Source organism: Balaenoptera ricei, chromosome 2, assembly GCF_028023285.1.
Source record: "Balaenoptera ricei isolate mBalRic1 chromosome 2, mBalRic1.hap2, whole genome shotgun sequence".
NCBI classification, from domain to species: domain Eukaryota; kingdom Metazoa; phylum Chordata; class Mammalia; order Artiodactyla; family Balaenopteridae; genus Balaenoptera; species Balaenoptera ricei.
The window spans coordinates 99,741,481-99,885,659 of record NC_082640.1 but is presented as its reverse complement, the minus strand read 5'-3'; the positions used below and the strand labels follow the sequence as shown (position 1 = coordinate 99,885,659).

The following is a 144,179-nucleotide window of genomic DNA, read 5'->3' as shown; positions in this document are numbered from 1 at the left end:
AATTGGCATGATATTAAGCTTTGTCAGTAGGAGGTGCTGGAGAGACATTGCAGGAGGAGGGTTTTTTCCTCTCTCTCCTTGATTCCCATGTGCTTCTCTCACTGGTGCTCCTGAAGTGTATGCTGCTTCTACAGCTCCTGGCTCCTGCCGTGCACGCAATTTCTGCAGTATCTGCTACTGTGTGCCAATAGCACACAGTACCTCCCTGTGGGTAGTTTCTTCTAGCATCCCCTAGAGTGGCTTTGCAGTTACGAGGTGGGGCATCTCCCTGTAGCTGGCTTCCCTCAGTATCTCAGCAAGTTCTGCTGGTGTGGTACCATAGCAAACTTCTCCACCATCCAGTGAGCCATAGCTATTCTGTCTCCAGTAAGATCTGGATCTTAGTCTTGGTGAGCTGGGGGCGGATCATACTTGCTCTCTCTGAGCCCCAGAGTTGTAACTGCTCCTTATATTTGCTATTATTGTGTTCTTTAGATTTCTCTTCATTTCCTACTGGCCAGTCCTGCATTACTCCAGTGTCTATTATAGTGAATAATTCTTTTTTTTTTTTTCAAACTAAGCATTCAAAATCTGGTCGTATTTTAATGGTTATAGCACATCTTTTTTTTTAAAAAAAATATTTTAATTAATTAATTAATTAATTTTTGGCTGTGTTGGGTCTTCGTTTCTGCGCGAGGGCTTTCTCTAGTTGCGGCAAGCGGGGGCCACTCTTCCTCGCGGTGCGCGGGCCTCTCACTATCGCGGCCTCTCTTGTTGCGGAGCACAGGCTCCAGACGCGCAGGCTCAGTAGTTGTGGCTCACGGGCCTAGTTGCTCCGCGGCATGTGGGATCTTCCCAGACCAGGGCTTGAACCCGTGTCCCCTGCATTAGCAGGCAGATTCTCAACCACTGCGCCACCAGGGAAGCCCATGAATAATTCTTTATATTAAACCTTCTCCATTCACATTACTTGTGGGTTTTCTCTCCTGATTGGACCCTGACTGGCATACGCGACAAAGCTGGAATCCTGGTAGGACACTCCAGTGGGGAGCTAGGACCAGACAGGAGAGCTAGTTGCTGCTTCAGTTGCCTCCTGAGGCAGAGAGGAAGGAGGGACAAAGGCCCTGATTTCTTCTTTCCTCTCTCCTTCCAGTCTCTCAATATCGCAGCCTCCAGTCTCTATCAGTGCCCCGCACTGGCCAAACCTATCTGGAAGCCAGCTGACACAGGGGCCAGAGAACATGGGCGCCTGCAGTACAGAGCAGAACAGGGAAAGGTGAGGAGTGGGTCTGAGGGCCACCAGGGCTGGAAAAATCCTGCATAGTCGCTGACATTAAGGAATTAGTTGTGCTAGGTTAATGATGAAATATAGAGGGATTATATTTATCGCTAAGTAAATTAAATGAGTGTATTTTTCTCCTGGAAACACATAATAAAGACTTCTATGAAATCTTAAAAGGAAAAATGGCATTTTGAAATCTTTAGCTGTTAATAAAAATTAATGCTTTTAATGTGCTCTTTCATTAGTAAATTAAGTGAGCAGTTTAGAAAAGAATACTTTGGATGAAGATAAGTAAATAATTAATTTTAAAGACAGCACTTTCATAAAGTAATTGAAAAGATGTTGACAAGAAATGTACAGGAAGCCCGAAGACTAGAGCAATAATTTAAAAATAAGTTGATCCACTGGAATTTTTAAATTGAAAAAGGAATTGGAGACTCTGAACTTTCTGTATTATTGACCTCATATTACAAGAAATTGAATTTTTATATATCATTTCACCATCTGGTCTGAAGAATCTTTGGAAATTATTCTTGTTTAGCAACAGAAATACTTTGAAGATCTTGAACATTTATAGTAACAAATAAGGATTATTTTGGAAAGCTAATGTATGTACTACTTTTAGCAATTTTGAATTAAGCATGATTAATATATCCTAGCTAATTTAAATAAATCTATCCTAAAAAGAAAGCTGAGTACTGGAATAATTTATGCTGCCTATAGTCACTGATAATCCCACTTTCTGCATCACATAGGAAGAGAATAAAGCAGAAATGGTTGGTGGCCACTTTGATATCTACACACTAAGATAATAAATGAATTTTGTGAAAACCCCAAAGTGGAAGAATCATTGTCTTTTGAACCAATATAAGCATATTAAAAGAGAATTTAAAGATGTAAAGTTCTTCAATGAATAAAATTTTCACCACTAGTTTTACTAATAGTCCAGAAGCAATGATGATATTTAAAATGATTACCACTCAATATTATGAATATTCCTTTACTCATGAATAACATCATGAATCAGACATCATAATGCTAAAAAGAAGAAGAAAATAAGACACCTCGTCCCCCCCCCCCCCCCGCAGTAGAGGCAGAATATTGACAGTGGTATTGATGGTAAAGAAAGCCGTGGGTGTTGGTAGTGATCTCTATACTTCAAGACACAATCATCTCACTCTGCAAGTCTGCAACTTCAGTTGCCAGCTTAGCCAGTGGAGACTTATCCCTAAAAAGCTACCTTATTGTATGACATTGACTTGCACAAAAGAAGTGAGTTTGTAATAAAACGTAATTGCCAAACCCTCTGATATTCACTTAATTCATTTAGTCTCTCTTATCTCACCATGGAAGTCTACTTAAGAAGCCAAATAACAGTTGAAGGGTTACTTAAGAAACCTAAAACCTATTTAAGAAACCAAATTAAGGTTGGTGAATATATGTAACTGATAAAGTTAATTTGTATATGGGGACCCACAAAATGGAAGCCACCCCAGTGGCCTGGCCCATGTCACATAACAAAACCTAAGTCAGCCTACACTTACAGAAACACCTGTCAAGGAATCCTAACGTATACCACTCACGATCCTCCAACTCAGCTTTAGTTAGCTTACCTTACCCTAGAAAACAGGACCTGCTGGCCTTATAAGGAAGTCCCAACTTTCTAGCCAATCATGTCCTGTTTCCACATTGCCTCTTCTTTATTTTTTTTATTTGTAAATTTTTTTGTTTTGAAATATAGTTGATTTACAACATTGTATTAGTTTCAGGTGTACAGCAAAGTGATTTGGTTTTATATCTATATCTATATTCTTTTTTTGGATTCTTTCTATTATAGTTTATTACAAGATATTAAATATAGTTCCCTGTGCTATACAGTAAATCCTTGTTTATCTGTTTTATAGATGGTATTGTACATCTGTTAATCCCATACTCCCAGTTTATCCCTCCTCCCCCTTCCCCTTTGGTAACCATAAGTTTGTTTTCTATGTCTGTGAGTCTCTTTCTGTTTTGTAAATAATTTCATTTGTACTATTTTTTAGATTTCACATATAAGTGATATCGTATAATATTTGTCTTTCTCTGTCTGACTTACTTCACTCAGTATGACAGTCTCTAGGTCCATCCATGTTGCTGGAGATGGCATTATTTCATTCTCTTTTATGGTTGAGTAATATTCCATTGTATATATGTACCACATCTTCTTTATCCATTCCTCTGTAGATGGACACTTAGGTTGCCTCCATGTCTTGTCTAATGTAAGTAGTGCCACTATGAACATTGGGGTGCATGTATCTTTTTTTAAAAAATTTTATTGGAGTATAGTTGATTTACAATGTTGTATTAGTTTCAGGTGTGTGGCAAAGTGAATCAATTATACATATACATATATCCACTCTTTTTTAGATTCTTTTCCCATATAGGCTATTACAGAGTATTGAGTAGATTTCCCTGTGCTATACAGTATGTCCTTATTAGTTATCTATTTTATATATAGTAGTGTGTTTATGTCAATCGCAATCGCCCAATTTATCCCTCCCCCCAATCTGTGACTGTTTCTGTTCTGTAAATAAGTCCATTTGTGCCATTTTTTTAGATTCCACATATAAGCGATATCACATGATATTTGTCTTTCTCTGTCTGACTTACTTCACTCAGTATGGCAAACTCTAGGTCCATCCATGTTGCTGCAGATGGCATTATTTTGTTCTTTTTTATGGCTTAGTAATATTCCACTGTATATATGTACCACACCTTCTTTATCCGTTCCTCTGTCAATGGACATTTAGGTTGCTTCCATGTCCTGGCTCTTGTAAATAGTGCTGCAATGAACACTGGGGTGCATGTATCTTTTCGAATTATGGTTTTCTTCAGATACATGCCCAGGAGTGGGATTGCTGGATCATATGGTAGCTCTATTTTTAGTTTTTTAAGGAACCTCCTTACTGTTCTCCATAGTGGCTATACCAATTTACATTCCCACCAACAGTGTAGGAGGGTTCCCTTTTCTCCACACCCTCTCTAGCATTTATTATTTCTAGACTTTTTGTTGATGGCCATTCTGACTGGTGTGAGGTGATAGCTCATTGTAGTTTTGATTTGCATTTCTCTAATAATTAGTGATGTTGAGCAGCTTTTCACGTGCCTGTTGGCCATCTGTATATCCATCTGTCTATTTAGGTCTTCTGCCCATTTTTTTAAAATATCTTTTTAAAAAAAATATTGATTTATTTTTGGCTGCGTCAGGTCTTAGTTGCAGCATGCAGGATCTTTTGTTGTGGTGCATGGGCTCTTTGTTGCGGTGTACAGGCTCCTCTCTAGTTGTGGCATGTGGGCTTCTCTCTAGTTGTGGCATGCAGGCTCCAGAGCGCGTTGGCTCTGTAGTTGTGGCACACAGGTTCAGTAGTTGCAGTGCATAGTCTTTGTTGCCCCGCGGCACGTGGGATCTTAGTTCCCCGACCAGGGATCGAACCTGCATCCCTTGCATTGGAAGGTGAATTCTTAACCACTGGACCACCAGGGAAGTCCCTGCCCATTTTTTGATTGTCTTTTTTTTGTTATTGAGTTATATGAGCTATTTGTATATTTTGGAAATTAAGCCCTTGTTGGTCGCATCGTTTGCAAATATTTTCTCCCATTTTGTGGGTTGTCTTTTTGTTTTGTTTATGGTTTCCTTTGCTGTGCAACATTGCCTCTTCTAATGTCCTATAAAACTCACTCTTGCTCTAAATCCCTCTGTACAAAAGGCTCTGTACTCCCCCAATCCATGGATTGTTTTCCTTTAAATAAAGGACATCAAACTCGTTACTAAATTGTTCTAGTTTTGTCATTTGACATAAACGAGGCACTAATAACAGAAATAATACTGTTTCTTCTGGCACGTAATACGTACTTAGGGACTGCTATTATTTGCAATAGTGCTTCACAGCTTACGGATCCTTTTCATATGTCTTATTGAGTGTTTAATTCTCACAAGAAATATGTCATGTAATGGGTCTGGTATTATCATCTCCCTGTCTCTTTTACTTATGGGAAAGAATACAGAGAGATTAAGTGACTTGACTAAAATCTCATAACTGATATTGTTGATATCTATTGCTTTGGTTGGGCCAATTTCCTTTCTCATTTTGGTAACATGACTCTGATTTTCCTTTAAGGAACTACACCTGTGCCTTTCTGTAACTCCTAGCAGGACTGTCAATCAAGGGGCTTTGCCTCTTTCTGTTACATATGACCCACACTAGCCCATCAGATCTCTCTATATCCCCCTGGATGCAGAGGCTGCTCCTCGGTATTTCCCCGAAGGCGTTGAAAACTTATGTATGCACAAAAACCTGCACCTGGATGTGTACAGCAGCTTTATTCATAATTGCCAAAACTTGGAAGCAGCAATGATGTCCTTCAGTAGTGAAAGAATAAATAAACTGTGGTACATCCAGACAATGGATTATTACTCTATGCCAAAAACAAAATGAGCCGTCCATCCACGAAAAGACATGGAGGAACCTTAAATGCATATTGCTAAGTGAAAGCAGTCTGAAAAGGCTACATACTATATGATTCCAAATACATGACATTCTGGAAAAGGCAAAACTATAGAGTAAAAAGATCAGTGATTGCCAGGGATTAGAGCAGAGGGAGAGCTGAATGGGCAGTGCACAGAGGATTTTTAGGGCAGTGAATCTACTCTGCATGATACTATGGTGGTGGATACGTGTCATTATACGCGTCCAGTTTCATAGAATATACAACATGAAGAGTGAACCCTGATGTAAACTATCAATTTTGGGGGATAATGATGTGTTAATGTAGGTTCATCAATTGTAACAAGTGTAGCACTCTGGTGGGGGACGTGATAACGCATGACAGTACAAGGTGTCTTTGTACCTTCCTTTTAATTTTGCTGTGAACCTAAAACTGCTCTTAAAAAAGTCTCTCTCTCTATATATGTATATGTATAGCTGATTCACTTTGTTATAAATCAGAAACTAGTATATGTATAGCTGATTCACTTTGTTATAAATCAGAAACTAACACACCTAAAAAAGAAAAAAAAAAGTCTATTTTAAAATATCAAAAGCTATTGCTTTTGACCACTGCATATATTTTACAAACTTTTTGGTGGCAAGGTTAGGAGAATGTGTTGGTGAAATAATCCATGTAAGAATATGTTTTTTAGATAATGCAAGAAAGGAATGACGGAAATGTAGTAGAGTTGCATTGGGTGGAAGAATTTTAGTACTTTGCTAATGTGAAATAATATTTCTCATGTAAATGTAAGAAAAGTGGTTAAAACTGCTGAGACACCTTTTCGGGTTGGTTAACCACAGACAAATGGTAAACTGTTTTTTTTTAATACCCCCACTTCTCTGGTTTTCTACCTTCAGTTTCCTTCTTTCCTTTTTATTATTTTGCAAGCACATCACCCTGTATGAATGTTTTCAAATTTTCAACACTTTAATCCACTAGAAGGATAAGGTCATGGGCTGTAACATCTTTCTCCTGTGTATTTTCCCCTTTTCCATCCCTTTTCTCTGCAGCCCCTGGTCCCTGCATCTTTCTTGCTCAAATCTTTTTGTCTCCCTACCCCCATTCTTTCTTTTGTTTTTGGAAAAGGATGGAGAGAGATGAGGGGAAGGTACAAGCAAATCCTGTGAGAGAATTAGGTCAAACGGGGATAGATTTTTTATCAAATCTTAGCACATTCTAAATATAGGACATGCTGATCAACAAAAGGAATAGAAAATATTCATGTATTAACATGTTTATTTCTTTACTTGAATCTGCTACCTCCCTACTCCCTTTTTGTTAGCAAAAATAATGTAGGAAAATTTAAGGAAAACAGAAAAAACTGAAAAATGGATAAAAGGGTTTGTGTATTTATTGCATAAGATTTGCTCTCCCTCTTTTGGATTTTAAGTTTCTTGAAACCCAATGGACTTAGTTTCCTTTTGCTATGAATATATACAGCATTTAGCTCTTTCTGACTATCATTTCTTTGGACTAACTTCTCCAGAGCTATATGACTACATTTTGTGTTATCTTTTGTCATTGTAAGTTCTTTTGCTCTAAAAGATTATACAACACCTTTCTCCATTAGGTTCTTTTACTAACCATTTCATCTATGTTATTCTTGTCTTCCCCAAAAGACAGCACCTTGAGGTCCTTGAGTCTGAAGTATACTTTTGCTACTTATGGTGTCTTTGTTTTTCCTGTTGGAAGTCTTTACTAGTTTTTGTCTGCATATTACATTGACCTGTCCTTCAAGGTACAGCTTAATTTCCTCTATTAGGTTTTTAAAATTTCTCTAGTTACTTCCCAATCATGCACTACACAACTGCACATCTGTGGCTGGTTGAATAATGCCCCCTGCAAAGGTGTCCACTTTCAATTCCCCAGAATCTGTGAATGTTACCTTACATGGCAAAAGGAACTTTGCTGATGTGGTTAAATTAAGGACCATGAGATGGGGCGATTATCCTGGGTTATGCTGGTGAGCTCAGCGTAATCACAAGGGTCCTTACGAGAAAGAGGCCAGGATAGGAGAGGAGATGATGCAACAATGGTAGTAGAGGGAGAAAAGGCAATGTGATGTGAGGCCGTGAGCCAAGTAATGCGGCTGCCCTCTGGAAGCTAAAAAAGGCAAGGCAGAGGATTCTTTCTCAGAGCCTCCAGAAGTAACTAACCCTGCCAACACCTTGATTTTAGCCCACAGAGACTGATTTTGGACATTTGACCTCCAGAACTGTAAGGTAATACATTTGTGTAGTGTTACGCAAGTCTGCGGTCATTTGTTACAGCAGCAATAGGAAACCAGTATGACATCATTATGTATTTTATATTCTTCTAGGTCTGTTCCACATAATTTAGTACTTTACTGTCATCCTCTCTAATTCTACTATGTGTAATTGGTAGAATATAAATTCCTGGTGGGCAGGAACAAGCATTTTTACCTTTTTTTTTTTTTTTTAAACACCCTACAGTGTCTAGTCCCGTCTTAGGTACTCAGCTGTTTGAAGTGGGTTATAACTTTGGTGCATAAAAGAGAATGGCCACTACCAATGGGGAAATGAAAGGCATTTCAAAAGAAATATATAACTCAACAAACTGTGTTTACTTCCTTGGCATCAAATTCCAACCTTTTCATTTTGAGCTTTGTGTCACATGCAGTGCTAGGTGCACAGTATTTGATTAATGGAGGCTGGAACACAGAGTGCCCTCAACAAGCACTTGATGCACTGAGCTGAAATCTGTGGGGGTAAAGAAGGAAAAGGAGAAAGAGAAAAGCAACGTGGGTCTGGCAGAAAGTCCTCCTTGTCTATTTGGCCAATTCATTTTTGTTACATTAAGTAAAGTTAAAATGCTTTACAAGAACATTCACTCTTTTAAATGTTCTTTTTTGCTTAACATTTTAATGTTCAATTAATTTCATCCATTAAATTTAAATAACCAGTATTTAAAAATCCAAGTAATATGCTTAATACTGTGCTAAGAGATAAAGAGGTTACAGACCACCTGTAGAACAAGGGTCTATTCCAGAAGGTCTTAGTATCTAGTTAGGAGATAATACTAACAATCAGCTAAGGTTACCAGGCATTTATCAGGTGCCATCTTGTGTGATTCAGACTTTGGAGATTATAGATATTTGGAATTTGGGGCTCGAAAATCAATACCTCATTCAGCAAATACTCATTGAGAACCTATTATGGTTTTCTGTGAATAAGAATTTCTGTTTGGGATAGTTTATTTCCCTTATCAGTTATCTTCCCAGCTGATCCAGCTGATTTAAGGGAGGTCAACAAAATGCTGATCTCACAGGGTGGTTTTGAGGATGAGATGAGATGAGCCTTTGTGGACATCTGGTGGACTCTGAGGAGCCATTTGAACACGTGTATATATCTGTGCACACACACACGTGTTTTATGTGCAGTATTGTGACTCATAATAAGAAATATATATTTGGTCTTTATCCTCCACAGAGCTTTTAAAATCCTTGGAATTTTCTTTGATGAGAGCAGTAAACATGTCTTTTGTTTTGTTAAAAAAAAAAAAGAATTTCTGTTTGGAGTTTGCAATTTGATAGAGGAAGAGAAGTAACGAATACAAGAATGGATTAAGTGCTAAATAGCAGGAGGATGCTTTGTAGTTGGGAAAAGGTTATTACTTTCTGAGAGTTGAAAGGGGAGGCAGGATTGTGAATGATTTCAAAGTAAAGGTATTATTTAGGCCGAGCCTTGAAAGATGAGTAGGACTTTGAAAAGAATAAAATATTCCAGGCATGAAAGGGCATAGTTTTCAAAGGATGTTTGAAGGGTAGTACATTACTTTCCTATTGAAGTAGTAACAAATAACCACAAACTTAAAGCAATACAAATTTGTGTGTTATCTTAGAGTTCTGTAGGTCAGAAGTGCAATACAGCTCTCACTGGGATAAAATTGAGGTGTTGGCAGGGCTGAGTTCCATTCTAGAGGCTCTAGTGGTGAATCCATTTCCTTGTGTTTTCCAGCTTCTAGAGGTCACTGGTAACCCTCTTCCTCTATTTTCGAAGCCAGCAATGTTGCATTGCTCTAGTCATTCTTCAAAGTCACATCTCCCTCCTAACTCTCTTCTTGTGCCTCCCTTTTCCAGCTTGAAGGCCCTTGTGATTATGTTAGTCCCACTCAGTAACTCCGGGTAATCTATTTTACAGTCATGGGACTAGCAACCTTAATTACGCTTTTGCAGTGAAACAGCATATTCACAGGTTCTGGGGGTGAAGTCTGTGGACATCTTTGGTGGGGGCATTATTCTGCTTACCACAGGTAGTAAGGAGCAGCTAATCTTGAGAGGAAAGAAGGCCAAAAGAGGAAGGGGTACGAATGCACTGATAAGGGCAATGGGGAGCAGGTGCAAGTTTCTGAGGTTTGAGATAAATTCTCATTTGTTTTGAAAACAGCTTTGCCTGCAACATAGAAAAAATTGTTTGGACAGGCAATTTTGGGGTGCAACATTAAGAGGCCACTATTACAGTCTAAGAGGGTCTAAGGTAAGGAGGGCATAGCTGATCACTTTATTTGGTCTGAGGTTGCGTCTGCCCATTTCTAAGTGTTTTTCATCAAAATTCATGACATCATCCCACAGGATCTCAGCAAATGCAGTTTCCGGTTATTTGGCTGAATTTGTTCTGGTAGATTGATGCTACAACGCAGGCCTTAAATCGTTCACCTACAATCAACAAGAGGAGAGATGAATCCTGGCAAACCCCCAATTAGCAAGGCTAAAGAGAGCTAAACACTGAATTTTTTATGGGTCCAAATCTCAGGGAAAGCACGCAGTCCTTCTTCCTAAGGTGTTTCCTTAACAAGGACACAAAACTTAAAAGCTGCGCCTTCCCGTCACCGCCCCTTCCATCCCCCCACCACCATCGGAGGCAGGCACGTGAGCCCCGCCCAGCTGACTCTACTGACACCGACCGACCAGATTAGGACGTCCGCCCGGAACCCACGAAGCGCCGGGGTGGGTGGATGGAGGAGGCAAAAAGCGGGAGGGCGGGCCCGCGGTCACGTGCCCCGACCCGTCTTCCGCTTCCGTCACTTCCGGGTGCGACCGTCGCTTCTGACCCGGTGGGATCTGTACGCGTTCGGTGCTTCCTCACTGTACCTGACAGTCTGTACTACTGCCCCTTCCCTGTTCCCAGCGGGAGGGACATGAGTGTCCCTGGGCCGCCTTCCCTGGACGGGGTCCTGGCAGGGCCACCCGACGGCCTGGAGGCCGGGGGCCCGACGCCGGGTACGTGCTGTGGGGCGGGGCGGGCGGGCGGGACCCGAGTGGGTGGGTCTCCGGGCCGCCCCGCGGGAATAAGATGCTTTCGGCAGCTGCCGACCCGAGGCTCTGGCCCCAGCGCGGAGCTAGGGAACCTTGCCGACCCTCCTGGCCAGAGGAGGAGGCAGGAAACGAGATCTGGGGGGAAGCGGTGTTTGGGGTGCTGTTGGTGGGGGTTGATGGTGAAGCCATTCTGAGTTTGTGTATTGACTCCAGCACACTGTTGGCTATTTGTTACACGTTAGTGGTTGAGGATGAATTTACCAGAAGGATGATTGGTTTGTAATTCAGAGAATTGATGTATCCAGTATTATTGCACACTCACTCATGAAATGATTATCTTGCTTTTTGACCTTACTGCGTCCTTCTTCCAGCAGTCTTTCTCAACCCGAGTTCGAGGAGAGATTTAAACCCTAATGGCCTAGAGTATCTATTGAATGTAATGAATCGACTTGCTCTGCATCCATAATGATACTATGTTTGTACTATGCTAGGGAGAATTGAGAAGATAGTCACTCAAAGCAGTTTCTGTGTTCTGTGGTTCAGATGAGGAACCCTAGGTGAGAAAGGCTTCAGGACTTTGGATGTACCTTTACTTGTACTTCCTGTTCCAGAAATATAGGGGTTACCCCAAAATAGTGCTCTCAGCCCTTTCTTGGTGGTGCTTTTCCTCAGTGACCTCCCTCTCTTCACACCTTCCTAAGTTGCATCTATAAATATCACTTCCTTGTATATAAGTGCAGGTTGGGTCTCTCTCTGCTTGCTCCTCCATCTGCTTGCTGGGTACTCTGACATGGTTATTTTGCACTAATCTCACACACAGCATGTACATAAATAAAAGTAGATGTCTGATCCTATTAATGGTGCCAAGTCACTATCACTTGAAACTTTAACATTACTCTTTTTTTTTCAAGAATAAATTATTTTATTGAGGTATAATCTAGATTCACAAATCAAAGGGTATAACTTGATGAATATTATTATCCAGATCAAGAAACAAAACACCACAGCATCCTAAAGTTGTCCCAATTACTCTCTCAGTTTGATGAAATTATCGATCTTCTATTTTTTTTTTTTAATCAGTCATCAATTTTATACACATCAGTGTTTGACATTACTCTTGACTCTTTCCTCCCACTTGCCTCCTACCTCTGTTTAGCTCAGGGGATTCTACTGTACAATTTCCATCTCCTCTTTGTATTTTCACCTTTACAACAACAGTTGTAAGGCTAGTCCACCTCCAGTCTCTTATTCTTCATTCCATCTATCCCACTGTCACATCACTGCCCCAAGATAAAGCTCCCATCATGTCATTTCCTTGCTTGGAAACCTTAAACGGCTCCTTACTAAACTAAGGGCCAAACACATTATCTTCGCATTCAAGGGTCCTCATAGGCTGGCCACATGGCCTTAGAGCTCACTACTGCATATGTCTCATGCTCCAGACACCCCAAACTAACCTGTCTTTCCAGAGCCATCCTATATTCCCACCTTTCTTCATGCTGCTTCCTTTACCATATTGCATCTCTTCCTCTCCTGCCTTAGAATTCTTACCCGTTTGTAAATAGTAGCCCTCATAGGTTGCTGATGGAAGTGTAAATTGGTGACATCTCTTAGGAAAGCAGTTTTGCAATGTCTATTAAAAAATGCATAAACACCTTGTTCCATTAATCTATTTATAAGAATTTATTCTATAGAAACAGTGACATGAATATGCAAAGACAAGCAAGGAAGCTCACTGCAACATTGTTTGAAAAAGCAAAAAGCGGAATAGGTGTCTTATTTTCTTTGTCTTAGTCTACTCGGGCTGCTATAATAAAATAACATAGGCTGGTGGCTTAAACAACAGACATTTATTCCTTGAAGTTCTGGAGGCTGTGAAGCCCAAGGTCTAGGTGTGGGCAAACTATGTTCCTGGTGAGGACCCTCTTCTGATCTTGCAGATGGCTGCCTTCCACTGTGTCCTCACATGGTGGAAGGAGAGAGTTCTGGTCTCTCTTCCTCTTCTTTTAAGGTCAATAATCCCATCATGGGGACCCTACACTCAGACCTCATCTAAACTTAATTATTTCCCAAAGACCCCCACCTCCAGATACCATTACATTGGAGGTTAGGGCTTCAACATATGAATTTTGGGGGAAGGACACATTTAGTCCATAACAATAGGGAACTGGTTAAACAAAATGTGGTAGAATTCTGTTAAAAAGAATGGAGTAGATTCAAACATGTTGACCATATCTGAGATATATATTTATGAGAAAACTTGTAGAACAGTATAAGCAAGATTTCATTTGTGATAGAAACAGGGTTTAACCATGTGTATGCAAAGACAATTTCTTGAAGGCTATGTAAGAAACTCCAGAGTGACTCTCTGTGGAGTAAGGTAGTGAGGAGTATTTTTACTTTTCAGGTTATACCCTCTTCTTGTGTATTTTAAGTTTTTACAGTGAGTAACACTTAAAAAGAAAAAAGAAAGGAATGAAAATTCTATCCATTCTTCAAGCTTCACCTCAGATGCCCACACCTCCTTTAGGAATTATTCCCTGATATCCCTGGTGAAAGTGATCTTTCTCTAATCTATGGCACTTCTCACGTTCTCTGATTCCTCTGTATTGAGCTTTTTCAGGGAAGGGGACTTGCCTAATTTATTGTTGTAACCTCAAAAACTAGTACATAAAATGTATGTGCAGCAAATGTTTCTTGTCTCCCACAATAAAATACCTTGAACTTAGTGAATAAATGTGTGTAAAAACATGAGTAACTTCGACTCTTCCAATAATTTAACCAGAAAACTGGGGCAGGGTAAGGGGGTTGCTGTGTGTGTGAGTTAAAATGTATATATAGTTTAAGGAAGGTGTATTGGTTGTTATTCCTTAAAGTTGAAATATCGTTATTTGGTTGTTTCTGTTTATCTGTAATACTTATGTTTTCTATGTATATATATATATTTTTTTTTAAAAATTTATTTATTTTTTAAATTTATTTTTGGCTGTGTCAAGTCTTCGTTGCTGCGTGTGGGCTTTCTGTAGTTGCGGTGAGCGGGGGCTACTGTTTGTTGCGGTGCGTGGGCTTCTCATTGCGGTGGCTTTTCTTTGTTGTGGAGCATGGGCCCTAGGCGCGCGGGCTCAGTAGTTGTGGCTTGCGGGCTCCAGAGCGCAGGTTCAGTAGTTGTGGTGTCTGGGCTTAGTTGCTCCGCGGCGTGTGGTATCTTCTTGGACCAGGGCTCGAACCCGTGTCCCCTACATTGGTGGATTCTTAACCACTGCGCCACCAGGGAAGCCCTTCTATATTTTTTAAAGAGAGTTGCTGCTGTTTGCACTGTTATTGTAATCAAGCCTTTAGCAATGACATTAATCATAATAAAATATAATATATATAATATATAATATAACATTAATGATATATTTTATTCACTTCCCATCTGATGGAACATCAATGGCAATATCTGTAAATGCTTCACTTTTCCCGTTATATTTTTCTTTCACTTGTGGAGTGCTTCAGTTTCTAGTTAGCTCTTACTTGTTTGAATATTGCCTTGCAATCTAGAGAATTCCAAAGTTTGTTTATGTTTCTCAGGATCCAAATAAAAACCATACTAATTTATTTTGATCTCTAAAAGCTAATTTTGAATATGACAGCATGTTGTTTTCCTCAATCTTGCCAAAATTTAAATCTGTGGTAAAAACTATACTTGGAAATGAGCTATAAGCAATGTATTGTGATGAACGTATTCTGTATAATGATCTAATTTGATGTTATGGATTATTACCAGATTATGATTAAAGAGAGGTGTTTCAGAGTTTAATATTAGTTTAAAAATGCTTTTGGAGTACCATTTTAGTAATGTGGCCATTTCACTTTTTTTTTTTTTTTAATTCTAAACCAGTGATTCTAAAATCTTACAAACCATTCATTGAACCCTGTTTAGAAATTGTTTTGTACTTTTCTTGGTAGGAGTAGTGATTGATGGGTATTCATGTTAGACATTTTTGAAGGCCTGGCACAATGCTTACACTTATTATTCAAAGGAAAGGTAGGAATAAAATAGTTCCTGGCATCAAATCTAGATTTACACAGAAGACAATTATTATACACTATTTTCTATGGTAAATTAAGGTTCTGAATCTCAAGAGAGGAGAAATTCTTAGAAAATTTCTTTCCTGCTAACAAATGACCCTCCCTTTACCTGTAAATAATATATCAAGCTCTATGCAAAATAAATGTTGACCCATATTACTTCCATAGAATTGAAAAAAAAATATTTTTAGGTATTGTATTTATTAAAAAGAATTTTTTTTTAAGTTTTTTTTTTTTTAATGTGGACCATTTTTTAAAAGTCTGTATTGAATTTGTTACAATATTGTTTCTGTTTTACCTTTTGGTTTTTTGGCCGCGAGGCATGTGGGATCTTAGCTCCCTGACCAGGGATCAAACCTGCACCCCCTGCATTGGAAGGCGAAGTCTTAACCACTGGACTGCCAGGGAAGTCCCTGCATTTAAAAAATATATAATCCCTAGGGGCTTCCCTGGTGGCGCAGTAGTTACGAGTCTGCCTGCCAATGCAGGGGACACGGGTTTGAGCCCTGGTCCGGGAAGATACCACATGCTGCGGAGCAACTAGGCCCCTGCGCCACAGCTACTGAGGCTGCGCTCTGGAGCCTACGAGCCACAATGACTGAAGCCCGTGAGCCCGGAGCCCGTCCTCCGCAGCGGGAGAGGCCACCGCAGTGAGAGGCCTGTGCAACGCAACGAAGAGTAGCTCCCGCTTGCCGCAACTAAATAAAGCCCACGCACAGCAACAAAGACTTAACACACCCAAAAATAAATTAATTAATTAAAAAAAAATTCTGCAAGCTTTTGGAAAGAAGAATTTCTTGCTTCCATTCCGTAACTGTTCCTTCCTTTTAGGCCTCAGACTCCTTTAATAATTCATTGAAAACTAAATCCACTTCCCTGAAAAATACATACACATATGGAATTTTGCGTGTGTTAATGTTCTTTTCAGCTAGACTTTACGTTGTACTAGTAGCTTAAAAATATTTTTTGAGTGCTCATAACTCGATTTTTAGAGGATGCTCAGGAAGTAAAAGTTAAAAAAAAAAAAAAAGGATACCTATAGTATCCTGTGTGTGTGCTCTGAACTCCACTGCCAGCCTCCTTTCCTCCCTCCCTGCTACTTTCTTACCCCTGTGTCAATTTAAAAGCTTCCTAAGTTTGATTTTTTGCTTGGGGACAGGTTTAAGTGACACTTCTCCAGATGAAGGGTTAATAGAAGACTTGACCATAGAAGACAAAGCTGTGGAGCAACTGGCAGAAGGCTTGCTTTCTCACTACTTGCCAGATCTGCAGAGATCAAAACAAGCTCTCCAGGAACTCACGTGAGCTGAAAAAGACCATAGATGCACGCATTTCTTCTCTGGCATAGTCATAATTTACTGTATAAGTAAAGTATATACTGTATTAGGGATAATATTTTGTAACATTTAATACAATGGAGTATTTCTGTATCTTTTGTGTTAGCAAATGGGAGTGGAGTAATCTAAATTACATAGTATACGTGTAATTTAGATTACACAGTAATCTAAATGTAAAAAGTGAAATGAATGCTCCTAGAGTGTTTGGTCTCTTCTGAGAAGTACCCGTAAATCTTATCTAGACTCTTTGATTAGTTTTGGTGTCTCTCCACTATTTTAGGAAAGAATCGCCTCTTGGGGATGTTGCAAATGGGTATACACCTGTTTCTGAGTAGAGCTGCAAAATTGCCTCCATAGGAGTCACATTTGTTTTCAATTGCTGGTTCACATGAGTTGCCAGAAATCCCTAATTATCTTTTTTGGAGATGACCCATTTCATTCTTAGTTTATAACTCTACTAGCTAAATAAAGGATTGGAGAATAAGCTAAGAGAGGAACAGGATAAGGAAGAATGTAATCCATAAAGTGTAATCAATATGCAAAAATATACACTCTGATTTTATCAGCTGTCACCCAGAAACAGCAGTCTGAGCTTCTTCTTCCTTTTGGGTCAGGACCTCTCTGGATTGCCCAAGCTGGCCTATTATTTCTTTTTTGTGGTGGTCACCTTTAAACTGGCTATGAACCACTGCTGCTCTAAGACTTACTCTTTGAAAACTGATCTCAGAGGCCTTTATTAGGGCAAAAGGAGAGGAATAATCAACAACTATGTCCATTTTTAAAATATTAGTAACTAATGTTATAATCCTTGGGTTTGAAGATGATAAATGAATATAAAAGTGGTACTGTGTTCTACTACATGTGGTACCCTACTGTAGTTAAGGGAGCTGGTAACATTCTTAGTTTTCTGCTAGTTCCAAGTAAGATTTTTTTTATTCCCCGGTGTGTGGTATGTCTTGTATTTTAACACCAGCCAATCCTTGTGGCAGAAAAGTCAAAGATTTTGTGGGTGAGTTTGGATGATATATGATAGACTGAAGGAAGGTAAGAAACTCTGCAAACAAAACGTATCTGGTAACACTTTATTTATAGGAAGTTAGGAATCAAGGTTTAATTGGAAAGTTTAATTGATGAGGACATTGGCTAAAATTTAGTGTTTCAATAACCCCATTTATCTTCCTAGGCGTCTAGACAGTGATGATGATGATGATAGTAAAATCAACTACTGTTTATAACAGCTGAATATGATGAATAAGCAGTTATTAAACTTCTTGAGTGTTAAGGAAAGATAAGCAAACTTCAGAGAAAGAACAAAGAGAAATATATGGGTCTAGTTAAGAGCTTTCTACACTGTCTCATTGATCAATGTATCTGTTCTTTCACCAATATCCTGCTGTCTTGATTTCTGTAGTTTCTGTAAGTCTTGAAATTTGGTAATGTACGTCTTCCAACTTTGTTCTTCTTCAGTATGTCTTGGTTATTATAGGTCTTTGCCTTTCCATGTGAATTTTAGAATCAGTTTGTTGATATCTACAAAATAACTTTCTGGGATTTAAATTGAGATTGTATTGAACCTATAGATCAAGTTGGGAAGAATTGATATCTTAGCACTATTGAGTTTTTTATTCCATGTACTTGGAATATCTCTTCATTACTTAGATCTCTCTTATTTCTTTCATTTGAGTTTAATAGTTTTTGCATGTAGATCCTATACATATTTTGTTAGGTCTATACCAGATTATTTCATCTGACAGGGGTTATTGTAAATGGTATTTTTAAAAATTCTGATTGTTCATTGCTGGTATATAGGAAAGCAACTGACTTTTGTATATTAACCTTGTATCCTGAAACTTTGCTATATTCACATATTCGTTCCTGGGTTTTTGTTGTTGTTGATTCTTTGGGATTTTCCACATAGGCAATCATGTTATCTGTGAACAAAGACAGTTTTATTTCTTCCTTTCTAATCTGTATACCTTTTATTTCCTTTTCTTGTCTTGTTGCATTAGCTAGGACTTCCAGTAAAATGTTGAATAGGAGTAGTAAGAGCGGACATCCTTTCCTTGCTCCAGATCTTTAGGAGGAAAGCATCTAGTTTCTTACCACAAGTGCAGTATTAGCTGTACGATTTTTTAAAAGATATTCTTTATCAAGTTGGGGAAGTTCCTCTCTCCTCCTAGTTTGATGAGAGTGTTTTTAATCATGAATGGTGTTGGACTTCATCAAATGCTTTTTCTTCATCTGCTGATAAGACCATATACGATTTTTCTTCTTTAACCAGTTGATGTTGTGGGTTACATTGATTGATTTTCAAATGTTGAACCAGCTTTGCATACTTGGAATAAATCCCACTTGGTTGTGGTGTATAATTCTTTTTATACATTGTTGGATTTGATTTGTTGATATTTTGTGGAGGAGTTTTGCATCTATGTTCTTGAAAGATAATGATCTATAGTTTTCCTTTCTTGTAATGTCTTTTTTTAAAAAAATAAACTTATTTATTTATTTATTTTTGGCTGTGTTGGGTCTTCGTTGATGCTCACGGGCTTTCTCTCCTTGCAGTGAGCAGGGGCTGCTCTTTGTTGTGGTGTGTGGGCTTCTCCTTGCGGTGGCTTTTCTTTGTTGCGGAGCATGGGTTCTAGGCACACGGGCTTCAGTAGTTGTGGCTCATGGGCTCTAGAGCACAGGCTCAGTAGTTGTGGCGCACGGGCCCAGTTGCTCCGTGGTATGTGGGATCTTCCCGGACCAGGGCTCAAACCCGTGTCCCATGCATTGGCAGGTGGATTCTTAACCACTGTGCCACCAGGGAAGTCCCTCTTATAATGTCTTTATCTGGTTTTGATTTTAGGATAATGCTGGCCTCATAGAATGAGTTAGGAAGTGCTCCCTTTACTTCTGTTTTCTGAAAGAGATTGTGGAGAATTGGTATAATTTCTTCCTTAAATGTTTGGTAGAAATCGCCATGAAGCCATCTGTTCCTGGTACTTTGATTTCTGGAAGGTTACTACTTATAGATATAGGCTTACTTAGATTATGTTTCTCCTTGTGTGAGTTTTGGTAGTTTGTGTCTTTCAAGGAGTTAGTCATTTCCATCTAAGTTATCAAATTGGTGAGCATAGAGCTACCTGTAGTATTCCTTTATTATCCTTTTAATGTCCATGAGATAAGTAGTGATGACCCCTCTTCCATAAATTATGTTAGTAATTTGTATCTCCTCTTTTTCTTTGTTAGTCTAGCTAGAAGTTTATCAATTTTATCAATATTTTGGAAGAACCGACTTTTGGTTTTGTTTATTTTTTATTGTTTTCCAGTTGTAACAGCCTGTTTTTGCTGTCCTGCTTGTCTTGGATCATTGGCTTGCTGGGTTCTCCTCTCATCCATTCTGGTTTCACCTTCTGTGGTCTCCAGTCAGAGCTGAAGGGACACTTACGACCTGTAGGATATGCCATACTCAGTGCTGGGTGGTGGAGATGTTTTAACTGCCCTTCAGTCTCTTCATTGCTATTTCTTTTTTTCATTGTTGTTCTCTGTTTAGCATACTTCTGCAAGCACATCATATCATATTTTTCTTTGTCTATAGTATTCTTTAAAATATTTAATTAAGTGACCCCCCACAGTGTCACTTATTCCTGTGATCCTAGCATTGGTTGATCTGGAGAAGAATATCAGAGAAGTTGGCTTCTCTTCCTCAATAGAAAGTTTTGAATCAGATTTTATTGAGGAGTCTTAGAAATTACTTGGTCTGACCTTCTTACTTTGTAAATGAAGAAATTTAGGTCCAGAGAAACTAAATTTCCAAGATCACACCAACTGATTATTATCCCTTGATACTGCTTTTTTTCCAACTCTAATCTAAAAAGTCACTGCTCCTCTTCCTTTATGGTAATGTTACAATTTTAATATATATAAAACATCAAGTTTCTTGGGCAAGATAGTATAAAAAAAACTTTTTTGGGGCTAATACAGAGAGTTGTTAGAAATAAGTAATAAAATAATTTAAAATGGTTTGATGTTATTCAAATCTGAAATTGAGGCAAGAATAAAAGATGTATTTAATTATCAGAATATTGGAATATTATTTTGGCTTTGGAATATTATTTTGAAAAAGATTATGATAAACTAAATAAGCCTTGGAGAGTCAATAAATTTCCAACTTAATTTCTACTTTTAACATTAACCAAGATGAATGTGATTGCTTTTAATGAACCATCACTTAAAGTATGTAAAGTTTATTTTGGCTGTGTGCTTTTGTTTCAGACAGAACCAAGTTGTATTATTAGACACACTGGAACAAGAGATTTCAAAATTTAAAGAATGTCATTCTATGTTGGATATTAATGCTTTGGTAAGTATGATTTAGTTGACATAGCTTAATGACATCTTGTTTTAGAAATAACTAGGTTTATCCTCCCAACTTTGTACTTATGTATGTTTGAGATACCTACGTATGTTTTCCTCTAATTTTTAAAGTTTAGAATTTGTTGTTTAACAGGAAACCTTGATTTACTTTATTAGACCTTCTACTGTCTTGAATTGTTAGCTTTCAAATGTTGAACTTGTGATAGGAAATTGAGCTTATATATGAAAGTCTGGAATAGATCTGCTCATAATTAAAGACTAATAAAAGAGAAGTAAAAGTAAGGAACTTTGGAGGTACTATTTTTCCCCTTAAGGAAAGCACATCTCTCTTTATCAAGTACATGGTTTTTAAAATTAGCATTTATTTAATTGTATGGCATTTTCATAATGCCATAACAAATTAATGCTGAAACAGACTGTTTGAGGGTCCTTTACGTCCCCTTTATATCTTTCAATGTAAGTGACAGTAGTTGAATTTCATCAGAAACTTTATAGCTTTTTGATGAGAGGAACTAATACTCTTTATTTTAGGAAATGGAGAATTAACAGAAATAAGGAACTTGTGGTTACCTTTCTCTTTACCCGGAACATTAGAAATAGCTTCATTTGCATGATTTTGTGGACTTTCATATATACGTCAAAGAATGGACTTTTCATTGGAAAAATGTGGCTTATTAATGTTTTCCTTTTATAACAATCAAAAACCAAGTCCACCTTCTCTAGTATTAGGCAGAGGCCTGTGGTAGTAAATACAAAGTCTTCTACTCAGTAGTTCTTGATTTGTGAAGGAGGTGGTCTTTGTCTTCTCCATTGAGTTCATGTTGCAGCAGAACTACATATTTGTTGAATGAATGAACCAAGCATATGTAATACTGTCGCTTCCATCTGAAAGGGCAGAAACTAAGTCTTGCTCTTCTTCCTTCTCTCAGCCCATAAGTGGTGTTTTTTTGTTTGTTTGTTTGTTTTTTTAATTTTATTTTTTTATTTTTGTCTGTGTTAGGTCTTTGTTCCTGTGCGTGGGCTTTCTCTAGTTGCGGCAAGCTGGGGCTACTTTTCATTGCGGTGCGCAGGCTTCTCATTGTGGTGGCTCCTCTTGTTGCGGAGCACGGGCTCTAGGCACGCGGGCTTCACTAGTTGCAGCACTCAGGCTCAGTAGTTGTGGCTTGCGGGCTCTAGAGCACAAGCTCAGTAGTTGTGGCGCATGGGCTTAGTTGCTCCACGGCATGTGGGATCTTCCTGGACCAGGGCTCGAACTGGTGTCCCCTGCATTGGCAGGCGGATTCTTAACCACTGCGCCACCAGGGAAGCCCCCCAAGAGTGGTTTTGACTGTCATTCAGGAACTGAAAAATAGAAGCCCAGAGAGAGAGAAAGAGGGTCTGTAAGCTCTAGAGCTCATCAGACTCTGACTTTACTTGTAGCTACATTAAGGCTGCTAATCTCTGTACTGACACCTCTTTCCTTTTTTTTTTTTTTTTTTAAGGATATTCTTTTTTTTTTTTTTAATTTTTATTTATTTATTTACTTATTTATGGCTGTGTTGGGTCTTCGTTTCTGTGCGAGGGCTTTCTCTAATTGTGGCAAGTGGGGGCCACTCTTCATTGCGGTGCGCGGGCCTCTCACTATCGTGGCCTCTCGTTGCGGAGCACAGGCTCCAGACGCGCAGGCTCAGTAGTTGTGGCTCACGGGCCTAGTTGCTCCGCGGCATGTGGGATCTTCCCAGACCAGGGCTCGAACCCGTGTCCCCTGCGTTGGCAGGCAGATTCTCAACCACTGCGCCACCAGGGAAGCCCCTCTTTCCTTTTTTTTACCTGATCTTCTCTTTCTGTTACCTTCCTTCCTGAGAATGAGGTGTTTTTTTTTCCTTCTCGTCCATCTCTGGCTCAGATGGAAAGTCTATACTTATCACTCCTTGGGAAGAAAAGTGTCCTTACAGAGATTGTTCTCCTTGGTCTGACTTCAGAAGCCCAAAGAATATGATCCGACTTGTCCACAGCCTTCTCAGGGCTCTCTGGCCACAGCTTGGTTTTTCCTGATGGGCAGACACTTCACTTAAACTGTCCTGTGTACCCTGGCTCAGTCTCTCCCTTGTAAAGGCAGTAGAGAGTGTTTTACTTTTCTTAAATGAAACTGATAGCATTGTTGGATAGTCTTACTAAAATTTTAGAATTATATTGCATGGTTTTTATTTTTTTGAGTTTTTGAGTTTTATTTTATTTATTTTTTTTATACAGCAGGTTCTTATTAGTTATCTGTTTTATACGTATCAGTGTATATATGTCAATCCCAATCTCCCAATTATATTGCATGTTTTTAAGGCAAAATGTTATCTTACAGAATATAAATGTCTATTTTATGTTTAGTAACTTTTAATCAATCTGAACTGAATCAAGTATTCTCAAAAGCCTACTAGTGGTTTAAATTAAATTTGAATCTTGGAATTAAAATATGGAGATAATTAGATCTTAAAAAATTTTGACAAATTTAGGCAGAATGAACTGTAATTTAGGTATTGATTTATTTACCCATTTTGATATTTCAGTCTGTTTTAAATTGACTTTTAAATTTACTTTTCCATCTTAAGTTCACTGAAGCTAAACACTATCATGCCAAGTTGGTGAATATAAGAAAAGAGATGCTGATGCTTCATGAAAAGACATCAAAGTTAAAAGTGAGTCGAAAATTCTTTCACAGTCTTTATAGAAGTAGAGGTTTAATTGTCTGTTTTCCTTCAGTATTCATTTTCTGACTTCTTATATATTCATATACAATAGGATACTTAATTCATGGTACATTGTTTTCTTTTAAAACACATTCTTATTAACCCCACTCCGGGCTTTTCTACTAATAGCTGGGCTGGTGGGCTCACATTCTCTGAATATGTCACTGTATTTCTCATTTAATAAGAGTTTTGAGTAACAGAATTTTTTTATCAAGGAGACCTTAAATTACCCAGAACATTTAAAAATTGTGAATCACTATATTGTACACCTGTAACTTATACTATACAGCAACTATACTTCAATAAAAAAAAGTTACCCTGAAGAAATTTAAACATGAAATTTATTATTATGTATTGATTACCTTAAATCAAAGCACTATTACTTAAAATTGTTTAAAATTTTTTATTTTTAATTTAATATAAAGGTTACTTTCCAGTTACAGTTATTACAAAATATTGGCTATATTCCCCATGTTGTACAGTACATCCTTGAGCCTGTCTTACACCCAGTAGTTTGAACCTCCCACTCCCCCACCCCTATATTGCACTCCCCCACCCCTATATTGCACTCCCCCATAAACCACTAGTTTGTTCTCTAAAAACACTACTACTTTTAAATTAGGCCATAACCTATAAGCCTTTTGCTCTCTTGGTTTTTAAATTTTTTTGACTTAGAAAAGAGCACTTAAACTGCAGCAGAAGAGGCAAAAAGAAGAGCTGGAAAGGGAGCAGCAACGAGAGAAGGAATTTGAAAGAGAAAAGCAGTTAACTGCCAAACCAGCTAAAAGGACGTGAGAAGTTGGATGTTTGTGTCCTTCCTTCCCCTGTTCATGTTCTGGATTTGAGATGACCCAGTGTAGACTGAAGTTAAGGTAGTGCCTTATACCATTGTGTTATGTTTTGAAATCCTTTTCCCACGAGTGCTGTCTCTCTATTTTCATTTCAGCCATTCAAGAAGCTTTTTTTCCTAAGTAGAAGACATAATATCACGTGGTTTGGATATTTTATATGTAATTTTTCAACTTTGTTTTGCTTTTTAAAATTCATTATTTTGGCGTTAAGTCATTTATAAACTGGAAAATGGTTTGTTTTAATAGTCTAGACTGTAAGTGGTTAAAAATTAGTATGAATTGTTTAGCTTCTTAATAAGTGTGGATTTAAAAGTTTCAGTTTCTTATTTTATGAAATGAATTGCCTTTCTGGCAATACAGCGCTGGGTTTTGGCAGTTGCCTTTTCATTGTTTGGTTAAGAAGAATTGCCAGCTGTTTAATCACATATGCCACTGGAAAAGAGGTGGTATAAGCCTTTGTGAAGAACATGATAGAAAAGTGTGTACACAGGAAATAGTAGCATCTTAGACATAGCATAGGTGAGCAAGATGCCGTGTAGATTCCACTAACCATATACTATATCTGCTTCCTAGCTTTGTTGTTGCTGTTTTTTCCTTATTCTGCTTCTGGGTTCAAAGTAGATTATATCTATTCCTAAAGTTTGGCGGGGGTGGTGTAGCTTTCACACACTCAAATGTGTTTAAATATTTATAATTCTTAGTAACAGTCATCACACACTGTGAGGTACAGTTGTCAGGCTGATAAGATAATGGACCCAACTTTCCAAGTGGAAAGTCTCACTGCTAGTTCTAGCTATCCTCTGATTTGCTGTGTGGTCTTACATGTGGTTACTTTTTCTGTGCTTTTAAAAAAAATTCTTAAAGTAGAATGATACATACCAACTACCCATTATAGCTTCTTCACAAAAGAGGCAGCATGATACCTTTAGTGTTTTCTAGATCCCCCCTCCCCCAATATTACATGTAGAAATTTATTATGTGAGGGAAATATTATGAAGTTTCATTGTTTTAAATTGAGAGTGTATTATTCACTGTTTTAGTAGTATTTAATATCCATGATGTCCAATCTCTATTACATAAGAGACTGTACAGATTAGATTACAGATTATGATTAGAATGTGTATCTTTTATAATCTACGTTACATTTGGTAAGCTGGAATCACTCACTACCTCTGATCACATATCAGGCTAACCAATGATGGAGAAGGCATTAGATTTACGTCGAGTGCTAAGAACTGGTCTGTTTAAAGGTTTAAAAAATTTGTTTGAAAACCTTTCCCTTCTTTAGTGAATGAATTATGATCTCACAATTCACTTGGTTTTGACCTTATGTTTAAGAGTGTAAATATATTTTATTTTTAAAGGCTATGTGTTGCCCTCAAACACTGGCTAAAACTCCTAGGGCAGGATCGTTAGCACTGGCAGGACAGTGTCACCTAAACTGCTGAATGTGCTCGTTTATAACCTGACAGAGGCTGTGCATTGTTTCTTAGAGTGATTTGTGGTGGCCAGCCGCAATGATTGTTTAAAATGCTGGTTCCTGGACACCACTCTCAATCTACTGAAGCAAATCTGTTTGTTTTTCTCTTTTTTTCCTTTTCAAAAAGTTTCCTCAAGTGATTCTGATGTACCTTATAAGTTGAGAACCGCTGGTCTAGTGATCTAGGTCAGAGGTTTCCACACTGGGCTGCATATTAGCACCTGGAAACTTTAAAAAAATATACTCTTGAAGATTTTTACTCATTAGTTCTTAGGTAGGGCCCATGCACATTTTAAAGAGCCCCCCCAGATAAGTCCAATGCAAGGAACCACTGGTCTAGACTGTCTAGTGATTTATATTTATAAGGAGTGAAATAGTTTGAAAGCTACCCAGTAACTCTTGGGATTAATCTTATGAAATAAATTCTTAAACTGCTGCTTTTGATATAAAGTCAGATTTAAGACTGAAATAAATAGCAGGCCGGAAATAGGTATAGAATTCTGGTTAATTGAACTTTTGTGACCTGTACTTAAATAAATCATGTTTATTGAATGAATGGCAAGGCACATGTACTTTTAGAAATGTATTATTTACATTTTGAAGATTTTTTAAAATGTCAAGAATATATATTAGGATCCACTATTTTTAGGTCAACTGTAAATCAGAAGTACTGTTACTTTGGCAATTAAAATCTAAAACTTTAGCTGTATTTCAGTAGCGTACAAGCATATCTTACTGACTAAAACTGAACAGAACCCTTATAATTAGTCTTGCTGTATTTTTGCACAAAATTATGAATTGGTACTTGAGCTGAAAAAAATTACCTATGGTGTTTTGGTTGAAAAAAATTGCCTTTGTTTTGAAACTATATCATATATGGACTGAACTAAAGTGATGGGAGTTAATTTTCTATTTACTTTGTAGGAGGTATCATGTAAATATGCAGACGTTGAATATGGTATGGATTGTGTCCGCAGTGAATTTTTGGGTGGATACAGTTTATAAATATGCCAATTATATACCCTCATATACTTGTCTGATTTTGAGTTTGTAAAATGAGGACTCCTTTTTACACATTTAATAAAGAAAAGAAAGGTCTATGAATTACCCAGTATCATTTATCAAGCACTGGTGTGCACACAGCACGGTATACTTCCCTTTATGTACTTTACTTCAGACATTCCTTTCCTTTGCTTTCCTCTCCTGTCATCTTCCTCTTAATGTTCTCTGTAGGTTGTGTCACAAAATGACTGGTCGGCTCATGAAATCCTTTTCGGAAAGGTGATAGAAAGTGTTATGAGAAGATTCTGCCTGAAATAACCCAACTTCATAAAGTTCTTCACTATTTGAGAATAAGAATATAGCTACTACTTTTGTTTTTTTAATTTATTTATATTTTATTTATTTTATTTTTGGCTGTGTTAGGTCTTTGTTACTACGCACGGGCTTTTCTCTAGTTGTGGCGAGCAGGGGCTACTCTTTGTTGCGGTGTTTGGGCTTCTCATTGCGGTGGCTTCTCTTGTTGTGGAGCACGGGCTCTAGGCACGTGGGCTTCAGTAGTTGTGGCTCCCGGGCTCTAGAGCGCAGGCTCAGTAGCTGTGGTGCATGGGCCCAGATGCCCTGCAGCATGTGGGATCTTCCCGGACCAGGGCTTGAACCCGTGTCCCCTGCATTGGCAGGCGGATTCTTAACCACTGCGCCACCAGGGAAGTCCCTAAAGCAATGATTCTTAATCATTAAACCTTCAGACCTCACTGTGCACATATTTTTAAAAGTTACTTAGTTTCTAGGCTTTCCTTTTGGATCAAGATAGTTCCTATTTTACATATTTGTTCAGATATTATGCTTGTACAGATGAATCAGATATTTAAGATTTGTTCTATTGATAGCTTATTCACACTGTTTTAGCTCTGCTTGCATGTATGAGGCCAGGTGCCATCTAGTCTTCAGGTTAACATTTGGGTGAAACTAGGTTTATTTTCAAAGCCATTAAGAGAGTAAAGGGGAGTAGTCAAGGGTGATGGTTCTAATGACTAGTTTAAAAACCACTTAAAGCAGAAATTCCAAAGAAATACAGTGTGAAGGAAGGGCAGTCAAAGAGAAGATCGGTGAAATTTGGGGTGGATTGGGGATGGTAATAGAGAAAAAGAAAAGGAAAGGCCACGTCCGAGGTAGAAGGGAAAGGTGATGTGTCTTTTGTATACCTTGAATAAAGGAGGCTTATAGGCTTGTGAAGAATAATAAATTAATAATATCCGCCTGTTTTAAGATGAGGTCGCCCCCTACTGTCACTTCGTCGTAAACTGAAGAAAAGGTTGTAGCCTGCAGTTGGTTCTGGTTTAGATGATGTATATTCCTAAAGTGCTTCAGGAGGCCTGTCGTGCTCAAATTTGGATAAGCGCGTATGGGTGCTGCTCACTCCTATTCCAGGTTTGACGTTTATTAGGACTTTGGAAAAGAGAGTCAAAAAGTATATTGAACACTTAGTACAAGAGAATAAATACTAAGAAATAAACACATGTATATAGACCTGAAGTTTCCTGGCCTCTGCTTTGATCATAAACCTTTAAATTTTAAAGAATATAGAACCTTCATAATATAGTGGTTAGGATTGTGGACCTGAAGTCAGACTGCTGTGGTTTATATTCCTGCTTGATTTAGGGCCTTGGACTTGCTTAAACCCTGTGTACCTTTCAGTTTCCTAAACTGTAAAGTTGGGATAAGTGTTTCTGGCTTCATAAGGTTATGAGGTTGTGTGATATCCATATAAAGGCCCGTAAAAAAATAGGAAGAGCTCAAGAAATGTTGGGTGTTATATCATGGTATCTTGAAGTCACATATTCACATGGGGGATGGTGCTTATTTTGCCCCTTTGTGCATGCTTGTTTTTGTTCACAGGATTTCCACTAGGATCCTTGGTTCTTTAATATCTTCCTGTTAGACACCTATTCGTTCTTTGCAACTCAAATGTCTCTTTATGGTTTTTCAAACCACTTCCCAAAGAAATTTTTTTCTTGTGTTCTATAGTACTTAATATATTTGCCTTAGCATTTACAGTATTGTTACGTGTTCACATGTCTCTCAAGATCGAGGATATTTCGTAGTCATTTCTGTTCCATGGTGCAGTAGTGCCTGGCCTATAGTTATTCATCAGGGTTCTCTAGAGAAACAGAATGAATCTCTGTGTGTGTGTGTGTCTGTGTGTGTAGAGAGAGAGAGAGAGAGAGAGAGAGAGGTAGAGGTAGAGATCGAGATATTTATTTTAAGGAAATGGCTTATATGATCGTGGGAGCTGGCAATTGCAAAATCTGCAGGGCAGGCGAGCAGGCTGGGGACGCAGGGAAGAGTTGATGTTGCAGCTTGAGTTCAAAGGCAGTATGGAGGCAGAATTCACTCTTTCTCAGGGGGAATTTTCTTAGTCTTTTTCTCTTAAGACTTTCAACTCATTGGTTGAGGTCCACTCACATTATGGAGGGTAATCTTAAAGTCTGCTGATTTAAATGTTAGTCTCATCCAAAAAATGCCTTCACAGCAACATCTAGACTGATATTTGCCTGATATTTGTCCAAATATCTAGGTACCATGGTCTAGCCAAGTTGTCACATAAAATTAGCCATCATGATTGAGACTGAATTGAATCTAGTAAGAGAAATAAACAGATATTAAAAATAGCTATAATAAAAACCTGGATTACATAAATGCCAAATAGGGACTATTACAATAAAAAGATTAAGTTCCTGAAATTGAAACATGTCTTGGGAGTCTGTAATCCTTGGATAATCTGAGCCACTGCTTCCATCCCTGATTACATACTCAATTAGACTAAAAAGAAAAAAAAAATGATAGCAAGTCCCAAGATCTTGGGAATAAAACGAGCTCAGAGATAATATGTATACGGGACTGTAGAAAAATAGATGCTACATCAGTTGTAGCTTTATACCTTCTCTATTAACTAGGGGCTGTTCAGTTTTCTTAAAAATGGCTTCTAGGAAGAGGTGGGCAGTTTTAGATCAGGCTCAACAGATGAGCACATCTTAAAATTAAAACCTGATGAAGCACAGAGGGACAATGCTGCCATCTTGTGGTACTCTGCTCCCCTAGTCTACAAATTCTGTATTGTCTCAACTAGTTTGATGAAGTTTGGCCTAAGCGTTTTCAACTATAGTGTTTTTGGTAAGTCAGGGTTTTCTGTATGGTCTGAACTTTTGTTTAAACAGTGAGATGTTTGAAAGTGATCTGTGAAACATCAGGTTTAAAACTACATTTTTCTAACTTTTTGAATCTTTTAGTTTGATGTTAGGCTTGAGGGTCCCCCCCCTCCCCCCGCCCTTCTCCAATCATCTATCATCATCCACCATGCTCAGAATACTGTTCTAAGAAAAGCATTCCAGGCCAAAGATCTTGCTGTGGGCAAAGGTCTCAGGAGTTCTGTGCTTTTATTCGCCTGACTGTCCCCATTGGGCCTTTGCTGATAGGATCTGGGGTGAACACCTGGCCCAAGGGCAGCCAACCCATGGGCTCAGTGGTGGAAAAATTAGCCTAGCAGGAAAAACTCTGCCTAGATGGGGACATAGAGTATCTCATTGGCCTAGTCGGTTACTGTCTTGGGAATATGTATTAGAATACTCGGAGAGAATCAGCCCTTTAGTAATTGAAGGAGAAATGAGAAGACACACAGAAGCAGACAGAACAGCTGAGTGTTATGTGGGGAGGAGTAGGGAATCCATGAATTTCTACTTCTGAAAGGGGACAAGGTCATAGACCCCTCAAAATATCTGGGATCCCGAGCTATTTTCCTGTATAAGGCTCTGTGTGACCTGGGTGCTGGGCTTTTCTTAGGTCCCTATGGGATTTAATTACTGGGCTAAGATTCCTGTTTTCCACAGTACCACCCTCCCGTCCCCTACTCCCCTTATTTATGAGATAACCTTAACAATTCTTTATTTATTGCAACGTTAGGCATCTAGCATTGTCATTGTCTTTTAGTTTCCCTAGCATGTTATATCTTTCAAAGTGTTTTAGTGTGCACTATCTAATTTAATAATAAGGATGCTATTTAGGAGATTATGTGTTTCCACGCCTGCTAATCCAGGAGTTCAAGGAAGAAGATAACACTGACCAGCGCACTGACCAGCACCCCGGTAGGAGCAGTGCTGCAGCCAGCCAAACACTTACTCTCATTGCTTGCTGCGGTTTTTCTCCTGTTTTATCCAGTTTCTTAGAGTGTTCTCATCTCTGGCTGGATTTCTTATCCCACATCTACTTCCAGCTCATTCCCAAGCCTAAAGTTCAGAGCCCTATAGCTCTGTTGAGCACCTGTTATATGCCAGGTGCTTTATACACATCACCTCATAACAGCAACTTTAGGAGTTACCACCCTAACACCATATCCTTATCAGCATTTTATAGATGAGGACATTTTACAGATGAGGACAGCTGAGACACATTGAGTCTGAGTAACTGCCCAGATCACACAGCTGCAAGTGGTGGAGCTGAATTTGATTCTGGGAGAAACCCAAAACTACCACGTTGCTGGGGAATTTTCTTGGGCTAGAGACCCTAGGACCAGAGATAGAAATAGGTTTGGGAGTTTTACTTTAAATCTTTCTCTAAAGCTATACCAATGATAGGGAATTATGTGGACGAACCATCTGCTAATTCGTTTAATCCAGTCTGATAATATTGGAAGAAGTGGAGGAAGCATGTGTTTCCCTGTTAGGAGAGAGCCTAGTAGGAAGAATGCACAGAACTCTTCTTTGATTTTCCTGCAAGGCTGTTTTAATTTTAGATTGACTCTGAAGCTCCACATTTCTGCAATAGAAACAAGCAACAGTGAGACTGCACCTGGGTGAGATGCGGCTCAGGAGCCTTCCCTTGAGATGCTACCTACTGCTGGAGTAGACGGAAGAAGGGCAAAGCTGCCGGGAGAAGTGAGCGACTCCAGAAGGGCCAGGACATTCCCATTACAGCTGTTTTGAGACCTTCACCACCACCACCGCCTCGAGAAAGCTATCATGGATGTTGCCTTGCTCGGCCTGCATTTCTGGGTTTTCAGCTGACCACTCAGCTCCATCTCTTTCTGCACTTGTATGGCTTTGGGGGAAGAACACAGGAGGAGAAGCCAGATTTCCTCACTGGAGGCCCCTGAGCAGTTCAGTTTCCCTCAGGGGTAAACATGCAGACAGGAGGTGATCCCTAAGACTCTTCCGGCATTAACAATATGAGACACCTTGTGTCCCATGGCTCTCAAGGAGTGTTGGCTTATGGGCTGTTGCTTCACCAGTCCATCTGCTTGGTGCAGTGGCAGCATCCAGACAAAAGCCCTCATCTCAGATGAGATTTTTGTAGCCTTTAACTACCTCACAGCCTGGGCCTCAGAAGAATCCTAAGGTCCGTGAATTTATCCTTGCACAATGAGGGAGCTGGGAAGAGATGGCTTCTGAATGAGGGCAGATGTACCTTTCCTGTCTGGATTGAAAGAATAATGGCGAGGAGAGAGGAGGAGAGGCACACATGAGACACCTTGCCTCTCTGCAGTCCATCCTGGAGCCTCTTATTCTACTGATTCACCCTCCTTTCCCAAGAGAGGTGTCGTTCTGAGCAGCAGCTTGTGCCCTCTTAGAAGTTAGACCTGTTATTAAGGATGCAGACTGGCATGTAAATCAGGCTTTGACACACCCACCCTAATCTTCATCCTGTGCTCCTGTCGTCACCGTGAGACTATGTCTCACACACCTCTAACTAGAGGGACCATAGCTGACCAAGGGCTCTGGCCACAGTGCTCTGAGACCCCCCTGCATTTGTACTGAGGCACGCTTTCTCCAGGCTGCCTCCAGCCAATGGTCTGCTCCCCGGGAGACATGGGTCTTCTATGATGTCAGCTTTGGCTCAGGGACTCCCCATTGGCTTTGATGAAATTCTGCTTAGCAGTTTAGGATGCTTCTCCCCAACCTCTCCTTCTCTCCTTCAGACAGTCCAGGAAGGAATAAAGAGGCTGAGGAAAGTGGACATGCTGGAAGGGCTCTATTATGTAAGCCAAAAGACCCACCAGAGGATGCATCCCATGAGAGGAAACACCAGTCACCAAGCCATCAAAATGTACTGATGAGAGGGGCACCCACATCACTTAAGAAGTTCTGGAGGCTAGGGATGATGGAAGGACAGACGGTTACAAATTGAGCTTGTTAGCATCTACGGGGTTCATAGAGGCCAAGAGGTGGCACTTAACCTGCCAGAAGTCAGGAGGCCATAATTACCTAACTCAGCAAAAGGCAAGTTTGGAGGGCAGTCAGTGGGCTTTGCCAGCAGGGGGTTGTGGAGATGGCTAATGGGACTCGGTGTCGATTTTGCACCTAGGGGCAAAATAGGCAGACAGTTGACAAGGCTGCTGCTTAGCATCTATAACAGGGTCAGCAAACTTTTTAGGTAAAGGGCCAGAGAGTAAATATTTTAGGCTTTGAAGGTCACATGGTCTGTGTCACAGCTGCTCCACTCAGCTGTTATAGCACACAAGCAGCCATAAATAATATGTAAACAAATGTATGTAGCTGTCCTTCAATAAAACTTTGTTTACAAGTACAGGTGGTTCTCTGGATTTGGCCCTTGGGGCCATGTTTGCTGATCTTTTATCTATTAAAAAAAAGCCCCAAAACACGGGAGTTCCCTGGTGGTCTACTGGTTAGGATTTGGTGCTTTCACTGCTGTGGCCTAGGTTCAATCCCTGGTTGGGGAACTGAGATTCCACAAGCCATGTGGTGCGCCCCCCCCCCCAAAAAAAACCCAAAACCAAAAACAAAAAAAACAAAAACAAAATTGGAGCGAGAGGCTGAGAGCAGTCACTTTAAGGAAAAGTCATGATCTCTTGCTCAGTTCTCAGACTTGAGTCAGTTTTCAGATCTGGAACCCAATGACTGAAGAAGTGGCTGGAGAAGGGACCCTGCAACACTGTGGCAAGTATATACTGTGGCGATTCCTCCAGTCTTTCCTCAAAAGAATCTACCTATGGCCATTTATTTGGGTGACTGTACACTAGGACTATTGGACAAAGGTTCTGAGCTGACACTGATACCTAGAGACCCAAAGGAGCATCCTGGCCCTCCTGTTGGATTGGGGGCCTAGGAGGACCAGGTGAAAAGTGAGGTCCTGGATAAAGTCCAGCTTACAGTGGGCCCACTGGATCCACAGATCCATGTAGTGGCCACACTGTATCTTTTCCCACCACTGACCCCTCCAACACCGTGGGGGTCAGCTGGCAGGGCTACCTGCACTGGGCTTGTACCTGTTGCAACACCCTTTCCTGCTCCAGCCCCGCTCAACGCTGTGTCACTCAGTATGTGGGCCAGAGAAATATCCCTGGGGAACACAAAGAGGTCTGTAAGACAATGTGCTTCCTTCTTTGTGACATGGTTGTAAGATGTAGCAATTTGTCTTCTGCTTTAGAAAGGGCTATCCCAGAATACCCTTGACCAGTAGACTTCTAAAAACGTCATTGAAATGGCCTGTTTCTGACTCTCCATAGGGTTTATTTCCCATCCTCTGAAGCATAAGCATCTTACTGACTGTAGCATTCTAGCCTCTTCTTGCATGTCCTGTCCAATCAAGGAAGTCATCAGTGTAATGGATCAGTGTGATGTTCTCTTGGATATTTAAGAGGTCCAGTGTTCTCAGACTATAATATGATAGGAGGTGGGAGAGTTAACGTAACCCCGAGGCAAACTGTTAATGAATATTGTCTGTTTTTCCTGCCTACAGAGCCTCAACCAGCATTTCTGTCTGGAGGCTTAAGGAATGCCTGATCCACAGGTATGGAATCTCCTATAGCAGAGCATCCAACCAGGGGATATACTTTCAAATGGAGGGGGTGTGGGAGAGGGTCATGACCAGGGGTCCTCTGATTGTGTTGTGTATTGCACCACTCAGAGGTAACCGGCCCAATGGATTGGGAGGGCCTTCTCGACTCACAACTGAAGCGCCAGCTCTGAGAAAGCACTCTGAAAGGATGGAGTGCCGTCATTCAGAACAAGTTGTCTTTATTAGATTGGAGACCTCTATATGGTGCTGTGTCCTCAGTAGGAAGGCTATAAGGGTCTGGAAACCAAGCGGTGGAAGCAGGGATGGCCTTGTTTACTGTCATTCCTAATGACCCACTGCGGGATTTTGTGCTTCCTTTCCCTGCAACTTTGGGCTCTGCATGGTTGGAGTTTCTGGCCCCCAAAGAGAACACACTCTTGACAGGGGCACGATAAAGGGCACATTGAACTATATGGTAAAGCTGCTGCTATGGGGTAAAAAGTTCAAAGGGCACTTTGAACTTTCTGTGTCCAGGGACCAGCAGGCAAGAGAGGAGTTGCTATGGTAGCAGGCGTAACTGACCCTGGTCATCGGGAGGAGGAAGGCTGCTTTTACACAAGGGGAGCGAAGAGGAATATGTGTGAGACTCAGGTGGTTCAGGTGGGCATCTCCTGGACTCCTTTGCTCCGTTATAACTGTGAATAGACACATGCAGCAACCCAGCCTGAGGAGGGTTTGATTATCAAGTGTTCAGACCCCTCAGGAATAAAGGTTTGGGTCACACCACCAGGTAAGCCACCAGGACCTGCCTACATCAGAGCTGAGGGTAAAGGGGATGTAGAATGGATAGGGGAGGGGGGGAAAGGGGAGACGATGAGTAAAAATGTGGCCTTGGGATCAACTCTAGTGATCTCAGGGGACAGTAATTTACCCAGTTTCTCCCTCTTCTGAGTTGCCCCTCAGGAGGGAAGCCCCACAGGCCCACGAGGAGCCGCTCCCTGCACCTGCGTGGAGAAGCAGATCTATAGGACACAAGGGCTGATGGCGGGGACAGGAGACATGGTTCCCAGCCCCTCCAGGGAAATGCTTGCTGCCCAGAACCTCAGCTGCGCAACTTGAGAGCCTCCCGCTGCTCCCTTACAGATGGACTTTTCCTGTGGTGTTCAAACGTGCATAGAAAAGAGATAGATGAACTAGTAGAAGATTTGCTACCTGCTCCAGTGGTCAGGAAGGCCTTAGATCCTAATACTCTCCGCAACTCCTGAGTTGTTCGTTGACTACTATTCTCCAGGTACTTATCAAATGCGAGTCACAAGTTTACTGGGCCTTTAACAGCCCTTTGAGGCAGGCTGTTTTAGCTTCTTTTGACACTTATACTCCTACCTGGGAACCATTCCGTGGAACCCAACACACTGTTATTGGGAAAAAGACACTGCTAAGTCCTGGGGACAAGAAGATGTAGAAGACACAGTTCCTGCCCTCAGTGGCTTTATGTTTATCATGGAGAGACGCAGTTTGTCGCATTATGCATAACTTTATTAAAGGGAGTAATAAGTAACCATGACACAAAGTACCAAAGGAACAGAAACTGGTAATGATGGGACTCACTGCTGGCACGAAGGCAGGTTTGGGAAGAAGCATCTTGAAGGAACCGATGCTGACAGGGCGCCAGCCCTCAGCTGACAGGGAGCCCCTCCTACACACCAGCTCTTGATCTTGAGGCAAAAGGAACACCCACAAGCATTTATTTGCCCTGGAGGATACATTGAGACCTCCCCCACTTCTTGCTTCATCTCTTGGGAATATGAGTTCCACTCTCAGGTTCAATTTTATGTCTAAGGGGCACTTTGCAGTGCAGTATATCTGTCTGTACTGTAAATAGTTAGCTTTGTACATTTCCGATTACTCCCATCTTTGAGAAATGAGGTCTAATATTCTTATATTAGACTCAATACTATACTGTTTCATTTGCCTCAGGGCAGACCTGTAGAACTTTTTTCTCTTCAGTACTTCGTATAACGCCTGCCTGAACACTGGATAACAGTAATTCCTGTAATACTACAGTTACTTTAGTAACTACAATTTACTGAATACTTATTCTATGCCAGGTATGGTACCAATCACTTTATATATATTAACTCATTTAATTTTCATAAGGATACTATGAGGTAGGTACTCATAAAAATACCCATTTTACCGATACAGTTAACCGAGGCACGTCAGTTCATTCTTTCTGAGAGTGGTGGTGTATGAACACAAAGGTAACCTTTGGTCTTCATAGTCCCACATACTCTGAGGTATTTGTGGCCCAAAAGTCATAGTGTTTATTCCTCCACATATCCTTGAGGTAGGAGGACATATTTATTCCTATCATATAGATGAGGAAATTCAGGCAAAAGGAATTTCCCAAAACTGAGTTTATGAAGCTAAATTTCTGAGAAAGACTTGATTCCAGTCTTATGTCCTCAGAGACCCCTTTGGATGGAGAGTCTGAGTCTGCCTGAGCCACACCGTCATTCTCCAGCACTGTAATGTACGTGTTTTTTTTTTTTTTTTTTCTTAAATTTTTGGCTGCATCGGGTCTTGGTTGCAGCATGCAGGCTCTTCCTTTAGGCGCACGGGCTTCTCTCTAGTTGTGGTGCATGGGCTCTAGAGCGTGTGGGCTCTGTAGTTGTGGCACACGGGCTCTCTAGTTGTGGCTCGAGTGCTCAGGAGTTGCAGTGCAAGGGCTTAGTTGCCCTGCAGCATGTGTGATCTTAGCTCCCTGACCAGGGATCGAACCTGCATCCCCTGCATTGGAAGGCGGATTCTTAACCACTGGACCACAAGGGAAGTCCCTCTACTGCACGTGTATTTAGCAGAAGTCTTTGTTCTAGGGCTGAGGGTTTTCACTATCATACTACCTTGCTTATATAAGTAGAAAACAATATAAATAAGATCTAATGTTTACGGAGCCTGTAGTTGACGTCTTCCTTTTTTCTTTTTTCTTTTTTTCTCTTGGCCGCCTAGTATTCAGTCCCTTTCCCAATTTGGGGGAAATACTCATCATAAGAATCCTGGTGGAAGTCAGAGGGGCCATGTACACTCTCTCCTTCCTCTGACAGCTGTGGTGCTGGCCTTTGACATCAATTTGGTCAGTGGACACTTCCATGAGGACTTGAATTCTCGTTCCCTTTATATTTGTGTCACTTACTCTGGAGTCATTTGCCAAGGCTGGGGGAGTATTCTGAGGGCTGCCAGGCTGTACTGCTGAAAGATGGTGTCGCGTTTTCTGCTTTTTGATTTTGCAGAGCTGCTGATTCCTGTGCACTTTTCCTGCCATCATTACTTTGTCATTTTGATGGTACTGTGAACCCCTGAAAGCCTTAATACATTCCTTTTCTGTATGTTATCCAGAGCTGCTTTCTTGCCTTCAACCAAGAGTGCTGACTGAGTTAGAGCTCTTTGTAGTTTGTGAAGCACCTGCATATGCATTAGTGCCTCTGGTCTGAAAAACAGCTTCATCTTCTATGTAACAGATGAGAAAACTCCAGCCACCCTGTAGCCTGATAGCGATTCTAGTTTTTATTTGACATGCAGAATGACTGTGATGAAAACAGTACATTCAGGAGGTGCTGGGGCTGCCTTTAAAAAACACCTGGCATAATACACACCATCATTCTGCTCTGTCTGCGCACCCACTTCTGCTTCTGAGGGTGCCTGGTGGTCTGGCAGGATGAACACTGTGTGCTGGCGGGTCCCTGCACTAGGAACTCACCCCAGCTCACACACATCTCGCTGCAGCTCCTCAGAAGCTTCTTGTCAGCTGCGCTGCTCTCTCAGCTAGGGAGGGTTTGCTGGGGCCAGGGGCTGAGGCTGCTTCTCTAGCTGCTCAGGGAGGGGACAGTTGGCTACGGGGAAGGGACGAGGGTGGGGCGGGCTGATCCGGCTAAAGCAGGGGGTACTATTTAAAGCTGCATGCCTGCAGGAGCAGCCTCGTCACAATGCTTCCTCCTGCGCCTTCCTTTTCCTGTTCTCCAGAGAGCACTTTCCTCTGTTCTGTTCCCCACGCCCACCCATTCCTGTTGCCAGCCCTTCCTGCTCCCTAGCCTGCGTGTCTTCCCAGAGCCCTGTCAGTTTACTACTCTGTCTCTTGGATGTTCTTGAATTGGGGTGTGTTCCTCTTCGTGTCCGCCCCGCCTATCACTTCCTCTTCCCACTCCTTAACAGTGCGTCTCCTAGTTTCCCATCTCCCCAGCTGCACTTGCACTACTTGGCAGGCCCCACATGGGTAGGAACCGAGTCTTGAGTTTTTCAACAGTGTATGGCCAGGCAGTGGGCACAGGGCTTGCTTGATGCGTAGCAGGCAGGGACCCAGGGATCATCCATCATATGGAAGAATGACTGTGTGAGTGAGCGAGCGAGTGAATGAACTCTCAGCCCCCCTTCCTGGCTGTCTCATGTTACAGTCCCAGCTCTTCTTCAAAGGCTAAAGAGAGGGCTTCGGTGAGATAATAGGATGAATACAAGTAGAAGCCCCCAGCATGTGGGATCTGCTCAGGACACCTTTCTTAACTCTGAATCTGATTCCACACCACCAACCTCAAACCACCCAGCAAGCAGCACATCTCTTGTGATTCTTTCCTGCCTGCACCCTTCCCATCTAAACCAGGGCTGCTGCTGCTGCTTTTTTTGTTGTTGTTGTTAAAACCAGGACTGCTGATGCTTTTTCTTTTTTTTTAATTTTTATTTTTATATTGGAGTACAGTTGATTTACAATGTTGTGTTAGTTTCAGGTATACAGCTAAGTGATTCAGTCTTACATATACATATATCCATTTTTTTTTCAGATTCCCTTCCCATATAGCTCATTACAGAATATTGAGTAGAGTTCCCTGTGCTATACAGTAGGTCCTTGTTGACTATCTTATATATAGTAGTGTGTATATACCAATCCCAAACTCCTAATTTATCCCTCCCCCCCTTTGGTAACCATAAGTTTGTTTTCAAAGTCTGTGAGTCTGTTTCTGTTTTATAAATAATTTCATCTGTATGATTTTTTTTAGATTTTACATATAAGTGATATCATATGATATTTGTCTTTCTCTGTCTGACTTACTTCACTTAGTATAATAATCTCTAGGTCCATCCACGTTGCTGCAAACAACATAAGCCATTCTTTCTTATGGCTGAGTAATATTCCATTGTATGTATGTACCACATCTTCTTTATCCATCCCTCTGTCAGTGGACATTTAGGTTACTTCCATGCCTTGGCTATTGTAAATAGTGCTGCAATGAACATTGGGGTGCACGTATCTTTTTGAATTAGGATTTTCTCTGGATATATGTCCAGGAATGGGATTGCTGGATCATTTGGTAGTTCTATTTTTAGTTTTTTAAGGAACCTCCATACTCTTATGCATAGTGGTTGTACCAATTTACATTCCCACCAACAGTGTAGGAGGGTTCTGTTTTTTCCACACCCTCTCCAGCATTTATTGTTTATAGAATTTTTTGATGATGGCCATTCTGACCAGTGTGAGGTGATACCTCATTGTAGTTTTGATTTGCATTTCTCTAATAATTAGTGATGTTGAACATCTTTTCATGTGCTTTTTGGCCATCTGTATGTCTTCTTTGGAGAAATGTCTATTTAGCTCTTCTGCCCAGTTTTTTATTGGGTTGTTTGTTTTTTTGATATCGAGCTTCATGAGCTGTTTGTATATTTTGGAGATTAATCCCTTGGTCACTTCATTTGCAAATATTTTCTCCCATTTTATGGGTTGTCTTTTTGTTTTGTTTATGGTTTCCTTTGCTGTGCAAAAGCTTTTAAGTTTCATTAGGTCCCATTTGTTTGTTTTTATTTTCATTACTCTAGGAGGTGGATACAAAAAGATATTGCTGCGATTTATGTCAGAGAGCGTTCTGCCTATGTTTTCCTCTAAGAGTTTTATAGTGTCCGGCCTTACATTTAGGTCTTTAATACATTTTATTTTTGTGTATGGTGTTAGAAAATGTTGTAATTTCATTCAGGTGGTGGAACTGGGAGGTGAGGTGGGGCATTTTGGAAATACACAGGGGCATTTTTATTTGTCAAGGTGATTAGGACACGATCTATTGGCACTTAGAGGGTGGGAGCCGGGAATACCAACATCCTGTACTCTGTGGATAGTGCCATACACAATTAATTGTCCTGAGTCCTGCATGATTTCTGGTGCCCCCTCTTGCCCCAACATTTAAGTATGAAAAAAAAAAAAAAAGAAAAACAGGTGGGTTGATTGGAACACAGAGAAGAGGCAGAACCAAGGGAACGGTGGAGGTGGTGCCTGTAATCCCGGCCTTCCCCACCATGGCAGCTGAGCCTGCAGCCCCAGAGAACCCAGGAGTAGCAGGGGAGGCAGTACACATGACTCTGGCTTCCTGGCCACGGCAGTGCCTGCAGCCACAAGTAGCTGGGCAGCAGTGGCAGTGGTACCTAGGATACCGGCCCACCAGCTGCTGAGGTGCCTGTGACTCTAGCCCCGTGGTCTACCACCTGCAGTGGTGGACCCTGCGAACCTGACAACACTGGACATGGCAGAGGCACCTGCATGACCCCAGCCGGCTTCCACCCTCCCTCCCAGTGGTAATGGAGCCTGTGACTCAGGGGATCTTGGACGCAACAGAAGAGCCCACCATCCTGGTGCACAAAGTAGCCACATCAGCAACACTGACCCCAGAGGAACAGAAATGATAAGGAGGGCATGGGGCCACACCTGTGACAGAGGTGGTAGAGGGTGGAGAGTACTGATTCTCAAACATAATTTATCAGAGGCAGTGCAGGTAAGAGAAACTCAAAACTTGTGCTATAGTGCCACCTACTGGAAAAACAAAAGAAAAGCCTCTAATTTCTAAACTGTCGAATTGTTAGAATCATGCAGAAAGTTGTTGGCTACTTCAAATGCACCGGCAGAGGAACAATTCATCAAACACTATGAAGAACCACAGTAACACCATACCACAAAAAGAAAATGACAATTCTCCAGGAACCAAACTTAAAGTCACAGAATATTGCGATCTCACTGGTAGAGAATTCAAAATAGCTCTCATGAAGAAACTCAATGAGCTACAAGAAAACTCAGAAAGGCAGTTCAGTGAGCTCAGGAATAAAATTAGTGAACAGAAGGAATACTTTACCAAAGATGTTGAAACTCTAAAAAAGAACCAAACAAATTCTGGAGCTGAATAACTCAATAAATGAGATGAAGAATGCATTAGAAAGCATTGAAAATAGAGCAGACCGTATGGAAGACAGAATTAGCTTGAAGATAGAAATCTAGAAATGATACAACTAGAAGAGGAAAGAGAAATGAGATATTTTAAAAAGTGAGGAAATTCTATGAGAGTTATCTCTTTTAGGAAGGGTGACATTAGGGTAATGGGTATCCCAGAAGGAAGAGAGTGAGAAGGGAGCAGAGAATTTATTTAAATAATATCTGAGAATTTCCCATACCTGGGGAAGGAACTGGTTATAGAAGTCCATGACGCTAAGAGAACATCTAATTACCTAAATGCAAAAAGACCTTCTTCAAGACACATTATATTAAGATTGTCAGAAGTCAGTGACAAAAAAATGAATTTTAAAGGCAACTGGGGAAAAAAGGATGGTAACCTACAAAGGAACCCCCATTAGGCTTTCAGCAGATTTCTTAGCAGAAACCCTACAGGTCAGGAGGAAGTGGAATGACATTCTTAAAATATTGAGAGATAAAAACTGTTGTCCAAGAATACTCTATCCAGCAAAATTATAGTTCGTATATAAAGGAGAAATAAACACTTTCCCAGACAAACAAAAGCTGAGAGAGTTCATCATCACTAGACCTTCCTTATAAGAAGTGTTGAAAAGAGCTCTTTACCAGAAACAAAAAGGCAAAAGTACATAAAACTTTAAGCAAGGTGATAAATAGAACCAGAAAATTGCAACTCCCAGTCAGAATAGGTTTTAAACACTTTATTATAGCATAAAGGTTAAAGGGGGGAGCAGAAAAAAATAACTATAGCTACTTCAACTTTGTAACAAGCTCACAACATAAAGAGATAATTTGAGACAACAAAAACAAAAAGGGGGGAAAGGAAGAAACCCATATAGGTCAATGAAGATAAGATGCTATCAGCAGAAAAAGGATTATTTTACCTACAAGACATTCTATACAAATCTCATGGGGACCACAAAACAAAAATCTAGAGCAGAGACATGAAACATGAAAAAAGAGTAAACAGAAAAATATCATCGAAAACCCCCAAACTAAAATAGCAGACAGGAACACAAGGACAAAGAAACAATGGAGATATAGAGCAACCAGAAAACAAAAGGTAAAATGGCAGTACTAAGTCCTCATCTATTAATAATCACCCTAAATGTAAATGGATTGAATTCACAAATCAAAAGACACAGAGTGCCTGGATGGATTAAAAAACAAGACCCAACTATATGCTGCCTCTAGGAGACACACCTCAGCTCCAAGGACAAGCATAAGCTAAAAATGAAGGGGTGGTAGATGATACTCCAAGCAAATGGCAGACAAAAGTGGATGTAGCCATACTCATATCAGACAAAATAGACTTCAAGCCAAAAAAGATAACAAGTGACAAAAACAGACAGTACATGGGGACTTCCCTGGCAGTCCAGTGGTTAAGACTCTGTGCGCCCAAAGCAGGGGGACAACTTTATTAGGTTGCTTTTCCGAGCTCTTACCTCTGTGATTGCCTCAACTTTAAGTTTGCTAGGGTTCCTCTTTAAAAAGTAAAAAAAAAGAAAAAAAAAAAGTTGACTGAAACAAAAAATTCAAAAAGAATTATTCAAAATTCACAGAACGAAATAAATGTAAAAGAAAAGTAAATAATTATACTTTCAAGGGACTTTAAAGGAAAGTTTGTAACTCACATCTGAAGTTATAAAAGCTTAAAATTGCAGTAAGACTCTGGACACCCTATATATGTTATAAAAAGGTGCTCTAGATCTGATGTGGTCGACGACCACTCACCTACACTTCGCACCTACTTAGAGCAGCCAGCTGAAAACGTCCAGTCATGAAAGTAGGACGCAACGTGGTGTGGAGACCAGTGTCTGAAAGCCAGCTGACCCTGACCTCCACCCTGAGGGAAGAGCGCTGCTCCGGCGCTTACCAAGGCAAGTTTTGGGGCGTCTCTGAGCCTCCGTTACCTTATCTGTGAAATGAACGCGGGAACAGTTGTCTCTCTGGACAGTCTTGGGAACCAGATGAGAAGCCCAGTAGGGCTCACTGGACGACCCGAAGCAAACCGCCAGGGCCTCTATCCACAGCCCCGCCTTCACCTTTGTTCCTCCCAGTTACGCAACAGTGCAGGCACCCGGGAATGGGGGGAGCGACAGGTGGCCTCCGTGCCCTCCTATGTCGCGCCAAGGGCACCCGGCCGCGCTCCAGGGTGCGCTGCGGGTAGGGGCGTCTGCCCTGCCGGCAGCGCCCCGGGCCCTCTGGACTCGCGTCCCTGGCTGTACCCTGTGCGCGCTCGAAGCCCGGGTGCCGCTTGCACTTGGCCTTGGTTCCCCGGCCTGTGGCGCCGGGCGGGGCAGCGGCGGGACCTTTCCGGAACTTTCCTGGGGTGGGGGTGGGCTCGCTCTCCCCGCCTCCAGCTTCCGCCCAGGGCCGGGCGGGTCCCAGCAGAGGCGAGAGCCCTCGCAGGGAGCGGCTGCTTTTGCTGCGCCAACGCTGTGGCCGGAGGCTCTGCGCACCCCTGGGTAAGAGGCATCCCGCGGCCTATATCGGGCACTTGACCAGGGGAGGGGGACCGGGCGGGGACAGAGATCACCCCTAAGGCCGATTGTTAACCCAGCTCTGTCCCAGCAGCTGAGACTGCGCGGCCCCTGTGTGTCGGGTTACATCCCTCTTCACACTTTTCTTCCCCACCCCCGGCATCTACAGCTAGTGCTGCCCTTCCTGGAACCCGGGTCTTGGGACTCCTTCCGGCAGTGTCGGGCCTCGGGGTCGCGGAGAGGCTGACCTGCGAGGGGCGGTTAAAAACCCGAAGTATCCGTTGTCTTGTGTATGGGAATTTCTTGGTATCTTAGTGTGTGGGAATTTCTGGCACCTTCCGCTTGTTGACACTCAGCATGGTTCCCAGGGCGCGAGGGGTGCTCAGCCCCCCGGGGGTAGGAAGTGACGTCTGCTTGCCCACAGTGGGGCACATTTATCCACACAGCTCGTGGCACGGAGTGGGGCTCAAGGAGTCAGCTTCAGCTGCGGCTGGAACCAGCAGAGGGGAGCATTTAGGGCACGTGCTGAGCAGGAACTGGTGGAAAGGGTAGAAAGGGTCCTCTCGTGGAATTGGGGTCCTTTCCTTTCCTCTTCGCTTCTCTCTTTTAGTTATAAAAGAATCCCAACCTAGCTTCTTACTCAAAGACACAGTGAGCAGAGCCTCTGGATTTGCCTGGGCTGCCCATTGCTGTAATGTAGGGTTCTGACCCATTTTTCTCCCAAGTACCACTTTGGCATTTCTGGGAAGACTAAGGACCACTTCTTGGTGCAGTGCTTTTGAAGGTGTAAAATAAAAGGCATAGTATTATAAAGGAAACCTATTCCAAAACACTTGTCAACATATGAAAAGAATTTATGTAGTGGTATATGTGCCTTTAGAAAAACAAATGCATTAAGTAACATGATCTAGCAGTGGATCTAATAGCTATCATAATTTTGAAATAGTAATGAACATAAATAATATTTCAAGATTTGGGCAATGTTTGTGATATAAGAAAATATCTGTGATTTCTATTGGTGACAAAGTCATAGGTACTGTTAGTACTGCTGGGGTTTCTCGCATAAATATATGAAGAAAGTGCTAAAGTTCAGTTAGAGATTAGTGAAAATAAAGATATAAATTTTTATCTTCCACCCAAGTTCAGGAAGTCAGGACACATGGCTTCTGGTCTTGACACTTCCACTGACTAGCGGCACGAGCTTGTCTTTTGGACTTCTTTTCACCTTGGCTTCTTCATTGTACGGTGGAGATAATCGTACCTTCCCAAGTATTTAAGGTGTCCAGTATTGCACCTGGCACAGAGGGGTGAAATAAGTACCATTTATTAGAACTTGTCTCCCTCACTAGACCCCAAGCTTGTGGCCATCACCATTATGTCCCCAATCCTGGTACATGGAATGTAGTCAATAAACATTTTTTGAATGAATAAGTGCATTGGAGAGGGTTGCTTGTAACTACATCTAAAAAACCCAGAATTTATCCAGGAGACAGCTGGTGGTTTGGTGGTTTGAGAAATGACTCTGCTTAAAATTCGAGCTGCTTTTTCCTACTGGCTGAACAATGTAGAAACACATCTGGAGCTGGAGGGCTTGAAATGTCAATCAGGGCCTATGGGTCTGTGCGTGTGGGGCTGTGTGGCTGGTGTTTTGCCAGAGAAAATGAAATTGAGTGTTGATAGGAAACTAGAACTCCTTTGCAGAACAGTTTCTCCTCCATCTTGCCCATGTCTAGGCCTGTTAATCTGATGTGATGTAACGCAGGAAATTGTCTTATAGTGCATGGAGACAGACCCATGATGAGGCATTTCTGGGCACAGATGCACATTTCTCTTTCCTCTTTTCTTTTCATGTTTCCCTGCTCCGTCACCCATTACATAACTCCTCTATGACCCTTGAAGATTTGGTAAATAGGAGCAGAAGGTGAAAGTTGCTACAAGCTGCCTAGACTAGACCTAAAGCCAACTAGTTGCTTCTTAATTCCCAGCCTTAAAAGTCTATGTAATCCAATAAATGTGGATGGTAATATGAAGAAGAAAAGTAGATCCAGCCAGTGAACCCTGTGGTTTACTTTGTAAAATTGCTAAGTTGGGGCAGAGAGATGGGGAGAGAACTTTGTAAAGAACAGTAAATTTAGACCACGCTGGGCCTGTCTATGCCTGTAACTTTGAAGAGGGCAAATGCTGGTGTTATGGACTGAATTGTGTCCCCTCAAAAAGTCATATGTTGAAGCCCTAATCCTCGTACCTTAGGATCTTACTATTTGGAGAGAGGGCCTTTAAAAAGGTAATTAACGTTAATGAGATCATAAGCATGGGGCCCTAATCCGTTATGACTAGTGTCCTTATAAGAAGAGGAAAAGACACCAGGGGTGTGCAGAGACGGGACCATTTGAGGGCATAAGAAGGTCCAAGCCTAGGAGAGAGGCCTCATGAGAAACCAAACATGCTGACACCTTGATTTTGGACTTCTAGCCTCTAGAACTGTGAGCAATCAATTTCTGTTGTTTGAGCCACGCAGTCTGTGGTATTTTGTTATGGCGGCCTGAGCAGAATAATATACAGGCTGAGGAATTTTACACTGAATGTGAGCTCTTTATTCTCTTTCTTCCTTTGTTGCACCGACCTTCAAGGCCATGTGTTCCAAATGATGTTGCTAAAAGGTGGAGGAGGAAGGCTCAACCCAGATAAGTTTTCTTGTGTCAAGCCGCTGATATTTCTGGTTCAATTTTTGCTGTAGGATAGCCTGATGTTAATCAGGCAGACTAATTCAACCTGGACCTTGCCTTTTGAAAACAAAAGCTAAGCATCTGACCTTTTGGTTCTGCAGTTCCGTGGGATGAACCCTCCTGGAGGCAGTGGGTGCCACATGTCTGGTTGCATGAGTGGGGTTGACTCCCAGGGTAACTGGGAATCTCAAGGTGAAAAGAGTTGGTTAATATATCAAAATATTATACCGCTGCAATTACATAGGGCCCCAAGAGACCTTGCTCTTGAACTTCCAGCCTCTAGAACTGTGAGAAAATAAATTTCTGTTGTTTAGCTGTGGGTTCTCTCTTTTTTCTTTTTTAATGGCAGCTCTAACAAGTTAATATAACTTGGCACTCTATTCTAAGTCGTGATCCCAGCAGGTCCATCACTTTCTTTTAGGACCCCTCTCCTTTACCTACCCAAGAATATCTTATGCTCTCTTTCTACAGACACTCTGTATTGTCCCTTGGATCCTGTCTGAGGTCGTTAAGGCCTTCTTCACCTTCATGGTCCTGACTGTTAGGAAAAACAGTCTTAAGCAAATGACCAGCCTAGCTGCTGAGCCGTGTACAGAGCAGATGCTTTTATAAATGCATGGTGGGTGATGGGATGATGGTGTTGGTGATCACCCTTAAGTACCATGGGGTAATTCCTTTCCAGTCATACTGAATTTACAAATTTGACCCTAGCCCAGCCCTCAGGGAGCTTTCATTCTGTGTAGCTGGGAACCAGCAGCTCTAGCCCAATCTACAGTAATGGAGAGGAAATATCTGTGTCTTTGTCCTGGGACCAATCCCTGACTTCTGGAAGGGGGAGACCTCAATAGTGGGGCCTATGGTGATTTCAATCTATGATACTTTCTTTTTCCCTTGGCAGTTTGCTGTAAGGCAGCCCATGGTGTCTTGATGTGTTTTAACAATCACCTTGTTTACAGTATAGATTGTGAGAACATCCCAAGGAGGTGCTGCGTTTAGTAAATGTGGTTTTGTGTTTCTGTGAGCATGTGCATGGTGCTTTAAGTGGGTGACGGGCCATCCTATTTTCTGGCCAACTGGGTTTGCACGATAATCGTGAGCCTTTCAAGGTCTAGGTAATCAAATCCAAGCTTGTTTTGAGTCATAGAGTAGGCGAGGTCTTTAAAGTCAACTGGACACATCCACTTATTTTACGCTTGTGGAACAGGACTCAAAGCGGTTGCGACTTGCCCATGGCTCCACAATGTCTGTTTCCTCACTTATAAACAGGGATAATAATACCAAGCTCTCGGGTTGTTGTGAGAAATTATGTGAAGTTCACAGTGTAATGCCTGTCACATAGAAAACCTTCAATAATTTTTTCTGATGTTTTTGTTGTGTCTGGGATAGTGCACAGCAACTGCCCAGTGAATCATGGTCAGTAGTGGTCCTGGTGTCAGACTTGGGGGAAGAGAAAGGGAGATATGTTTTCCATTCTGATTATGTTCAAGGCTTGGTTACAAACCATTGTCATTCTTTGCTGCAGTAGTTCAGAGCTCCAGTCAATTTATGGAGTTAGTAGGACAAGTATTCCCATTTGAGTATCTGCTTGTGAACCTCTGTTTCCCTTTTCCCCTCGTTTAGAGGATCACAGAGTTTGGAAAAGGAAGGGACCTTTGAAACTACCCAGTCCAATCCTTTATTCCACTGATGAAGAAAACATGACCCAGAATAGTTCAGGACAAGCCCTACCTGGCACTACCTGGAATGTGGACTTGGGTCTCCTAACTCCTGACATGTCCTCAGACAAGGCTTTTGCAGGAATGGGGAACTGTGTCATTTATTTAGACATAGGAAAGACACTAGCTTAGGGAACCTGGCACACCTGTTACTGTGTCTACCCCCTCATTCTATCCTAACCATTAAAGTATTGAACTTGGCATCTCTTCAATCACGTTCAAACAACACATGTGTAACTTGTAATTAAAGAGTCTCTTCTCATTGTGTTAAGACCTCACACGCTGGATCCCATGGAACAATATGCCTGACAAATTGGCCAGTCCCTGTTTATAATGAAACTCCACTCCTCAGAGTCTTCTTGTATGTGATACTCTGAGTGGGAATTCCAGCACTCCAGAGGCTGATGAGTAATTTTATTGTGATCGTTGAATGGGTTCAGGAGATCAAGGCAAAGCTGGATCCCTGCTGTGTGACTGGAAGCAAATTAATTCCACATTAGGCCTCCCTCTCCTGTGTGTCTTGTTGTACAGCCTCGGGATGGACACACACAGGCATATGCAAACATTGAAACCTTCAGTATACTTGACTAGAGACCAACTGTGAATGGTGGGGTTGAAGGGGAGCTAAATTGTGATGATTTATACACTAGAACATGAGTGGTCAAGCTCCCACTGGCTAAAACAACAGAGAAACAAGGCACTTCCCCCACCCCCCCCCATATAATTCAGACAAAACCTTTAACTTTCAGTTGAAATAATCCAATTGACTGTCTTATTTTTTCTTTTTCTGGAGCTGTAATGTGAGAGAATTCTCTTTCTGTAAGTAGGATTTTTATTTTCTGCTTAGCAAATGTATGGTTTGGTGAAATTGTCAGTCCCTCCCTATTGCAAAGCTCCCTGATTGTAAAATGAATATAGGCTGGGGAAACTTGTAGGAAATTTCTCAGTAGCAAAGGGAGCCACTGTTTCATTGCCACGTCCTCATTCGTAACTCTTAATCAGTAATTCTTTAAAGAAAATTCCTACAGTTTCCCCCTAAAGAGTTAGGGAACTAAAAAACCCAATGTGACTAAACCCTGAATCATCAGGGAGCTGTACGGGATTGTTTCTGTTGCCTGGACGATTTGCTCTTGGTCCACTACTAGAGCACTACCTTCACAGCTTCATGTTTAAACAAATATTTGGCATTGTAGCAGCTCTAGAGGTAGAGTTCCAACATGGCCCTGCAGGCCTAAATGAAGATTGCCCCATTTTCTTTATTTGTTAACAAAATAGTAATCCAGTTGCTGAATTCAAGGGGAGGTGTGAGCTGAGAGGAAGGGCGCCACCTGCCTAATCCCTTCTCGGGCTCAGCTCCTTCGGCTCCTTCGTTCTCAGGGTCCTCAAGGGGCGTGGTTTCCTTCTCTCTCACCCTGCTTTGGATCTTCACTGCACTCGGAGTAATCCAATACTGTTACTTACACCGTCTCTTCAGTATAGCCACCTGAACAAGGTCCCAGTTCACATCCTTCCTTCTTTATCCCCTGTGGCAAATTTGTCACAAAAATTCCTTCAACATCTGTTTTGCATTCACACCTTCATCTCTGTTCTCATGTCTATTCTAAGCCCTTGCTGGTGCCTGAATTTCTGAATCAGCCACTTAATGGACCTTCATATTCCTGGTCTTCCCTGTGACGATAGACTCTTCTTATTCATCCCAGGTTCCGCAGTGCTTAGCACAGTGCCTGGGACATAGTGAACACTCAAAAATGCTGAACTCAACTGAATTGCTCTAAGTCATCCTCTCGACTCCCCCCAGGGGGTCTTCTTCAGTTTCCTTAAGAACTTCCAAGGACGCTCACTGCCTTTAGCAGGGACCACAGCTCATGTGCAGCTAGGGCTGAGCAGTAACAAAGGAGTATTGTAGGCCACGTGGGGCTGGGTGAGAGGGAACCTTGTGCAGGGTCTACATGGGCAGTGACGGCTCAGCTCCAGCCGAGAGTTGACATGTGAGAATGTGGGTTCAGTGTTGTCAGAGGGGCCAATGACCTGGAATCTCAAGGGTAAGATATCCAAAATTTTTAACGTTGGCACTAATTCAAAATTTAAGCAGAATTTGTGAGTCAAACAAAACACAGCTCTGGTCTGCATTGGGCCTGCATGTTGCTACTTTGTGACCCCTAGATGAGATTACGATTGTCTAGGATTAAGCTTCCAACCTCAAATTTTACTTAATATGCCTATACAGTCTTATTTCTCTGTTTTCCCAGTTGGCACCAGCTTAGGCTCCCTTCTCCTTGTCCACAGTTATGCCATGCTCATTCTAGCATTTGGAATTCTATTTCCCAAATCCCTAACTTGTCCCAAACTAGCTCAGACAGGCCCTTGCCTAGACATCCCTGTTTCTGCCCACACAATTCCTCTCTCTTTAGCTGCCTAGATTCAACTTTGGCTCCGTCCCCGCAGGGGCCCTTCTTACCTCTCATCCAGTCATTCTCTTTCCCTTACCTCTGTCTTATCTGGATCTTTATTTGTATTTCTAATGCTAGCACTGAATCAGGCCCTTATCATTATACCTGGACCTCTATACTAGTCTCCTAACTGATGTCCAGAACTCGTTTTGTCTCTCTTTTGATTTAATTTTCTCCCGGACACTAGATTGATTTTCTCAAAGCTTCCCCCTCTGTTCTGAAAACTTTGATATAAAGCCTCAGTTCCCTAGCATGGCCCTTTATAATCGGGCTCTGATGTTTCTTTATTATCTACTCCTCTCAATAGCAGTCATATCTGGTTGGCCTTCCCAGCTTACTAGTCAGGGTCTTGTGAAACACTTGGCACACTCAAACAGTGCTGTTAAGAAGGGTTTAATGAAACAACTATTTACGAAGATGTGGGCAGGGTTAGAGGGAACCAACAAGAGTGGTGAAGCAATGGTATTGATTTGGAGCCTGAAGAAGCAAGTAGAGGGAGTGATTACTAGAACTCTGAGTAAGGGCAGTAGCTGAGGAGAAGGCCACCCCACAGGAGCCAAGGCCTTCAGCTGGAGGAATCCAGCATTGCTCAGCTGAGGCTTGGCTGGGAGGGGTCTGGGGAATAAATATCCTAATTTCATTCTTTTCCCATCCTCTGATCTACTGGTGCCTCCCACTGGCTGAATCCAACTGGAAGCCAGAGGACCAGGGAGGCCAGCTGATGCCCACCTCACAGGTCAGCTCTCAGGTTTGGAGAGGGCAGAGAAGGCTGGAGAGAGGTCTGGAGGGCAGTAGCTTACTCTTTGATTCAGTTACCTATGCTGTTCCCTCCCATAGCATCTCCACTTGTCCAAATGCTGCCAATCTTTTACCTGCTGCTCACATTCTGTTTCACCAAGTTGTCATTGATTATTTCTTCTCTCCTCAAAACACCTAAGGTGTTTAGCTCATACTGATTACATTGTACTTTGCTTCTGGTAGTTAAATCTAAGATATGGGATATAAACCCAGATTTTTGGAAGCCAACGCCAACTTTCCTTCCCCTAATCCAGAGATGATGTAGGTGGTAGAAAATACAGGTGCCTCATTTTTTGGCAACTGTCCCTGAGGAGGTGGCTAGAGAGTGCTACACTCCTGGTAGGCTGCAGAGGTTTTCTGCCTGTTGCCACCAACTGTTTGGACCCCAGGGTTGACAAGAAGGGCCCAGATACTCGATAAGTGTTGTGGGGATAGATGGGACCAGAGTTAGAACCAGGGTCTCCAACCATCAAGAGGTTTCAATCTCTCTGAGAAAACAGATGCATCAAAATGCCAACAAATAACAGTGACCACAAGAAGATTCCAAGAAGGGCAAGACAGGTACCACGACTTGTAGAAGCAACCTGGGCTGGAGGGACTAGAGAAGCTGCGACTTGGACTGCACTTTGGGCCACGGCTAAGATGAGGAAACAGGAAGGGGCACTTCAGAAGGGAATAATAGTCGGCGGTGAGGGGCTAACGTGTACTGCATTCCACTAGAATGTAAGTTCCGTCAGCACAAGGACCTGATGTGACACGTTCACTGGTTTTTTTCCCAGCACCCAGCACATCTCCTGGCGTAATGAAGGATAGGATCTCAGTAATTGTCTTAGTCTGTTTGGGCCACTATAACAAACACAGTAGCCCCCTGTTATCAGTGGGGGAATACGTCCCAAGACCCACCCCCTTGCCCCCGCCCCAGTGGATGCCTGAAACCATGCATAGTACCGAATCCTGTATATACTATGTTTTTTCCTCTATGTGCATACCTGTGATAATGTTTAATTTATAAATTAGGTACAGTAAGAGACTAACAACAACAATAATAAAATAGGACAATTATAACAATGTACTATAATGACAGTTATGTGAATGTGGTCTTCAAAATATCTTGCTGTATGAATTTAATGCCTTTTCCATCCTAACTAAGCACTTATCACACCGGGGCTGTAACTTGGGCGGTATGAGGTGCAACATCAATACTAACACGAATTTCTTTTTCCTTCTTCATTATTTCGTGGACAGAAGATTCATTCCTACTGTAGATCTTAGCAACCTCAGTGTATGATTTCTTTTATTTTCTTAAGTCAAGAACTTTCACCTTTTCAATTAAAGGAAGCATTTTACAGCTTCTCTTTGGCAAATCCAAATTGCCAGCATCGCTACTCTTGTGCTTTGGGGCCTTCATTAAGTGAAACAAGGGTGACTTGAACACAAGCACTGAAATACAGTTGATCTGATAACCGAGGTGGCCACTAAGTGACTAAGGGGCAGCATACGCTGGACAAAGTGATGATTGATGTCCCAGGTGGGGCAGAGTGGGATGGCGTGAGATTTCATCACACCACTCAGAATGGCATGCAGTTTAGAACTTATGAATTTTTTATTTCTGAAATTAAAAATTTAATTTCATTTAGTATTTTTGGACTGCAGTTCACTGTGGATAATTGAAACCACAGAAAGCAAAACTGTGAGTAAGGAGGGACTACTGTACCACAGACTGAGTGGCTTATAAACAACAGAAATTTATTTCTCACAGTTCTAGAGTCTGGAAAGTCCAAGATCAAGGTGCCAGCATAGTTGAGTCAGGGCCAATGTCTTTTCCCTGTGTCCTCACATAGTAGAAGGGGTGAGGGATCTCCCTGGACCTTCTTTTATAAGGCACTAATCCCATTCATGAGGGTTCCACCCTCATAACCTCATCACCCCCAAAGGCCCCACCTACTAATACCATAACCTTTGGGAGTTAGGATTTCAACGTATGAATTTTGGGAGGGCACAAACATTTAGAGCATAGAATGAATTAGCAGATGGATGGATTTATTCAATACCTTTATATGTCAGATGTGTACACAGTGAATTAAGGTAGAACTTAATTCATTCAGAAAAACTCTGTTGAATATACAGGAAAACACAAAGCACTAGGACACATCCCTACTCAAGCTAGAAAGGGAAAGATGTACACACATCTCACTACCTTTAACCTTCCATTATTTAAATTAGACCTTCTAACATTAAAAAAAACTTTCCCCTGGGGAATCCCGTGGTGGTCCAATGGTTAGGACTCCACGCTTCCACTACAGGGGGCCTGGGTTTGATCCCTGGTTGGGGAACTAAGATCCTGCAGGCCACACAGTGCGGCCAAAACCAAACAAACAAACACCTTTCCCCTGAAATTTGGCTCACCTTATTATTGGCCTACATTATCAGTAACTGGCAATCTCTGCTGTTCGTCCATTAGCATCTAAAGCTAATAGACTGGGAATGGGACCAGGACTGGGTGGGGAAATTTCTGTCCATCTGCACAGGTCCTCCTTGTATGTAGTAGGTACTTAACGAATACTTGTAGAAACATTCTTAGATACAGCAGAATTGTGACCATGCAGATTTCATGTAACTCTTTCTTTCCATAAAGATAACGATTGCACATTTAGCATAGCTAAATGTAATTTAATCTGCATGCCTTTTGTGTAGGAAATAAATCTGTAAATAAAAATAGGTGATGTTTTTTGAGCACTTCTGGCTGGTGACACCTCTCTTTTATCAACGTTAAATGGCTAAAATATATGTGAAAACTTTCCTTGTTGGAGAAGATATCTCGTTTCAATACATTGATAGAGTGGGACAAAAGAGAGGACGGCCCAGTGCTGTATTCTTCAGGAGTAATTATTGCATTAAAAAATCATACCGTAGCTATGTTATTTAGTTGCAAAATTTGGCTCACTCACTCACATAATTATAGCATTCGACAGTAATATGTAATTAAATTGCATTTTAAATGCCACCTGACAGTTCAGCGAGTTTGTAAGGAGAAGGAGTAGAGCAAAATTTGTTAAACATGTAAAATCTTCCATCTGACTGGACAGTAGTGAATGCACTTTAATGTAGTGTATTAAAATGTACCTGGGATTTGTTTTCAATCAGGCATGGTGAAACCAGCACATCAGGAGATGACTGCCATGAAGGACAAAGATTTGACTCCTAGTTCCCTAGGAATGGGAGGCCTGGTACACCATGTACCAGGGCCACATGGGGAAGCATGCAGGTTGGTCAGGAGGCAGAAAAATTAAGGAAAACCTGTAATGTGGTTTTCATGAGGCAGGGGGAACAGACAGACCAGGTTTGGGATTGGCTAATTTGAATAATTTTAGTGGGCTCTGGCCTATAGGGGCTGCCCTAGTTGTCTGATGTCTGGTCCTGGGATGATTAGGGCAAAAGAATGTTGCCTTCTCGAATGTAAAAGCCAGACAGAGGAAGTGGTTCAGGTATGGACTCTGGGTTTGTTGGCTTACTTATCAAAAGTGTGCTCCTAGACTGAGTTGTTTACTGTCTTTAGGAGCTGGTTAGCCCTGAGAGGGGCAGTCTCTTTAGGATTAACAAAGCCCCCAAATGTCAAACAATCATAAAATACAGAAATTAAAAACATGATTAACACAGTAGGATTCAAAATATCTCCAGGAAGGTTTCATGAAGTGTCTTATTCAGTGCCATTGATAAGTGCCACAAATATGCCTACATACTTGCATGTACTTCAGATTGAGATGAGATCACATTAAGGAACCATAGCATTTGGGGGGCAATGTTTGGTATTTTCCTGGCAATCCAGTCACAGTGACAATTTCCTTCCTGAGATTTTTCCATATTTGGACCTGCCCTTTTATAGTTTAAGTCAGAGGGTGTGATGGCTAATATCATGTGTCAACTTGACTGGGCCACAGGGTGCCCAGATACTTGGTTAAACATTATTCTGGGTGTGTCTATAAGGGTGTTTCCGGAGGAATCAGTAGACTGGGTAAAGAAGATTGTCCTCCTCAGTGTGGGTAGTGCCATCCAATCAGTTGAAGGTCTGAATAGAACAAAAAGGTTGACTCTCCCACGAAGAAGAGAGAACCCTTCGTGTCTGCCTGCCTTGACCTGGGACATTGGTTTCCTCCTGCCTTGGTACTTGAACTGAAACATCAGCTTTTCCTGGGTCTTGAGCCTGCTGTTCCTTTGGACTGAAACGACACCATTGGCTCTCCTGGATCTCCAGCTTGCTGACTGCAGATCTTGGGCCTTAGCCTCCATAATGGTGTGAGCCAATTTCCAGGAGTGCCCTTTGTATAATAGGGAAAGGGATGATGTTTGCTTTGGTTCTCTCCCTCTCTCCTTTCCATCCACTCCGGTTTAATCCTGGTTTTGTCCTTTTTTGGCTGTGTGGCCTTGATGTAACCAGTCTCCTGGAGCCTCACTTTTTTCAGCTGGTGAAATGGGGATATGTCTACCTCTAGTGCCTAGCACAGTGCCTGGCACATAGGAGTCTGAGATGGTACAGTGATGAGCCAGTTTTCCAATAGGGATCAGGATCCAGCTTCAGATTGTCCAAAGGAGGCATGGTATGCTGGCAAGGGGTGGGAGGGGCTTTGGCAGAGCTCAGAACTGGTAGAGGGAGGGCCCAGGCCAGTTCAGTGAGTCCCAGAGGGGTGGGCGGGCAGAGTGCCCTAGAGGAGTGCAGTAGGCACTAGAGGTGGATTTACCCAGAAGCAAATGAAGTTTAAGCTTCAGGGCCTCTCTCTTGCACGGGTCTCTGTGGGTGCTGGGAGTGCCAGGAGCGGAGGGGTAGCCAGGTTATAACCAGAAAGCATTATGCTTATGTTTCTGATAAACTGCCTAAAAGAGATCTCAGAAGGGTCTTGACTCACCAAGGATCCGGACATTTATTTGGACTTGTTTTCTCATTCAAAATTAATATTAACTATCTAATTTTGTATTTGTAATTTTGGGTCCCCAACTTGTATAGGCTTCACTGCCCATAACACCTGGATCTGCCCCTGCCTGGGGGGCTGCCCTTCTGGGAGATGGCATGTGGGGCCCCAGCAAAGAGGTCATCCTGAGATCCGGAGCTGGGAGAAGGTCCAGACTGGGAGCTCTCCACCTCTGAATTGCAGGCTCCCGCTAATGCCTGCATTGCTGCTCCAAAGGGCATTCAGAAAAAGTTGCTGTTCACGGAAAGGACTCACTGTAGCTCTGACCCTGCTGCAGATTCAAGTGACCTTTGGAAGATCACCTTGGCCCTCTGAGCCTCAGTTTTCCCATTTGTAAAGTGGTATCAATACCTCCAGTGTAGACTCAGGTATGGGTCCTGTGAATTGTAAAGCTCTAGGCACATGGGAGGGAAGTATTATAATTGTGTTGCTACTACTTGTATTTCTGTTATCTTGCTATTACTTGAAATATGCTTAGACCTTAACATTTCAGTGACTAAAGAGCAAAGGTAATGTCCACCCTGACACACTGTTTTTTGCTGTTTCATTCATTCGTTCATTTTAATTTTTTATTGAGGAAACTTTCCGGCATATACAAAAATTCACAGATTATCACAAGGAATGCCCGTATATATATCCATAAATTGGCTTCAGATTATTATCAACTCTGAAATAATGCCATTTGCAGCAATGTTGATGGACCTAGAGATTATCATACTAAGTGAAGTAAGTCAGACAGAGAAAGACAAATAACATATGATATCACTTATATGTGGAATCTAAAAAAATGATACAAATGAACTTACTTACAATTACAAAACAGAAGTAGACTCACAGACATAGAAAACAAACTTATGGTTACCAAAGGGGAAAGGGGGGGCAGGGATAAATTTGGAATTTGGGATTAACAGATACAGACTACTATATATAAAATAGATAAACAACCAGGACCTACTGTATAGCACAGGGAACTATATTCAATATCTTGTAATAACCTATAATGGAAAAAAATCTGAAAAAGAATATATATATATAATGGAATCACTTTGCTGTACACTTGAAACATTGTAAATCAACTATACTTCAATTAAAAAAAATTATTATCAACTCATGGCCAATCTGATGTCATCTACACTCCCACCTACTCACCTCCTGTAATATTTTTGAGCAAATTCCAAATCATTTAAACTGCAAGAATCCCAGTATTTTAAAAATTTAAGGGCCCATAAAAACTTACATCAATACTATTATTCTACCTCACTCATCCCCCAAAAAACTTAAATTTTCTTCTTCCAATTTCTTTAATAAGCTAAAATTTAATATCATATATTCCCTCCCAACTCACTCCCTGGGGCATAAGCTACTTTACATTTGAATTAAATAAAATTCAGCTGGTAGGCATTTTCCCTGAATTATCTCTTAGGTCTAACACTGTGAGAACTCAATTGAGGAGTAAGTTTGAATTAAAGTGTGCTCTTCAATCAGTGAGGTGACCTTAGGCAGGTGCTCTAACTTTACACTAAACCTCAATTTTCTCGTCTGTAAAATGGGGATACTAACACCCTCTTTACGAAGTTATTGTCTCTGAGACAGCATAAGTACAACTAGTAAACACTCAGTAAATGTTAGTTATTATTATTATGATAGTTTCTCCCTACTTTTTCTTATTGTACCCTGTCTTCTGGAAGTAATTTTGTTGAGAGATGTAAATAACTGATGATAGCCTTGGCTGATTTAAGTTAAAAGGCCCAGCAAGCCCAAGGGGGAGGAGCTAATGGAGGAGGAAGAGCCTTCCAGGAGTCTTACCACCTGGGCACTAGGTGTAAGCCCAACCCATGCTGTGTAGACAAGGTTCACTTGTGTCTCAGAGACTAGGACCCACAGGGATCCAGACAGCTCAGCATAAGCTTGGCTGGGAAGCTGGAGGCCCAGAGGTCAGGTAGGAACGGGGTGGGTGGTGAGAGGTGGAGGCTGTTCATTGTCTGTTTTCCTCTTTGAGTTTTGAAGTTTTCTACAAAGACGATATAATAAAGGTTGGCCTTGTAGTTATTGAAACCGAAAGCAATGAGGGCCCAGCCTGGCATGGGCTTGAGATAAGACAATTGTGACCCATACAAAGACCCCCTGTTTCCTCAAGAGCAAAAATAGCTGAAAGGTGGACTAAGTCTTGCTGGCCTGATGGGTCTTTCATTAAGATGCTCTGAATAATCCTTGTTTAGAGGCCAGCTCTGTTTGAACTGAGCCAAGTGTCCTAGCTGACACCCAGTGAGTGGCATGCACGTGGCATAGGATTAGGGAGCTCTCGACACTGGCAGTCTGCGGCTTGTCCCAGAAAGGCTGGCTGTGAGAGGTGTGGAGTCCCAAAGACTTGTCTAGACCAGGGGGTCTGGAGTCAGCAGCCAGCAATGTAAGTAGGAGATGCCTAGCAGGCTGTCTTATCTTTCAATCAGCAGGGATTTTACTACAGCTATAACAAAGCATTTATTTTGATTCTTTGAAGGAAGCACTCAATTGATGTAGCATTAATTGAATTTTTATCTAACTTAAAAGCATAACGTTATTTAACTAGGACATGTATTTGTTATATGAAATACATTTATTTCAATTAAATAAATGTGCCACTTGTTAAATGAAAGTTAACTTTGCCCTATTTATTGATTCTTTTAAAAAGTGTGTGTTTCACCTCGTAAGAGGGTAGAGAGAAAGCAGCTGCATTTTTCTGCATCCTTAGTGGGTAATTCTTATTTCTTAACCTAACAGGTAGATGTGTTTCAGGCTACCTTCTAGGGAGACTCAGAGACTTACATTTATGCTCCTTAGTTATTTTGTTGACAGAGGTTTTTTATTTCTTTTCTGTTGACTTCAGGGTCAAGTTTGGCCTTTTCTTTTTTTTTTTTTTTTTTTTTTCATTCTGGTTAAGATTGTGTGACCTGCTTTCTTCAATTGTCTGGTTTTTCGATTGTTGCTCTAGACTTGGTTTAGGTCAATGTCAGAAATTTCTCTTGGTTCCTGTTGATATTTTCTGACACTACTTCTAACACCAGGTGTATGTCTTTTCCAACACCAACCAGTTCTCTGACGCCAACTGGGTGTTCAACAATTCAGTTCTGATGTTAGATCCCAGAGCTGCAAATGGCATCCCAGGCGACCCACACTTCTGCCTGCCTGACTACAAATTTTGGGGCTCCCAGGATGCCCTCTTAGGTTTGATAATTTGCTAGAATGACACACAGAACTCAGGAAAACACTTCACTTATGCTTACCAGTTTCTTTCTTTTTTTTTTTTTTTTATAAGAATCCATAGCTTTTTTTTTTTTTAATTAATTAATTAATTTATTTATTTTTGGCTGTGTTGGGTCTTCGTTTCTGTGTGAGGGCTTTCTCTAGTTGCGGCAAGCGGGAGCCACTCTTCATTGCGGTGCGCGGGCCTCTTGCTGTCGTGGCCTCTCCTGTTGCAGAGCACAGGCTCCAGACACGCAGGCTCAGTAGTTGTGGCTCACGGGCCTAGTTGCTCCACGGCATGTGGGATCTTCCCAGACCAGAGCTCGAACCCGTGTCCCCTGCATTAGGCAGGCAGATTCTTAACCACTGTGCCACCAGGGAAGCCCTGCTTACCAGTTTCTTATAAAGCTTATTTCAACTCAGGAATGGCCAAATGGAAGAGATGTGTAGGGCAAGGTATGGGGTGGGGTCGGGGGAGAGGGTGGGAGGTGCCACAGAGCTTCCATGACCTCTCTGGGTGTGTCACCACCCTCCCAGCACTTCAGCACGTTCGCCAACCTGGAAGGTCTCAGAATCTCATTGTTCAAGAGGTTTTTTTTGTTGTTTTAAATTTTACTTATTTATTTATTTATGGCTGCGTTGGGTCTTCGTTGCTGCGCGTGGGCTTTCTCTAGTTGCGGAGAGCGGGGGCTACTCTTCGTTGCGGTGCGCGGGCTTCTCATTGCGGTGGCTTCTCTTGTTGCGGAGCACGGGCTCTAGGCGCGCGGGCTCAGTAGTTGTGGCTCGCGGGCTCTAGAGCGCAGGCTCAGTGGTTGTAGCCACAGGCTTAGTTGCTCCACGGCATGTGGGATCTTCCTGGACCAGGGCTTGAACCCGTGTCCCCTGCACTGACAGGCGGATTCTTAACCACTGCGCCACCAGGGAAGCCCCTGTGCAAGAGTTTTTATAGAATTCAATCTCCAGCCCCATTTCCTCATAGAAACTGGGGGCGGGGCTGAAAATTCCAACCCTCTAATGACATGTTTGGTCTTTCTGGTGAACGGCCTCCATCGTGAAGCTATCTAGGGGTCCCATCCTGAGTCTCTTCATTAACATAAACAGTTATGGTTGAAAGGGGCTCCTTATTATTATTTGCTATTGAATAACAACTCCTATCACCCAGGAAATTCCAAGGGTTTTAGGAGCTTTGTACCATGAACGGGGAATAAAGTCCAAATATATATATTTTATTATACCACAGTTCCAAAGTGGGATACTAAAAAATTATGATTATGCATTATTGTCCTGGGTTTTTTCTGGTCTTTGACTTTGTATCATGCCCTACCTTCTCCACAAATAGCATTAGATTGTGGTTCTGGTTTTTCTGATCCGAAAGTGAGGACGACATTACATTGTTAGAATGAGAGTGTTCCTGAGATTTTCAAGTGTTTTCAAACTTGGAACATTTCCTCTAACACGTTCTTTTATGTTTGTGAAATTTTTGTTTATGGTTCACAAGTGAAATTTGACTGCAAAGGCCAGGATATTCTGCTTGATGACTGTTATTAATGAAGTTGATAGAACTGGTTCAGAGGACTTTGTGTTTATTTACACTGAATCCAGAAATAGGCTACGGGTAACTGCTGAAATAAAACAGAACTAGCCTTCTTGGCCGAATGAAGGAAATATTTGCATAACCTCTTCCTCTTTCAAGAGGAGAACCATGGGGTATTAGGCTGGAAGGGAATTAGGAGGTTGAAGAGCCTCAGATGGCGTGGCTGGAAATCAGAAACTTAGCCAGGCCTCCTTTTAGATCATTATTTTGTAACTCTTTCCATGGAGTTAAGATGTTGTGTCAGGACCATGAAAAAGTGGTTTCCCTAAAAGGCAAGCGAGGAGTTTTGCTGTGATTCCGTTGCTCTGTGGACATATACAAAGGCAGGATGTGACGACTGTCTATTCACCATAAAATATCTTCTTCCCTAGCAAACAGCAATATCCTACTTGGTGATTTCCTCCACTCCTCAATGATTAAGAAACAAAGAACGAACAAACAAAATACCCAACCAAACAAATAAAACCAAATTGAGTGATTTTTAAAATTTAAAGCTCATTAAAGAAAACGTGAGAAAAGCACATGTAAAGAAGAGGCAAAAAAATCAATTATAGTGTTATCAAAACATTGCTAATATTTAGGTGTCAGTACCGTGCAAAAAATGGTTTCCCTTTTGTGGGAAGTGTGGAAAAGATATCTGGATTTTTTTCATTTAAGATTATCATGTAAGCACTGTTTTGTTGTTGTTGATAGAGATAATAGATATAGTGGTTTAAAGCAGAGGCTCTGGCACTAAAGTGCCCAGGTTCAAATCACAGTCCACCATTTGTGAGCTCCCTGCCTCAGTTTTATCATCTGTAAAATGGGGATGATAATGACAGCCATCTCACAAGTTAAATGTTTATGTAAAGGACTTAGTACATGTTTGTTATTGTCATCAAAATAGATTTCATTATTATAACATTAATATATGTGTACAGTAGATATTTTATAAGATACAGAAAAGCAGAAGTCAAAATCACCCATTATTCTAAAACCCAGAGAAAAACCACTTACCCAGTGTTAACATTTTGCTGTTTTTTATTGCTCATATTGTAATTCCAATTTATATCCTGATCATAACATAATTATTCTGGAAAACTAATTATGTAAACAAAATTTGAAAAGACTACATAGGTCATCTTTTGTAACCATATTTTACTTACCCCTTCCCCAAAGTTTTAACATGCAGATGGCTATTCCTGCCCATCTCCCCGCACACCCCCCCCATATTTAAAAGAGAAGTAATCATAAATTAGCCTTGGTTAGAATAGTCTGGAGCCTGAGCCTTCCTTGGCCAGTGTGGAACCTGCAGTTGTTTTTTTCTGTAACCAGGACATAATCAGATCCAATCCACAAACCAGTTAACTCAGGGTTGAACGTATTATGAATGAATATGTGAGATATATCTTTGTAAAGGTTTGTCTTCTTAAGTATTAGAGGTTACTTCCTTAGAACAGAGTCCCAGAAATGAAAATGCAGGGTCAAAGGATGGAAATGTTTTCTATAAGGGTCATACTGATTTAAACTTGTGGCAACAGTGTATGAGCCTGCCCCACTTTCTGTGGCCCCCATGTCCCTCCCCCCAGCTCTGGGTTGCTTTTCAGATCTGAAATATTGAGGAAGTTGTCAGGGGTTCCAAAACACTGGAGTAGAGTTAATCTTAATTAAAATCATCACTCCAGCCCCTCCTTCTCACTCCTCCAGGGCCCTTCTTTCTTCCTTTCATAGGGTTTTTCCCTCCCAGCTCTCTCTAATTCCCTCGTGTAGCCTTCCTCTTCTCCACTGGCGGGGGAAGTCATATAATTAAGTTGTTCCCACTAAGAAGTTAGTGAACTTAGCAGCTAGAAGTGTTATCCCCCAGCTGGGTACTTGCATTTTAATAAACGGTTCCTGGAGCATTGTTGAACCCACAGGGATGAGCTTGATGGTGGAATTTGGGGTGCTGTAATACGCAGGGAGGGAGATAGTTTGGTCTGGACCCCTCAAGTTATAAAATAGACTGTATCCAAGATGTAAGGCCGGATCTATGGATGGGATGACGCCAAGGCCAGTTTCTGAGACGCCTTCATTTCCTCACTGCCAAAGCACCAGCTGCTCAGAGCAGAAACACCTTTTCCTAAAGGTAAAGTGTGTCTCTTGGAAAAACTATAAAGGGGAGATTATTTACCGAATTGGTTATAATAAAAGACTGGTCAGCAGCATATGCAGATTCTTTTCATAAAATATAACTTTATGATACCAGGCAGGGCTCCTTTTATGGCTTTTGCATCATCTGGTTGAAACTGCCAAAGATATGGAGGGCCTTTGCTTATGTGTCTGTAGCCAGTGATTTAAATCGTGTGTCGCTGGGCAGGCAGATCCGGGTACTTCTTAGTGGGGCTGAGGCTCTGATTACCTTGGCCTGAACTCTGAGCTACAGAGAAGGTGAGATTCTTGCTGGACTATTTCTGTTTCAGCAAGGTCTCAGGTGCCCTTTGTGGCAAGGGATTGTTCAGATGTCTATCTGTAGACTCATACATATTTGGTGGACTGAAAAGCCAAAGAAAGAATTGAGGAATGTGCCTGAGAGGAGAAGGATGACAGCGGGATACCGTAGATGATGCCCTAGCTTTAGGGAGGGACAAGGAGAGGTACAGGCACATTATGAGGAGAACTTAAAAGATGAGAGTTACTTGGTTCAAAGTCTGAGATGTCCCGAAAGGAGGAGGAAAGGGAGAAGAGGAAAGCTTAGCCAATTGTTAGCCATCTGTGGAGCATTCCCAAGAAGCTCTTGACCACAGCCAGGTGGGAAGGTGGTGTTGAAACGGCGGCAACCAGCTAGAGCCGGCCAGATGCCAGCCTCCCCTCCCTCCGTGAATGAAAATGCTTTGGTCCCATAGTGGCTCCTTCCTTACACAGAGCCTTATCTGTTCCTTTCTAGCCTGATCCAGCCTGAAGATGACCCCGCTGGCCGCTGTGGTGTCTGGCCCCCGTGTCCGACTCTTTGCCTGCTTCCTCAGGCTGGGCTGTCAGCAGGCCAAACCACTTCAGCTTCACACAGGGGCCAGCCTCGCAGCCAAGAACCACTATGAGGTGCTGGTGCTGGGTGGGGGCAGTGGTGGGATCACCATGGCTGCCCGCATGAAGAGGAAAGTGGGCGCAGAGAATGTGGCCATCATTGAGCCCAGCGAGGTAAGTCTCCCCCTTTTGAGTGCATGTGTGTGTGTGTGTGTGTGTGTGTGTGTCGTGCACATGCATGCGTAGGTTAGGGGCTGGGTTGGGGATGACTGTCATGCCTAGGCCACCATGTTCCCAGGTTAGTGCTTCTCTTTCTGGGCATAAAAAGCAGGTTGTCCCAAAGAATTGGGAGAAGGTGGGGGGAGGGGGAGAGCGAGGACAGATCTCTTGGCTTATGTTCTTCTCTCTGTTAGTTTCTTAGGGCTGCCATAACAAATTGCCATAAAGGGGGTGGCTTAAAACAACAGATAATTTACTCTTTCGCAGTTCTGGAGGCTAGAAGTCCAAAACCAAGGTGTTAGCAAGGCCATGCTCCCCTTGAAGGCTGAGGGGGAAGGGGAAGCTGTCTCATGCCTCTCTCCTAGTTTAGGTGGTTGTGGACAGTCCTTGGTGTTCCTTGGCTTGTTGTAGATCGCTCCGATCTCTGCCTCTGTTTTCACATGGCCTTCTCTCTGTGTGGCTCTTGTGTCTTCACATGACCTACTTATAAGGACACCAGTCATTGGATTAGACGTTAGACAGTCTGATGGATAGACATTAGAGGTCAAGGACATTCTAGTCTAGCATGACCCCATCTTAACTTGATTACATCTGCAAAGACCCTATTTCCAAATAAGGTCACGATCGCAGGTCCTGGGGTTAGGACGTCAGCATATTTTTTGGAGAGAAACAATTCAACTCGTGTCATCCTCCACCTTCAGTCTCATGTCCAGAGGAAAATCAGTGGCCGTTGCACCTTCCTTTCCCTGTTCCAGTCTGGAGAAAGGGTGATGAGTTGAGGGGCGGGGGGGGGGGGGGGAAGGTAAAAACCCACTGAAAAGGTGTCAGTGGGTTTGAGAAATATAAGTGTAAGAGATTATAAACAGATTATAAAGCAGAAAAAGCTAGCAGACACGAGGAGGGAAGTTGGGAAGTGTTTGTAAAGCACTATTTCATGAAAAATATTTTAAGATTGTCCAAAGCTTCAAAAAATAGTCAAGCATTTTGGCGGTTGGCTTAACGTTTCCTAAGGAACTGGGTGTGCACCAGTGGGAAGCTGTATCTTTGGGAGGAAAAAGCAAAATGGATCTGGTGCCGGTTTGGTGGAGGAGGGTAGGGCAAGAAAGGCACGGTCCTTTTCAGGAAGTCTTCTCAGTACCAAACGAGGCTGCCCAGGGCTTTTCTGCAATCTCCAACTGGTAGGTTGTGACTTGTGGGGAGACTGGAGGACCCTCTCCGTCTATTTCCTCTTAAAAGTGACTTTAATTCAGGGACAACATTTGAAATGACAGTGGTCTGAGAGCTGTATCAGGTGGCCTGTGGTGGATTGTAGCTAACGCATGGAAGGCCTCCCGGTGGGGCTACTCTTTGTGATGAGACAGGCCCCTCCAAGGCACTGGACACAATTCAGGAGGCCAGAATGGGGTCTGTCCCGCTCTGTGAGGAAGTGCGTGACAGGGGCTGTCGCAGGAGCTGCCAGCGGCTCAGGCCTTTGGCACTTTCCCTCCTGTGTCTGGTTTAGTGACTGCTAGAGCTTGTGCTTGTTTGCAGTCTAAAAAATAATCCGAGTTTGTATTTTCATTCCCTTTTCTGTTTAAGATGGACTTGAAATCGTTGAGCTCTCACAACTGGAGACCTCTGCCCCCCTTATCTTTGATCCCATGCATTATGGCTGTAGGGAGATTGCAGAGCTGTTCCTTATGTTCTCTTCACTCTCTGGGGGTGTGGGCAATTCTTTCTGGCCAGTATGAGGCATTTTGACAATGTTGAGATCTCTTGGTCCCCTGGTCTACTCCATGGTTGCATTGGAATTCTCAGAGACCATTAAGCCAATATGCCCTTTGGCCCCGAGCCTAGAACTTTCACAACTAACTGAGATCAAGAGTGGACCATCTGAAGCAGAAGAACTCCAGAAAATACTGGAAGTTTGGGTATCATGGTAGGATCTGATGCCTCTGAGAAAGGAGAAGAGGGATCCTAGTGCTGATGGGGGATGTCTGTAGTCCTCCCCATGGGCTTGGGAAACACAGTGGGAAGTTAATGAAGTTTTGAGCATCCCCAAAGCGGCAGTAAACTTTTCAGACTTACCTCACAAATTTCTGAGGAACCATATTTAGGTTTTGGGGCTCACTTTTTCTTTATATCCGTGCACATAAATGGATTAATAATGTGTGTGTGCTTATATGCATGTATATGTAACATGTACATGTTAAACACCAAATCTTAAATCTGTATTATTTAAGCAATAAATAATACAGTGCTCACTAAAGATAGTTTATGGCTTTTTTTGCTGATCTTGGCAGAATTCTTTCGTAGGTGACTGCCCTTCAGAGCTTAACACAGTAGGAGACATCAGTGGAGTCGGTGGCGGGAAGACTAACCTTCTGGAGACTTTTCTCTGTGATGCTCCAAGGGTCTGGAGGGAGGAATTGAGAGAGTCTAGCTCATGTACTTTCAGCTATGACCCTTTGGATCGGCCTCACATTGAAATGAATCTCCAAATACTTTGTTCCTTAGAGACATTTCTACCAGCCAATCTGGACCCTGGTGGGAGCTGGTGCCAAACCATTAGCCTCATCTGGCCGTCCCACAGCGAGTGTGATTCCATCTGGTGTAGAGTGGATCAAAGCTAGAGTGGTTGATCTGAACCCAGACAAGAACTGCATCCACACAGACAACGACAAGGAGGTAACCGTCCTTTGGCTTTTGTTAACCTGAGGGCTTGTATTGAACGCACAGCCGTTATCAAACTGGACAGCTTCATGGTAAGAGGGCGGTATACATGTGCGTGTGTGCGTGTGTGTGTGTGCTGAATACTGCGTGAGATGGGAAGGCGTGTGGGGAACAGAGGATGGGATAGATGGAAGGACGGAGTGATGCTGAATTAATAAATGAACAACGAAGACAAGTATTTATTGAACACCACTGTTTGTCCTATTGCTTGGTACAGTATCATATGCCTGAATTTTTATTGAACAAATACTACTGCTCTGTGTGAAAATACCAGGTACCTCCCTCCTTTTTCCTTTGAAGCAGCCAGCCTCTCTATCTGACCCCTGGTCCTGCAGAGGAAGGGGGTGTTGGGAAGTGTCCATCCCAGTCACACTCGGGGGAGCTCGGCCAGAGCTGTTAGGGAACTGTGTGACTGCGGTGGTGCCAGGGCTGAGAATTGCTGCTGCTGCAGCTTGAGGCTCATGGTTGCTTGGCACCATTTAGAAGTCTCCTCCCCCCCCCCCCCCACCCCCAGCCACACAGGGATCACAGCTTTTCAGCAACTGCAGCCCCTGTGTCTGACTGAGGGGATGAGGGCAGGACAGTGAGAAGACAGGCTTAGGAGCCATCGGGGGATCGTGTCCCCTCATCTGCTGCTGAGCCCAAGACAGCCATCGTGCCGCACAGGCCTGTTCCGGGCTCCCATGGTTCTTGGGCCCCCAGGGTGTTATTGGCCTTAATATCCTGACCCGGCTCCCTCCAGACTGGGCACTCCAGCATTTTCACAGAACTGTAGAATCTGAGAGTTGGTGGGAATCTTTCAGATCCAACCCCTTGCTCTAAGCAGGGACCATTGGCTCCAGGCATTCTCAACCTTTCCTTAGGTCATGGATCTTTCTGAGTGTGGATCTTAATTAGCCCAGTCTAGAAAATGCATATATGTACCTAATTTTGCATTTAATTTCAAGGAGTTCAGAGATTGTTTGCAGCCTTTCCCTGAACCCTGATCAACCCTGAACCAACCCTCCTTCCCCCCTTCCTTCCTCCCTCCCTCCCCTCCCTCTCTCCCTCCCTTCCTTCCTTCCTTCCTCAATATTTATTAAGCATTATTATAACCTAGGTACAGTTTTAGGGATATATAAGTGAATGAAAACAGACAAAAATCCTTATTGTCCTGGATTTTATATTTCTAGTGGAGGAAGACATACAATAAACAGTAGACATAATAAGTTATATAATGTGTTAGAAGGTGATGAATATTCATTTAAAAAAACAGAGCCTAATTACTGGGATTGAGGCACGTGGGGTAGGGGGTTGAATTTAAAATGGGTTAGTATTTACACTTTCCAGGGCCAGGGACTTCTCTGACAAGTTATCCCTCTTCATTTTTTATAGACAGACAGGTTATATGCAAGTTCTGCCTTTAATGAGTCAGAATCTACCCTCCTGTAACCTCTTTTTTTGTTCTTTCTTGGGCCTCCAGGGTGATAGTAGCCATAATACTGTTCTTGCCCCTTATTCTTCCTGTAGTGTGGGAGAGAAAGCCTTCTCTCTTTTCTGTGGAGAAACCCTCCAACTATTTGAAGGTGGCTCTTAGAGTCTGTGTCAGTCTTCTCCTCAGGTAGACTTGTCCTCCTGTCTCCACTTTCCTCAGATTTCATGAGCTCCAGCCCTCTCACTACCCTCTTTACCCTGCTTGAGACATCATCTGGCTTGTTTTGTCCCCATGATCCGTGGCCCCTAGAGGTGCCTAGAAGAGTAGCCAACACTACAGAACAGCCCAGAATAGAGTGGGACATTCTCTCCCGCAACTAGATAGAATCCAAGCTAGCGTTTGCCAAGTTATCACAGTGCTGATTCATGCTGGGCTAGAGGTCATTTCAAACCACTGGGTCTCTTTTTCACATGATCTACTGTCAAGTCAAGCATCCCGCATCCTAAAATATATACAGACATATTTATTTATTTACATTAAATTAAAAATTTTATATATTATTTTCTCCCTGTTGAAACGCTTCCATATTTTCCCCAGCATGTCCAGGAGAGCAGACTGGATTAAACACAAGATTGTTCTCAATTCACAAGATTGAGTTTTGGGGCTCGTTTCCCTTGCCAGTCTGCTGCCAGATCACGGGACCAGCGGACTTGTATCTTCTAATACACATCCCCCTTTGGTACAGCAGTGCCTGCCTCCTAGTCAGACCCCTTTGCATTATAGGAATAGCTCAGAGTCCTCTGTGATTGGGTTTGTGTGTATCTTAAGGAACATAAACTTGTCTTATCTCTTGAGAATGAGAGGCACTGGGAGGTGCTTTCACTTCTGAGTCCTGCTTAGACGTCTAAGGCCTAGACCCTTGGGAGAGTTGTAGAGTCTTGTTTTAGGGCTGCGAAAGAAGTTGGTATTAGTTGGTGAGACTCTTCTCCGAGATTTTTTAAGCAAAAGTATTGCATAGCCAGATATCAGAAATCTACATACAATGTCTCTTCTTCTTGGTTTTGGTTCACCCTCCCAGCCTGCCTGGATCTTTTAGATTTTTGATTCAGACATCCAGTTAGCAATTTTTCCTTGCCATTATCCATGATGGTTTCATTTAAGTTCAAGGTTTTAATTCTTTAACATGCCCCTAGAGAACTTTTTTCTAGCTTACATAAATCAGTCAATATTCTTTTGAAAATATTAAAAAATTTACCAAATCATTTCCATTCTTTGTTTACACTTTCCTATCCTATTTACAATGTGAGGGTACTGCTGAAATCCAGCCTCAGTGTGTCTGTGTCTCTGACTTTTCCCTGATTCAGAGTTCTGTGTGTTTGGAATGTGTCCCCCAGGCCCCGTGTAGACTGGTCCTTGCTCCTTCTCCAGATTTAACCTGGTTCTGTTCTCTTCCTTGTTCCTACTCCAGCACACTGGCCTCTCAAATACCTTGGCCTCCTTCTTCCCCAGGACATTTGCACATGCTGCTTCCACCTCTTCCCCTAGCTAACTCCTGCTTATCGTTAGCTTAGAGATGACATCTTCAGGCAAGCCTTCCCTGATCTACCAGACTAGTCAGGTTCCCCCTTGACATGCCATCACAGCATTCTGTGGTTTAGTAATTATTTGTGTGATTATCTGGTAATGTCTGTCTTGCCCACTAGACTGAGTTCCTGGAGGGGTAGGAACTGGGTCTTTCTTGTTCAGCGTTGTATGTCCAGGACTTAGCACAATATCTGTCACATAGAAGGTGTTCAGTAAATCTTTGTGATCAAGTAGTGCCTCAGTTTCTTCATCTGTAAAATGGTACTACTAACAATACCTACTTCATTGGGTTGCTGTGAGGATTAAATGAATTAAAGCATGTAAAACATTCAGAACAGTGCCTTGTACAGAGTGAATGCTCAAGAAATGTTGCTGTTATTATTTTTTAAAGAATACTTGAAATAAACAAATGGGACTTAATTAAACTTAAAAGCTTTTGCACAGCAAAGGAAACCATAAACAAGACAAAAAGACAACCCTCAGGATGGGAGAAAATATTTGCAAATGAAACAACAGACAAATGATTAATCTCCAAAATATACAAACAGCTCATGGAGCTCAATATCAAAAAAACAAACAATCCAGTTAAAAAATGGGCAGAAGACCTAAATAGACATTTCACCAAGGAAGACATACAGATGGCCAGGAGACACCTGAAAAGATGCTCAACATCACTAATTATTAGAGAAATGCAAATCAAAACTACAATGAGGTATCACCTCACACCGGTCAGAATGGCTATTATCAAAAAATCTAGAAACAATAAATGCTGGAAAGGGTATGGTGAAAAGGAAACCCTCCTGCACTGTTGGTGGGAATGTAAATTGATACAACCACTTTGGAAAACAGTATGGAGGTTCCTTAAAAAACTAAAAATATAACTATCATATGACCCAGCAATCCCACCAGTGGGCATATACCCTGAGACAACCATAATTCAAAAAGAGTCATGTACCCCAGTGTTCATTGCAGCACTATTTACAATAGCCAGGACATGGAACCAACCTAAATATCCATCAACAGATGAATGGATAAAGAAGATGTGGCACATATATACAATGGAATATTACTTAGCCATAAAAAGAAACGAAACTGAGTTATTTATAGTGAGATGGATGGACCTAGAGTCTGTCATACAGAGTGAAGTAAGTCAGAAAGAGAAAAACAAATACCATATGCTAACACATATATGTGGACTCTAAAAAAAAAAAAATGGTACTGATGAACCTAGTTGCAGGGCAGGAATAAACATGTAGACATAGAGAATGGACTTGAGGACATGGGGTGGGAGGGGAAAGCTGGGGTGAAGTGAGAGTAGCATCGACATATATACACTACCGAATGTAAAATAGCTAGTGGGAAGCAGCAGCATAGCACAGGGAGATCAGCTCGGTGTTTTGCGATGACCTAGAGGGGTGGGATAGGGAGGGTGGGAGGGAGGCTCAAGAGGGAGGGGATATGGGGACATATGTATGCATATGGCTGATTCACTTTGGTGTACAACAGAAACTAACACAGTATTGTGAAGCAATTATACTCCAATAAAGATCTATTAAAAACAAAAGAATACATGGAAAAAAGGAAAAGGAAATATTTATTGAGTATCCACCCTGTGCCCGCAGAGTATTTGACTGCTGACTGATGGAAAGCAGGTTTACAGTCTGTGAACACATGCTGATGCTTTTCTTTTTCTAAATTATTACGAGACATCTATTTAGTAGATGAGCCTGGAATTTTGAAATGTTTAAACATCCTATTTACTAAATTGTTAGTGTCAGAATTTACCTCCCCCATCCCCTGTATAAAATTAGAACACTTGCCCATATTTAGCCTTCCAGCGGGGTCTGCACTGTTCTCTGAAATTGCTCAAAAGTTTTGTCTACAAGTTTTTGCAGTTCCTTAGAGTTAGGTCTTCTGGCCTGGAAGCTTGAACTCATTCAAAAGACTTGAGGATTTCTTGTGTTGTTTGCTACTTTAGGGTTTATTCTCCCTTATTTATTTATTTTTTTTCATAATCTTAAGCATGTCTGTTACTAGTCCTTAAAATAATCAATATTATGCTCTAATAGAACCATCAAGGCAGGCACAAACCAATGGCTTTTCTTGCTGACAGTATGCATATGTCTTACCTGTAGGGCACCACCCCCAGACCCCATGCCATCTCTGACCTCACACCCTGAAGACTCAACACAGTTCACTCAGCCATTTAATGGGCCTGGTACACCTTCCTACAGACCAAGGAATTTAAGGGCACCCGGTCTCTATATGGGTAGGCAAATCATACAGGTGAAGATGTATATATTATCTGTCCACTTTGATAAACTGTATTTTTCACAAGCAACTGAAATCAATCATCCACCTATCCTTTCATCCAACAAGCATTACCAACTTCCTCACTTTAATTTAGTGACTGTGCTAGATTCTAGGACTATAGGGAACAAGACATAACCTTCATCCTCTAGGAGCGTTCAATGTAGTGAGGAGAACATTGCTGCTGTATAACACAAGTGCTTCTCTGTTTGGTACAAGAATGTGGCAGTGACCACCTGTGGCTCCATTCTGGGCTCCTGTCATGGCAGTCATTCTCCAGTTTTCTAGGCAAGTCCTTTCACTTTACATCCTTCTTGCTTACACTCTTGTGCTTCAACTTGTCTTCCTTCTGATCCTAAACCCCCATTTCCATCGCAATAAATATGGATACTTTTGCCCTCAGCATGGGTAAGCACAATGCCCATATTTAAAGAGAGGAGTTTTAAATTCCAAACAGATCATTAAACAAGATCAGGTAGGTTATATCACACACATCCTTTTCAGTGACCCTCAAAAGAGCAGTTTCTCAGTTACGATATTGATCCAATTCATAGGACAGGTCAGATTTGCTTGGGATTCACAAGTTGCCTGATAGCTTTTAAAGAAAGCTGATTGTTTTTGGAATATCACTCAGCCATAAAAAGAAACGAAATTGAGTTATTTGTAGTGAGGTGGATGGACCTAGAGTCTGTCATACAGAGTGAAGTCAGAAAGAGAAAAACAAGTACCGTATGCTAACAAATATACATGGAATCTAAAAAAAAAAAAAAGGTTCTGAAGAACCTAGGGACAGGACAGGAATAAAGACGCAGACGTAGTAGAGAATGGACTTGAGGACACGGGGAGGGGGAAGGGTAAATTGGGACGAAGTGAGAGAGTGGCATGGACATATATACACTACCAAATGTAAAATAGAAAGCTAGTGGGAAGCAGCCGCATAGCACAGGGAGATTAGCTCGGTGCTTTGTGACCACCTAGAGGGGTGGGATAGGGAGGGTGGGAGGGAGACGCAAGAGGGAGGAGATATGGAGATGTGTGTATACATATAGCTGATTCACTTTGTTATACAGCAGAACTAACACACCATTGTAAAGCAATTATACTCCAATAAAGATGTTAAAAAAAAAAAGAGAGCTGATTGTTTTAAGACTTGAAAGTCATCCTCCCACTCTTCAACATGAAAAATGTTGTGTTAACACAAGCACTAGGGAAGCACTGTGGCCTCTTTGCTGTTGTTCTCCACTGTGTAAAAATACAGGCGTCTCGAGCTCCCAGAGGCCAGGCAGGTTATACAATATTTGTGAAGCCGTGAGGTGTGAGGCAGCAGAGAACGGTGGGCATGATGGCAAACTGGAACGTGCATCCCTGCCTGCTTTCCTGCCCACTACCCACAGCCCCAAGTCAGTCACGGTAAAAAAATGGAAACGCAGTGTTGGCCACGCACATTTGGGGCCTGAGTCAGCCCTTGGGCTGCCACTTTTTGGGTCCTGGTCTAAAATGTCATTTTTTTGTGTTGCAGATTTCCTACAAATATCTTATCATTGCTCTCGGAATTCAGCTGGACTACGAGAAGGTACTGTTTTAAGCTACTTTTATGTTACACTGGCGTACTTATGCTACGATCAAAACCGCATTTAGTTGCTTTACATTCGTTTTGACAAGAAAGAGTATTAAGAAATCCCCTTCTAGTTTTATTTCTCAGCAGTCTTTTTATGGTTTTAAAAAAGTCTTCTCTAAGATTCTGTCAATGATCATGATATGTTCTAGCTTTAAACTTTAATCAGAGTTCAGCGTGTCCATGGCCTGATGGTAATGCTTGCAAAATAGCAGCCTTTTCCACACTTACAAGAAAACTACCTTTCTCTGTAGAACTTAGTTGGTTATATTACAGATAAAATTTTCCTTTGAAAGTAAGATTTAGATTGTGAATTCTTAAGCAGACTTTAAAGGTAGAATACCAGCAGTTAGCTTACCAGGAGCTGGAAGGGTGTCTGAGTTTTGTTGCATAGAGCTGGGTTTTTTAGAATGAAGTGACCGACACAATATAAATGCTGCCCTAGAAGTTCCTTAGACCTCCCTTTTCAGGGAGCTAGAGAACCAGATGCCTTCTGACAATTGTGAGATTCAAATTTATTTTCCTAAGACATAATGGGGTGAGTTAGTAATTATGATTTCCAGAAGCTTACTGGGGACTGTGGATAAGTAGCTGAAGCACATAAAGCATTGTGATGACCAGGTCACAGGTTTCAGGAATGCGGTCCAGGTGAGGGCCACATCTGAGTTGGATCAGCAGGGTCTTTGAAGTGTGTTTCTGTGTAAAAAACCAGAATCATGACATGTCCAGGGTAGGGTGTAGTGAAAATGACCTGGGACGTGTTCTGTGAAGGTTTACACAAGCCATGAGTTGCTGTGAAGGTGTGATGAGTTTGGTGCCATGGGTCATGAGCCTCATATAACGACAAACTGTGGAGGAGACTCTATGGAGAAAGGTGCCAGTTACAATTTCTGGGACGTCCGTGCCTCCTAAAAAGCCCACCAGAGTTGACTTAGCAAAGACAGCCCATCTCCACCATCCTGTCACCCCGACAGCCTGGTGCTGTGAGAGGAGGACTGTTTGAAGAGACCAGCGCTGAGAGTTCTTAGCACCCGCTTGCAGTAAACCAAGAAACAATAATATTTAAAAGTGGGCTTCCCTGGTGGCGCAGTGGTTAAGAATCCACCTGCCAATGCAGGGGACACAGGTTCGATCCCTGGCCTGGGAAGATCCCATACGCCACGGAGCAACTAAGTCCGTGAGCCACAACGACTGAGCCTGCGCTCTAGAACTCAAGAGCCACAACTACTGAGCCCATCTGCCACAACTACTGAAGCCCGTGCACCTAGAGCCCATGCTCCACAACAAGAGAAGCCACCGCAATGAGAAGCCCGTGCACTGAAACGAAGAGTAGCCCCTGCTCGCCACCAACTAGAGAAAGCCCGCGCGGCAGCAACTAAGACCCAACACAGCCAAAAGATAAAATAAATAAATTTATAAAAATAATAAAAATAATAATAATAATATTTAAAAGTAACTGTTACTATGGAGTCTCTACTATGTACAGGGACCATGCTAGGAATCTAATACTGATTCCTCACAACTGCTTGTGAGGTAGATATTTTTATCTCCTCTTGATAGATGAGGAAACTGAGGCTAAGAGAACATGAATAACGTTACCAGGGCTACTGTGTTACTTAGCACTCTTTGCAGATACTAGAAAACTACCCAGGTTAGTGTAAACAAAAAGGGATTTCTTTGATGAGGATACCAAGGTGTTTGGATCTCGGGGGCAGGAATGTAGTTGGGCCTCCAGAAGGGCTGGATCTCTGATCTGGGCTCTGTTGAACCGCAGCAGCTTCTCTCTGCCCAGCTGCCTCCGCCTCTTTCCCCCACCAGCTCCCGAGGGGGTCTCTGCAGCGCCGTGTCCTGCTTGCTGGTCTGCTCAGTGCAGTAGGACGGTCCACAGCTCCCAGCACACAGCCTGTTATCTCATCTCTTTCTCAGACTTTCCTGGCTCCTGCTTCAAGGTTCCCAGAAGCAACTTGGATTCAGTGGCGTCATAAACTGCCCTTTATGACCAAGTCTCCTTAAAAGGAACTTGGTTATCACTTTATGGCACCCTTTTCCTTAACAACAACTTCTTCAGACTAGAGAAAAACGAGGAAGGCAGATTTGCTGTTTGTTTGTCTCTTGGATACTGAGTTTTTCTTTGGGAGCCAGGAAGTGTGGAGGTCCTGTGGGAAGAGCCACAGGCAGTGGTCAGGGGCCTCGGTATCTAGTTCTGTAAGAGTCTAGGTGGGTGTCTCAACCTTGGTCTTCAGTTTCCTCGTCTGTGTCTGTGGGTCAATAATATTCCACCCCCTCCCTCAGAGGAGTATAGTGAATGGAGTGAATATTAACATAGATGTGAAACTGCAGAAACATTAAAATGCAAGGTGATTTTATGGTAATAAATGGTTACTGTTGTTGAGACTGAGAATATTACAACTACTTAAACTGCAGCAGAAGATATGGTCAGTAATCAGAGGAATAGTTGCTCTTAATGTTGGATGCAATGGAGGAGACCATAGGACTCTGTTTCCTTGAGACCTGAGGAATAGATGTTGGGTGACTCTGCAGGTGGGTGCCCTACAGCCTGGAGAACAGGCTGAAGAACAGCCTGGGGAGGTTCTGAAGGACCAGGCCATCTTGATGACTGTTTTTGATGGTTCCCTGCTTGTGCTTGAGTCTCTTAACTCACTCCTTTCCATCTTCATTGCATTGTATGAACCTTCTAACATTTAAGACAGGGACCCAGTTAATCTTCCTGGCAGGAATACACTAATACTTACAAAGCACTACCACGTAAGTGTCATTTTTCTAATCACCTTACACGCTTGGTCTCCTTTATTCCTGCCAACAACCCCACGAAGCAGTTACTTTTATCCCCATTTCACAGATGCTGAACATGAGCTTCTCAGTGTGCATCAGAATCACCTGCAGGGCCTGTTAAAACAGATTTCTGGGCTTGCCTCTGAGTTTCTGATCCAGTAGGTTTGGGGTGGGGCCTGATAATTTGCATTTCTAACAAGTTCCCAGGTGGTCCTGTTCTGGGGGCCACACGTGAGACCCACCAGCTGATTTATTGGGTAATTTACACAGGATCACAATGCTTGTAAGTGGAAATCTAGGACTCAGGCTGGGTCTGTAGGGTTCCCAAGTCCATGCTTTTAATTTCCTGCCTTTGCGGCCTTTACCAAGAGCTGGGCCTGGTCCAACCTGATACAGAGTAATTTAATTTTGTTAATCACTGACAGTATGGCTCTTGGTTCTGCCTGTTGTTCTTTTTCTTCCCAGTAAGGCAACTGGTTCTCCGAAGAGGAAGTAAGCCTGGCTTCTTGTCCTCACTCTGATGGTGGGAAGAGATAGGTTCAAATCCTGGTCTCCAGGCCAGGGAGGCCGAGGGTTTCCGCCGGGCCAAGCCTGTTCTGTGCTTTGACAGGTGACTGCGGGCACCACAGCTCTGGGCTTAGCAGATCCCTCAGCCACCTGCCTGCTCCACTGTGTTTGAGTCCTGGGGCTAATGATTGTGCTGAAATACTTGAGAGGTTGTAGAAATGGCAGAGAACAAGGACTCTAAACACAGACTCCATTTGCACTTCTGTTAAATAATAATTTCTTTGTGTGCTTTGTTGCAGATCAAAGGCCTCCCTGAAGGTTTTGCCCATCCCAAAATAGGGTCCAATTATTCAGTTAAGACGGTAGAGAAGACATGGAAAGCTCTGCAGGACTTTAAGGAGGGCAATGCCATCTTTACCTTCCCTAATACTCCAGTGAAGTGCGCTGGAGCCCCGCAGAAGATCATGTATTTATCAGAGGCCTATTTCAGGAAGGTATGCTTCTTTTCCAGGGATGGAGACAAGGAGGGCAGAAGGAATTTCATTTTTATCCATGTCAAAATACCTTTTTTGTTTTTAAATTTTTGTTACATATGTACAAAATTATGTAATTGGAAGTTTACAAAATAGAAAAAAAGGAAGAAGTCACTCATAGTCCAATTGCTTTGGTATAACTGCTGTCATCAATTTGACATGTACTTCCATTTTTTTCCCTATACATGTTTTTTTTTTAACATGGTTATAATCATACTGTACAGACAAATTTATATGTATTATATGTTATTAAATAGTCTTTGTAATATGCTTTTAAATGTGTGTATAAAAGTCTACTGGTAAGATATGTTAGAGATTGTTTAAATATATCCGTGCATTTGCACAATTAGTTGCACATTGTTCATGTTTGTACATAATATCCTCAGCTGCTCCCGCTCAACTTCAGTGTTATGAATATTTTTTGGCTCTTTTTGTATATTCTTGGGTGTATAATAGGCAAACTGCCAACTCTAAAGACAAAAAATTGTTCACTTAGAACTTTGGACCTTAGTGGAAAGAGATGTTTGGGTGGGGATGCTTTCTCAGCGTTCCTCAAACACCTTCAGGTGTCCACAGCTCAGGTACACCTGGTGAGAAGCTGTGGAGAAGCTGCTGTCGCCCTCCTGCCCATGTGTGGGATGTCACAGTTGGTTTACCAAAGCACGGTTTGACTTGAGACAGTGACAGGATTCAAAGCAGCCTCTGGTTCTGTAAAGGGACAGGTGGGCAGAAGGGGAGGGGAAGGTGGGACTGAAGAGGTGTTGAAAGTGTGCTTGGAGCCCAGCACTGGGAAGGCCTTCCCCTGGGTTATGTAAACCTGCCCCAACCCTGTGGGGTGGGCAGTTAAGGAACAGGTCCACCATCGCTGCTGTTTCTAAGAAAAGGTCACTCCTGGGTCATGAGAATTTCGGGTTGGCACAGCCTTTTGAGGTTCTTACCCACCCATCTTCTTTCAAATAGTGTGATCCAGGTGAGCAAATCCTAAAAGGAGCTGAACAAAAGAAAAGAGTCAGAGGTTAGCTTTCTTCCCTCCTGGAATTCTCTTTGCATAACATCTCCCAAGTCTTAGATGGCCTGAGAGGAAGGTTCTCTTTCAGGTGACTTAAGATCTTAGGCACTTGGGAGGATACCAGCCTCTCTGAAACATATGAACAATACTAGAGTGTATGAGCCAAGGGGACGGGAACTTTGTTTTGTTCACTTCTGTCCTCTCAGCACCTAGAATAGTACCGGGCCAACTCTAGGACCTCATTAAATGTTTACTGAGTGAATCAACAAATGAATATATGAATGAACAATTCAGCTCTCTCTTCCCTTGGACTTGACTTTCATCTCTGGCCCTCTTTGAACAGGATCCACCTCAACACCTGAATCAAGTTGCTCTTAGTTGCTGTGTCACTGACAGAAAATGAGGAGGCAGTGGATTGGTCCACAGCTCACCCACCAGCGCATAGTGATGGAGAAAGCTGGCGAGGTCTCTTCTGAGGGTTTTAAGTCTTGTCTAGGTTAAAAAAAAAAAAGGGTGGCTGGAGTAATACTTTGATGTTGGTTGTTTCTATTCTTTTCTTTTTCTCAGACGGGGAAGCGATCCAAGGCCAATATCATTTTCAACACTTCTCTTGGAGCAATTTTTGGGGTCAAGAAGTATGCAGAAGCCCTGCAGGAGATTATCCGGGAGAGGAACCTCACTGTTAACTACAAGCAAAACCTCATTGAAGTCCGAGCTGATAAACAAGAGGCTGTTTTTGAAAATCTGGACAAACCTGGAGAGACCCAAGTGATTTCAGTGAGTGTGGAGGTGAAGGTGTCAGCTGAGCAGTGCCATAGATGCAGGCGACGCTGAGGCCCCCACTTCCTTGTCCATCAGCATCATGTGCTTGGGAGGCTGGTTACAGTGAGCATCTAAGGGTTGCAACAGGGGAGACGGTGGACCAAAATGGGTGGGGAAGAGAAAGAGATAAGAGGCTGTGTCTATGGGAGGTGAGCAGGGTTCATCTACCGGTACCAAGTGAATTTTTATGCTATTTTGTGTGTACTTCCTTGGCATTGAGTCACTTGAAGCTGCCAAAAATATTTTACAACTTCAGTTATTGCCTAGAGTTTAAGAAAGGCTCCTTAAATGCAGGATTTGGTGATTGTCTCAATTTATGGTTTGTGAGAGTCAGCCCTGCTTGTGGGTAGTTCAAGAATGATGGGTATCTTTCATCTGTGGAAGGGGCTGTCTTTAAACATCTTTCGCCTGTGCCTGAAAGGAAATGCTTAAAAATCCTTGAAAGATCTGGTGGAGCCCCATCCTGCTTGGAAAGATCTAGCCTTTGTATATGGGCTTGGCTTCTATGTGTCTGTTTCTTCTTCTGTGAAGTGTGGGACTAGTACATTAAGAACAAGATGTAAAGGCATCTGGAGAAGATGCATGGAAGCATCATTTGTTTATGTCATTCTGGCAAGAGCTGTTACCAATGAGGAAACAGTACATAGAGTCACAGTTTATTCATTCAGCATTTTTAGAGGAATGAAGGAGTCCATAAAAGGAAATTTTGAAGTGAACCAAAGATTAATTTTGTAAACATCAAAACTTCACATTTTAAGCTTCCTAGTACAAGCTCTTTTTAAAATGTATTTCACACATCTTTCCTTTCTTGAATGGCATGTAATGACTATCATTTAAAATGTTGCTAATGACTCAAGGTCATATTTTAAAAAACTTTGAGTTAGAAATAATCTCAAACTTAGAGAAGTTGCAAAAATAAAAATTGTGCAAAGAAGACTGTATATAGACTTTACCTAGATTCACTTATTATAAAGTTTTACTCGTTGATTTCACTTTCTGTTTCCCTCTCTTTCTCTCTATGTGTAAGTATCATGTAATGTAATGTAATATAATGTATTTTCCCAAAGCATTTAAAGGTGAGTTATGTACATCGTACAACATGGTCCTTTACCCCTAAATATTTCACTGTGAATTTCCTAAGAGATAGGAGTATTCTCTGACATAACCACAGTACAGTTATCAATTCAGTAAATTTAGCATGGATACAATATTTTAATCTATGAGTTACAGTCTGGTTTTGTTGATTGACAAGTAGCATTTGTAGTGCCATCCCCTCCAGGACAGAAGCCGGTATAATTGTCATGTCTCTTTAGCCTCCTTTAATCTGGAATGTTTCCACAGCCTTTCTTTGTCTTCCATGACACTGACATTTTGGAATAATACAGCTCCCTCCCACCCCACTTTTATTTTTTAATAGAATGTTCCTCATTTTGGGTTTGTTTATGTTTTCTTCTGATGAGTTTCAGGCTCTGCTTTTTGGACTGAAATACGGCATAAGTGGTGTGTCTTTCTAGGGCATCACATTGGAAAGCACACAGTACTCATCTGCCCCTCGCTGAAGATGTTCATTTTGATCGCCAGTCAAGATATGGTCCAATTCCTCCACTGTATAATTATTATTCTTTTTCTTCCTTGCTAATAATAAGGAGTTTGGCGGGGGTGGGGGGGGGTACAATTTCAGACCATGCAAACACCCTACTCAGTAAAGTGTCCCACTAGATTTAACATCCATTGATGATTTTTGCCTAATCCAGGCTTTACTACGGTGGTTGCAAAATGATGTTCCAGTCCAGCATTCCCTCCACCTTTACTGGTAGACTCTTGGCATCCTGTCAGCAAAAGCCCTTTCTTCTCATTTAATTAATTAATTATTAGTATGAACTCATGAATTTCTGTTTTTTCCCCCAGTGGTTTATAATTCATCCCTGTCCTTAATTATTTTGGTGCTCAAGTTGTCCCAGATTTGGTCAGTAGGAGCCCTTTCAGGATGGCTCCTATGTCCCTGTGACATGTCCCCATCATATTTTTGAGCAGTTCCTCGCTTTCTGGTGTCACAGCATGTCTCAGGCTCATCTGCTTGCCCCAGCTCAGGGTCATAATTTTTTTTTTTTAAATAAATTTATTTACTTATTTATTTATTTATTTTTGGCTGTGTTGGGTCTTCGTTTCTGTGCGAGGGCTTTCTCTAGTTGTGGCAAGCGGGGGCCACTCCTCATCGCGGTGCGCGGGCCTCTCACTATCGCGGCCTCTCTTGTTGCGGAGCACAGGCTCCAGACGTGCAGGCTCAGTAGTTGTGGCACACGGGCCTAGTTGCTCCGCGGCATGTGGGATCTTCCCAGACCAGGGCTTGAACCCGTGTCCCCTGCATTGGCAGGCAGACTCTCAACCACTGCGCCACCAGGGAAGCCCTCAGGGTCATAATTTTGCATAGCTCTTGCATAGTTATGCTCTTAGGGCCTACTGGGTTGTTTAGGGCTAGGTATCACCTTACAAAAGAGTCTCAGACTACTCTTTATTTGATTTTGTGTGTGTCCCCTTTGTGGTTTTCCAGTTTTCTTTTTTCCTGGCTGTCAGGCAGTTGTGACTTTGGAAGGTCCCTCCAGCTTCAGCTCTTTTAAGTCACTATTTCTAATTTTTTATTGGCTGGAAAATGAGATAGCCAAACTCATTACATTTCATGTAAAGTAAAAGCAAATGGGCTATGTGTGAGGGCCCACAGCATACTTTTATGAGCAAAGTGTATGAGCTTGAGTGCATGGACTTAATTTTGTTATTTGGTCCTTTTTACTTTGGTTCTCAACTGTGCTGTGGATAGTTGAGGCTACAGATAGGGACTTGCATAAATAAATGGTTATTGTTCTACTAAAGGGTTTATAAGGAAAGAAGATTATTTGTGCCCTTTTGAAGTATAGGATTTTAGGTAAGATTTTCCCTCCAGACCCAATTCCACTGTTTAAAATATGAATTTAAAAAAATCAACCAAAAGGCTTTAGAGCAGTGGTTCTCAGCCCTGGCTGCACATTGCAATAACCTGGAGAGCTTTTAAAATGTGCTGATGCCTGGGTCTAACACCCAGGGATTCTGGTTAATTGGTCTAGGGTGTGGACTGAGGATTGGGAATTTCAAAAGTTCCCCTAATGATTCTCTTGTGTCACCAGGATTGGACACCACTGCTGTAAAGAATTAAATGTACCCAAAAGCCTGTAGTCTCTGATCCTTCATAGAGAGCTTGTGAACTGGTCCAAGTCTCCTATGTTTTTAAAAATCTAAACTTTTTTTATATCATGGAGTCCTAGAACTAGATGAGATTTTGGAGACTGTCTAATGTAGTGCATTTCCTTATAGATGAGGAAGGGAAAGGTGAAATCACTTGTCTAAGTAATAGCATTTCGTTTTTCATTGTAAATGAACCTGTTCCTTCAAGCCAGAGCTTCTAAGACTATCATCTACAGGTTTCATATGTCAGAATCACTAGGGGATTTTGTTAAAGTGCAGATTCCTGTTCTTCTCCCACACCTACTGGATTGGGATCTGGGGGTGGTGGGATCCAGGAACCTGCATTTTCCACAAGTCTCCCAAATGCTGCTTATAAACATTAAAGTTTATATTCTGAATAGATGATTTATGTTAATGAAGGAGAACCAAGTTATTTATCAGATTCAATTTATGGAAATAATGGATAAAGAACAAGCTACAACTGAATGCTAATGTTAATTTTCAGCAAATCTATAAAGCAGACCCCAGTAGTTCTTTTCTCAAATAAAACTTTCATACCTTTATGATGATTATGTGGAAATATTTAACCTTCCTTCTAGAAAAGATATATGAAATTCACGTGTATTTGTGAAATTCAAGCACATTAACTTTAGTAAGGTTTAGTCCTCAGCTAAAAAAAGTGGTCTGGTTAACTGCAGAAGTATAGACATGGCCTTAATAATTTGGTGGATGACCGTTCTTGACCGTTCTTGACCGTTCTATCTGCTGTCCTGCAGACATGTGCTCAGTCTCCATGTAAATGAACAGACCCAGCCTCAGGGACCCAGGCCCCTAAAGAGCCACCCAGAGTACTTTGCAGAACACTGCCCATTTGCCCCACTCCTTCTACCTTAAGGTTGATTAAGCTTATAATTGTCTGAGAGTGGGAATAAATACAAGTCACCTTCCTAACTCCCTCTGCCACCAATGACTGCCAGGCCCTGGTGAGGGGACAGAGCTCCTTATAGAAACCAGGGGTTGTTGACTATCACAAGGTTAGGATTGTCCTAAGATGCTAAAGTTTTCACCATAATGAAATGTTTTGTGTACATTTAAATCAATTTGATATTGCTAGATGGAGTTTATTAAATAAAAGGAATAAAAAGGATAAACTGCAAAATATCATGTAAACAAAAAAGAACATTACATAAACAAAAGAGTTAAATGAGCCATCAGAATTGACCAGGTTTGGTTAGTGCCCTATTGCCAAGGGTAACCCTGATATAGGTTTTTGGAAAAAAAATCCACCCTGCCTCCCACATGGTTCAGTAAACCCAACACTGAATCAGACCCCTCCTTCTTCAAAGTGCTAGCCAATATTCTTGCCACCTTTATTTCACCTTAAATTGGTGTTTTGATGGTCTCCTTTATGTATTTTGAGTGTTGACCCACATTTGGGAATGGTGCCCACTTATGAGCTCCTAACATGGCCTTTACAAGTTTCAGGTGCTCTGAGAACCTCTTTGCAGAATAAAACTGAAGTACCAGACTTTACAAGTCGACAGCTGAGGGTCAGGGAGAGAGCAAATGAGATACACCCCCCGCTTTGTTTTAGTAATAAATAGAAACATCAATGAGTTCTTTCAAAATGTTAGTGAGGTTCACTCCAGTATTTCGGATTCCCCCGTGCCTACTGCCCAAGGGATCACGTGCCCTCTGTATAGGGAGACCATGCCAGTTATTATTTTTAAAAAAAAAATTTTTTTTTATTTATATTTATTTTTGGCTGTGTTGGGTCTTCATTTCTGTGCGAGGGCTTTCTCTGGTTGTGGCAAGCGGGGGCCACTGTTCATCGCGGTGCACGGGCCACTCACTATCGCGGCCTCTCTTGTTGCGGAGCACAGGCTCCAGATGCGCAGGCTCAGCCGTTGTGGCCCACGGGCCCAGTCGCTCCACGGCATGTGAGATCCTCCCAGACCAGGGCTCGAACCTGTGTCCCCTGCATTGGCAGGCAGACCCTCAACCGCTGCGCCACCAGGGAAGCCCCATGCCAGTTATTTTATCACGACATTGCACAGGAGCATGGAAAATCTTGGAGTGGGTGTGGATCAGTTTGAGCACTAACTTATACTGCTCCGTGCAGCCATAGTACAGTGTGTGGGTTAGGGAGTTAGGACGGGAGCTTGTGGGGCTATAGAAATAACAGAAGAAACACACATTTGGATGCTCTCCTTTTTGGCAGTATGAAATGCTTCACGTTACACCACCAATGAGCCCACCAGATGTCCTCAAGACAAGTCCTGTGGCTGATGCTGCCGGCTGGGTGGACGTGGATAAAGACACTCTGCAGCACAAGCGCTACCCAAACGTGTTTGGGATTGGGGACTGCACCAACCTGCCAACGTCAAAGACCGCTGCTGCCGTAGGTAAGACCACGAGCTGTGTTTCTTCCCCACCCAACATGATGTCATCCTCAGGCACCGTCATAACAGAAACAAAAGTTGGGCACAAGTGGCATTTCATTATGTGCTAATTATATTAATGAAGATATATTTCATTATCTTCATTAATAATGAAGAAACTTTTGTGGCCTAAAAATGACTTTGGCCTCCCCAACACAGAAGCAAGTTGTCAAGTGAACCTAGTGTTGTGTAAAGAAGAAAGTATCTGTTGAGTGCTTTGCACCAGAGTAGCACGACCTCATCTGCCTTTTCTCTGTCAGAGGGGTGGTTTTCAGGGGAGGGGGCATTAGAGAGAGAGAGGTACCGCTTTTCCAGTTCTCTAGAATTCTGTTACTTCTCATACTGCCGTGCTCGCATCCCTGGCCTTCTTTGCCCCCGATGCCAGGCAGGTTGGCTATTTTTCTTCTGCCCGAAACACCGTAAAACTAGGGAAGCATTTGTTTCCCCAGAAAACACATGCAAGTCAATGAAAGCTTGCAGAGCAGAAAATTGCACTGTTAAGACAGATACAGTGGAGAGTGCCCTGATTGGTACATGATTAAGGCCTCAGCCTGGGAAACTAAATTCTTCACGTCGATGTTCTGCTCTAGCAGTGATGGAGGGAATTGCCTTTTAGATTCTGTATTCTGTAGACAGGAACTGTCTTCTTTAGATGCTATGAAACACGGACCTCCCTGCTGACGGGTATGGGAGCGTTTTGTGTGAATTACACACCTGCCAAACATGTGTTACTTTTGCTTGACTATGTCAACCTAAGAAAGACTTTCTAGGAAATCCATTGAATGTCTTTTTCATTATTATTATTACTATTTTAAAATTTATTTTTGGCTGCATTGGGTCTTCGTTGCTGCGCGTCGGCTTTCTCTAGTTGCGGTAAGCAGTGGCTACTCTTTGTTGTGGTGCGTTGTGGTGTGCGGGCTTCTCATTGTGGTGGCTTCTCTTGTTGCATAGCATGGGCTCGAGGTGCGCGGGCTTCAGTAGTTGTGGCACGTGGGCTCAGTAGTTGTGGCTCGCGGGCTCTAGAGTGCAGGCTCAGTAGTTGTGGCGCACGGGCTTAGTTGCTCCTCGGCATGTGGGGTTTTCCCTGATCAGGGCTTGAACCCGTGTCCCCTGCATTGGCAGGCGGATTCTTAACCACTTCGCCACCAGGGAAACCTGTCTTTTTCATTATTAACAGTAATTTTCCCCCAACTTTTCATTTCAAAAATCTCAAATCTATTAAAAATTTGAAAGTACAATGAATACCCATATACCCTTCAGGTATTAACCAGTTATTAATATTTTGTGACTAACATAATAATTAGCCAATAAATTAATATTTTGCTTGATCACTATGTACATTTTTTGGTTGAGTCATTAGAAAGTAAGTTTTGACATCATGATACTTCACCCTCAAACACTTCTACCTCTATCTCCTAAGAAAAAGCACTTTCTCCTCTATACCCACAAGACCATTATCATGTCCAAGAAATTAAGCATTGTATTATAAAATCATCAATACAATCCAGTTTTTATTTCTCCATTTTCCCTAAAAATGTCCTTTATAGCTTTCTCTGCCCCCCGGCCCCAATTCCCCTTAAATTCATGAGCCGGTCAAGGGCCACACTCTGTATTCGTTGTCATGTCTCTTCGGTTTTCTTTAATCTAGAAGCCTCTGACATTTTTTTGTTTTGTTTTACTTTCATGACATTGGCATTTTTGAAGAGTCCAGGCCGGTTATCTTGTAGAATATCCCACGATTTAGAACCGTCTAGTAGTTTTTGATGATCAGATTCAGATCATACGTTTCGGCAAGACCTCCACAGTGAGGCTGTGTTACCTGCCACTGTGTCACCTCAGGAGCCCCTCATGTTAGTTTTTCTTGTCCCTGGTGAAGCTAGATTTCATCACTGGGTTAAGAGTTATGCTCTAGTTACAATCTAGAGGGATGGGGTCTTCTTAACCTGTTCACATTAAAGTTATTTGCAAATTGGTTTTCATGGAAAATCTAGATGCTTATGTTTTTCTGACTTCTCCATTTCTCATGTAGCTGCCCAGTCAGGAATACTTGACAGAACAATTTCTCTGATTATGAAGAATCAAACACCAGTGAAGAAGGTTTGTATGCCTTGTAAGAATCACTGTCTCAATTGACCATCTTCCATTCTGCATGAAAACAGTGTTTTCCCACAATTTTGCCACTTTCTTAATTAGTTTGTCTAATATGGGCACTTCAGTTTCTGCCTTGGGTATATTCGTGTTATATAATTTCTGTTTTTTCACTGTACAAAAAATTAGAATATACAAAAAAAAGAAAAAATTACAACTGTTCAGAGTAAATAATAAATTCTAAAGTATCTAGATAGCATCATGAAAGAAGCCACTTTCCAACTCTGTCTCATGGCCAATTTTAGTATGATGGCTACACGTCGTGTCCGCTGGTGACTGGCTACAACCGTGTTATTCTTGCGGAATTTGACTACAACGCTCAGCCCCTGGAAACCTTCCCCTTTGACCAGAGCAAAGAGAGGCTTTCCATGTACCTCATGAAGGCTGACATGATGCCGTTCCTGTATTGGAATGTGATGCTAAGGTCAGTGCATTGCCTGGGGGAGAGGCACAGCTGTCAGCAGATCGCACCGACTTGTGCAGGGCGGTTGTTTCCAAAAGGCCTTCCAGCTTCAGGAGATATGACCCCGAGCAGGACTGGCGAAAGGGAACCACCTTGCTGTGCCATGTCTCATAGATTAGTGATGGCAGCCTGAGAAGGGTTCTGAAGCCTCAGCCAGATGTGGTGGGAAAGAGGCTGCCCTGGGTGAGGGAAGGGAGCCCTAGCACAGCTACCACCCACAGGGGATGCAGCCTCTTGTTTTCATTATTGGCAGTGACCGAGTCTTCTGTCTTCCAGGTTCTGGTTCTCTCTTGCTGCTGGATAAATAATAGTAATCACCATAGTAAATCACTTTTGACATGTCAAGTACTTTATCATCTGCTACCTTGCTTTTGTTTTTATTATGTTATAGGACAAAGAAAACATAGCGATTAAGAGCATAAGCTTTGGAGTCTGACCTTTGTTTGAATCACGTGTCTGCCATTTACTAGCTGTGTGTCCTAGGGCCAGTTGCTTAAACTCTCTGTGTTTAAGTTTCTTTTCTGCAAAATGAAAGTAACATTGTCTTCCTCACAGGATGGGGAAGAATGAGACAATACATAAAAGAGACAGCTACATAGTAGGCATTCAAGTAGTAAACAGAGTACCAAACTTAATAACTCCTCCTTTTTTGTTGCAAAAAAAAAATGATCTCATTTGACTTTCCTAAACCCTTTAAGAAAAGTAAGTCAGAATATCGATACCAGTGTTTTTCAGCTAGGGGTGGTTTTGCTCCCCAGGGGACGTTTGACAACATCTGGTGATATGTTCTGTTGTCACAACTGGAGGGGACGCTCCTGGCATCTAGTGAGCAGAGGCCAAGGATGCTGCTAAACCGGACAGCCTCCACCACAAAGAAGTACCTGGTCCAAAATGTCAAGAGGGCCGAGGTTGAGAAACCCTGACCTATACTTAATTCATGAGCAAGTGAAAGTAGAAAGGATTGCAGTCTGCATGTAGTAGGGGCTTTGTTTGGCTGAACTGAGTCAGCATGTTCAGGCTCACGTAGCACGTCAGTGTCAAAGCCAGGACTTGTCCCCTCCTAGTCCTGGGATCTTCCTGCTTCGCTGTCAGCCTTGCTGTATGGCCTGGTAAGTATTTTGTGTGAGGAGCCGCCAGGCTGGCCGAAGTCACCCCCATCTTTTCCGACGCAAAGAACTTCTCCGTGTCATTTCTTACAGGGGTTACTGGGGAGGACCAGCCTTTCTGCGGAAGTTGTTCCATCTGGGTAGGAGCTAAGGATGGCTCAGCTTCTGGATGGCTTGGAGGGATGGCCATCCATCCGTGGATGGCTCCTGGACCAAAATCACAGCCACTGATTGACCGCGAGCAGCATGAAGAACTCAAAATCTAACCCCGTAAAGAATTTACTGCTGGATGATGGTGACCAGATGCCTCCCTTTTCAGTCCCTCTGGACAGCCACCGTGCAGGCTGTCCGGGATGAGCTTGATTCTTTGGAAATACGCCAATGAAAGAACAGACTTCTATTTTTTAAATAAAAGCTTGCCATTGATTGACATTCTGTGAGAAAATTCTATCTTGACTAGTGGAATGAAAAGTTACAGCCCTGGGGAGGAAAAGATGGTGGTGGTGGGATAGCTTACCTGTTATCTACTTCGAGTAGTCAACTGATAGCGGGCGTAATTTCACCAGAACCTGTTTGGATTTACAGGAAACAAGAGTCATTCCAGGGAGAATAGTATTTCAAACAGTGTCTGTGAAAGCCCCGAAGACGTGCGGCCTAGAACTGGTGCTGCGGGGGCAGTGGACCGAGAGCCAGCTGCTGCCCCTCTGCTCTGCCACCACGTTCATGCTGAGACCACGTTCTTCTAGCCGGTGACTGATGCGGGGCTGGGGGTGGGTACTCATGCTGGCCTGTTCCTACAGGATGTGGAACTCTTCTTCCTGGCAACTTTGGCTCCAGGATTTCCCATTAGCCTGGCTGAAACTTTCTCAGGACTGCATCAAGCCTGAGAAATGGTTCTTTCCCATCCCTCCTTCCTTCCCCTCCTCCTTTCCCAGGTGTCCCTGCCGAATCATGGTCTGAAAGCCCTCCCTTGCCTTCCCCTGTTCCTCCTTCTTTAGCCTTGACAGACATTTCCCCCAATAAATCTCTTGCAAATCTAATTCACTCATCATGGTCCCTGCTTTGCAGAGAACATACACACAGCGAGGATGGCGTTGATTCAGTCCCAATTTTGGCCAATAAAATTTTGAATGAGATCACATTGGAAATATTGCAGGAAGTAGATCCAGTTTATTTGAAGTTCAGCAGCAAAATCATTTGTTCCCAACCAGTTTATTTGGAAGCTTGCAGTTTCAGTTCAGTCTGGTATTTGAAAGCTTTGCATGTTTCATATTTATTTATACACTCCGCCAAAGGGCATTGTTTAGCAGTCTATGCAATGCCCTAGATTTTTATAACAGTTTAGAGTTCAAAGCTAAACTGTTACCTAGTTTAGGTAACAGTGTTACCTAGGGTTGCTAAGTCTCTCTGGTTTCCTGAAGTTCCCTGACGACTTTAGAAACTCTGCTTAGGCATTCATTCATTAATTCAGCAAGGATTTACTGAGCTCCTACAAGCTGCCAAGCACTGTCTTGGCCCCGGAGATGCAGTGGCGAACCGACAGATAAGGGCCCTGCCACAGTTTTGTGGTTCCTGAAGGACAGTTTCCTCTCCTTTCCCTGGGATGCTGGGGTGCTTGCCGAAGGAGGCCTTGCTCTGATTTGGAAAGTAGACTTTCCTCAGTGGCACATGTTCTGAGGACGAACGGGGTACCATCCTAGCAGCAGACCCCTAATCTGGCAATAGAAGTGGGAAGTGTTTTCTGCATGACCACACATATTCCTGTTTAACATCTGTTATTCTGGCAGAGCTATCAATGGCGCCCCCTTTCACTCTCTGAAATGTCCTATTTGGACCATAGATTATATTGACCACTGTAGTGATCACACTCAGCCCTCCCACTCCCACCTCAGTTCTAGAATGGGAGAGCAGTGCTATAATAGGTGGCACTGTTTTTCCCTCCGTGCTGCTCTGAAACAGGCGGAGGTGGGGTGTTTCTACCCTGTTCTCCGAGTCCCTGGGCCTCTACAGAGTTCCTGCCCGAGATGGCTGCAGCCTGCCTCCTGGTGGGCTGCTGAGTCAGGGAGAGCTGGGGGCCGTTCACCCCCAAATGATCTTTCTCTGCGAGGTCCAAGAAGTCCTGGGAATAACCAGCCATGACTCTCTCCCTAAACGTGGGCAAAATGTATTTTCAGAGAGTGAGGCTGTGTCTCTGGGAATGGCTGAGGCTCCGGGGTGAGTCACTTTGAAATCCCTCCCGGGGTGAGCTGGAGCTTCTTGGGTCTGTTCATGATCATGCATTCGAATAAACCCCCAAGCGTCAGGAAATTGCCTCAGTTCACATTATGCCGGGCAGAGTTTACTGCCGGGGCTGGAGGTAGCAGTAACCATTATTGGTCAGTACATTGGTCTCCAATGAAACCATATCTCCTTAACCACGAATGTGGGATCGGCCGAGGCGAGGCCTTTCTCTGGGACCGCCTCCAGTTAGCCGGGTCAGCAGCAGTAAGGGGGGGAGGGGTAAGACCAGGATAGGTGGTGGTTTCTCCAAAGATGGTGCCTGGGGCGGGGTGAGGTTGCTGGTCTCACCCTGTGGAGGGCTCCAGCTCAGAGGCTGATGCCTCCAGAGTCCAGAAGTGACACAGGGCTAGGACTGCTGACTTGGGAAATCCCTCCTTGTCCCCCCCCCCCCCCCACCACGCTTGGTGTCAGCCCAGCGTGAGCTGTGGATATAGTGAAAACAGAGCTGGGTGGCAGCTTAGGGACCACTGAGATACAGGGAGGGAAGTGAGACAAGTCAGCAGGGGGGGCACAGGGTTTCAGATTTAGTTGGTTCTTATTTATTTCTTTTGTATTAAAAACATTTTTGGTGGGTTTTTTTCCCCCTTATTTCTAAATTTTGTAGAAATTTTAGAGAACAGAGATCAACAAAAGGAATAGAAATCACGCCAAATCCATCACCCAGCTGTAACAGCTAATAGCATCTTGGTGTCTTTTTCTCTAGTGTCCTAATATTGCTGTTACATATAAAGTTCCTGAAAACAAACAGGATCGTACTGTAAGTACTGTTTTGTGACCTGTATTTTACACTTAATATGCGTTGAAGACCCAGGGGTTGGTTGTAGAGAGGAGAAGGAGATCGGTGAGTAATTACTCAAGGTGCACGGATCATTTGTCCTGACTGAGAAAACTGCTAATTAATTAAGGTAACAAATACATGTCATGTGCCTTGGAGAGTATTGGTATATAGTCAGCACTAGATACTTTTCTCACATAATCCTCCAATAACAGATAATTATCAAAGACATGGAAGGTCTTTTTCTGGAAGGTGGCTTTGTAATGCAACAGTTAAGAGTAGCTCCTCTGATTGTTTGTATGCACTGGATAAGTCCAGTCTGATTTTAAAGCAAAGTCCCTGCTTTATGCCCTAAGACCACAGACGAAACTTTCGTTTGGGATAGGCTCATTGTGATCATTTCAGGGAGGGAAGGAACAAGAGCGATGCTTTGGATAAGATGAGGCTTTCTGAAAGGATGAATGAAAACCAGGTCTCTCTGCGTAGGTTAACTGCCAAGTAGCTAAGGAGATTGCTTGTCTAATGCTAGAGAAAGTCAAGGCTAATACTTTGCAACAGATAGGTAGAAAGGTCACAAGACACAGCTGAGAAAGATGGATGGTGAAATATGGAACAGTTTTCTCCCCCAGTATTGATTTTTAAAAAGTAACTTCCCGGGAGGAGTGCACGCTGTGAACAACCCTAAATGAAGTTATAACTTTCCATGTTTGCATTGCAGTAAAACTCCTGTAATTGCATCCCTCAGCTGCAATTTGGGGCCACACCCAGGCCCGCAGTGGTGCCAAAAGGCAGGAACTCTGGTGCTGTACTGGCACAAGCTGGGTTCAGATTTCTCGAGGGACAGCTGGATAGAACTCAGGATTTGGAGCCACAGACGGGGGTTCAGGTGCTGGCTCTCCCACTGACTCGTGCCTCATAGCGTCCCACTAGTGCGTTTTAATCACCACTTTACAACCTGTAGCGTGGGTAACAATACCTACTTCACAGGGTTAACACAAGCGTTAAATGAATTGAGGTATAGCTTTTAGCAGTTTGGCGCATAGACTGTAGCTGTGATTGTTGTTGTTAACTCCAGTAGTTGAATGAAGTGCTCAGAAATACAGCTTCCCCTTAGACTAGAAATTCCTGCCTGTCTGTGAGAAATGGGGTCATGACGGCTCTCCAACATCCTTGTTCTAGCAAGACGGTTTCTGTCACTTGATACCACCACAGCTCCCTGCCTCATTTCCACAGACTTTCAGAGTTGGGAAGTTGCCGGCCTTATAGATTAGCCCATGTGGGGTAGTGGCTAAGAGTACATGTCTGGATCCAGCTTGCCTGGTTTGAATCCCAGATCTGCCTCTCACTGGCTGTGTCACCTAGAGGAAGTCCCTGAAACTCTCTGGGCCACTGGTTAATTTAGATCACAGAAGGCCCTTTGTATTCAATCTGTCTTGATCTCAATCAGTCCTTCTCTCCAGGCTATATAAATACATGTGATAGATATATACTATTGGTTATAGGGGTTCACTGACTGCAAGAATTACTATCAGCTACTCCCACAAATATTTTTTGGCCATCTAATAAACACAAGGCCCTGGGGATTCAGAGATGAAAGCCCTTGTCCTCAGTGAGCTCTGCTGGATTCTTTCCATAAAGCGCCAAGATAGATGTCCCATCTGTGTGTGGTCATAGAATTCAGAATATGCCACTGTCTTACACCAGACATTCAGGGAGAATATCCAGAAGAAGGTAAAGTTTGAGATGAATCCGTGTATTAGCCAGGTCTCATTTGGTTCGGACAGAAATCCAACCCAAATAAGCCTAAGAGAAAAAGGAGAACTTATTGACTCATGTAACTGGGAAATTCAGGTGTTCACTTCAGATTTGGCTAGATCTACGAGTCATAATATAATCAAGGTGCTCTCTTTTCCTTTCAGTTCTCTCAATTCTTTTTCCCTCTCACTCACTCTCTGTGGCAGACAGGCTTCCTCACCTTGCCCAGGGAAGAGGGCTACATGCATGTCCTGGTTTGGCCTCCTTAGTGGAAAAAAGAACTTGGCTTTCTAAATGTCCACAGGCCAGTTCTGGGGGACGATTCTGATTATCAGCAGATAAACAAATAAATGTGTTTCCCCTATCCGAAAGAGTGCTCTTTTTGTTGAGTGCTGTATTAGCAATGCCTAGAACAGTATGACCTAGAACAGCACACAATAAGTTCTCAGTAAATATTTATTAGCTGAACGAACCAGCTACATTTTGGCCATGTGCCCACTTCATAGCTAGGGGAGTGGGGTTTGCTACCTAAAGAAGTAGATTGATGGATAAATGTTCTCAGCACCCCAAACCATCATTACCGCTGCAGTCCTGAACCACGAGGAAGACTTGGCCGGGAGCAGAGGAGCGGAAACTTCCCGGGCATGGGGAACAGTATGTGTAAAGGGCTGCAAGTGGGAGGCGGTGGGAACTGTGGGTAACTTGGTACATGTGCGAGGGATACTGAATGACAGGAAGACAGGGTGGAAAATGGGCTTCTGGAGGATCTTGGGTTGGGATCTCTGATGTTGCCTTTTGCTCCTCCAGCCCCACCCTGGACCTTCTGCATCCTGCTGTCTGCCCTGGGAGGCGGCCCAGAACAGGCCGTGTGAATGGTCTCCCCTGCTGTCTAGTTTCTGGTTGGGTTTGGCCAGTGTGGGTTGGTAAGAGGTGGGAGGGAGGGAGGAGAGTAAGGTTGGGGCGTTTATTTTTCTGGCTCCCTCCTGGCGGGGCTATCCTGGCCCTATGATGAGGTAAGAACAGAAATTGAGGGTAGGAGTTAATTTGACAGATATTTTATATCTGTTACCTGTTGAATCTAATAATAAAAAAATTGGGGCTTGTGTTTTATGTGTTTTCAAATTTCATTTTCTCCCAATAATTTTTAATTGTATTTTACAGAAGTACTAGTCTGAGAAGAATTAGATTTAAAAAAAATCAAACAAAATGAAAACAAAACCCACAAATCTGGTCCTTCAGCAGAGATGGCTGGAGAAGCCCCACTCTCTTTTTTTGGGTTCTGATGCCCTCTCCCTGCACCCATCCTGACGGCCACAAGGGTGGAAACAGCTCCCTGGCTACAAATCCCGAGGGACCTCACTGTGCCTGTGGTTCCCCCAACCTGGCCCACCTTTGTACATAAGCCCTTCGTGAATTATCCTCACTTGACCATGTCATCTGCTTTCCCTTGGGCCGCTGACTGACACAACGTAAACTCAAAGGGATGCAGAGCCACTGAAGGAATTTACGCGTGAATGAGAGGAGACTGTAGCAGCTTGGGTGAGCTATGGATTGGAGAGAAGACTCCAGACAGGCTGACCAAGGCCAGGGCCAACTAACTTCAGCAAGGGAGGGTGAGGGCTTGAATTAAGGCACTAAGGAAGGAGAGGAGGGGAAAAATTCATGAATATTTAGGATACTGTATGTCAGGCAAACAGAAACCACTATATAAATAGTGCAGGCAGAAAGGAATTGAAAATTGCAGAGGTTGGCAAACTGTGACCTGTGAGCCAAATTCAGCCCACTGCCTGTTCTTTTTTTTTTTTTTTAAATTAACTTATTTATTTATTTTTGGCTGTGTTGGGTCCTCGTTTCTGTGCGTGGGCTTTCTCTAGTTGTGGCCAGCGGGGGCCACTCTTCATCGCGGTGCGCGGGCCTCTCACTGTCGCGGCCTCTCTTGTTGCGGAGCACAGGCTCCAGACGCGCAGGCTCAGTAATTGTGGCTCACGGGCCCATTTACTCCGCGGCATGTGGGATCTTCCCAAACCAGGGCTCGAACCCGTGTCCCCTGCATTAGCAGGCAGATTGTCAACCACTGCGCCACCAGGGAAGCCCCCACTGCCTGTTTTTATAAATAAAGTTTTATTGGAACACAGCCATCCTCCTCCATTTCTGTATTGTCTAGGGCTGCTTTTGCTCTACAACGGCAGAGCTGAGTAGTTGTGACAGAGACCGAACGTGGCCCTCAAAGGCTAAAATATTGACTAGCTGGCCCTTTACAGAAAAAACTTTACCAACTCCTGGAACATTGGGAAGTTGGTACGTACAGAACTCTAGGAATGGCTGGGGAAACAAACATCATGGACAAGTACTGCTGGTTTTCAGGGGGTCAAGAGGCTACAGAAATTGCAGGAATACTGGCCCCATTGATCTCAGCATTTGCCCCATCAAATCAGGTGATTGCCTGCAAGCCTATGCAAGCCTCATGTCCACAGACTGATATGCCAGCCATTGCCAAAGGGAAAGGGCTTCTTTTCCATCTTCAATCTGGTGCAAATGCCCCTCCCTCACTGGAAGACCTCGGATGAAACCAGCTGTCTTTTCCCAGCTTTCTTCCTTGATACAGAGGTGAGTATAGGAGGGACAGGGATACAGAAGCCCAGGGCTTTGGGGTGACTACAGTGGGTGGGGGATAGGGAGGCTGGGATGACTGCCAGGCTTGGGTGACTGTGACGGATGACAGTGCCGCCACGGAGAGGGAGGGGGGTGGAGGAGAAGATTCCGGACAGGGAGAGAGGCACTGCCCGCAGGTTAGTTTCCCAAATCCCTGCCAGCTGTGGGGTCTCAGCCAAGTTCTGCGGTGGGGTTTTACCCAGACTCCTTCACTCAGTGATATTCATGGAGTGAAACCATAAAGTAGTTTTGACATAAGAAAATTGGATTTACAAGCCTGGGATTAACATATCTTTCCAAGTTTATAGGCTAAAGCAAGTTATAAGTATTCCTTTTAAAGAAGACCTTCCAGGAAATGGAAAACATTGGCAATCTCTTTGGCCCAAGGGCCCTGTTGGCATGTGCAGTCCTGTGAATGGCAGAGAGAGGCCTGAAGCAAAGCAATGAGGTGAAAAGAGCAGAGTGGAGGGAGAGGTGGTGAGAGGCAGAGGGTGGAGAGGAGAGAAAGCGTTGCACCTGGGAGGACCTCATTAAAAAGGGCAGTGGTCACTTAATCCCTGTATGGGGGCAATGGGAGGACGTGGGGAAAGGGACAAGTACTGACCAGCCCTTGGCCTCTGCCCACCCCTGTTTACTAGCTCCGTGGTCAGTCAGGGCCCTTCCTCCCAGAGTAGATGCCCTAGGTTGACTGGGGACCATCCACTGAAGTTTAACAAGATTGTGGCAGAAAACTCTCCCCACTCTATTTCTTCCTTATCTCAGCAAATGGAGGCCTTTTCACTCCAGCAAAGCTGATTTTATTGCTTACTTCCTCCAAATTGGTAATAGTGCAGCTTGTAAATCCATCCATACATCCTGCGAACCCACTGTATATCTGACTAATTAGTGGTTGTCTTCTAAATGAGGAATGCCTTCTTATGGATTTTCTGTGCAAATACAATACTGTAGGTGCTTCAACATCAATAACTGTATAAACAATATAGTAATTTGAATGGTTGTGGTTAAAATGAAACTTTTCTAGAATCCAATTTATAAATCTAGGAAAAGTCTGTTATTTGTGACTAGGAACTATGTGTTCATTGTCAAAAGTTCCAAAAGATTTTCAAGATCGCATAGCAAATGAGACACGGAACTGGGATTTGAATTGCAGTCTGTTCTCACTGTGTCTTAGAAAAATTGTTGATATCAGGATTACTTTGGAAGGCTTCTCTTACTTGAGTGCTGTCATATTTCTTCTCAGGAGTAAAAGAAAAAGGAGCCATGCATTAGTCCAAGTTCTCTCATTTTCCAAGTAGCAAAAAAGCAATTTATTGGCTTATGTACTTAGAAGTTTGGGAAGGAGATCAGGCATGGCTGGATACAGAGGCTCACTTTCTTCCTCTCTTGTTCTTTTTTTTTTTTTTTTTTTTTTTTTTTAATTCAGACAGAAAGTCACAAAAATTATACTCATCCTCATCAGTTCACTCAGTCCCATGTAATTAATTTTTTTTTTCGTCTTGATCTTTTGTTAGCACTTTTATGAGTTCATCAGTTTTTCATTAGAGTTCTGAAAATGCTTATTCATTCAGTTCAGCAGTACAGTCCGTTACCAGAAACCTGTACTTGTCAGAGTCTTTTCCATGTATTTCTTGAAGATGAAAGCCTTTTATAGGAACATATTTGCAAAATCATCAGAGTACACCCAGAACTGTCTGTAAATGACAAAAGACTTAAAAATGACCACGGTTAAAGATTTGATGACAGTTCATAATAATGCAGTTGACAAGAAAATTAGTTATTTCTGAGATATACATTTTAAAGTAATAACTAGGATTATTACTTATAACATTATACCAGAACATATAAGATTTTTAGAAATTTCATGTAATGTCTGAAACATTTATATTAACATATTTCCATACATATTTCCATACAAGTACAAATATAAGATTTTTAGTAATTTCATGTAATGTCTGAAACATTTATATTAACATATTTCCATACATATTTCCATACAAATACAAATATGATTTTTACAAATTTCATGTAATGTCTGAAACATTTATATTAACATATTTCCATACATATTTCCATACAAATACAAATATAAGATTTTTAGAAATTTCATGTAATGTCTGAAACATTTATATTAACATATTTCCATACAAATAACCCAATGAAAGTTTAGTATTAGTTGTTTTGTTTGTTTTTTTATACTGCAGGTTCTTATTAGGCATCAGTTTTATACACATCAGTGTATACATGTCAATCCCAATCGCCCAATTCAGCACACCACCATCCCCACCCCACCGCAGTTTTCCCCCCTTGGTGTCCATATGTCCATTCTCTACATCTGTGTCTCAACTTCTGCCCTGCAAACTGGCTCATCTGTACCATTTTTCTAGGTTCCGCATACATGCATTAATATACGATATTTGTTTTTCTCTTTCTGACTTACTTCACTCTGTATGACAGTCTCTAGATCCATCCACGTCTCAACAAATGACTCAATTTCGTTCCTTTTTATGGCTGAGTAATATTCCATTGTATATATGTACCACATCTTCTTTATCCATTCGTCTGTCGATGGGCATTTAGGTTGCTTCCATGACCTGGCTATTGTAAATAGTGCTGCAATGAACATTCGGGTGCATGTGTCTTTTTGAATTACGGTTTTCTCTGGGTATATGCCCAGTAGTGGGATTGCTGGGTCATATGGTAATTCTATTTTTAGTTTTTTAAGGAACCTCCATATTGTTCTCCATAGTGGCTGTATCAATTTACATTCCCACCAACAGTGCAAGAGGGTTCCCTTTTCACCACACCCTCTCCAGCATTTGTTGTTTGTAGATTTTCTGATGATGCCCATTCTAACAGGAGTGAGGTGATACCTCATTGTAGTTTTGATTTGCATTTCTCTAATAATTAGTGATGTTGAGCATCTTTTCATGTGCTTCGTGGCCATCTGTATGTCTTCTTTGGAGAAATGTCTATTTAGGTCTTCTGCCCATTTTTGGATTGGGGTGTTTGTTTCTTTGATATTGAGCTGAATGAGCTGTTTATATATTTTGGAGATTAATCCTTTGTCCGTTGATTCGTTTGCAAATATTTTCTCCCATTCTGAGCGTTGTCTTTTCGTCTTGTTTATGGTTTCCTTTGCTGTGCAAAAGCTTTGAAGTTTCATTAGGTCCCACTTGTTTATTTTTGTTTTTATTTCCATTACTCTAGGAGGTGGATCAAAAAAGATCTTGCTGTGATTTATGTCAAAGAGTGTTCTTCCTATGTTTTCCTCTAAGAGTTTTATAGTGTCCAGTCTTATATTTAGGTCTCTAATCCATTTTGAGTTTATTTTTGTGTATGGTGTTAGGGAGTATTCTAATTTCATTCTTTTACATGTAGCTGTCCAGTTTTCCCAGCACCACTTATTGAAGAGACTGTCTTTTCTCCATTGTATATCTTTGCCTCCTTTGTCATAGATTAGTTGACCATAGGTGCGTGGGTTAATGTCTGGGCTTTCTATCTTGTTCCACTGATCTATGTTTCTGTTTTTGTGCCAGTACCATATTGTCTTGATTACTGTAGCTTTGTAGTATAGTCTGAAGTCAGGGAGTCTGATCCCTCCAGCTCCATTTTTTTGCCTCAAGACTGCTTTGCCTATTCGGGGTCTTTTGTGTCTCCATACAAATTTTAAGATGATTTGTTCTAGCTCAGTAAAAAATGCCATTGGTAATTTGATAGGGATTGCATTGAATCTGTAGATTGCTTTGGGTAGTATACTCATTTTCACAATGTTGATTCTTCCAATCCAAGAACATGGTATATCTCTCCATCTGTTGGTATCATCTTTAATTTCTTTCATCAGTGTCTTATAGTTTTCTGCATACAGGTCTTTTGTCTCCCTAGGTAGGTTTATTCCTAGGTATTTTATTCTTTTTGTTGCAATGGTAAATGGGAGTGTTTCCATAATTTCTCTTTCAGATTTTTCATCATTAGTGTATAGGAATGCAAGAGATTTCTGTGCATTAATTTTGTATCCTGCAACTTTACCATATTCATTAATTAGCTCTAGCAGTTTTCTGGTGGCAGTTTTAGGATTCTCTATGTATAGTATCATGTCATCCGCAAACAGTGACAGTTTTACTTCTTCTTTTCCAATTTGTATTCCTTTTATTTCTTTTTCTTCTCTGATTGCCGTGGCTAGGACTTCCAAAACTATGTTGAATAATAGTGGTGAGAGTGGACATCCTTGTCTCGTTCCTGATCTTAGAGGAAATGCTTTCAGTTTTTCACCATTGAGAATGATGTTTGCCGTGGGTTTGTCATATATGGCCTTTATTATGTTGAGGTAGGTTCCCTCTATGCCCACTTTCTGGAGAGTTTTTATCAGAAATGGGTGTTGAATTTTGTCAAAAGCTTTTTCTGCATCTATTGAGATGATCATATGGTTTTTATTCTTCAATTTGTTAATATGGTGTATCACATTGATTGATTTGCGTATATTGAAGAATCCTTGCATCCCTGGGATAAATCCCACTTGATCGTGGTGTATGATCCTTTTAATGTGTTGTTGGATTCTCTTTGCTAGTATTTTGTTGAGGATTTTTGCATCTATATTCATCAGTGATATTGGTCTGTAATTTTCTTTTTTTGTAGTGTCTTTGTCTGGTTTTGGTATCAGGGTGATGGTGGCCTCATAGAATGAGTTTGGGAGTGTTCCTTCCTCTGCAATTTTTTGGAAGAGTTTGAGAAGGATGGGTGTTAGCTCTTCTCTAAATGTTTGATAGAATTCACCTGTGAAGCCGTCTGGTCCTGGACTTTTGTTTGTTGGAAGATTTTTAATCACAGTTTCAATTTCATTACTTGTGATTGGTCTGTTCATATTTTCTATTTCTTCCTGGTTCAGTCTTGGAAGGTTATACCTTTCTAAGAATTTGTCCATTTCTTCCAGGTTGTCCATTTTATTGGCATAAAGTTGCTTGTAGTAGTCTCTTAGGATGCTTTGTATTTCTGCAGTGTCTGTTGTAACTTCTCCTTTTTCATTTCTGATTTTATTGATTTGAGTCCTCTCCCTCTTTTTCTTGATGAGTCTGGCTAATGGCTTATCAATTTTGTTTATCTTCTCAAAGAACCAACTTTTAGTTTTATTGATCTTTGCTATTGTTTTCTTTGTTTCTATTTCATTTATTTCTGCTCTGATCTTTATGATTTCTTTCCTTCTGCTAACTTTGGGTTTTGTTTGTTCTTCTTTCTCTAGTTTCTTTAAGTGTAAGGTTAGATTGTTTACTTGAGCTTTTTCTTGTTTCTTTAGGTAGGCTTGTATAGCTATAAACTTCCCTCTTAGAACTGCTTTTGCTGCATCCCATAGGTTTTGGGTCGTTGTGTTTTCATTGTCATTTGTCTCTAGGTATTTTTTGATTTCCTCTTTGATTTCTTCAGTGATCTCTTGGTTATTTAGTAACGTATTGTTTAGCCTCCATGTGTTTGTCCTTTTTACGTTTTTTTCCCTGTAATTCATTTCTAATCTCATAGCATTGTGGTCAGAAAAGATGCTTGATATGATTTCAATTTTCTTAAATTTACTGAGGCTTGATTTGTGACCCAAGATGTGATCTATCTTGGAGAATGTTCCGTGCGCACTTGAGAAGAACGTGTAATCTGCTGTTTTTGGATGGAATGTCCGATATATATCAATTAAATCTATCTGGTCTATTGTGTCATTTAAAGCTTCTGTTTCCTTATTTATTTTCATTTTGGATGATCTGTCCATTGGTGTAAGTGAGGTGTTAAAGTCCCCCACTATTATTGTGTTACTGTCGATTTCCTCTTTTATAGCTGTTAGCAGTTGCCTTATGTATTGAGGTGCTCCTATGTTGGGTGCATATATATTTATAATTGTTATATCTTCTTCTTGGATTGATCCCTGGATCATTATGTAGTGTCCTTCCTTGTCTCTTGTAACATTCTTTATTTTAAAGTCTATTTTATCTGATATGAGTATAGCTACTCCAGCTTTCTTTTGATTTCCATTTGCATGGAATATCTTTTTCCATCCCCTCACTTTCAGTCTGTATGTGTCCCTAGGTCTAAAGTGGGTCTCTTGTAGACAGCATATATATGGGTCTTGTTTTTGTATCCATTCAGCCAGTCTATGTCTTTTGGTTGGGGCATTTAATCCATTCACGTTTAAGGTAATAATCGATATGTATGTTCCTATGACCATTTTCTTAATTGTTTTGGGTTTGTTTTTGTAGGTCCTTTTCTTCTCTTGTGTTTCCCACTTAGAGAAGTTCCTTTAGCATTTGTTGTAGAGCTGGTTTGGTGGTGCTGAATTCTCTTAGCTTTTGCTTGTCTGTAAAGCTTTTGATTTCTCCATCAAATCTAAATGAGATCCTTGCCGGGTAGAGTAATCTTGGTTGTAGGTTCTTCCCTTTCATCACTTTAAGTATATCCTGCCACTCCCTTCTGGCTTGCAGAGTTTCTGCTGAGAAATCAGCTGTTAACCTTATGGGAGTTCCCTTGTATGTTATTTGTCGTTTTTCCCTTGCTGCTTTCAATAATTTTTCTTTGTCTTTAATTTTTGCCACTTTGATTACTATGTGTCTCGGCGTGTTTCTCCTTGGGTTTATCCTGTATGGGACTCTCTGCGCTTCCTGGACCTGGGTGGCTATTTCCTTTCCCATGTTAGGGAAGTTTTCGACTATAATCTCTTCAAATATTTTCTCTGGTCCTTTCTCTCTCTCTTCTCCTTCTGGGACCCCTATAATGCGAATGTTGTTGCGTTTAATGTTGTCCCAGAGGTCTCTTAGGCTGTCTTCATTTCTTTTCATTCTTTTTTCTTTATTCTGTTCTGCAGCAGTGAATTCCATCATTCTGTCTTCCAGGTCACTTATCCGTTCTTCTGCCTCAGTTATTCTGCTATTGATTCCTTCTAGTGTAGTTTTCATTTCAGTTATTGTATTGGTCATCTCTGTTTGTTTGTTCTTTAATTCTTCTAGGTCTTTGTTAATCATTTCTTGCATCTTCTCAATCTTTGCCTCCATTCTTATTCCGAGGTCCTGGATCATCTTCACTATCATTATTCTGAATTCTTTTTCTGGAAGGTTGCCTATCTCCACTTCATTTAGTTGTTTTTCTGGGGTTTTATCTTGTTCCTTCATCTGGGACATAGCCCTCTGCCTTTTCATCTTCTCTATCTTTCTGTAACTGTGGTTTTTGGTCTCCTCTCTTGTTCTTGCTCTGTGTTTCTTTGTGTTGGTTTCTTCCTCAGGTACACCACTTCACATGCTGACAAAGTGGGGCAGGGTCAGGCTTACCTCTGGTCTTTAGAGCCCACAGTCCCTCTTTTCTAACTGTTAAAATGGCAAAAATCTGGGGAAAGATGTGATGATCCAAGCTGAGTTTGTGACTTTTGTTGAACCAGTCTTGGGGGAGAGGATTGGGTCAGCCCTGTGGGAGCCACTTGGACTAAGAATGGGGGTGGTGGTGGTGATTCTCCAATGAGATGCTGGGGTTAAAAACCTCTTTTTACTACAAGAATAAGAAGGTGGACACATCCTATCTTCTTCTCCATTGTCAACATTAGTCTACTTACTCACTCAGTCTCTGGCCGGCTGCTGGGGTCTTCAGGTGGGTAAGTTGGGTTCCCCCGTTGGAGGAGCTTAGACCCTAAGGGAGCCTGCGTTCTCAGGAATGGTCCTTTTGCACCCTCTCAAAGCATCCTCCCGACTAGGAAGGGGGACTGCAGCTCCCCCAGGATGCCTGCTGACACCAGGGATTCCTTCCAGGACCTGCCAACAAGAGCCCTTTCAGCTTCCCAGGGTCTCTCAGTAGGCTCTGTGACAGAGCCAGTGAAGTCCTGGCCCGTGGAGAGGGCGTGGGGAAGAGGAGAGCGCGCCTGGCTGGGTCCCGGAGCTGGGCTGTGGGCACCGCCTGCTGGAGAACTGGAGCGCCTGCGGATCTTCTTTTACAAACGGGGCCCAGTAAACGCTAGGTTTGAAGTAACGCCAAGCTGTGCGTGTTTACCACCTGCACCTGATTAACTGGCAGCCAGGTGAGCGCTGAGTAAAGGAGCCAGAACTCCGCGTCTCTGGGAGCTTCTGCCCGTCTGTCCAGCCACCTTCCCCACCACCTCACGCGGCACAAGGACCACAGGGACGGCGCCGCGTTCCCTTTCCTTACCAGTTCCTGAGAGGTGAGTCGGCTCAGCCATAATCACAATCATAATCAAAACAATATTAATTGGTATAATTTTGAGTACTTTGAGGCAGACACTTGGCTAGGGGCTTTGCACCCAGTTTCATACTTAATCTTCGTGATCACCATACGGGAGGGCATTTTACTTGTGTTTTGTGAAGGACTGAGACTTAAATTAGGGAAGTAACTTGCCCAGCGCACGTGGCTAGGAAGCGACAAGGTCAGGCCAGAGCCACAAGAGGGCGCACCTCCTTTTTCAATACTGTCCTATGAGTCTTCCTTTTCCTTGGGGAAAACCCACAATTTTTTTTTTTTTTTAATTTATTTTGGCTGTGTTGGGTCTTCGTTTCTGTGCGAGGGCTTTCTCTAGTTGCGGCAAGCGGGGACCACTCTTCATCGCGGTGCGCGGGCCTCTCACTGTCGCGGCCTCTCCCGTTGCGGAGCACAGGCTCCAGACGCGCAGGCTCAGTAGGTGTGGCTCACGGGCCTAGTCGCTCCGCGGCATGTGGGATCTTCCCGGACTGGGGCATGAACCCGTGTCCCCTGCATTGGTAGGCGGATTCTCAACCACTGCGCCACCCGGGAAGCCCCCACAATGTATTTTGACAAATGTTAAGAACCCACATAAACACAGTATGTATGTATGTATGTATATATGTATGTATGTATGTATGTGTTTATTTATTGGAGGAAATGGACAGCATTGGGAATATGGGCTGTAGGTAGGATGAACACGTTTCTGGAACTGGAAATTAGACTACATCTGCTGTGACAGGAGGCAGAATTTTTGAATTTAGGAGTCTTGTACAATCTGGGATGTTAGTCATCGGTACCGTATGGCAGGAAACTGTAAAGCCACGAGAGGCCTTGGTGAGTTATGGCTGGCAATCCGCACCGTGTGCATATGCATGCAAGCTGCACACTTACCTAGAGCGTCCTCGCAGGCTAGTGCTGGGTTCTCCCTTGCCCTGGTAACACCTAGGATTAAAGTCTGGGGTAGCTGCTTTCCTCTGTCTGAGGTAACCTAAAGGCACCAGTCTTCCTCTTTTTCTATTTCCCTCTCCCAATTTTCGTTGCTCCCAACTCTTGATCTGATTGAGGGGTGTCTAAATTACGTATTTGTTACAGAGGAGAATATTGCTATTGGCCATTTCTGATTGCCTCATTTCAACAGGCCATTTCTGATTGTAAGTAACCACCTCTAGTTTCTAATTATCAATCGATTTAAAGTGATAGTTTTTAAACCTTCATTAAGGAAGTTTGTATCCACTGATTCCCCCCACACCAGACTTTAGGCTTCTGGAGGGCAAAGATCTATCTATTTTATGCAATGAAGCCTTACTATGTACTGTGTTGAGTCTTGATGCTGGGCAACTGCATATCTGTGGTTCCCAAACCTGGTGGTACAGACAATCAACTTTTTTTTTTTTTTCTTTTTAAAGCCTTTGCCTGGGGATTCAGTCTAGATCACTTTGGGCTGAAGCCTGGCAATCTGTGTTACATGAACAGGTGGTGCCCATCCCTGTGGTATCTACCTCTGCTGCACCAATATCTCCCCCAGCTCTTATTATGGCTTCATGGGGCAGGGTGGGGTGGAGGTTCCCTATGACGCTGGGAGAAGAGCTTGGGTCTGTTGGCAGGGGTTGAAATGGACTGCTGTCACACTACTGCCTCACTCAAGAGTGGCCTTAAGGACTGTGATGAGGGAGATAATCCCAATAGGCAGAGCTGTGAGTGGTACCCTTGTTTGTCCATTTCGTATGGAAGGAGAGGTGGCCTGAGGTAGTTTCCATGGACTCCTGGGCAGTGATGAATAATTTGGTTAGGTGTCTGGAAGGAGCAGGAGTGGAAGATCCAAGACCGGGAGTCTGGGGAAGAAGCGTGTGATTGAACTGTGGGAGTGGGCAGATCTTTATGTTGACCATCAATACCCATCAGAGGGGTCACTCAACAACCAGGTAGTCAAGATGACTCGTCTGATGGATGTCTGTCAACCTGTGCTCTCGGCAGTCCCTGTGCTTGCACAATGGGCCCATGGATGGAGGAGCTACAGCAGCAGAGATAGAGGCTCTGCATGGGCTTCCTCTGCCCAAAGCTGGTCCAGTTATTGTCACTTCTGAATACCTGATGTGTTAACGGCAGAGATAAAAGATGAACTCTTGATATGGTACCATTTCTCAAGAAGTCCAGCCATACATTTGTCACCAAGTTGATGCCCTCAGGCCTTTATCACCCTATATGGGACAGTGATTCATCCTTTTTGGAACTGATCCCACCAGATATTCATTGGCCTTTCCTGCACCTCTGCTAATATCATCCCAGTGTTCACAGAGTGCTTGTTTACTGTCATGGGAGCCTACCTAACAGCTTTTCAGACCAGAAACCTCATTTTACAGTGAAGGAGGTGTGGTAATGGGCATATGAGCATAGAATCCTCTAGGCTTACCATATCCCACATCACCTGGGAGTGAAATAGAAGGTTGGGCTGGCCTATGGGGCCTTTTACCCCTCAGCTGGAATCAGCTGGCCATAGACATCCTTGAGCTAGGGCCTTCCTTCCAGGGCATGCAGGGACTCTGCGTGCTGGTGTTTCCATAGAGGAGGCCAGAGGTCAGGTGAGTAGGAGTGCAGGTCTGGGAGGGTGTGATCAGGGGGAGACTGGATGTCTAGGAGCAGGGGTAATGGGGGAGCATAATGGGGACGGAAGAGGGTGGCAAACCACCAAACAAAATCCAGAAACTGGTCTCTGGATCCCCTTTCTGGTGATTCTGACCAGTGAATCTGAGGGAGGACTTAGGAATCTATACTTTTAAAAGGCTCTTGAGTAAGTTGGGTGCTCTTCCAGGTTTGGGAACCATATGGGGGTGGAAAAAGGACGGAACATGGAACAGAAAGAGGCAAGTTTGGGTCCTGGCTTCACCACTTGCCCAAGGTGACCACCCTTTACGGACAGTTACTGGCTTACTGGTTTATAATCTTCTCATTTATAAAGTTGGGCTTATGATATCAAATGGGATAATAGTGTGTGAACCATTATTACATGAGTTAATATACTTAAGGAATTAAGTGGTGTCTTAAGGTAAAGTGGTGTCTGATAAGCACAAGAGCGCTATTAAAGCATTAGCCATTTTAATGTGAATTAATGTTATTGTTAAAAAGTTTGGGGCACAGAAAAGGGTCTGTCTGATGAGGGCCAAAGACATACCTGAATTCTTCCTGCTTGTTAGCTCTTCCAGAACCCAGCCCTGAGGGCCAGAACTACCATGTCTTTCCTCCAATTTTTCGGGGAAATAATTTCAAACTTACAAAAAGGTTGCAAACATAAAATAGTGCAAGTAGCACCTATATACCATTTACTGAGATTCACCATTTGGAACATTTTACTCCGGTTTACTGTATCATTCATGGTCTTTATCTTTCTTCCTCGCTCTCTAAATATATGGAATCTTTGTACATACATATTTATATACATATACATACATTTATATACATGCGCACATATACATATATTTATACATACTATATATATGTGTGTATATACGTTTCTTTTCTGAATAATTTAAGGGTAAGTTACATGCATCATGGTCTTTAACCCTAAATACTATATTACACTAAATACTGAACTACAATATTAGGTGTACTACAATAGGGATAGTCTCTTATGTAACCACAGTACAGTTATCAACCTCACTAATTTACAGTGATACAGTATTTTATCTAATCTACTGTCCATATTCCAATTTTATCAGCTGTCTTTTCTAGCACTTTTCCCCTTCTAGTATAGAATCTAGTCTAGTGTCAGGTATTACATTTAGTTGTCATGTCTCTTTAGCTTTCATTAATCTGGAACATTTCCATAGCTTTTCTTTGTCTTTTGTAACACATCTTTTTCCCAGCTTTACTGAGACATAATTGACATATAATGTGATGTAAGTTTAAGAGGTACAAAGTGTTGATTTGATACACTCATCTATTGCAAAATGATTACCACCATAGTTAGCTAACTCTTGCATCACGTCACATAATTACCATTTCTTTTTTGTGGTGAGAACATTTAAGATCTACTCTGTTAGCAACTTTCAATTATATAATAAAGTGTTATCGACTATAATCACTATGCTGTACATTAGATCCCCAGAACTTATTCATCTTCTAACTGGGAGTTTGTACCCTTTGACCAACATCTCTTCTTTCCCCCCACCGCCCATCCCCTGGTAACCACCATTCTACTCTCCGTTTCTGTGAGTTTGGCTTTTTAAGTTTCCTCATGTAAGTGATATCATACAGTCCGTGACTTAATTTTCTTGATTTCTCTGTTTGTGTTCCTTCTGGTCTCTCGATGCATTCTTCCAACCTCAGCTCAAGAACTAAAGGCCGAGAGCAAGTGTGCTGTGTTGGAGAAGGGTGCGTGGGGAGGGAGAACATGGGCGAAGGTGCAGAGGTGGAAACCAGGGAGACGGGCAGCTGTGTTTGGAGGGTCTTCGAGCCTGTTCTCAGGAATGTAAGGTCCATAGTGAGTGCACAATTATAACCTTTTCCTCTGGGTCCTGAGAAGTGCCTCTGCGGTCCAGGGAATGTTAAGCTTGTGGTTGTGTATGTGTGTGCGTGCAAGTTATGAGTACAATCTTGCTTCTCTCCTTGAAAAAGTAAATCATCATTGAAAATATTATTTATTTAGCCCCAATTTGAGGCCTCTGAACTGCCATTTCTTCATAATAGAAATGTAATAATAATATAAAAAAATGGCAACAATAATGATAATTGCCCCCCCCCCCCAGTACTATGAGGATAAAATGAGATAATGTTCTCCAAAGTGCTTTGTAATCCAAAAAGAGCTATTATTATACTGCATGTTGCTAAATACCAGTTATTATCACTGCCGTTTTCATGGGGGCTTTCCCCTTGTATGTTAAAGAGAGTTTATGTGATGTCAGTCTTCATTTCAGACAGTGTGTAGACACAGCCTTAACATTTCCTCCTAATTTCTTGGGGGAGACAACTAACTTGAAGTGAGGATCTACCATGTTCCAGGTGCTTTACATATATCGCCTTGTTGTAACTAAAAACAAAACCTTCTTATATAGAATCATGATTTTTCCTCTTTTTTTCCCCTGAACAACTTAATAAGAGCAAGCTGTGGATATGACGCCTCAACACCTCTAAATACTACAGTGGCTCTTCCCCCTCCAAACAGCACTTTCCTAAATAACCACCATATAATCCTCCAAATAAAAAAAAAAAATCAACATTGATACATTTACACCCAAGTTTTTCCAACTATCCCAACAATGCCATTTTTGCTGTTCTGGTCTGGGATCCAGTCCAGAATCAGATTGCATTTACTTATCATGTCTCTTAGTCTCCTTCAGTCTGGAATAATTCCTCAGTATTTCGCTGTCTTGCGTGACCTAGAAAGATTTACAGAACACTGACCTTTCATTTTGGAGGCTGGCCTTCAACCTGGGTCTGTCTGATGTGTTCTCATGGCCACTGAGGCCACGCATTCTTGGCAGTAATTCCACAGACATGACGGTCTGCTCTGCTTGGTGCATCACGTTAGCAGGTACCTGATGAGAACTCTTTCCATCACTGGTGATATTCACCTTGACCAACTTTCAAATGTCTTCTGTCAGATTTCTCCACCATAAAGCCACCATTTCCCCCCATTGTGATTAGTAAGTGTTTTTGTGGGGAGATATTTTGAAATTACACCAATATCCTATTTCTCATCAAACCTCTACTCACAGTCTTTGCAATAACTGATGACACCCTCCATAATGGTTGCCAAGTGGTGATTGTCTATTTTCATCATTCCTGCTGCATTTATTTGTTGGCATTTTACTGTGAGGAAGAGCTTTCCCTTTCCCTCCTTTCCTTCCTTCCTCCCTTCCATCCATCCATCCATCCAGCTTTGAGGTCTCATGGGTTCTCATTTTATTTAATGGGCTGTAAACCCCATTATTATCATTTGCTCTAAAGTTCACATTTCCCAAGTTTGGCTGGTGGGAACCCCTTCAAGCTGACTCCTGAGCTCTTTTGACATGTCTTCATTAACCTTTGAGCACTTCCTTACTTTTTTTGAAGGTCAAATCGGTTTCTCCCCCCTACCCACCCCAGTTTTATTGAGAAATAATTGACATACATCACTATATAAGTTTAAGGTGTACAGCATGATGGTTTGATATTTATATTGTGAAATGGTCTCCACGACAGGTTCATCTAACATCCATCTTCTCATATAGATACAATAGAAAGAAAAAAGAAAAAGGGAAAAAATTTTCTCCTTGTGATGAGAATTGTTAGGATTTACTCTCAACAACTTTCCTATACAGCAGCAGTGTTAGCCATAGTCATCATGCTGCACTTCCCCGGTACCTATTTATCTTATACGGGCAAACCTCAGAGATATTGCGGGTTGGGTTACAGACCACCATAATAAAGTGAGTATCGCAAGTCATATGAATTTTTTGGTTCCCCATTGCATATAAAAGCTTTATTTATACTATACTGTAGTCTGTTCAGTGTGCAATAGCGTTGTGTCTAAAAAATAGTGCACATACCTTAGTTAAAAAATATTGTATTGCTGAAAAATGCTAAACACCATCCGAGCCTTCAGTGAGTTGTAATCTTTTTGCTGGTGGGGGTCCTGCCTCGGTGTTGATGGCTGCTGACTGATCAGGCTGGTGGTTGCTGAAGGCTGGGGGGCTATGGCGGTTTCTTAGCATAAGACAACGATGAAGTTTGTTGCATCAATTGACTCTTCCTTTCGGAAACAATTTCTCTTTAGCATGCAATGCTCTTTGATATTTGATAGCATTTTACCCACAGTAGAGCGTCATTCAAAACTGGAGTCAATTTTCTCAAACCCTGCCGCTGCTTTATCACCTAAGTTTATGTAATATTCTAAATCCCTTGTCATTTCAACAATTTTCACGGGATCTTCACCAGGAGTAGAATCCATCTCCGGAAACCACTTTCTTTTCTCATCCATAAGAAATAACTCCTCATCCATTCAAATTTTATCATGAGATTGCAGCAACTCAGTCACATCTTCAGACTCTACTTTCAAATCTAGTTCTCTTGCTGTTTCCACCACATCTGCAGTTACTTCCTCCACTGAAATCTTGAACCCCTCAAAGTCATTCATGAAGTTTAGAATCAACTTCCTCCAAACTCCTGTTAATGTTGATATTTTGACCTCTTCCCATGAAACACGAATGTTTGTAATGGCATCTAGAATGGTGAATCCTTTCCAGAAAGTTTTTGATTTAGTTTACCCAGATCCATCAAAGGAATCACTATCTATGGTAGCTATAGCTTTACAAAATGTATTTCTTAAATAATAAGACTTGAAAGTCAACATTACTCCTTGATCCATGGGCTGCATAATGGATGTTGTGTTAGCAGGCATGAAAACAACATTAAAGCACATTGTACATGTCTGTCAGAGCTCTTAGGTGACCAGGTGCATTGTCAATAAGCAGTAATATTTTGAAAGGAATCTCTTTTTCTGAGCAGTAGGTCTCAGCAGTGGGCCTAAAATATTCATTAAGCCATGTTGTAAACAGATGTGCTTTCACCCAGGCTTTGTTCCATTTATAGAGCACAGGCAGAGTAGATATAGCATAATTCTTCAGGGCCCTAGCATTTTCAGCATGGTAAATGAGCATTGGCTTCAGCTTAAAGTCACCAGCTGCATTAACCCTTAGCAAGAGAGTCAGCCTGGTCTTTGAATCTTTGAAACCAGGCATTGACTTCTCCTCTCTAGCTATGAAAGTCCCAGATGGCATTTTCTTCAGGTATAAGGCTGTTTTGTCTACATTGAAAATCTGTTGTTTAGTGTAGCCACCTTCATTAATTATCTTAGCTAAATCTTCTGGATAACTTGCTGCAGCTTCTACGTCAGCCTTTGCTGCCTCACCTTGCACTTGGATGTTACAGAGACGGCTTCTTACCTTAAACCTCATGAACCAACCTCTACTGGCTTCAAACCTTTTTTCTGCAGCTTCTTCACCTTTCTCAGTCTTTGTAAAATTGAAGTGAGTTAGGCCCTTGCTCTAAATTAGGCTTTGGCTTAAGTGAATGTTGTGGCTGGTTTGATCTTCTATCCAGACCACTAAAACTTTCTCCACATCAGCAGTGAGGCAGTTTTACTTTCTTATCGTTCGTGTGTTCACTGGAGTACTGCTTTTAATTTTCTTCAAGAAAATTTTGCCTTCACAACTTGGCTAACTGTTTGGTGCAAGAGGCCTAGCTTCTGGCACATCTTGGCTTTTGACATGCCTTCCTCACCAAGCTTAATTATTTGTTTGATTTAAAGTGAGAGATTTAAAGTGAGAGATGTACAACTCTTCCTTTCACTTTAACACTTAGAGGCCATTGTAGGGTTATTAATTAGCCTAATCACAATATTGCTGTGTCTCAGGCAATAGGGATGCTGGAGGAGATGGAGAAAGAAGGGGGAATGGCTGGTTGATGGAGCAGTCAGAACACGCACAACATTTATCAGTTAAGTTTGCTGTCTTATATGGGTGTGGTTCATGGTGCCTGAAAACAATTAGGATAGTCACATCCAAGGTCACTGATCACAGATCACTATAACAAATATAATAATAATGAAAAAGCTTGAAATATTGTGATAATTACCAAAATGTGACACTGAGACATGACATGAGCAAATGCTATTGGAAAAATGGCAACAATAGATTTGTTTGACTGCAGGGTTGCCACAAATCTTCAATTTGTAAAATATGTAGTATCTGTGAAGTGCAATAAAGTGAAGGGCAACAAAAAGAGGTATGCCTGTAGCTGGAAGTTTTCACCTTTTGACTGTCTTCCTCCAATTCCCTCTCCCCCCACCCTCTGCCTCTAGCAAAACCGCAAATCTGATCTCTTTTTCTATGAGGTTTTTTTCTTTTAAAGATTCTACATATAGGTGAGATCATATAATATTTGTCTTTCTCTCTGACTTAGCCTAGTACCTTCAAGGTCCATCCATACTGTTGCAAATGGTAGGATTTCCTTGTTGTTGTTGTTTTTTTAATGGCTGAATAATATTTCATTGAAATATACAAGTGTCGATGGACACTTAGGTTGTTTCCATGTCTTGGCTATTGTAAATGACGCTGCTATGAACATGGTGGGGGCAGATATCTTTTTGAAGTAACTGTTTTCATTTCCTTTGGATATATTCCCATAAGTGGACCTGCTGGGTCATATGGTAGTTCTATTTTTACTTTTTTGAGGAACCTCTGTACTGTTTTCCATAGTGGCCACACCAGTTTACATTCACACCAACAGTGTGCTAGGATTCCCATTTCTCCACATCCAGGTCAGCATTTGTTATGTCCTGCCTTTTTGATGATGGCCATTCCAGCAGGCATGAGGTGTTATCCCACTGTGGGTTTTTTTTTGTTTTTTTTTTTTTTTAATAAGAGGCTCTTTTCTTTTTTTTTTTTTCCTTAAATTTATTTGTTTATTTATTTTTGGCTGTGTTGGGTCTTCGTTTCTGTGCGAGGGCTTTCTCTAGTTGTGGCAAGCGGGGGCCACTCTTCATCGCAGTGCGCGGGCCTCTCACTGTCGCGGCCTCTCTTGTTGCGGAGCACAGGCTCCAGACGCGCAGGCTCAGTAGTTGTGGCTCACGGGCCCAGTTGCTCCACGGCATGTGGGCTCTTCCCAGACCAGGGCTCGAACCCGTGTCCCCTGCATTGGCAGGCAGATTCTCAGCCACTGCGCCACCAGGGAAGCCCCCCATTGTGGTTTTAATTTGCATTTCCCTAATGACTAGTGATGTTGAGCATCTTTTCATGTACCTGTTGGCCTTTTGCATATATTCTTTGGAGAAATGTCTATTTGGGTCCTTTGCCCATTTTTTAATTGAGTTATTTGTTCTTTTTTGCTATTGAGTTGTATGAGTTTTTAATATATTTTGGATATTAACCCCTTATTAGATATATGGTTTGCAAATATTTTTTCCCATTGCATAGGTTGTCTTTTCACTTCATTGATGGTTTTTAAAAGCTGTACAGAAGCCTTAGTTTGATGGAGTCCCACTTTATTTTTAATTTTCTTGCTTGTGCTTTAGGTGTCATGTCCAAATAATCATTACCAAGGCCCATATCAAGGAGCTTTATTCCTATGTTTTCTTCTAGGAGTTTCATGGTTTCAGGTCTTACATTGAAGTCTTTAATACATTTGAGTTAATGTTTGTGAGTGCTGTAAGAGATGGGTCCAGCTTTATTCTTTTACATGTGAAATCCAATTATCCCAGCACCATTTATTGAAGAGACTGTTTTTTTTTTTTCATTGAGTATTCTTGGCTTCCTTGTCAAACATTAGCTAACCATACATGCTTGGGTTTATTTCTGGGCTTTTGATTCTATTCTACTTGTCAATTTGTCTGTTTTTATGCCAGTACCATACTGTTTTGATGACTATAGCTTTATAGTATAACTTGAAATCAGAAAGTGTGATGCCTCCTGGTTTGTTCTTCATTCTCAGGATTTCTTTGGCTATTCAGGGTCTTTTGTGGTTCTATATAAATTCAGGAGTGCTTTTTCTACTGTAAAAAATGCCATTGCAATCTTGATAGGGATTGCATTGATTCCTTAATTTCTTACACAACAAGATGTTCCAGACTCATACTTGTACTCTTTTATTTATTTATGTCTTTAAGGCCTTATAGATTCCCATTTTATTCAATGGTTGTAACCCATCACTATCATTATTTATTTTAAAGTAACTGCTCCTTTCAGCTCCAGTTTCTTTCCCCTCAAATTCATCCTATACTTTCACCAGATTAATCTAAAATTTTGGTTTGGCTACTGTCATTATCTTTTGATCAAGCTGGCAGTTTTGAAGAAGCAGGAGAAAATCCAAGCTTCTTACCTGTCATTCAAGACACCCCACACTCTGTCCTTGTCATTTCAGGAATTAGTGGGAAGATGATTGTAGCAACCCTTTTTAGAACTCTCAGCTATGATCACATTCAAATCCATAAGGACTTGTAAGATGAAGACTTCTGCTGGGGTTTTATTTTCTAAATTTCAGAGATGGCAGATATGATTGACTGACTGTTTCACATCAGATATCAATGTCAACTGCTCTTGACAGTTATTTTTGATTGATTTTCCTCCTTGGTGAACTCTTGCAACAGATATCAGAAAAAAAATCATCATGTCAGAATTCAGTGCTGTTAGCCTAAAGCCAGCAAGAAAGCAAATAGACAAGCCTGTAACCAATCAGCCCAACCTCCTCCCTGTTATCGAACTCCTCTATTTTTTCCACCCCCAAATAAACATAATATATGCCAAGTTTGATGTTTGGGTTGGATTCTTTCTGCCCTGTACAGGTTCCTGAAGGGTTCTCCCGGACTGTTTCCGCTATTCACTCCAACGCCGCCTTTGAAGAGTGCTGTGATGAATTGCACCAGTAGTGCTGTAGGTGGCGCTGTGTACCAGTGCATGGTGGTCAGCGTATCTCCAAGATTTCCGTTTGGAGAAGGCAAGGCGTCTGGCATCCTTTTAGTTAAACTTGATCTATCTGTTCAGCTAATGTGCAGCAAGTCTGAGAAACAGATTAGCCAATTTCTGACCCTAAACGGAAGGTCAGCTATTCTGTAGCATTCTGTAGCATGCTCAAATGTAGCATTCACCGTAGGCTGGATCATATCCTGGGCTGAGTTTTGGAATTATGCCCACAGGCTGTGAAAATGACCCTGAGGTGTTTCTTCCAAGCCTTTGCCTGGGCAGTCTTTTCTGGGTTTTGTACTTGGAAGCAGAGACTACATTGAAGTCACATTCTAAGCCCGTGAGGGTGGGGGTATTGGGTTGACCGTAACTCATTGGCTTTCTTTTAAGCAGCAAGGCTGCTTGGTGTTTTAGCTGACATAGCTCAATTTCTAAATCCAATATTGCCCTTTAAAGTGGGAACGACTTGAGTGAGGCCTTTGTTGCTCCCACCCCACATCCAGGTCTTCGGAGCTCTTTTTTGTTAAAAAACCTCCCTGACCGTTCAGGAGCGTCAGTCTCACGTCACAGCGTCGTGGAGGCTGTGATCGTGTACTGCACAGCACCTAATAGCAGGGTGCTAAGTGTATCATTTGTCAGCTGAGCTGCAGGATCGCAAATTCCTTAATTAAACGTGGAGGCTTCGGGTTTTATAAAATGAACCCGTGTCCTATTTTTACAGAATTTGAATCTGTAGAATTGAGAGAATTGAAAAGCGCCTTAGAACCGTGTTCTGGATGACCTGCTACAATTCTAATTTCCTAAACACATTTACTCAAGGCATGTCTAACTCCTTGTCTCTTATAGTTTCCTGTGTTGAAGGGAATGAGATGACAGTTCCCATCACATTTCTATAATGAAGTTATTATAGTCGAATTTGATTATTTTTATTTTCCCCTGTTTATTGTTTTCAGATGACTTCCCTTTTCACTTGTGACCAGTAGATGGCTCTATGGCTTTCCTTGATCTGACACATTAGTTTGGTGCCACTTAATGTCTGCAGTTCATTCACTTTTGCCCTGGCTGGTGGGGAAATCTTGAGCTGTTTCATTCAGTCCCACAGGTGAGGAGAATGGTGGATGGAGGTTCTCCCCACCTCCCACCACCCCCATTACCATCTCTACCTTTGGTGTCTGTATCTTTGAGAGCTGCAAGTGTGTGTGTGTGTGTGTGTGTGTGTGTGTGTGTGTGTGTGTGTAGGGGGTAGTCCCCTGGAGCAGTCAGGTGATGGAGCAGTCAGATACTGACCAAGTCTGGGGCACACGGGCAGCAGTCCTTCTGGATGGTTGGTGGGCAGTGTGCAGGCTACTGCTGATAAAAGAACCTCTCCAGAAGTCAGAGGGCACGTTGACTAGCATGGCTCCTCAGGTCTGGGGGTATAGAGTGCTTACTCTCATGGAATGGAGTCTGGGCCATCTGTGAGCATGAACTCAGCTTCCATTTGTCTTCCTGGCGCTGGGGGTTGTTGCTTGAATGCAGGGGGAGTGAGGCGCGTACCTCTGGATGCTGCCTGTGCTTCTGTCCACACAGTTTCTCCAAGTGAGGACCCTTTGTTGAATCCCTCATTGCTTCCCTTTCATCACCCTTCCCTCCTCCTTCCCCATCACTCACCCTAGGGGTGGGGAAGACTCTTTGTGCCCAATCATATATTTTCTAAATCTTTTTGTGTTACCTTTGTGAGGTAGAGATTGCTAGTGCTCACCCACATCTGGTTCTCCTTTTCTTCTTGGGCACATGTGAAGATGAAGCTTTCCAGTCTCTCTTGCAGTCAGGTGGGCCATGTGACTTGCTCTGGCCAATAAAATGTGAATGGAGGTGGCATTTTCTGATTCCAGGTGGTTGTGGATGGAATTGTGTCCCCTCCCTCCCCTCCAACCTTCCCAAATTCATGCGTTGAAGCCCAACCCCCAATGTGACTATATTTGGAGAGAGGGCCTTTAAAGAGATAATTAAGGTTAGATGAGGTCAAAAGTGTGGGGCCCTAATCCAACATGTGTCCTTATAAGAGGAGGAAGTAACACCAGGGATGTGTGCACAGAAGAAAGGCCGTGTGAGAACATAGAAGGCAACTATTGGCAAGCCTAGGAGAGAGACCTCAGGAGAAACCAAACCTGCTGACACCTTGGTTTTGGACTTCTATTCTCCAGAACTGTGAGAAATCAATTTCTGTTGTTTGAGCCACCCAGTCTGTGGTATTTTGTTATGGTGGCCTGAGCAGAATAAATATACAGGGTGAGGAATTTAAAATTGAGTGTGAGCTCTCCTTTCTCTTTCTTCCTCTGCTATACTTACCTTCAAGGCCATGTGTTCCAAATGATGTTTCTAAAAGATGGAGGAGGAAGGCTCAACCCAGATAAGTTTTCTTGTGTCAAGCCGCTGATATTTCTGGTTCAATTTTTGCTGTAGGATAGCCCGATGTTAATCAGGCAGACTAATTCAAGCTGGACCTTGCCTTTTGAAAACAAAAGCTACGCATCTGACCTTTTGGTTCTTCAGTTCCATGGGATGAACCCTCCTTGAGGCAGTGGACGCCTCACGTCTGGATGTATTAGTGAGGCTGGCTCACAGGGTAACTGGGAATATGGAGGTTAACAGAATTGGTTAATACATCAAAATATTATACTGCTGCAATTACATAGGGCCCAAGGGACCTAAAAGGTTTCCTGTTGGTGTTCAAGCCGTGCCCTCTTGGTCTCAGAGATTCGCTAAGATGTTTGAGGTGGGGGTCAAGGGCAAGGGGGCCTTTGGCTTTTCTCTCTTTAATCAGAGCAACTCGTTCTTATATCTGTTTGGGTTCTGTGTGAGATTTAATTTAAATGAAGAGTTCTGTTGCTAAAGAAAATTTTAAAATCACTGTGATAGTTCCATGGTCAAAGAAATACAGGTTTTATGAGTATATGAAGTCCTTGCAGTTTGAAGCTTAGTTTGATCTAGCCAGAGCTCTTTATCGATGGGTTCAAGGCCATAGGCCTCAGTTCAGCTCAGTTCCTTGATCCTCTAGGTGACTAGGAAAAAAAATCTCTGACTCGTGGAACTAGACTTGTACAAAGTACAGGATTTACTTATTGTGGGTTTTCATATATTAATTTATGTTTATAAAAGATATTTATGGAAGACATCAATGGAATACAGTGATGCAGCAGTGATACTAAAATCATGGCCTGAAATGGCATATATGCGTTTCACATGCTGCCATTCCCTATCCTGTGCTCACAGCGGACATTGTTAATTGATCACAGAACTCATTTCCACAGAGCCCAGATGTAGCTCTACAATTCTCAGTACAGTGCTCTAGGCAGCCTCTTCCAACTAATTGGTGTTAGCACATGAAATGAGACCTCTTTTTTTTAAAATCATCTTTATGCATAATCAGTAATGATTGGGATTCAATGTTGGGTTTTAGAGCTGTGGTAAAGTTGGTAACTGAGTGGTCAGTACTTCTGGAGGCCCACAATGACCATGCTGACCACACTTTTCAGGCTTAAATTAGAAATGTGTTCCACATCAAAGTCCTAGTGAGGCTGAGTGTTTGAAATGAGAATGTATCAGTGAAGATCCTGACACATTCAGGATCTGGTGACACATGGCATACCCAAAGTGATGAAACTGCAGAGAACTTACTGAAGGGGCTATTGACAGAGGTCAGGGGAACCAAAGAGGGATGGTGAAGCATCCAAGTACTAGCAAAAGTGAGAAGCCATTCTCATCCCTTGGCGTGAGTGGCCAGCAGAAGGGACAGCGTTACAGGATCCCGGGGAGAACTGGGGACCTGGAAGGGGGAATCTGCCTAGGATCCATGTCCTCTATAGGATCTGTAGCCTTAGGCTGAGGGACATAACTGAGGGAGATGAGGCAGGGAGAGGGCTGCGGGGGAAACAGCCTGACCCTTCTTTACTGCTACCACTTGATCTTTTGGTGCCTTCTAATGTCTGAACCCTATTTACTGAACAGCCCCTTCAGTAAATTCTCTGCAGTTTAATGAGGAAGCCAGAGGCTGAGGAGCTCAGGTGGTACAGACCACAGAGGTTAACTGCTGGGATACAGAGAAGGGGGGAGAATGGGCCTGGTGGGTGGGACAAAGAGTAAGCAGCACAGAGAGGTATCTGCACCAGGCCAGGGACTTCATCTGACATGTTCATCGCTGTGTCTCCAATACCTGGAGCAGAGTTGGACACGTAGTAAGTATTCAGTACATGTCTGTTGAATGAGTGAGTAAATATCCTGAGTAACGGGACATACAGCCTTTATAACAAAATGCTCAGAATTTAGGAATTGTCCAGGGGGCCTGAAGAAGTGTCAGATGTGGTCTTTGTCCACAGGGAGGTTTACTTTTAGCATATGGTCAAAACAATACGTTTAGTTTGATTCTACTCACTTGTTAAGATTTGGTTTGAGGATCCAATGAGGTTATATATTTTGCAAAGAACTTTCATTTCCATTTCAGTTGTCTATTGTCATATAACAAATCACCCTAAAACTTAGTGGCTTAAAACAACCCTTTTATTTTGCTCACAGTTCTGTGGGTCAGGAATCTGGGGAGGACTCGGCTGAGTGTCAGCTGGGTGGCTGGCCCTGGATGGATCTGTTTCCCAGATGGCTTCTTCACTCAGATGTCTGGTGCCCTCGGGGCTCTGTGGCCCTCTTTCTCCACATGGTTTCATCCTCCAGGGCCTCTCCACATGTCTTGGAATTCTCACAGTATGTTGGACTCAGGCACTTTTTAATGGTGGTTGACCCCGTAAGGGAGAGAGGCAGAAGCTGCCAGGAAAGTTAAGGGCTATGCCTAGAAGGGCACACTCGCTTCTGCTGAATTTTATTGGATTTATTTTATTGAATTTTATTTATTTAAAGCAATTGCATGGCCAGATCAGATTCAGCGTGGTGGGGACACAGTCTCCACCTCATGATGGGGGAGTAGTAAGTCCACACTGCAGAAGAGCAGGTGGGATGGAAAATATCATTGGTGCCAACTTTGGAAAGTACAGTCTCTTGCAAATTATTCACATAGCCCTTTTTGTTAGATGGCTCCAGTTCTTTCTCAGGGTCCCTCTCTTGATTTTAGCTACAATTTGTTAAGCACCTGGTCATCGAATCCTCACAATCACCCAGGAGGTAGATTCTATCACCTCCGTTTCACTGATGAGGAAGATGAGGTACAGAGAGAACAGTGAATTATCTTGCCTGAGGTCAGTCAAGTAGTAACTCAAATTGGCCTTGTTTCTGAAAGGACTTATGATGCACAGAACACCACAAAATAGAATAAAATAATTAGGCTAGGAAATTGCAGCTGAGAGAAAGGCAGGGTGAGGTGATGGGGAGGTTAGTGCACCCAGGGCCTGCCCTCAGGTCTGGGAACTTGCCTGGGGCTGGTCACATATTTGGCATTAAGATGATGAGGGAAATGGGAGTACTTCATAGGAGAGAGAGAGAGAAAAACCCGTGTCACTGTTCTTATTCCTAACGCTGAGCTCAGGAAAAGGTTCCTCTCATGGGCTCTCAAAAATATAACAAGCCTCACCTTCAGAGGTCCTCATGGGTTTGATTCCATAGGTCTGTTTCTTTTAAAATGCTTCATGTAGGCTGAGGCTTGGGGCAGCCCCAAATCCAAACATAGATTTAAAAAAATATATATGTGGGATAATACGAGATGTTAGGAAGCAATGCCCTTTAGTAAGCTCATTGTGCCCACTGCCCCACCCTGACCCCTCAGAGAATGTTAGCCTGGGAAAGAGTTAATCAAGGGTCTCTCAAGTCCCTTTAAAGGGGCTGGGGATCCAAGGAGGGGGGCATCACGGGGGCAGCTGCAGGGAGAACTCCCTGGGGGAGAAATTTTCCAATCTCTGCCTGAGGGAGGTGGGAGTTTTCTCTCACATACTCCTGCTGGTGATTTTACACCAGGTCATAAAATAGATAAAAATGTAGAAGAAAGAAAGGAGAGAAAACTTAACATAAAATAATAAAAGCAGGGTAGAAGGCTAAGAGAACATTAAAATGAAAGCATTGAGACTTGGTAAGAGAAAGTTGAAAGGAAAAGAGTAGACTAAATATTATGATAGGAGAATAAAAGCCAATACAGATAAGAGGTTAAGACTTAGTAATCATGAGAGATAAATTAAATAAGGTTTAAGATAAAGGAAATAGAATGGAATCATTGAAAGAAAGTGAGAGGAATTAAAAAAATAAAGCGAAAATCAGATTAGAGTTAAAAAAACTAGCAAGCTATGAATAAAATTTAAAAAATTAAAATCAAAAAGTAGTAGTTAGGTAATAAATCAGATTTAAGGTAAAAGATACAGTAACACAAATCAACCTTGTAAAAGGTCAAACACATCAAAGTTAAAGAGATAAAAGATTAAGAGGATAACAGGCTAAAACCTATGGAAAAAAATGTTAAAAAATATAGAAGTAGATGGGTTTGAAGCTTAAGTACAAGATTAAGGAATTAAGAATGCTCCTTTGAGTGCTATAACAAAGAGGATTGAGAGAAAAATATTCTTAAAACAAAATAAAAGAAAGAAGCTTGAACTGAGAAGGAGAGAGAATAAAATAAAGTAAGAGTAAAGGAAAGGACAATTTAAATGAGCACAAATCAGAAAACAAAATTCTCAGCAAGAGTAAAAAAGAAAAAACCTAAAAAGCTATGTAAGAAACCAGAATGTTTCCCTGGTAAACAAAAAACCCAACAACCATAAAAACAACATCTATCTATTACCAATTCCCAAGGTGGGTCTGGGTCTGTACTCTGGAGGATCCCCTGTTGTAGTAGCAGTGGCGTATACAGCGAGATGAAAAAAGCAGGATGGGTATGAGATGCTCTTTACTTTTTGCCTGGAAGCTTGCACTCTCTGCCTTCAACACTTTCTTTTGCAGTAATGACCTTGGCACTTGCTCCGTAACTCAACCAGCTGGGGTCGGGGTGGGACATAAGCAGGGGCCAGTCCAAACTATGCAATCGTCTTGGGCAAAAACCACGTGGGGAAGTAATTTCACAGGTGGTGGAGTGGAGAAAGATGGGGGTGGATGGGAGGAGGAATTAAAAGTAGCTTTACTTAGACATACAGATAGCCACGAGGTGCATGAAAAGGTGCTCAGCATGACTAATCACCAAGGAAATGCATATCGAAACCACAAGGAGATATTACCTCACACCTAGAATGGCTATTGTCAAAAAGATAAGTAATAACAAGTGTTGGCAAGGATGTGGAAAAAAGGGGGTCCTTATGCAGTGTTGGGAATGTAAATTGGTGCAGTCACTATAGAAAACAGTATAGAGGTTCCTCAAAAAATTAAAAATAAAACTACCATACGATTCAGGAATCCCATCTCTTGCTATATATATGAAGGAAATGAAATCACTATTTTGAAAAGATATCTGTACTCCCATGTTAATTGCAGCATTATATATATATGTGTATATATATGTGTATATATATATATATATATATATATACACACACACACACACACAACAGAATATTATTCAGCCATAAAAGAAGGAAATCATACCATTCCTGACAACATGGATGGACATTGAGAGCACTGTGCTAAGTGAAGTAAGTCACAGAGAAAGACAAATACTGCATGATTTCACTTATGTGTGGAATCTAAAAAACCCAAATTCATAGAAACAGAGAACAGATTGGTAGCTGCCAGAGGTGGGTATTCGGGGTTGGGGGAAATGAGTGAAGGTGATCAAAAAGTACAAACTTCCAGTTATAAGGTAAATAAGTTCTAGGGATGTAATGTACAGCATGATGACTACAGTTAATAATACTGTATTGTATATTTGGAAGTTGTTAAGAGAGTAGATCTTTTTTTTTTTTTTTAAATTATTTATTTATTTATTTATTTATTTTTGGCTGTGTTGGGTCTTCGTTTCTGTGCGAGGGCTTTCTCCAGTTGCGGCAAGCGGGGGCCACTCTTCATCGCGGTGCGCGGGCCTCACACTATCGCGGCCTCTCTTGTTGCGGAGCACAGGCTCCAGACGCGCAGGCTCAGTAGTTGTGGCTCACGGGCCCAGTTGCTCCGCGGCATGTGGGATCTTCCCAGACCAGGGCCCGAACCCGTGTCCCCTGCATTGGCAGGCAGATTCTCAACCACTGCACCACCAGGGAAGCCCCAAGAGAGTAGATCTTAAAAATTCTCATCACAAGAAAAAAAATTTTGTAACTATGTGAGGTGATAGATGTTAACTGAACTTATCGTGGTAATCGTTTTTCAATGTATCAAATCATCATGTGGTACACCTAAAACTAACACAATGTTGTCTGTCAATTATATCTCAATAAAACTGGAAATTAAAAAAAAAATGTAGCTCTACTCAGTGAAATTGGAGTTGAGATTATCTTCTGAGAGTGAGAGGGTGGGACCAAGGATGAGGAGAGTGAAAAGGATTGGGTGCAGCTGAGGGGTAGGAAAGAACCCTGCAACTCAACACGTCACCCCTAGTCAGGGCCCAGCTATGGTTGGACAGCCTGACTTTGCCTAATGTTGCCTGACAACATCACACTTCCATGTTGATTCTGTTACCCTGTGGGGTCACAAGGTGTTTGGATAGGCAGGTGGAAGGTCAAGAACAGCCAGATCCTGGGGTATTAGTAGAACCGGAGTTCAGTGGTTGAGATTGGGGTTAGCCAGGCCAGAGGGGACTATTTGACTGGAGAATAGCACTGAATGTTTACATGAGGGCAAAGAACAGGCTCAGTGAGAAAGGGGACTGGGACCCTAGGGGAGAGGTAGCAGTCGGAGCGACCTCTCTGAAAGTCCAGAGGGACTTTCAGAGCAACAGCACTTACTGTGATGTTTTGGAGGTAAGACAGGTCCATGCTCACATAGTGCATGAAGGCGTTTGAAGGGGACAGGGAAGCCCCCTGGGTTTTTAAAGGCCATGAATGATGTTCGCATCTTTGAGGATGTTAGAAGGGGTTACTGGCCACAAGGATGTGAATGAGGTTGGAAAGTTCTTGAGGAAGGCAGGGGAGAGTTCTGAATGTCTGTATACAGTGGTGATGGGAAAGGGGAGAAGGTGGAATAATTGATTCAAGAGGAGATGAGTGGAGTTGGTGAAATGGACTAGGGAAGGAGAAATATGAGCATCCTTCCTTCTGGATCCTTGGATTGGAGTAAGTAGGAGAAGCAATGGTCTTCCTTGGAGATGTGGTGAAGGAGGAAGGTACTTCTCAGTTGTGGAGGTGAGGTGGAAGGGGAGAAAATGTGGGGATGAGAGGCAGATGAACTCAACTAACCTCTCTTCTGAATTAAACATAGTGGGAGAGAAGAGAAGGCTTCATTCAGCCCGGGGAAGGGGAAAGTAGAGGTGGATAGGAGTGAAAGGAGTCTGAAAGGGAACTGTGCACTCTCATTTGAATCTAGGATAGTAATTGTGGGTCACTGGGGCAAAGAGGCAGGCACTGACAGAGGTGGGGGGAGGGATAGAAATGTGGGCACTGCTGAGAGGAGTTCGTTTGCCATTGGATGCGTTAGTGTAATTTACCCCATTCCAAGGTTTTGGCGTGGATATGAAGGATTCTACATACGCTGGTAATACAAGGGCAGGGCTTTTATCGCTATTTTGTATGGGGTGGGGGGAGCTACCCCTAGAAGCAGGGAGGCGGGCCATTTAACATTCACCCCCAAGTTCTGATGAATCAGAAATACAGTTGCAACCAAAGATGAGCAGTGAAATTTTAGGACCTAAGAGTAATTGGGAAGAGGATGGTTGGAGACTCAGGGCACCAAAGAGGTTATTACAGATAGTTGGATTGCTAATACTGCAGCTAAAGTACCTGTGATTCCCATCATATTAGACAATAGATATAAAATGCTCCTCTGTGCTTAAAATTTTTTTCTGGCAGACCAGGGTTCCAGGGTGCCCTGGGGGTGTGTAAATAGCTGCTGGCAACTCTTCTGTAAGGTGATTACAACAGAACTCCTTATGAATCTGCTTAGTAGATGGCCTATCAGTGATGCTTAAGGATGATGATTTTTTGCTGGTTGGATGTGGTAAATTGTCAGCGATCAAGATTTTTACGTGTAAGTCTGCTGGGAATGATGAGATTGCAAGAACTTTTCCAAAGTACACCCTCCGCAGGACTATCTCAGCATCCTGTGCCTCAGCCAGCGTCTGTTTTTGTGAGAGAAAGAATCTAGACCATCAATTTGAATACTAATTAAATGGCTTAGAAATGTCCTGGTAAATGCCTTGATCCTGGATAATCTGGCCCCAACAAAAAAGTCTTTGCCGAACAGTTCCTGGCACAGAGTTAGTTCTCAATATTAGCTACCTATTGTTTGTCTAGCCACATTCATGGAAAACTTTGTGCCAGGTACTGCTATAAGCACATTTCATATATTCATTATCAGAAAGTTCCTTGCCATAAAATAAAAATAATACAGAAGACCAGGAGTTACATTCCAAGGTACTACATAGAAAGATTAAGATAAAAAAAAATTAATTATTAAGTGCTGAGTGAAATTACATTAACCTGCCTGAGAAAACATAAAATATGCATCTAGGTGTTTGATGACAAAAAGAAAGAAGAAAGAACTTAAAGAATTTAGAAGGATTATAAAGCTTATAAAGGTGGCCTATACTGAGGGAGGGGAATTCCAGGTCCTGAAAACTCCTGTACTTAATGGGGTCCCAGGCTCCTTAGCCCTAGAAGCTCCTGCGAACCAATCTCAAATATTTCTAGATTAACTCTTTGATTCTTGAAAGAAGAATAGATAGATGATCATTTGAGAAGAGAAATTATTCAAAGCCTGTCCATTATGGCCTCAGATTTTAATATCATCACCTTAAACACACTACATGAATTATTTTTTCTGAACCAGTCGAGAGAATGAATAACTATAATAAAAATATAATTATAGAATATATTATAATTACAGATTCAGTGTTTTAACCATGTATTATGATGGGCACTTTAGATAGTATATGTAATTCAGTATTCACAACAAATTGCCAAAGAGTAATTTCTTTTCCACATTTTACCATGAGCAAACTGACCCTCAGAAAGTTAAGTAACTTATCCAAAGTCACACATGGGCCAAATGGTATGGTGCTGATTGTATACGATTTATTATTTTAAAAATAGAAGGAGCTTCTTTAGAAAACAGCTTTTATTTCAGAATATTCATTGATAATGAGATTGCTCTATATCCACATTTGCAATTATATTTTCATTTTACTAGAGGCCTGACACATCATAGCACAATTCTTGGGGTTACGGTAGCCTGGTCTCTGCTACTGCGTGGTCCTACAAAGTATTGAATCACTCAGTGCTTCAGTTTCATCATAAAAAAATGTAAAGCTATATCCATGTAAACAAAAAAAATCCTTTGGCTCCTGTGGGAATTTAAATGCACTGACAGAAGTGACTGGCTGACCAGGGTTCCAGGGTGCCCTGGGGGTGTGTAAAAAATAGGGCAAATGACATCTTTTGACCTTGGGCCCCTAAGGGAGGGGTTGTGAGAATTCTTAGAAAGGAGCTGGATGAGGACCTCTGAGGGAGTTGGATTAGAATCATCTTTTTTTCCCTCTTTTTTTTTCTCTCTATCTCTCTCTTTTTTTTTTTTTTGGTTGGTGAGGAAAAGTTAAGGAATGTGTCAAAGGTCATACAGTTAGTTCCTGTTGAAGGCAACACTTGAACTCAGGTCTCTTGTCTGATATTTAAAAGGTCTTTTCTTTTTCACCACTTTTATGAGGTTCATTCTTTAGGGATGTTCCTGTCTACATTCAAAAACTGAGAAAAAGCTGTCATTTGTGTGTGTGTCTGCTTGCTCCAAATGCATGTATGTTTCTCTGTAGTATTACTCTATTAGGATGAAGCAGAGATTATTGTGGACTATTACAAAGTGTAATCAACCCAACAGAAACAAAAGGCCACTTCCTCAGGAATAGGTCCCTCTAGAATACCTGTGTGTCATTCAGGACTGAGTGGGAGCTACAGTCTATGCATCAAAAGAGGGAAGGGGTCATCCTAAGGCCTGACCTGAATGCTTCTGTTGTACCAAGTCCAATGACACCGGGCCAGGCAGCTTCTATGTTGGCTCCCAATGAGCCCCAATTCCTGGCATTTAAGCCCTTCAGTAAACTCCTCTGCTAGAGTGTGGGCTGGACCTAGTGACTTGCTTCTAAATAATAAAATGATGATCGATGAGCAAGATTGATGGACTGTCACTTCTGAGATCATATCACAAAAAGACTCTGGCTTCCATCTTGCTGCCCCTTTCTTGCTCTCTTGCTTGCTCACTCTCAGGGAAGCCAGCTGCCATGCGGTGAGCTTCCCAGTGGAGAGGCTCACAAAGCAAAAAACTAAGGGAGACCTCCAGTCAACAGTCAGTGAGGAACCAAGGCCCTCAGCCCAACAGCCCTCAGCCCAAATCCTGCCAACACCCATGTGAGTGAGCCTGGAAGTGGTCTTCCTCTAGTTGAATGTTGAGATCACTGCAGCTATGAGACCCTGAGCCACGGGACACAACTCAGCCTCTTCTGGATTCCTGACCCACAGAAACTGTGAGATAATAAATGTGTGTTTTTTTAAACTGCTAAATATTGGGGTAACTTGTTACGCAGCAGTAGATAACTAATGCAGACACACTTGCTCACCTTCATTGAAGAACAGTTGTCAGAAGGCTTTAATGGAGTGGAATGTTCCATTCTTCCTCCCCACGTTAGTGTTTTTAGAACCATAAGCTATTGCCTAGTACAAGGATGTTCCATGCCGCAAGTGTGAATTAATCTTTGGACAGCTTTACTGTTTTACATTTAGCGTTCATGAGATTCTGATGGTCAACAACCTTCACAACATCAGCCATGACCTTGTGTTGCCTGAGTTCTGAGGTGATAAAATGTTTACAGACAAGCAGTCGAAGCACATCGAGAATAATAATTTTTTTAACCAAAGCTTCCAATATTAACAGTTTACTTTCACCATCAAGCATGGCCCACTTATTTTGCAGCTCACAGGTAAGGCTCGGAGCACATATAAGTTCTATGTGAAATCTCATGAATTTCCACATGGTACTGAGCATTTTAGGACACTCGCCATCCCTGGCTATTTGAGATCTATTCACTTAGACATTCAGAAAAATTCTATCCCAGACTCTCTCTTTTGCTCAGTCATATGAAATGCAGGTTTAGACAGGGATGATGCACTGGGATGTTCAGGCTTGGTGGCCAGGGTTACGCATAGTAGTGTCCAAGTGTGCAGATAGTTTCTGGTGTTAGTTCAAAGGAAGTATACAAACTGCAACCAGAACTTGTTCATTGCTCAGAAGAGTTGGGAATTACATAACAAAAGATGTGTATAAGATTTTGCCTTTATTTATTATTTGTTTATTTATTTATTTATGGCTGTGTTGGGTCTTCGTTTCTGTGCGAGGGCTTTCTCTAGTTGTGGCAAGTGGGGGCCACTCTTCATCGCGGTGCACGGGCCTCTCACTGTCGCGGCCTCTCTTGTTGTGGAGCACAGGCTCCAGACGCGCAGGCTCAGTAATTGTGGCTCACGGGCCCAGTCGCTCCGCGGCATGTGGGCTCTTCCCAGACCAGGGCTCGAACCCGTGTCCCCTGCATTGGCAGGCAGATTTTCAACCACTGTGCCACCAGGGAAGCCCTAATTTAGTTTTTTTTTAAACCGAGGAGCTCATTTTTATTTAGAAATGTTATCACTTCTGTAATTAACCTCACATCACAAGCCGAGTCAGCTCCTGCCTAGATTCCTTGGGAGCAGGGGAATAGAGAGCTGGGCGGGGAGCAGGATTAGCAGCTGGGGAAGTCAGGAATCCCGGAAAAGCTGTCAATCGGCTTGCTGGATGGAGCAGAGGGAAAGGCTAAATGCCTAGTTATCAGATCTGGGGTGCTAGTGTGAGAATAGCCCGGCCCTGGAGAAGGAACGGGGACAAAACAGACCCTGGGCAGTTTCAGCAGAGGCACCTGGTGGCTGTCCTGGCTGGTGGCCTTGGGAGGCACAGGAAGGTCAGGGCAGGCATCCAGGCTGGCTGCAGCACAGTGTGACCTCATTAATGGCAGTAGGTTTAAAGGCTAGGACACTGGTTTCTGGGGGAACAAGTATAGAAGGTCAAGCAAGGCTGACTTCAGCTCCCAGAGAAACTAGAGGAGTTGAAGGCAAGGGTTTGGGAGCTCTGAGGACAACACTGGTAGATAAGGCAGGTCTTTGCTGTAAGATGCAAGGCAAGAAGGAGTCCCAGCACTGGGTCTGGGATCCATGGTCAGGGGCAGGAGCACCGCAGGCGCAATGGTTGTGAGTCCCTGAGCTCCAGTATTCCTTCTATTTCTTTGACCACAGGATATGCCCCAGGGCCCGAGGAAGGGCCGAGTGGCCCCAGCTGGGGGTTTGGAAAGGCACAGGAGTAGGGGGCCAGAGGAGTTGGTTACCTTATGTGCACCATTTCTGCTGGAATGCATTGGTTTGCTCCCTGATTTCTATCTTATATATTGGAAAACACAACATATTGGTCCTCCTTTCTCCAAAGAGATTGTGCTTGTAAATGATCCTGAAACATACATCCATGTTAGCTTGTTAAACAATTCTAGGGGCTCAGAATTCACCGAATTCTGCACTGGTCCTTTTTCCTCAGGAGTCCTAGTGCTTTAAGCATAGTACACATGAAACACAAACACATAGAGAAAAATTCCCCAGGCAAATTGTTTAAAATTTACAAACAGTGAATCAGTCAGTCAATCTGTGGTTTGGAATCAGCAAACATTTAAGCATTGTAGTAATTTCCAAACTATAGCCTGTGGCCAATGCTTGGCGTGCTCAATCAAAAGGCACACATCTTAGCTGGCTGAGCACGGGTAATATGACCTGTCCTACCTCCAGAGGCTCAGAGAGAGGCCAAGGTGTTGTAATTCCTCATCACCGGAGGCTGGGGTCACTTCAGGATTCATGGCAGTTCTGAAATGCTCCAAGCTGCAGATAACTGCAATTCCTCTGAGCCAGGAATCCAAAGGTATCCTGTCACAGGGCACCAGGCTGATGTGTGTGGGTTTATGGGGCTTTGTGATTAGGGAGCCTACATTTCCAAAAATGATTCCTTCATTTTCCGACTTTTGTTAGTGACTGCAGTGCATCTTAATTATTAACATATTATCCCTTGGCTTCCAAATCACGATTCCTGCATCTGTTTCTTGCCTCTTTCTTTCCATATCCATGAGGTTTTGCACATCTTTGGGAAACCCAAATAACAACCCTTCTCTAGTGTGGGAAAAGGCAAGAGCAGGCATTTAAAATTCTTTGGCATTTCCCTGAAGTGGTCTGTAGATCTGATCTAGTGACTTAGTTCTGCATGCATAATTAATTGGGAGCATGTTCACAGCTCCTACTAAGCAGCCTGATTTACATTGTGAAACTAGCAGATGAGGGCTGCTCTGTCAGCCAATCAGAATTCCTGAGGACAGACAACACAAGGTCACGGATGAAGATTGTGTCTTGACAGGCCTTGAAGGGAAGTGAAAATAACCAGGTTTTGATTTGCACCTATGGTCACTGCAGGCTCTGAAAGATGTCATTTTAAGATATTTCCTGTGTTTTCCTTTAGAGTCACAATACGTCAGGCTCGGCTAAAGGAAGAACTAAATTAAAACTGTCATTCCAGCTCATAAATAAGAGATGTCTAATGCATTTAATTATTTATAGTCTTGAATCTTTCAAAAATGAAAATGACTATACACATTTTTAATGCAGTTCTCGGTAATTTGCCGCCTGACTGATAAGATTTACCGATAATCCTGGCTTGCAAACATGAAAAATAAAACTGAGACTGACTCGTTTATTTCACGAGACTGCTGCTTTGCTCCCTTGTGGTTGTAACAGAATTTAAATTAAAGTTAAATCTAATCACAACAAAACGATGTTCATATACTCATATTAATAATTGAGTTTTCTGAGATCATGTGATAGGTACCTGGATGCCAGAGATTTTTGCACTGCCTGAAAAATCAATGCTTTATCTTTCTTTAAACTGTCTCCTGCTCAGGAGGTTGTGACCAGACCCATCGGGTTTAACACGTGACCCCTGAGCGTGCCTCCCAGACCATATTTGTAAGTTTGGTGAGGACTTAATGTTGGTTTGCAAGCTGGCCCCCTACAGGGAGGATAACAAGACTGAAGAATGAGGCAGAGCACTCCAGATTGGTAGGTGGCAGGCTTAATAAGCAAGGGAGCTCATATACGAGGCTTGTCTTGAGATGCTGAAAGATGCGTAGATCCCTGCACTCACCCGCCAAATCTTAAAAGTTATGTAGAAGCCTTTACTGGGTTCAGTCACATATACCATCCAGATGGTCTCAACAGCACATTGTTCTCTCAAGGCTGCGTCCTTGAAAACAGCTCTCACTCTGGGAACCGTGGGCAGAACATACATTACAAAGATAGGGGAGGGGATGAGGAGCCTCCAATTGCCTGGGTCCAGCTCTCGGGTTAACCAGTGGCCACGTCCTCTGGATGACCTCCTCCAACACTTCCATGTGGTTAAAAAAGGCTGTTGTGACTTCAGCGACACGAGGAAGTGCCCTTCTTCCCTAGAATATTTCTCTCTCTTTGTGTGGGTGAAAAATCTTTCAAGTCTCCATTAAGACTCCAAAATGAGTCAAACTCACATTAAGCTATACTTAGCTTATGTCAGATCCTGAGAGTAATGTTTATTAAAAGGAGACAGGAGATACTTAAGTGGTCTCCATTATTTGAGTAATTACTTTCTTGGTGAGCAAAGATAAATATTTGCTTTTGGTCTAGTGGTATAATGAAAAGTGAATTAATTTGGGAGTCATAAAGACCTAAGTTTGAATCTTGGTTATAACAATGATAAGCTAGTGTCCTTGAGTAAGTTACTTGAAATCTCTAGGGCTCAGTTTCTTTATTTCTAAAATTGACATAATAGTACCTGCCTCCCAGGGATGTTGTAAAGAGTAAATGAGGCAACATATGTAAAACACCTGTACTTAGTAGGTATTCTATTACTACTAGGGATGTTTGTATATGACTGGGAGAAAAGCAACAAATTGCTCATTAGTGAAAATAATTATATTAGTTGTTCCTTAAGGTTCTTGTCACTAAGAGTACCTGATACACTGCTCTCCAATCCTGTTATTTTACTTCTGCAAAAATCTTCACTGATTTCTTAGTTCTGCTCAGCGCTTCCCTTTGGGATTTCTCTGGATCATTTTACTAGTCCTTACTGCTCAAATATATATTTTGGAGCAAGGCTGTCAGTACCCCCTGCAGAAAAAGACCCTTTCCCCAGCTTGACACTTTCCACAGTCATGTGTAGCCCTAATGTGTCCTGGTATATCTCAGAATCCTTAGCATGTACCCCAGAGGTCCTGGGTGGCCAAAACATGTGTCTCACTCCCAAATGCTGGCAGGACCATGTGGACCTCCCGGGAAAGTATGGGTACTGCAGTGAAATGGAGAGGGCACATCTGTCTAAATGGTGCAATGGCTTATTCCGAGCTCAAGATGATCGTTGCTGTGCATGAACATGGGCCCAATGTTGCCAGGTCTTTAGATTTTTCAAGAGAAGACAGATACCAAGGTATTATGTGAAAACTTCCAAGTTTTAATGGTGGCAAGCTCTTCACATTAAACAAAACAAAATAAAGCCCATGAGGACCAATGCTGTGCTGTGTTAACAAAGCAGGCCTGTGGCTTTCTGGTTCTGACCTATGGGCTTATATGTTTTATTGGCCAGATTTCTGGGTGCCGTTTCTCGGGGGTCTTAGGCCTCCTGGGAACAGCTACAATTTCTCCTTTAGTAGCTATAAAAATTTCCTTCTTTCTCTCATGGGGTTCATGACATTTCGATTTAGCCATTTCGTTGCTGTAATGATATTCATATCTAATTTGTGGCCATAAAACATAACTATGGAACTTAAAAAAAATCAAGTGATGTCTTTAACCCTCACTCCATCCCTGACTTTCAAGCCCTTATCATCCTTGTGTCCCTGAATCTCACTCTATCCCAAGACCCCCAGAGGTGACAGGAGTTTAGAGATAAGAATGTCTGTAACACACAAATCTTAGTGACAAAAAGGTGTGCATTTTGATGGTTTAAGTTTTAGGCTTTGTGAAATGACCCAAAGTTAAAACAAAATATCCTGCTTAAGATCTTGAAGAAATGAGTGTTCTTAGTCCTATTTCCTACTGGCAGTGGTTGTTCCTCAAAGACTGGGATATTATAGGCTCACAGTGCCTTTCCCCAATACTTGGTACAGATAGATTTCAGAATTCACAATTGTTCATATTTTGGAAATGTAACATATATGTTATGGAACACTTCCTGTACAGTCTGGAACAGCACCTAATAATCAAATATGCCAGTATATCTATAGCAAAATAGGAATATTCATACTAAGTGTGATAAATGAAGACCACAACTAGCCACATATCAGTTCAGGTCAGGTTTTGTTGCTGTTGTTGTTTCTTCAGGTCAGGTTTTTTTTTTTTAATTAATTAATTTTTTTAAACATCTTTATTGGAGTATAATTGCTTTACAATGGTGTGTTATTTTCTGCTGTATAACAAAGTGAATCAGCTATACATATACATATATCCCCATAGTCCCTCCCTCTTGCGTCTCCCTCCCACCCTCCCTATCCCACCCCTCTAGGTGGACACAAAGCACCGAGCTGATCTCCCTGTGCTATGTGGCTGCTTCCCACTAGCTATCTATTTTACATTTGGTAGTGTATATATGTCCATGCCACTCTCTCACTTCTTCCCAGCTTACCCTTCCCCCTTCCCGTGTCCTCAAGTCCATTCTCTACATCTGCGTCTTCATTCCTGTCCTGCCCCTAGGTTCTTCAGAACAATTTTTTTTTTTTAGATTCCATATGTATGTGTTAGCATATGGTATTTGTTTTTCTCTTTCTGACTTACTTCACTCTGTATGACAGACTCTAGGTCCATCCACCTCACTACAAATAACTCAATTTCATTTCTTTTTATGGCTGAGTAATTTTCCATTGTATATATGTACCACATCTTCTTTGGATAAAGAAGTCCATTCACCTGTCGATGGACGCTTAGGTTGCTTCCATGTCCTGGCTATTGTAAATTGTGCTGCAATGAACATTGTGGTACATGACTCTTTTTGAATTATGGTTTTCTCAGGGTATATGCCCAGTAGTGGGATTGCTGGGTCATATGGTAGTTCTATTTGTAGTTTTTTAAGGAACCTCCATACTGTTCTCTATAGTGGCTTCACCAGTTTACACTCCCACCAACAGTGCAAGAGGGTTCCCTTTTCTCTACACCCTCTCCAGCATTTATTGTTTGTAGACTTTTTGATGATGGCCATTCTGAATGGTGTGAGGTGATACCTCACTGTAGTTTTGATTTGCATTTCTCTAATGATTAGTGATATTGAGCATCCTTTCATGTGTTTGTTGGCAATTTGTATGTCTTTGGAGAAATGTCTATTTAGGTCTTTTGCCCGTTTTTGGATTGGGTTGTTTGTTTTTTTGATATTGAGCTGCATGAGCTGCTTGTATATTTTTGAGATTAATCCTTTGTCAGTTGCTTCGTTTAAAAATATTTTCTCCCATTCTGAGGGTTGTCTTTTCATCTTGTTTATGGTTTCCTTTGTTGTGCAAAAGCTTTGAAGTTTCATTAGGTCCCATTTGTTTATTTTTGTTTTTATTTCCAGTTCTCTAGGAGGTGGGTCAAAAAGGATCTTGTTGTGATTTATGTCATAGAGTGTTCTGCCTATGTTTTCCTCTAAGAGTTCTATAGTGTCTGGCCTTACATTTAGGTCTTTAATCCATTTTGAGTTTATTTTTGTGTATGGTGTTAGGGAGTGTTCTAATTTCATTCTTTTACATGTAGCTGTCCAGTTTTCCCAGCACCACTTATTGAAGATGCTGTCTTTTCTCCATTGTATATTCTTGCCTCCTTTATCAAAGATAAGGTGACCATATGTGCGTGGGTTTATCTCTGGGCTTTCTATCCTGTTCCATTGATCTATATTTCTGTTTTTGTGCCAGTACCATACTGTCTTCATTACTGTAGCTTTGTAGTATAGTCTGAAGTCAGGGAGCCTGATTCCTCCAGCTCTGTTTTTCTTTCTCAAGATTGCTTTGGCTTCAGGTCAGGTTTTAATGCCAAATGAATTACAGAAAAGATTCTGGTTTTGGATGTCAGAATTATGGATGAGGGACTATAAACCTATACACGAACCATAGTCCTGTTGCTGTTCAGTGGCAATCTTCTTAGTGTGGCTTCCATGGAAGATCTCATTTTGATCTTTATACTAACCCATGCTTCTGTAGCTTATTGAATCATAAAAGTTACATAAGGCTTTAAAAATTTTCTCCATTTTCTAAATTTCTTCAGTGAATATATATTTATAATTAAAAATATATTATAAAATTCACTTGAAATTTTATGAAGTTGGGGCAGTAGGATGCCCATACTTAGTGTGTGTGTGTGTATGTGTGTGTGTGTGTGTGAGAGAGAGAGAGAGAGAGACCTGATGAAAACTTAACTTTGATTTTGCTTTTCACTGCTGTAGCATGAAGTTCTCCTGTCTGTGAGCACCTCATTAGGAAGAGGTGGAAGGAATTCCCTCCTTGCCCACCAACCTCCTCTTCCTCTGTCCACCCCTTGACCCTTATGGGGGGTAAACAGGCCTTGGTGTTTTATTTATTTATACAATCTTATTAAGGTAATGGCAGGACACTTTGGTTTCAGGGGGGCAAAAAGGCACCCCTGGGAGAGGAAGAGCAGTTGCAAGTTGTACAAGGATGGATGGATGGGTGGATGCCTGTACTCATGCTGGCATCGTGCCTCTAAGGCAGCAGGATCTCAGAGAATGACCTCTTGGGGCCCTGAACCGGTTGGTAACTAATGGTGGTGGCATTTTGAGCCTAGGTTACTCATCACAGAGGGAGTGGAGTGGGATCTGCTTAATCAAAGTTGCCTAGACCAGTAGTGACTAGGAAGGCTTGACTGCACCACTGCGGGGCCAAGAAAGGCAAGGGCAGGGGAGGCAGCTGAAACAGACCCCATGGTGCCTCCTCTCAGACAGGAAGTTGAAGGGGCTTCCTTTCCAGACTCTGTAAGTTCCTGGGGGCCTTGAACCATCCAAGGGAGAATGGGGCACTCCTAGAAGGTAATGCTGAACTTGGACCAATCTTGAGAAAAACAAATGTGACATTCCTTGCATCTGAAGACTGAGGCACTGTCTATAATTATTACAACTGAAAAAAGGATTATAATATAGAAAATAATTATATCCAGGTTTTAAGAATTTGAGTGTCTCTCATACTATTATTTAGGATTATCTGACCTATGTAATAATGTTATAAAAAAGGGGAAAGAAAATAAATTGATCAAAGTTCTGATATGGTGGGGAGATATTAGATCTCTAAGGAAGGATTGGAGGGGAGATGACAGGAAGGGAAAAAGTCTTAGAAATAGGGGATTAGAGGGAACCCACTCTACAGACTTACCAGGGGGCTAACCAGCTTCTAGAAAAAATCATAGTTAATCAGTGGTTCCCAGTCTAGGATCCTGAGCCCCTAGAGGTCAGTGGAATGGTGCTGGGACTCTTCGAGCAATTTTCTGAATCTCTAAAATTCAGACAGAAATCATGCTTTTCCCTCTGAAATGGCTGTATGGGCTAGCAAGAGCACGTCTCTTTGCTTTTGTGTGGGATTCTCTTGCTTGAGAGTGGGAACAGTGATTATCCAACACTAATCAGAAGCCATGTATACTTCCAAGGTGTATCAGTGATTAATAGAAAAAGGGGAGAGACAATGACTCAACAAACATAGTTTGTTTGATGGTCAAAAACACTGCCAAAACATAGTATTGGGTAGGGGCATTTATAAAAGAAGTTCTCAGGAAATGGCTGGGAACCCTTGTGGACACGATTCTGACTCCCATATTCTCTGAAGCCAGGTAGCCAGTCATTCCCTGTGACTGGCTGCCCAGCTCAACAGCGTTGTCCCTGAGGGCTGTGCAGATGGCTGGCGGCCAGCTGTCTCCTGATGGAGCTGCTCTTTAAATCAGTAAATCAAAATAGACTTATTTTCAAAAGAGTAGAAGATTTAAATCTTCCTTGTTGATGGACATTTAATCATTCTCGTTCTCATTAAGTGAACTTGGACCAGTCCTCCATAGCATTGTGGACCTAGGACTCTTTGGATCTCTGACGTTTTTCCCCCATCATCTTCATTTACCATCTGCTTCTTTCTCCTGCCATCTGTGGGTGGTCTGCTTCTCTCCCTCCACATACATTTCCATGGCTCCTGCCCATCCACCTCCCAACCTTCCCCTCTAGTCCTGGTTCATCAGGATTTCTCCTTTACAGTTGTTCTGTTACTGCAGAGCTCCTACTATGTTCTAGGTCCTGTGCTGGCTCATGTGCAAAGTTCCCAGCAAAGCCTAGTTGCTAAGAAAATGTTTATCTCTTTCTACCATTCACACTGACTTCCATGCAGGAAAAAAAATCCCATTTCATCCTTTCTGTGTGAGGTCATGTTATCAAGGCACAGAAAATCTCATAGGTACACTTAGTCTTCTGCTGTGGTAGGAGTTGAGTGGGGGACAGTGTGTACATACATCCTTGCAGACCTGTCCTAAGCATTCTTAAAGGTGTCTGTCCACCGGGCAGTGGGTAGCAGGGTACAAAGGACAACTGGGATTCTGCCGGAAGTCTAACTCTGTTATAGGGGTTGCAGAATTTCCCTCTGGACCCCTTGGTCTGATGCACTTAGAGAAGGACTCCTACATGCTTGTGATCTAGAAGTTGGAAGGTAGAATGGGAAAACCTTCCTCTAAATCTGTGTTCCCGTTAAATCGTTTTTTTTTTTAAAGTGTATTTTTTTATTTAAGCACATCACTTTTCTTTCTTTCTTTCTTTCTTTCTTTCTATCTTTTTTTGGCTGTGTTGGGTCTTCGTTTCTGTGTGAGGGCTTTCTCTAGTTGCGGCAAGCGGGGGCCACTCTTCATCGCGATGCGCGGGCCTCTCACTATCGTGGCCTCTCGTTGCGGAGCACAGGCTCCAGACGCGCAGGCTCAGTAGTTGTGGCTCACGGGCCTAGTTTCTCCGCGGCATGTGGGATCTTCCCAGACCAGGGCTCGAACCCATGTCCCCTGCATTAGCAGGCAGATTCTCAACCACTGCACCACCAGGGAAGCCCCCGTTAAATCTTTAGCATCTTCAGATTACTGCTGTGGCTGTTTAATTGTGAGCCTCCCTTGGCTGAAAGAGAAAGCCTTCTTCAGTGGTGCCTGATTCCTTGTAGGAGGGTTTGGTGTTTGTTAGTGGCTACCCCTACCCACACTATGAGGCTAGGGGCAGTTTGGCTGAAGATGCTCCAATCCTCCCAAATTGGAGTGAAAATTAAAGTTCTAGTCCTTTAGATTCACAGTGGCTATATTAGTTTCTTAGGGCTTCCATACAAATGACCACAAACTAGGTGGCTTAAAACAATAGGAGTTATTCTCTCATAGTTGAGGATGCCAGAAGTCAGAAATCAAGATGTTGGCCGGGTCAACTCCTTCTGGAGGCTCAGAGGGAGAAACCGTCCCAGGCCTCTCTCCTTGCTTCTGGTGCTGAGCTGAAGTCCTTGGCATCCTTTGGCTTGTGGATGCATCACTTCAATCTCTGCCTCCATCTTTGCATCACCTGTGTCTCTGTGTGTCCTTTTTGTTTCTTATTAGGACACTCCCATCGGATTTAGAGCTCACTTTAATCCAGTATGATCTCATCTCCATCCTTACCGTCATTATATGTCTAAAGAGCCTATTTCCAAATATGGTCACATTCTGAGGTCCTGGGTGGACATGGATTTTGGGGGGCACTATTCAATCCGCTATAGCGGTCAACCTAGCATGACCCTCCTTTCCTCTGAAAGTCAGTCCCTCATCCACTTGGCGGTATCATCATGCCTTATAAAATACCTTACTGTTTGCAAGTGCTTTTTCATCTGATATCTAATTCGAGCCCCTCCCTCTGAGACAACTGGATTGGGCATTACCTTTGCTAAATCTCACCTGTAGAATGTGTGCAAGAAGTGCTTTGATTAAGGTAAGTTTCAGAGGTGGGACTAGCTCCCATGTTCTCCTGACTCCCAGAAAGAATGCACTGTGCCCACCCCTCTTCCCTATTGGGATGTGTGTCGGGGTCGGGGGGAGGGAAGCTGTGCATTTCTTTTTATTTTCTGACCAACAATCACATTCAGTTATTAAGTGATGAGCTCACTGAAGCTGTGATAAAAAAAGCAGCTGTAGATCCTCCTATTCTCTCACACCCCGACAGTGAGGCTGGGTTCATACCCGCCACGCTTACTCCTATGAAGAAATGTTGCTGTTTGGAGACCCAGGCTTGGCCCAGGATCCTAGCACCACTCACCACCACATACCCCAGCCCCTCCCCTCTCCTTGAGAGTCTGGGCTCTGCAAACTGCCCATTGGAATGGTAGGAGGCTTCCCATTCCTGACACATTGTCCCTCATGGAGGGATTTATTAATGGGTTAACTGAGGCTGCCGAGGCTGAATCCTCTCTCCTTATGAAAATGAGGACTTTCCCAACACATTAGACATACTTATTTAACATACATAAACCATTTAAAACCAACCAACATATATAGACCATTTAAAAAAGACAGAAAGATATCACAAGCTCAGCAGTGTGCCTGAGAAATGTTTGTCTTCAAGGCGATGTTTAAGTGGAGAAAGCAGACTTGAAAATGGGAAACACTTGTACTGAAGTTACTTATAGTTTGTTCCTTGACTTCTTTGGGACTCAGTTTCCTCATCAGTAAAATGAGAATTACAATATCTCTTTGTCTACTCCATCTGAGATAACGTTTTCCAAAGATTCCTTGCATAAATTAAATTCCATCCAAATAAAAGTGTAATAGTTAGAAAGTCCATAACCCGTGTGGTTCAGTCCCAGAGCAGCAACAGCGTGAAAAAACATGGTCCTCAGAACTAGGAGACTAACTCAGGTCCTGTGCTAGGATGTCACAAGCGCCATGAAGAGGATATAAATTGTCATCCCCAGTTTCCTTGCTCTTGCCACAGCCCACCCTAATTTTTCCTCATGACTCAGGCAGAAGAGCCTGATGATAAACAAGCTGGAGACCTCTTTAGAGGACCAGAGCAGTGGAAGGATAGGCACGCACAAATACGCTAAAAATTATAGTCTCTTATGTGATGGGGTAAACGTTTTTAGGTTGGAGACCAGAAAACTGCTTTTGGTCGAAAGAGTAGGTTTGGTAGACCGTCATAGCCATAGTCTCAGGCCACGACTGCCTGGCCAGATCTCCAAGTGGTGGAGAACAGAAAACCTCTGCTGCTCAGGGTATCAGACAGCTGTGCACTTCAGTTCTGGTGCAGTTCACTGGAGTTCCTGGGGCTCCTGTTGTCTTCAGTGCTGAGAGGAGAAAGCACTTCCGGGAAAAGTCATTTCTGCTTGTACCTGTAGATCAGTGGTTTACTAGGGGTGTGGGGAGGTTGCCCTCCCGTAGCACAACCCCATTCCCAGGCACATTTGACATGTCCAGAGACATTTTTGCTTGTTACAATTTAAAGAGGGGTTGTGTGCTACTGGCATCTAGTAGGAAGAGGCCAGGGTTGCTGCTAAACATCCTGTAACACATAGGACAGCCCCACAGCAAAGAGTTATCTGGCCCCAAATATGAATAATGCTGAGGTTGAGACACTGCTGTAGACCTTCCTGGTCATCTCTTGCCATCACAAGCTCTCACCTCCTAAGCCCATCTCAGCTGTGTTCTGACCTTGACCTATCCCAATTTCCAGGGAACAATTTCTAGGGAAAGAAATAGACTATTTCTGGGAGAGTAGATGGGAGCTGAAAATTAAGAAATTCTGACTGCGCGTTGGAGGGAAAAGGGAGGTCAGAGCTGATTGATTTCCCTGCCATTAAAAATGGGAAGTAGCGTTTAAAGAATGAAGAGGGACAAAGGGGACGTATGCTAAGAGGAGCACCACATGCAAATGAAATGCAGTTTGAGCCCAAAAGCAGGGAATTGAAACAGGCTGTAAACAAACGGCATCCATTTTCAGAAGAAAAGAGGACAGCGGGTCCCATCAGCCCCGAGAAGCATATCGACTGGACAAACAGGTTTCATGTTGATATTTCCCAGGAATGACAAAGGCAGTAAAATACCAAAAACAATCTGATTCCAGTGGCAGTGGTATCTCTTTAATGGTGTTTTTGTACCAGGGCTGATTTTCACAAGGCAGCATTGGTGAGACGCTGCCCTTTCCAAACTTCCATGGAAATATTTTCCATCATTTTGACATTTCATTTAAAACGAAATATAGGAGATATTAAAAATTCATGCTCATGACAGGTATTATTTGTTTGACTTTGAAATATACAGTGAATGCACTGTTAATGAACAGTGAGGGAAGGGCCAGGATTGTGTGCATGTGCATATTCATGGGCTGCTTCCTGACTTCAGAAGAAAACAATTGCAGAATCAAAAAGGGCTGACCTTTTATGGTTCTAAAATCCATGAGTGTGTGGTTATGAATAATTGAAAATGGAATAATAAAAATGACCCTTTTTGGGGGTAGTTCAGGGAAAAGCAAAATGCCATGACTTTATCCTAGAAACATGAACCTCAGTTATTTCTGAATTTGCATGAATTACATGAATATCTCACTTGAAACATTACAGGGATGCAATCACATTAATTCATCCAACTGCCAGCATGCCATCTGTGCTTCTCTGTAGTCTTTCTTCCACCCTGAGGACAGTGCAATGGCTCCCTCCCTTTGAATCCTCTATTCTCCTCCCATTTAGAATCTAGGAGGAAATTGCTTTTTCCTAAGCTGGGAGAGACGTTTTCTGCACTGTTCTGGGTGAAGTGAAGGAAAGGGACTGTTTGTGTTCATTACCATTGGCACAAGAGAAGGGCCACCATCAGGGAATGGGAAAAAAGAGTGGAAGGAGAACCTAGTTCCTCATGTAGTAAGACCAAAGAGGGTAGCCTTCTATTTTCTCTTATTCAAAAACATAATTTATTATTATTATTTTTTGGTGAAATAGAAAAGAATAGCTTTATTTCTTTTCCAGGCAAAGGGGGCCACAGTGGGCAAATGCCCTCAAAACTGTGTGTCCCCATAATTTATTATTATTACTTAAAAAAATTAAGGGCTTCCCTGGTGGCGCAGTGGTTGGGAGTCTGCCTGCTAATGCGGGGGACACGGGTTCGAGCCCTGGTCTGGGAAGATCCCACATGCCGCGGAGCAACTGGGCCCG

At 42.3% G+C, this 144,179-nt stretch overlaps 2 protein-coding genes across 4 annotated transcripts; both read left to right on the top strand.

Moving 5' to 3' along the window:
- The first annotated feature begins 10,849 nt into the window (after positions 1-10,849).
- BLOC1S6 (biogenesis of lysosomal organelles complex 1 subunit 6) lies at positions 10,850-36,633 on the top strand. Of its 3 annotated transcripts, none has more exons than XR_009500842.1 (7): positions 10,850-11,030; positions 16,300-16,441; positions 20,735-20,822; positions 23,419-23,505; positions 24,232-24,428; positions 34,639-34,689; positions 35,641-36,633. XR_009500842.1 is itself a non-coding variant. In XM_059913368.1 (5 exons), the coding sequence occupies exons 1-5, from the start codon at positions 10,949-10,951 to the stop codon at positions 24,349-24,351; spliced, it is 519 nt and encodes a 172-aa protein (XP_059769351.1). In that variant the 5' UTR covers positions 10,850-10,948; the 3' UTR covers positions 24,352-26,991. The 3 variants fall into 3 exon arrangements, 1 of the variants encoding a protein (XP_059769351.1); XR_009500841.1 differs by lacking the exon at positions 35,641-36,633 and adding an exon at positions 35,212-35,339; XM_059913368.1 differs by lacking the exons at positions 34,639-34,689; positions 35,641-36,633 and having other exon boundaries at positions 24,232-26,991.
- A 7,403-nt stretch (positions 36,634-44,036) lies between these two features.
- Positions 44,037-90,202, top strand: SQOR (sulfide quinone oxidoreductase). Its single transcript, XM_059913367.1, has 10 exons — positions 44,037-44,415; positions 64,802-65,052; positions 67,594-67,764; positions 74,637-74,690; positions 78,332-78,526; positions 80,142-80,351; positions 85,834-86,017; positions 88,083-88,150; positions 88,447-88,625; positions 89,864-90,202. Exons 2-10 carry the CDS (start codon positions 64,819-64,821, stop codon positions 89,919-89,921), a joined length of 1,353 nt encoding a protein of 450 aa, XP_059769350.1. The 5' UTR covers positions 44,037-44,415; positions 64,802-64,818; the 3' UTR covers positions 89,922-90,202.
- Positions 90,203-144,179: the final 53,977 nt, after the last annotated feature.

What these genes read in the sequence shown, in the direction of transcription:
- BLOC1S6 (XM_059913368.1), top strand. Translation starts at nt 10,949, where the DNA reads ATGAGTGTCCCTGGGCCGCCTTCCCTGGACGGGGTCCTGGCAGGGCCA. An exon ending in GGCCGGGGGCCCGACGCCGG is followed by an intron (nt 11,031 to 16,299) that starts GTACGTGCTGTG and finishes GCTTGGGGACAG; the next exon opens with GTTTAAGTGACACTTCTCCA. An exon ending in AAAAGACATCAAAGTTAAAA is followed by an intron (nt 23,506 to 24,231) that starts GTGAGTCGAAAA and finishes TTTTTGACTTAG; the next exon opens with AAAAGAGCACTTAAACTGCA.
- SQOR (XM_059913367.1), top strand. Translation starts at nt 64,819, where the DNA reads ATGACCCCGCTGGCCGCTGTGGTGTCTGGCCCCCGTGTCCGACTCTTT. An exon ending in CAGAGGCCTATTTCAGGAAG is followed by an intron (nt 78,527 to 80,141) that starts GTATGCTTCTTT and finishes TCTTTTTCTCAG; the next exon opens with ACGGGGAAGCGATCCAAGGC. An exon ending in TATTGGAATGTGATGCTAAG is followed by an intron (nt 88,626 to 89,863) that starts GTCAGTGCATTG and finishes CATTTCTTACAG; the next exon opens with GGGTTACTGGGGAGGACCAG.